Source organism: Pongo pygmaeus, chromosome 1 (genome assembly GCF_028885625.2).
Source record: "Pongo pygmaeus isolate AG05252 chromosome 1, NHGRI_mPonPyg2-v2.0_pri, whole genome shotgun sequence".
NCBI lineage: Eukaryota > Metazoa > Chordata > Mammalia > Primates > Hominidae > Pongo > Pongo pygmaeus.
Window position 1 is genome coordinate 200,325,313 of NC_072373.2, and position 144,179 is coordinate 200,469,491.

Here is a 144,179-nt window from a genome sequence, read left to right on the forward strand (position 1 = left end):
CTCTCCTATGTGCCTTTTCATCTCCAGAGCTTAGAATCAAGAGGAGGCAGGACCAGGGGTCTGGGAGGGGCCATCTGGATGCCCCTGCTGGATGCTGTGGCTGTGCCTTCAGATCCTTCTTGCTCTGTTACATACACACACAGACACATGCACACCGACACACACACACAGACACACCGACACACACACAGACACACGCACACCGACACACACACACACACAGACTCACTCACACCAACACACACACACACAGACACACCGACACACACACACACACACACACACATACACACAGACACACAGACACAGATACACACGCAGACACAGTCACACAGACACACGCGCTGACACACATAGACACAGACACACACAGACACATACAGACAGGCACGCACAGATACACATACACACACACACAGAGACATACAGACACAGACAAACATGCAGACACACACAAACACACAGACCACATGTGCGCACGCACACACACACACACACGTCCCCCCCACAGTCCTGGGAGCACGGCTGTCACAATCCTGAAGAGGCCACACTGGAAGAGGCCATGGGGACCTGTCATAATCAGGCCTCACTCCAGGTTGGTCAGGCCCACACTGCAGGGTGGTTTGGAAGGAACAGAAATGAGAACAGCAGAGGCTCTGGCTTGCCCAGGAGGAGCCCATGGCCTGGCGGGAACACAAGGTGCCAGCTCCCAGGGGAGCTCGGAATGTGTCCAGAGGCCACAACACATACTGGGGAAGGTGGAGAAGGAGGCCATAGGGGTCATCTACTTCAACTCCCCTGATTTGATGGAGGCCCCACACACGTCCACAACTGGCCTCTGGGTGACAGGTGGAGAGAACTTTGGCTATTGCTGGCTCCACTGCCGGACAGGGACCCCCAGAACCACTTGCGGGTGTAGGTTTGACTTCTGCCAGCATCTCCCCTCTCCTAGTCCTCAGACCCCAGGCACCTCACACTCGGGCACTCCCTGTGGCTTCATCCCATTGTACCTGATTATGCCCAAGAATCCTGAGAAGGGCTGGAGCAGGATGGTCAGCTTCTGGAATCCCTGAGGGAAGGCTCCTTCCAGAACCTTGGATGGCCAGTTGGCCAGAGTCCTAGGGAACTGACAGCTGCTGGGAGCAGCTCCTAACCAATGCCTCTCAAGAGTTGGTGCGTGCATGCCGCAGCCCCTTCGCCCTTCAGGCAGGATCGTTCTCAGCGTCCCCAGTGGGATGGACTCCAGCTGCCCACTGTGGTAGCTGGCTTAACTGTGCATCCTCCTCTTCTCTCGCTCACTTCCTTCCTCCCCTCTAGACCTGCCTGCATCTCCCAAACAAATACTCCTGTATCTTTCTCTCAAGTTCTGCTGTTGGGGGAACCCAACATAAGAGAAGGAAAACATATTCAATGAGCGCATAAATGGTTACTTATTGATGATTAATTATTGATAGGAGCTGTGAAGAATAATAAAGCAAAAAGGGAGTGTGAGTGGGTTTTAGATCTTGTAGAGGGAATGTCTTTTAGGGGATGTGCTGTCTGAGTAGAGACCTGAATGAAGTGAGAAATGAGACACGTGGAGGTGTGGGGTGGGAGGCAAGGGGAGCGTTCTGAAGGAAGGACAGGAGGATCAGCAAAGAGACAAGTGACCAGAGTGCTGTGGGCAAGAGCAAGGGTGATGGCCATGAGCAGGGGCGCAGTCCTGGAGGGCTTGCAGGTGGTGGCCCGGTCCTGTGAGTCTATTCTAGGTTTGTGGAATGCAAGTGACCTCGTGGCATCCTTGGCCAGAGGATGACACACACGGAGGAGAAAAGCCCAATCCTTGGAGCTCTGTTGCTGCCTCTGCCCCTTGATTGCTGTCTAACCTCAGGCACTGTCTGGGCCTCTATTTTCTCTTCTGTAAAATGGAGATGATGTTGGGCGGGTGAATGGGAGAGTGCACCAGAAAGCCCCTGGCTCATAATGAGGACTCAGCAAGTGCCGATTCCTCCATGGTCAGCTGCATATGAACTGAGAAGTACCAGAAGGCTCGCGTTCACTGGGCACCCATGAAAAGGTTCTTTCGGCAGCCCTGAGAAACATGAGGCTTGATTTCCTTTGTCTTAGTGGTTAAGAACACATGATCTGGAGTGAGACAGAAATGAGTGCAAATCCCACCTGCACCTTGGGCAGGCCACTCAGCCTCCCCGAGCCTCAGTTTCTCACCTGTGTACAACATGGCATCAGAGTAGTTCATCCTGATAGATGGCGCATGCAAAGATTAAATGAGTTGAAGTGTGAAAATCTGAGTGCAGCCATGATTTGATATTTACCATGTGGTCCTCCTGGAAGGTGGGGACTGGGTCCATGTATTCACTGCTGTATTGTCCCTCCTATAGCATTTACTGACCAAATCAATGGGTCCAGCATTCTCAGCCGATCCCAGCAGGCCCCTCAGGGCAGGGAATGAACTGTATTTGAGTGCATCTTTACTTCCCAAATTTTTAATCCTGTTCTTTCCATTTACCTGATCATCTGTTCAATCTGTTAGATGCTGCCTGTGAATCAATGTAGATCTTCACCTCTGGCCATCCATCTGCCCAGCGGGCAGAGCAGGCAAGCATGCGCTGTTCCAAGTTCTGGCCCCTGGGAGGATTTCCCTTCCTCGCAATTTTTCAGCGACACTCCTGAGTAGGGCTGAAACACTGCAGAAGTCCACTTCCAGATGGTGCCAGAATATCTAGGGCTACCTAGAAATTAGGACTTAGTTTTTCTTGCTCATTTGACTGGTCACAGGGACCCTCACACATAGGGAGGCCATTAGTGTGAGTGAAGAGGACAGCAGCGATGAAGGGGCAGGTGCTCGGGTGATGCGAGCCACTTGCACGTGCACTGCGTGCGTGCTTTCAGGGCCTGCTGGAGTACAGACTTGTATACATCATTTCCACTTGATGACAAATTACTGCCACACGCAGCTTTATGGCTCAGTGGATCAGATAACACCCAGCTTAGGATGGGCAGCTAATGTGTCATGGAGACTTGATGCCCACGGAGAACAGTTATCTTCAGAAGAGTGCAAAGATCGACTCCGGTACCCTGAGGGTCCATGCTATGGGGACTTTCTACACATTCCACAGCAGCTCCATCTGTCACGGTCACTTTGAGGATCATTAGATGCCCCAGTGGCACAGCAGCTAGCACAGCAGCCTAGACTTTCTGTGGAGCATTTCTTGCCTGGGGCCCACTTAAAATCAGCGGCTTTACAGATGAGTCAGTAAAAATGCTCAGAGCATCATACACTAAGGTGAGGGGGAGGCAGGTGTGTTGCTTCCAAAATCCAGAGAAACCCACTAAATGTTGCACTTCTTTCTTTGCAGGCGGTGGCCTGGACCTGCGAGTCTATTCTAGGTTTGTGGAATGCAAGTGACCTTGTGGCATCCTTGTCCAGAGGATGACACATACGGAGGAGAAAACCCCAATCCTTACAGGTCTGTTGCTGCCTCTGCCCCTTGGAAGGCAGCGCCAGTTGTCCGTCACTATAGAAACAATATCCAAGTGTGCCCCAGAATGTTGGACCCCAGAACCTTCATGTAGGTGTCAGGCTCCTGGACTTTAATGGGGTTTACTCCCATCATCTGGCATGCGTATGTCTTGTTACAGCTTCTTAGGTACTGTCTACTTCCTGCACGGCAAGTGCATTCTGCACGATGTCAACAGTCTGGCGAATCAGCATGATGTCCATGATGTCCTAAGTCACCAAGTCCCTTCAGTCTAGATTATGTCCTAGCAGGAGAGTTGACACAGCTCTGAAGCACAACAGGATATCCTGTTGTCCCTGCTGTGAGTTACAGTGAACTCCTGGTAGTTGCCAGAACAATAGCTGCATGTAGTTCCGGAGCTTTGCTGATTTTCTCCTCCAGGAGAGATGTGACATCTGGAATAGCAGGTGCCACCACCTGAGCAAGTTTATAATAACTTACGATCTCTCTCCAAGATCAGTCCGCCTTTCTGCACAGGACACAGGCAAATTAAACGGAAATGTACAAAGTGTGATAGAACTCACAGACTCACCACCTCAATATCTTTTAATATTATAGAACCTTCAAGCAAAGGGAGGTTGGTTGCTTCAAATGGGGACACAGAGGCAAAGGAGGCTTGAGGTGAGCTGAGAGCTTGAGGTTCTCAGATTAATCTGAGCTCTTATGACTATCTGGGGGTCCCCCTCTTTTTCAATCAATGCCTTATTGATTTCACATAAGGGATGTGGCAAGGGTGTGAGTTCAATTTATGTAATTCTTCCATCCATGAAACTGGATTGCAATGTGGATTACATTTGGGGCTTGATTTTTAGCTGTATCTTCTCTGGCTACAAAAGGCAAGACATTTCTTTAGGGCCTTTCTATGTCTCTGGTTCTCTGAGGACACTTTGATCTGAAAGTTTAAAGCCCAGAGCTTGTCGCTTTTTTTCCTAGAAACTCTCCAGCACAGTCAGAAATCGCCATCCCACTCCACGTTCCATGTCATAGGCATTGATTCTAGTGGCCAAGTGCAGTGGCCGCTTGGTCTGCTAAAGTCTTGCCTTCAACTGACATCTCATTCCAGGCAAACACAGGTGGTAATTTAGGTAATTTTGATGCCCCTGCATACCATGGACCACCAGTGTCTCATTTCCCCCTGTCAGTTAGGTCATTGCTGTGAATCAGCTATTTAGCCCATCTCGAATCCCACCTTTGAGGGTTTATCTCCCAGGAACAATCCTAGTGCTCTGTGCTGCACCATTCAGGGTCCATTTAGGAAGCTAAACCACAACATGATCACATCCAGAGGAGGAGGGCTAATGCAGACACTGGCCATAGAAGGGTGGAAAGGGCTGAAGGAGCAGAAAGGGAAGGGATGGCAGCCCAGGGATGAGCAACTTGGGGACAGCTGCCACCCAGGGCTGGCAGGACACTGCTGTTGACTCTGGTTGAAAGGTGGCTGCCATGGCTGTTGCCGAGATCACAGAAGTTCTTGCTGCTGCCAGAACCACGAGCCACGGCAGCCTCCATCACCAGGAGCAAAGAGAAAGGAGAATAGTAGCTTCTCCCCACTTCTCCGGGCTTGCAACCCTCTGCCAGCACCTCCTATTGTCTGAAGCTAGGTGGAACTGGTGCTCCAGGGAGTGTGGGATTGCAGCAGGCAGGGCTTCAGCCTGGCACAGAGGCACGCTCTCCAGTGGGGAGGGAGCAAAGAGACGACTGGACGCATGAGCAGCACAGGGGCCAGGCCTTGGCTTCTGTACCAATCCGTTCCAAACCTGCTCTGTCGCTTCCTAGCTGTGTGACACTCAGAAGCAGTATCACTTTTCCCATGAATGAAAAGGGACTCATCATTGCCCAAGGATTCAATTAAGTAAAGTTTGTAACAGCGCCCATCGCAGTGCCTGGCAGCGAATCTGCCTTCCCTCCGCGCGTCTTGCTTCACCTCTGACTTACTCTCTGACCTTGAACAAGCACCTGGACCTCTCAGGGCTCTGTTTTCTCATCAGCAAAGTGAAGGGGTTTGGCCTGAGGCTTAGTAGTGATGTGCTGTGCAACATCCCTTAAAGACCGACTGGGACTGGAAGTGGAGACCAGGGAGGCTCTGGCTGCTTCTGAGTGCTCTGAGCTGTGTGCCTCACCAGGAAACATGCCCACATGCCAGACAGCTCACACTTCAGCCATCTCCAGGCTGCTGTCGCCCCTGGCAACACCCACCTGGACTCTGTTCCCTTTGATGCACTCATGCTCAGCACGGCTCAGTTGATGAGAAATTGCCACGGACAGCATGCTCAGTTCACTGTGGTCTGGGAAAAAAGGAACTTCAAATTAAATCTATCATGATGATTAGGTTTGTAAGCTCTGGGGCCTTCCAGGGGCCTCAGTGCCTGAGCTTTGAGAATTGTCCTGTTTGGGATGGAATTATGAGTTTAAACCTGTTGGATTTGAGGCCTGGGGTTGCTGGAGGTGTTTGCAGAGGCCTACGTCCCTGGGAAGCATTGTAGCTTAGTGGTCATGGTGAAGGGCTGTTCAGTGCCCAGTCTGCCACATGCTAATCTGCTAGGGTTGTTTAGATTCTCTCTGACACTTAGTTTCTTCCTTTGTAAGGTAGGATTAATAATATCTACTGTGATCAACACATGCTGTTTTTATTCCCTAGTCATCCCTTCCTCCCCGGTATATAGTACCACTTTTACCCTTCATTTAGGAAACCAAGCCCTTTGCACCCCCCAGGCCATGAGGTTCAGAAAGGATTACTAATCACAGCCCACATCCTGCCTCCCCTCCTTAGAGACAGTTAAAGGCCCAGCCAGGCCAATCATAGATCAGAGATCCATTGATCACAGATCCATAGGTCTCTGGAAACTGACTGGTCCAAGAAATGGGCATGTGACCCAATCAGGCCAATCGGAATCCCTGTCTGGGGTTTGGTCTTCAGCTATTGGGAGACAGCAACTCTTTCTTCTCTATGGAGTCCCAGTTGGGATGATGCAAGCTTGCAACTCCTGCCTCCCCTCTTTTGCCTGTCCCATAAGGTGGTAAAAGGGAGCACGGACAGGGCCTGTGATGGGAGTGACCGGGGAGTTTCTGAGGAAGAGGAGGGCAGCGAGAGTGGGCGGGGGCCATGGAGAGGATGAGCCAGAAAGGTAGACAGGGCTGGATCGCTCGTGGCACAATAAGAGACGTTAAGAAAGAAGGAGATCTGATTATCTAATTTGAATCCCTGGATCCAGTCATGCCTGAATCACGTTTTTTTTTGTTTGTTTGTTTTTGTTTTTTGTTTTTTTGAGATGGAGTCTCACTCTGTCGCCCAGGTTGGAGAGCAGTGGCACAATCTTGGCTCACTGCAAGCTCCGCCTCCCGGGTTCACGCCATTCTCCTGCCTCAGCCTCCCGAGTAGCTGGGACCACAGGCGCCCGCCACCGCCCCTGGCTAATTTTTTTGTATTTGTAGTAGAGTTGGGGTTTCACCGTGTTAGCCAGGATGGTCTCAATCTCCTGACCTCGTGATCTGCCCGCCTCGGCCTCCCAAAAGTGCTGGGATTACAGGAGTGAGCCACCGCGCCCAGCCCCGCCTGAAGCAGGTTTATCTCTGTCCTTCCCAGTTTTTGGAAACACTGAACTAACTCCTTCTTTAGTTTGACCACTTTAATTTAGTCTCCAACAAAAGAGTCCTAATTAACTCATCTACTTCTCTGGGGGGCTGGGGAGAATAAAAGAGGTAATTGAAGTGAAGGGCTTGGAGGAGTGAGCTCAGTGGACACTGGCTTTTCTTATTGCTCCTGTCACAGTCTCTGTGTGTATGTCTCGAACACAGGTTGGGTTCCACTCACCTTTGTGGTCCCAGTTCCTCACACCCATTGCCTAGGAAGGCAGAAGACACTCCAGGAGAGGGGACCAGCCTGAGAAAGGGTGGCTGTGGGTAAGCAGAGACAGAATTCCAGGCACTTGGAGCCACTGTCCCTCTGCCTCCCTGCCTGAGGGGCCCGTCAGATCCCCTACATCCTAAGCAAGCTTCTTCTGAAGGAGACAGGAGTATCTGTTTCCTCCTGGTATGGAGGGGGTGAGTGTGAGAACTGTACTGACAATTTGTCAGCCTGGCCTCCATGGGTGATCTGCTGCTCAATTCGTGCACCCGTACGCCTGTCCCATCCTGGTGCAGGTGCATGTACCCCTCAAATCCTGGATGCAGCCCAGGCCGATAGCTGCACCTGTGCAGGGCCCAACAGGGGTGTCTCAGCCCCTCTTGCTGTCCAACATGGAAGAGCTTAGAATGGGGGAGTTGCCATGACCCTTCAGGATCACTTGTTTTACAGAGGGGGAAACTGAGGCCCAGAGAAGGCAAGGGACTTGTCCAACGTCACACAGTAATAATATAAGGACACTAATATTTAAGGTGTTAGCTTTTCTGTGCTTCCTTCTCTTGTCTTGTCAGAATTTATCAATGCCACCATCCGTTCATTCATTCTTCATGAATGAATTCGCTAACTTCGCTAACTTACAAACAGGATGATGAAACCCCAGCTTCTCCTGAGGTGGATACAAGACAGAAAGGGCCCTGCTCTCCTGGGGCTCCTGGCTGGTCCTTGGGCCCCACTGCTTTCTGTGCTTCTGTGGGATCTCATATGGCTGTCTCCTCACCTGGCTGGGAGCTCCTTCCGACCACGCCCACATCATCTGTCATCCGTTTGTGTCCCCAAGGCTCTGCCCAGGACTCAGCTGCCAACAAGCAATAATGATCCGGAACTCAAATGGGGCTGGGTGCGGTCGCTCACGCCTGTAATCCTAGCACTTTGGGAGGCCGAGGCAGGCGGATCACTTGAGATCAGGAGTTTGAGACCAGCCTGGGCAACATGGCGAAACCCCAGCTCCATAAATAAATAAATAAATAAATAAATAAAATAAGTAAAATAAATAAAAGAACCCAAATGGGAGCCAGTTTTGGAGCGGAGTCGTGGAGTCTGGCTTCAGAAGGCGTGAGCCTTGGTTTCTCCACCTGTCAGAAAGAAACAGTAACACTTCCCCCATGAAATCATTCAATGAAATAAATGTGCAAACCGCATGGGACCCAGGGGGAGTCACTGCATGTCCTACTGTGGAGCTTATCACCCCACTTCCAGGAGTTGGGAGGAGCTTCTGGGGCAGGGGCAGGGTCTCAGTCTCAGGGCCTGAGACACGGGGGTTGCTCAGGAGATGTCTGATGCACAGAGGAGGGTGAGTGAGAGTGTGTATCCAAGTCCTCTTCTACCATGTCCTCCTCTGTTCCCATCCTCCCTGCTGCCTCCTGCATCCTGACCATGGCCACCCTGTGACCAAAGCTCAGTATGTGCTGCCCTTCCTCCCCCTCATGTCCCTCTGGTGACTGGGAGATCCTTGTATTCATTCATGGGTTACATCACAGACATTTAATGTGTGCCTACGATGTCCCAGGCTCTGGTCGAAGTACTGTGGGTAATGAAGCAAACAAAATTGCCCCAGCCCCTGCCCTGCCTTCTGCACTTATGGCCTAGAGGGGCAAGTGGATGAGAAACAAGGAAAGAGACTAGGCTGAGAGGCTGGTGCTGAGGAATGCAAAGAATATAGTCCCAACAGGGGAAGGGGAGAGAGGGTGGTTGGTCGTGAAGAGCTGGCCAGTGACAGAGACCCCATCTCTGTCATTGCTTCCCTCACCGTGGACACCTGCCCCTTGCACAGACTGCATTGGGAGGCCTGGCAGTGGGAAGCAGAGCTCCAAGGGAAATGGAGGTGAGGGCAGAAGAGCTGGGGAGACATCAGCACCCCACTCTTAGAGCTGGGGCCCAGGTAGGCAGGGCCAGGGTGTAAGAATGAGGAAGCAGGAGCCCAGTCCATGCAGTCTATGTTGTAGGCAGGGCCCAGGCAAGATCCAGGGTCCAGGTGACATCCAGGCTGGCAGCCAAGTAGCCCAGGCTTCTTGGGAACTGGTCTGATCCCTACACCTGTCCCTGAACCTCAGTGTCCAGGAGGTTTCACTGTGGGATCCCACAGCCTGCAGAGAGCCCAAAGGGAAGGCCTTGGAGAGTATATTCTTTTTTTTTTTTTCCAGATATTCACTGCCGGCTGAGTCAGACACTGCCAGGCAACTTGGGAGGAGGCAGCCATGATGTCCTGTAATGGGGTCCAAGTGGTCCAGGCAGAGGATGCTGAGCAGTGGCAGAAGCAGAGTGTGGGAAGGCTGACTTAGGGGGATAGGGGGACTTTACCTGGCCCTGCCAGCAGGAAAAGCCCAGTCCTCATTCCCACCAGATCCTACCCTGCTTGAGTTCCCAAGTTGCTCCACATTCCCTGACTCCCCCATCCTCTGCAATAGATTTCGAGACCTTGGGGTCTGTCAATAAGTGATGGTGTACCCAAATGGGAGCAGTCCCAGGAAAGCAGGGGCCCTTCCTGTCTTCTTAACCATGTCAATAGAAGCTGGGTATATTAGTCTGTTTTCATGCTGCTAATAAAGACATACCTGAGACTGAGTAATTTATTAAAAAAAAAGGAGGGGGGGGGGTTTAATTGGCTCACAGTTCAGCATGGCTGGGAAGACCTCACAATCATGGCAGAAGGTGAAGGAGGAGCAAAATCACGTCTTATGTGGTGGCAGGCAAGAGAGCTTGTGCAGGGGAACTGCCCTTTATAAAACCATCAGATCTCGTGAGACTTATTCACTATCAAGAGAACAGCATGGAAAAACCAGTCTTTATGATTCAATTACCTTCCACCGGGTCCCTTCCATGACACGTGGGGATTATGGGAGCTACAATTCAAGATGAGATTTGGGTGGAGACACAGCCAGACCATATCACTGGGGTTTAATCATTCTGGTTATAATTGAACTATAATTCAGTGAACAAATAAACGAATGAATGGTGGGATTGGTAAATTCTGACTTGGAGTAGGGGAAGGGAGCACAGAAAAACACAGTCCCCACACCCAGGGAGCAGCCTGCAGGCCCAGGTTGCAGTCGGTTGGCCCGCTAGTCCGCTGCAGGACAATTAATTAACTAGTCGCCATGTGGGGCATGTTGGCATTGCACCCCGCCAATCCAGATCACCCTGAGGACAAACATGGTCAGGTTGCAGACAGGCCTGAGTCCGTCACATGGAATCAACCAGGCCAGGGAGTCATCAGCCCCATTGGTGACAACAACAGAGGCAAAATGGGGCAGGACACAGAGCAAGCACGGGTTTGGGGGTCACTCAGATTGGGCTTCAAATCCTGGCCTGGCCACTTACTGTGTGACCCTGAGATTAGATGCTCTACCTGAGCCTCCGTTTATCCATCTGTAACGTGTGGGTAATAATTTGACTTCCCTCATGGGCCTGTCCTGAGGATGATACTGAACCATTTACTCTGAGTTCATTCGTGCTGAGGCTCTTTTGCTCATTTTCTTCTTTTGATCACCCTCTTGTCTAATGAACTCCTGTACACCCTTCAGAACAGAGCTACCCCCGCCTCTAATGGCAACGGTCGTTTCAGCTTGTAGCATCCATTCCTCTTGTAGCAACAGGACCTTGGTTTCTCCTGGGAAATCACTCTTGCCCCACAGTCAGTCACATGGCCCCAGAGAAGCTGATGCTGCCCTCTGGCTCCATGCAAGGCCCATGTGGCTAACACTGATTAAGTCCTTCCCATGCTCCAGGCTCTGTTCTAAGTACTCTACATGGTCACCATGTTTAAATGCTTAAATGCCACTAATAGAGAGTGAATGGTCCTATTTATTAGCCTGGGAAGAGGTTCAGTGCAATCCCATTTGGGTAAACTGCAGTGAAGAATTTTTATGCAAAGAGGGCTGAGGTGTCCGTCAGAACCTTGGTAGGAAATAAAATTCACCCTGGGTGGTTGAGACAGAGACTCTAAAGCAGGGACTGCTTGTGGAGGTGACAGCAGGGCCAGAAGACCACGAGGGGATGTGAGGCAGCCAGAGAGCAGCCATAGCAGGAAGCCGTTGCCGGCCCTTTTGGCTGGAGGGATGTGGAGAGGGAACAGCATTTCTGGAGCCAGGTGAGAGCTGCAGCCGTGTGGGAGGGGCCACCCTAGGAGCCGTGGTCCCAGCTAGGGAACAGCAGCTGCCTGAGACCTGGAGTTGAGGCAGGAAGGAGCAAGGAAGGAAGACCCCGGCCCTCCCCTTCCCCGACCCTCGCTCTTAGATCTCCTACTGGAGCATCCCGTGGGTCACATCAGTGAAAGCCAGAATGCAAGAAGCCCCCTGATACGGTCCACACAGGCTGGCCTGGGGCCCAGTCAGTGTAGAGGCGAGGAAGATGGAGCAGGCAGGGAGTGGTGGAGGGAACCCCAGCCATAGAATATTCCTAATAGTGTTAAGGGTGTTAACTCTGTTGTGTTTGGGATTTTAGAGTCTTTGTATTTTGGTGTCATTTTAATTTTCACAACAAGCATAAGCCACTTTAAAACAATAAAGTTATTTATTTATTTTAAATAATGAGAATAAAGGGCACTGAGGAGCCATACCGAAATGCTGAGATGTCTCCACCCTCAAGGGCAGAATGTGGGTGAGAAACGGGTGAACTTGACCTCATAGCTCCACTGGGAAACGGTGTCACAGGCTTCTTGAGGCTGGGCAGATGCAGTGGTGCTGTAGTGACACCATGGGCCAGGAGCCCAGAGACCATTCAGGCTCTGCCTCAGCTGCTGACCTGCTGTGTGACTTTGAACAGGTCCCTCTGCTTTGGGCCTTGGTTTCCCCATCCTGTACAGGGGGATGCACCCAGGGGAGATCTTTGTTTCTGGAAACAATGGGTCAGGAGCCCCTGAGAAGCAAGCAGGTGTTGGTGCTGTCAGGAGGCGGCTATTCCTGGTTATCAGAGACAGATGACTCCAAACTCATTCATCTGGAGGAAAATAATAGAGAAAAATATCTCCTGGAAAGTGCTTGCAGAACTTCCAGGATAATTAAAACCCAGTGATGAACACTCATAGTTAAAGTCTGCTGGGACAGGCGAGAAGCCAAGAGCCAGGTGCTGCTGCAGCGGACTGGGAGGAAAGAGAAGAATCTGTGGCAGCAAGAGGGGGCCTGGCAGCCCAAGTGGGGCAGAGACCAGGATGGGGCTAGGGAAGGATCCTGACTCTGCCCCAACTCGGATGTGTGACCTTGGACATACCTCTGTACCTCCAAGGCTGTATCCCCAGGTCTAAAATGAAGGGGTTAAACAGATAATCTCTGTGGTCCTTCCCAGCTCTGTGTCCATATCAGCTGTGGAATCTGGCAGGAGGTAAGACTTTGGGGGCAGAGATTTCCATCATCATCATCATCATCGTCATCATCTTCAATCTCATTATCATCACTGTCATCACTATCATCACCATCTTTTTCTTTCTTTCTGTCTTTCTCTCTTTCTTTTCTTTCTTTCTTTCTTTCTTTCTTTCTTTCTTTCTTTCTTTCTTCTTTCTTTCTTTCTTTCTTTCTTCTTTCTTTCTCTCTCTCTCTTTTCTTTTTCTTTCTTTCTTTCTTTCTTTGTCTTTCTCTCTTTCTTTTCTTTCTTTCTTCTTTCTTTCTCTCTTTCTCTCTTTCTTTTCTTTTTCTTTCTTTCTTTCTTTCTTTCTTTTTCTTTCTCTCTCTCCCTCTTTCTTTCTTTTTCGTTATTCTTTCTTTTTTTTTTTTGACAGAGTTTCACTCTTGTTGCCCACACTAGAGTGCAATGGCACAATCTCGACTCACCACAACCTTTGCTTCCCATGTTCAAGCGATTCTCCTGCCTCAGCTTCCCAAGTACCTGAGATTACAGGCATGTGCCACCAAGCCCGGCTAATTTTTTTGTATTTTTAGTAGTGATGGGGTTTCTCCATGTTGGTCAGGCTGGTCTCAAACTCCCAACCTCAGGTGATCTGCCCACCTCAGCCTCCCAAAGTGCTGGGATTACAGGCGTGAGCCACCGCACCCAGCCCATCTTCACTTTCATCACCACTGCAATCTTCACCATTATCACTGTTGTCATCACTATAAACATTACCATCTTCACTATTAACATCACCATCATTACCACCATGTTCACCATCATCACCATCACCATGATCATCATCTTCACCATCACCATGATCTCCATTACCATCTTCACCATCACCATCACCATATCATCACCATCTTCACTATCATCATCACCATCATCACCATCTTCACTATCATTATCACCATCATCACCATCTTCACTAACACCATCACCACCATGTTCACCATCATCACCATCACCATCATCACCATCTTCACTATCATCATCACCATCATCACCATCTTCACTAACACCATCACCACCATGTTCACCATCATCACCATCACCATCTTCACTAACACCATCACCATGTTCACCATCATCACCATCACCATCATCACCATCTTCACTATCATCATCACCATCATCACCATCTTCACTATCATTATCACCATCATCACCATCTTCACTAACATCATCACCACCATGTTCACCATCATCACCATCACCATCATCACCATCTTCACTAACACCATCACCACCATGTTCACCATCATCACCATCACCATCTTCACTATCATTATCACCATCATCACCATCTTCACTAACACCATCACCACCATGTTCACCATCATCACCATCACCATCTTCACTATCATTATCACCATCATCACCATCTTCACTAACACCATCACCACCATGTTCACCATCATCACCATCACCATCATCACCATCTTCACTATCATCATCACCATCATCACCATCTTCACTATCATTATCACCATCATCACCATCTTCACTAACACCATCACCACCATGTTCACCATCATCACCATCACCATCATCACCATCTTCACTATCATTATCACCATATCATCACCATCTTCACTATCATTATCACCATCATCACCATCTTCACTAACACCATCACCACCATGTTCACCATCATCACCATCACCATCATCACCATCTTCACTATCATCACCATCATCACCATCTTCACTATCATCATCACCATCATCACCATCTTCACTAACACCATCACCATCATGTTCACCATCATCACCATCACCATCTTCACTATCATTATCACCATCATCACCATCTTCACTAACACCATCACCACCATGTTCACCATCATCACCATCACCATCATCACCATCTTCACTATCATCATCACCATCATCACCATCTTCACTAACACCATCACCACCATGTTCACCATCATCACCATCACCATCTTCACTATCATTATCACCATCATCACCATCTTCACTAACACCATCACCATGTTCACCATCATCATCACCATCATCACCATCTTCACTATCATCATCACCATCATCACCATCTTCACTATCATTATCACCATCATCACCATCTTCACTAACACCATCACCACCATGTTCACCATCATCACCATCACCATCATCACCATCTTCACTAACACCATCACCACCATGTTCACCATCATCACCATCACCATCTTCACTATCATTATCACCATCATCACCATCTTCACTAACACCATCACCACCATGTTCACCATCATCACCATCACCATCTTCACTATCATTATCACCATCATCACCATCTTCACTAACACCATCACCACCATGTTCACCATCATCACCATCACCATCATCACCATCTTCACTATCATCATCACCATCATCACCATCTTCACTATCATTATCACCATCATCACCATCTTCACTAACACCATCACCACCATGTTCACCATCATCACCATCACCATCATCACCATCTTCACTATCATTATCACCATATCATCACCATCTTCACTATCATTATCACCATCATCACCATCTTCACTAACACCATCACCACCATGTTCACCATCATCACCATCACCATCTTCACTATCATTATCACCATCATCACCATCTTCACTAACACCATCACCACCATGTTCACCATCATCACCATCACCATCATCACCATCTTCACTATCATTATCACCATATCATCACCATCTTCACTATCATTATCACCATCATCACCATCTTCACTAACACCATCACCACCATGTTCACCATCATCACCATCACCATCATCACCATCTTCACTATCATCACCATCATCACCATCTTCACTATCATCATCACCATCATCACCATCTTCACTAACACCATCACCATCATGTTCACCATCATCACCATCACCATCTTCACTATCATTATCACCATCATCACCATCTTCACTAACACCATCACCACCATGTTCACCATCATCACCATCACCATCTTCACTATCATTATCACCATATCATCACCATCTTCACTAACACCATCACCATCATGTTCACCATCATTATCACCACCATGCTCACCATCATCATCATTATCATCTTCACCACCATCACCATCATTATCACCATCATCTTCACTGTCACCATCATCATCACCATCTTCACTATCAATATCATCATTGTCACCACTATGTTCACTGTCATCACCACCATCATCCTCACCGTCATCATCATCACCATCATCATCACTAGGTAGAGTGACCTACTGGGTGCTTCCTATCTATTAGGCACAACTTGAGGAGCTTTACCTGATTTGCTCACTGAATCTCCACTGTCATCATACTCAACTTATATCTAAGAAAATCGAGGCTCAGAGAAACCAATGACTTGAAGGGGGCAAATAGACAGAGATGGGAACAAGGGCTAAATGAGCAAAGAGTTCATAGTTTAACGATCGCATGATACCTGCCCCTGTCTGTATGAATTGAGTCAGCTCTCAGGAGACTCTTGGACCCACCAACGTCACTGACCATCCTCTCCAATCCTATCATGGCCCATATGGGGAAACTGAGGCCAGGGAAGGGAAGGAACTTGCCAAAAGCTATGTTTTGAACCAGAGGCACAGCTGAGCACAGAAACCAGATCTGTCTTCTCTCCCCTTCTTTCCCACATTGCTAACAAAATTACTTCTGACCCCTGTAAATATTCTACTAATTTCACAAAGTCTTATGGACATGGGATGCCTGTGCTGGGCTGGGCACCATGAGGAGGGTGTGATGAGGGACCCAACCTAGATTACCCACAAAGTCTTTACTGTCCAGAGGTGACCACTGACAAGCTCATTGATCCGGGCTCCAGGCTTGCTGTGGAATGAGCTGTCACAGAGAAACATCCAGCAAGTGGTGGTGTGGTCAAGAAGCCATGGGATGGTCAGATTTGAGGGTCCAGGCCTGAGGGTCAGGCCTATCCAGAAGCAGATGGCAGAGCAGAGATGCAGCCACCCCTGAAGCCCAAAACAGACCCAGGACAGATAAACTCAGGGATTCCCAGACCTGGAAAGTGCAGCTTTGGAGGTGAACCCACCATGCAGAATCCAGGAGGTCAGTTCATCTAGGTGCATGGAGGTGCCAGGATTGGGCAGCCTTCCCACAAGGTGTTTGGGGAGGTGGGAGCAGCTCCAGGACCAGGAGCCAGGCCCCTGACAGCCCTTGAGGTGCCATTGATGACCTGGGAGGGAGCCACTCTCTGCCACGGTTTCAGCTTTCTCTGAGTGAGCAGTTGAGCTCATGTCACTGCCGCCGGGAGCTCCCAGCAGCTGACCCAAGAAGCCAGGTGACCCCCATGGATGCACCAGGCCATTCAGCTGGGCTTTGGGCTGCACACTCCCTGCTAAAGTCCCAGCACCTTGTCTCACTACAAATTGTGCTCTGGGTTCCACAGTTTATCTCGCTGACAATCAGGTTTCCCATGTGCCAAACTGGAGCTAAGAACACCTGCCTCCCAGGCTGCCATGAGGACCAGACGAGAAGGTGTCATTTTTCCACTTCCAGAGCCATCATTTCTTGACCATGGTGCTGATGATCCTCGTGCCCTTTCTCAGAATCCCCCAAATGAGCTGGACACTGTCATTGTCCCCCTTTGCCAATGGGGAAACGGAGACTCTGCCAGGTCAGTTCCACACCCAGGTCCCCAGCTATGAGTGGCAAGGCCAAGACACACCGCCAAGCTCCAGCAGTCCTGTGCATCTGTCCACTGCTTGTGTGCCTATCCCCTTCCTCCTCCCACAGTCTAGTCCTACAAAGACAAAACAACGTGTCTGCTGTGAAGGGAGCTGGTGCTGGCATAGTAGAAAGCAGAGCTTTTGGACAAGCATTGAACCAGACCAGGGCCAGTTACATGCAGCTTTTATAATCACCCTTGCTGGGAGCAGAGACCAGAGGGCCGGGCAATCTGGTTATATGTGTTGAAATATTGCTTGATGGTCCCTCTGTGATGGGACAGATTGGCCTGACATATTGGATCGGGGGAATGGAGAAAGACACAGAGAGAGGGAGAGAATGTGCACAGACTCACATGTGAGGACATGGTGAGTGTGGAAATGAGCTGCTTTTGTGGGGCTGGAGTGTCCAAGGGCATTTTGAAAAACAAGATCCCTCCCCAAGAAGACACAGAGGGCACTAGCAGGTGTGAGACTGGCATAGCCCAGGGGCTCCTGTGGAGCGCATGGGCAGGGAGACCCCATGGGGGCCAGATCTACACTGAACAGCAACCCGGGTAAATCAGCACTGACCTGTGATCCAGGTTAATCGGCACTGCCCTGTGGCCCAAGTGAAAGAGCACTGCCCTGTGGCTCAGGTAAATCAGCACTGCCCTATGTCTCAGGTGAAAAAACAAACAAACAAAAAAAACAAAACCACAGACCTGTGTCCCAGGGAAATCAGCAGTGCCCTGTGTCCCAGGTAAGTCAGCATGTCCCTGTGGCCCAGGTAAATCAATACAGACCTGTGTCCCAGGTAAATGAGCACTGGCCTGTGTCCCAGGTAAATGAGCACTGCCCTGTGGTCCAGGTGAATCATCAGTGCCCTGTATCCCAGGTAAATCAGCACTGCCCTGTGGCCCAGGTAAATGAGCACTGCTGTGTTCCAGGTAAATGAGCACTGGCCTGTCTCAGGTAAGTCAGCACTGCCCTATGTCCCAGGTAAATGAGCACTGCCCTGTGTCCCAGGTAAATGAGCACTGCCCTGTGGCCCAGGTAAATGAGCTGTGTTCAGAGGCAGGGGTTGGGCTGAGGATCAGATGGTGGTGACTCCCTCCTCTCCCATGTGAGGAGCTTCAAGATTTTCTTCCATCTATGAGGGAGCAAATCATATTAGCTGGCTGATGGGTGACCCCTATCTGCCTCTGGGTGTGAGGGATGGGACTGGGGCCATCCCCTGGCATCAGAGGCCATCTCTGGTCCTCCGACACACACCTTAACCCCTTCTTCATGCATCCACTCAGTAAACATTTGCTAATCCCAGCTCCCTGCCCAGCTTGTTCTGGTCTCTGAGGACAAGGAGGTGAGTGGATATGGTCCCTGCCCTGGAGGTGCTCGGACAAAGCAGGGGCAGTTGGAGGATAAGGCACACACAGAAGAGTGTCATGAAAGCCTCCCACCCACCAGTATTTTCTGAGCATGCACCACATGCAGGCCCGGCAGAGGGCCTTCCACACCTCCCTCCCCAGTTCTCCAGGCACCCCAGGACCACTGCTGCTTCCTGCCTCATAGCAGTGGGAAAACAGAAGGTCAGCAAGGCTGTTACTTGTCTGAGGCCCCACAGCCAGTCAAGGGCTTCCTTTTTCACCTGTGTCTGTGTAAGAAGTCATCCCAGAATGTATAGCTTACAAAACAACACCCTGCAATTCATCAGGGCCTGGCAGGCATGGCTCAACTGTGTTCCCTGCAGCATCAACGGGGGGGACTTCCCTGGGGATGGCAGATCATTTTCTAGGTAGCTCACTCACATGGCTAACAAGTTGGTGCTGCTGTCAGCTGTGAGTTCTGTAGGCTTTGGATGGGGTTTGCTTCCTCTTCACCTGGGCCTTTATGTGGGCTGCTTGGGCTTCCTCACAGCATGGAGGTGGATGCTAAGCAGAAACACCCCAGGAGAGCAAGGTGGAAGGTATATTGTTTTAAGATGTAGCCTCAGAAGTCATATAGCATCATTGCCACTGTGGTCATGAGCCTGCCTAGATTCAAGGGGAGGTTGCATAGACTCAACTGCTGCATGGTAGGGGTGTCAAAGTCACATTGCAAGAAGAGCATGCACATGGGAGTTACTGTCGGGTCAGTGTTGGGAGGATATAATCTGCCACAGAGGCCAAGGACTTCAACCCAGGTCTGCCTGACCCCAGGCTGAACTTGAATGGGAAAGTCCTCACCTGTGTGGAGTGAGGCGGCTCTGGACAAGCCTAGCTGGCCTTTCCAAGAACCAAACAGAAGAGCCAGATTCTCCTTCCCTGAGGCCTCCTCCTCCCAGCTGGGTGTGCAGATGTGTCACTTTTACTCCAGAGCAAACCATTCCATCAGCCCTAGGGCCTGGGCTTCTCCAGGAGGCTGGAGCCAGACCCTGGCACCATGGACATCTCTCAGGGGCGAGCTTGGCCCATGTTGCTGGGGTGCCTGGAGGAACTGCTCCGGTCCTTTTTTCAGCTAGAATTCCCCAATTCTGCGCCACTCTAGTATAAGGGGCCTTCTTGGGGGGTCTGCTTTCTGCTATTGGTCTTCCCCATTTCAGCAAAGGGCACCATGACCACCCAGACCTGAGGCCTCCTGAAACCCCCTCTCCCCTCTCATTTCATTCTTCAAGAGGTCTTGTGGATTTTCCCTGCACCACAGCTCCTGAGTCACATGCATCTCCCATTCCCACTGCCACCTCCTATTCCGTCATCCCCAGCTCTCCCTACAGTGGCCACCTAACTGGCCCCTCTCTGTCTACTCTCTGGCTCTGAACCCGGAAATTGGATCCCATTTCTCTCCTTAAAACCTCCTGTGCCAAAGATGGCCAAATAGGAACAGCTCCAGTCTACAGCTCCTAGTGTGAGCAACGCAGAAGATGGGTGATTTCTGCATTTCCAACTGAGGTACCAGGTTCATCTCACTGGGGCTTGTCAGACAGTGGATGCAGGATAGTGGGTGCAGCCCACTGAGCATGAACCGAAGCAGGGTGAGGCATTGCCTCACCCGGGAAGCGCACAAGGGGTAAGGGAATTCCCTTTCCTAGCCAAGGGAAGCTGTAACAGAAGGCGCCTGGAAAATCGGGTCACTCCCACCCTAATACTGCGCTTTTCCAATGGTCTTAGCAAACGGCACACGAGGAGATTATATCCCATGCCTGGCTCAGAGGGTCCCATGCCCATGGAGCCTCGCTCATTGCTAGTACAGCAGTCTGAGATCGAACTGCAAGGTGGCAGCCAGGCTGGGGGAGGGGAGCCCAACATTGCTGAGGCTTGAGTAGGTAAACAAAGTGGCCAGGAAGCTCAAACTGGGTGGAGCCCACCGCAGTTCAAGGAGGCCTGCCTGCCTCTGTAGACTCCACTTCTGGGGGCAGGGCATAACCAAACAAAAGGCAGCAGAAACCTCTGCAGACTTAAATGTCCCTGTCTGACAGCTTTGAAGAGGGTAGTGGTTCTCCCAGCACGGAGTTTGAGATCTGAGAATGGGCAGACTGCCTCCTCAAGTGGGTCCCTGACTCCTGAGTAGCCTAACTGGGAGGCACCCCCCAGTAGGGGCAGACTGACACCTCACACAGCCAGGTACCCCTCTGAGACAAAGCTTCCAGAGGAATGATCAGGCAGCAACATTTGCTGCTCAGCAATATTCACTGTTCTGCAGCCTCCACTGCTAATACCCAGGCAAACAGGGTCTGGAGTGGACCTCCAGCAAACTCCAACAGACCTGCAGCTGAGATCCTGACTATTAGAAGGAAAACTAACAAACAGAAAGGACATCCACACCAAAACCCCATTTGTACATCACCATCATCAAAGACCAAAGGTAGATAAAACCACAAAGATGGGGAGAAAAACAGAGCAGAAAAGCTGAAAATTCTAAAAATCAGAGCGCCTCTCCCCCTACAAAGGAACACAGCTCCTTGCCAGCAACAGAACAAAGCTGGATGGAGAATGACTTTGACGAGTTGAGAAGAAGGCTTCAGACAATCAAACTTCTCCGAGCTAAAGGAGGAAGTTTGAACCCATCGCAAAGAAGTTAAAAACCTTGAAAAAAGATTAGACGAATGGCTAACTAGAATAACCAGTGTAGAGAAGTCCTTAAATGACCTGATGGAGCCGAAAACCATGGCACAAGAACTACGTGACGAATGCACAAGCTTCAGTAGCCAAGTTGATCAACTGGAAGAAAGGGTATCAGCGATTGAAGATCAAATGAATGAAATGAAGTGAGAAGAGAAGTTTAGAGAAAAAAGAGTAAAAAGAAACGAACAAAGCCTCCAAGAAATATGGGACTATGTGAAAAGACCAAATCTACATCTGATTGGTGTACCTGAAAGTGACGGGGAGAATGGAAAACACTCTGCAGGATATTATCCAGGAGAACTTCCCCAACCTAGCAAGGCAGGCCAATGTTCAAATTCAGGAAATACAGAGAACGCCACAAAGATACTCCTCAAGAAGAGCAACTTCAAGACACATAATTGTCAGATTTACCAAAGTTGAAATGAAGGAAAAAATGTCAAGGGCAGCCAGAGAGAAAGGTCGGGTTACCCACAAACGGAAGACCATCAGACTAACAGTGGATCTCTCAGCAGAAACTCTATAAGCCAGAAGAGAGTGGGGCCAATATTCAACATTCTTAAAGAAAAGAATTTTCAACCCAGAATTTCATATCCAGCCAAACTAAGCTTCATAAGTGAAGGAGAAATAAAATCCTTTACAGACAAGCAAATGCTGAGAGATTTTGTCACCACCAGGCCTGCCCTAAAAGAGCTCCTGAAGGAAGCACTAAACGTGGAAAGGAACAACCGGTACAAGCCACTGCAAAAACATACCAAATTGTAAAGACCATCAATGCTAGGAAGAAACTGCATCAACTAATGAGCAAAATAACCAGCAAACATCATAATAACAGGATCAAATTCACACGTAACAATAAACCCTTAGATGTAAATGGGCTAAACGCTCCAATTAAAAGACACAGACTGGCAAATTGGATAAAGAGTCAAGATTCATCAGTGTGCTGTATTCAGGAGACCCATCTCACTTGCAGAGACACAAATAGGCTCAAAATAAAGGGATGGAGGAAGATCTACCAAGCAAATGGAAAACAAAAAAAGGCAGAGGTTGCAATCCTAGTCTCTGATAAAACAGACTTTAAACCAACAAGATCAAAAGAGACAAAGAAGGCCATTACATAATGGTAAAGGGATCAATTCAACAAGAAGAGTTAACTATCCTAAATATATATGCACCCAATACAGGAGCATCCAGATTCATAAAGCAAGTCCTTAGAGACCTACAAAGAGACTTAGACTCCCCCACAATAATAATGGCAGACTTTAACACCCCACTGTCAACATTAGACAGATCAATGAGACAGAAGGTTAAAAAGGATATCCAGGAATTGAACTCAGCTCTGCACCAAGCAGACCTAATAGACATCTACAGAACTCTCCACCCCAAACCAACAGAATATACATTCTTCTCAGCACCACATTACACTTATTCCAAAATTGACCACCTAATTGGTAGTAAAGCACTCCTCAGCAAATGTAAAAGAACAGAAATTATAACAAACTGTCTCTCAGACCACAGTGCAATCAAACTAGAACTCAGGACCAAGAAACTCACTCAAAACTGCTCAACTACATGGAAACTGAACAACCTGCTCCTGAATGACTACTGGGTAAATAACGAAATGAAGGCAGAAATAAAGATGTTCTTTGAAACCAATGAGAACAAAGACACAACATACCAGAATCTCTGGGATGCATTCAAAGTAGTGTGTACAGAGAAATTTATAGCACTAAATGCCCACAAGAGAAAGCAGGAAAGATCTAAAATTGGCACCCTAACATCACAGGTGAAAGAACTAGAGAAGCAAGAGCAAACACATTCAAAAGCTATCAGAAGGCAAAAAATAACTAAGATCAGAGCAGAACTGAAGGAAATAGAGACAGAAAACACCCTTCAAAAAAAATCAATGAATCCAGGAGCTGGTTTTTTGAAAAGATCAATAAAATTGATAGACCACTAGCAAGACTAATAAAGAAGAAAGAAGAATCAAATAGATGCAATAAAAAATGATAAAGGGGATATCACCACCAATCCCACAGAAATACAAACTACCATCAGAGAATACTATAAACACCTCTATGCAAATAAACTAGAAAAATCTAGAAGAAATGGATAAATTCCTGGACACATACACCCTCCCAAGACTAAACCAGGAAGAAGTTGAATCCCTGACTAGACAAATAACAAGCTCTGAAATTGAGGCAATAATTAATAGCCTAGCAACCAAAAAAAGTCCAGGACCAGATGGATTCACAGCCGAATTCTACCAGAGGTACAAGGAGGAGCTGGTACCATTCCTTCTGAAACTATTCCAATCAATAGAAAAAGAGGGAATCCTCCCTAACTCATTTTATGAAGCCAGCATCATCCTGATTCCAAAGCCTGGCAGAGACACACAAAAAAAGATGATTTTAGACCAATATCCCTGATGAACATCGATGCAAAAATCCTCAATAAAATACTGGAAAACCGAATCCAGCAGCACATCAAAAAGCTTGTACAGCATGATCAAGTGGGCTTCATCCCTGGGATGCAAGGCTGGTTCAACATACGCAAATCAATAAAAGTAATCCAGCATATAGACAGAACCAAAGACAAAAACCACATGATTATCTCAATAGATGCAGAAAAGGCCTTTGACAAAATTCAACAGCCCTTCATGCTAAAAACTCTCAATAAATTAGGTATTGACAGGATGTATCTCAAAATAATAAGAGCTATTTATGACAAACCCACAGCCAATATCATACTGAATGGGCAAAAACTGGAAGCATTCTCTTTGAAAACTGGCACAAGACAGGGATGCTCTCTCTCACCACTCCTATTCAACATAGTGTTGGAAGTTCTGGCCAGGGCAATCAGGCAGGAGAAAGAAATAAAGGATGTTCAATTAGGAAAAGAGGAAGTCAAATTGTCTCTGTTTGCAAATGACATGATTGTATATCTAGAAAACCCCATCATCTCAGCCCAAAATCTCCTTAAGCTGATAAGCAACTTCAGCAAAGTCTCAGGATACAAAATCAATGTGCAAAAATCACAAGCATTCTTATACACCAGTAACAGACAAACAGAGAGCCAAATCATGAGTGAACTCCCATTCACAATTGCTTCAAAGAGAATACCTAGGAATCCAACTTACAAGGGATGTGAAGGACCTCTTCAAGCAGAACTACAAACCACTGCTCAGCGAAATGAAAGAGGACACAAACGAATGGAAGAACATTCCATGCTCATGGATAGGAAGAATCAATATCGTGAAAATGACCATACTGCCCAAGGTAATTTATAGATTCAATGCCATCCCCATCAAGCTACCAATGACTTTCTTCACAGAATTGGAAAAAACTACTTTAAAGTTCGTATGGAGCCAAAAAAGAGCCTGCATTGCCAAGTCAACCCTAAGCCAAAAGAACAAAGCTGGAGGCATCATGCTAACTGAGTCAACTACAAGGCTAGAGTAACCAAAACAGCATGATACTGTTACCAAAACAGAGATATAGACCAATGGAACAGAACAGAGCCCTCAGAAATAATACCACACATCTACAACCATCTGATCTTTGACAAACCTATCAAAAACAAGAAATCGGGAAAGATTCCCTATTTAATAAATGGTGCTGGGAAAACTGGCTAGCCATAATGTAGAAAGCTGAAACTGGATCCCTTCCTTATACCTTATACAAAAATTAATTCAAGATGGATTAAAGACTTAAATGTTAGACCTAAAACCATAAAAACCCTAGAAGAAAACCTAGGCATTACCATTCAGGACATAGGCATGGGCAAGGACTTCATGTCTAAAACACCAAAAGCAATGGCAACAAAAGCCAAAATTGACAAATGGGATCTAATTAAACTAAAGAGTTTCTGCACAGCTAAAGAAATTACCATCAGAGTGAACAGGCAACCTACAGAATGGGAGAAAATTTTTGCAATCTACTCATCTGACAAAGGGCTAATATCCAGAATCTACAAAGAACTCAAACAAATTTACAAGAAAAAAACAAACAACCCCATCAAAAAGTAGGTGAAGGATAGGAACAGACACTTCTCAAAAGAAGACATTTATGCAGCCAACAGACACATGAAAAAATGCTCATCATCACTGGCCATCAGAGAAATGCAAATCAAAACCACAATGAGATACCATCTCACACCAGTTAGAATGGTGATCATTAAAACGTCACGAAACAACAGGTGCTGGAGAGGATGTGGAGAAATAGGAACACTTTTACATTGTTGGTGGGACTGTAAACTGGTTCAACCATTGTGGAAGACAGTGTGTCAATTCCTCAAGGATCTAGAACTAGAAATACCATTTGACCCAGCCATCCCATTACTGGGTATATACCCCGAGGATTATAAATCATGCTGCTATAAAGACACATACACATGTATGTTTATTGTGGCACTGTTCACAATAGCAAAGACTTGGAACCAACCCAAATGTCCATCAATGATAGACTGGATTAAGAAAATGTGGCACATATACACCATGGAATACTATGCAGCCATAAAAAACGATGAGTTCATGTCCATTGTAGGGACATGGATGAAGCTGGAAACCATCATTCTCAGCAAATTATTGCAGGGACAAAAAACCAAACACTGCATGTTCTCACTCATAGGTGGAAATTGAACAATGAGAACACTTGGACACAGGAAGGGGAACATCACACACTGGGGCCTGTCATGGGGTGGGAGGAGGGGGGAGGGATAGCATTAGGAGATATACCTAATGTAAATGACGAGTTAACGGGTGCAGCACACCAACATGGCACATGTATACATATGTAACAAACCTGCACATTGTGCACATGTACCCTAGAACTTAAAGTATAAAAAAAGAAAAAGAAAAAAAACCTCCTGTGCCTTGCCACTATTCTTTTAGCATGATCCCAAATCCATACCATGGCCCTGAGGCCTTGATTGAATTTGCCATCTCACCTCCTCCCTGTCCTGTGCACCCACTCAACCCCCAGCCACAGTGGCCCTTGCCCCATTCTTCACACTTGCCCAGCTTCCTCCCACCTCAGGGGCATTGTGCTTTGTTGATCCCTCTGCCCAGAAGGCTGTTTCCATGCCCTTTGGATGCCTCTTTACTTCTTATTTTTCTGATTTGAGCTTAAATGCCTCATTTTGACCCTCTTATTTCCCTCCCCAAGAGAACCCTGTGTCAGAGGCACCAGTTGCCCCCATTTGTCCTCTTCTTCCATAGAAACAGCAGGCATGGATGTCACTGAGGCCATAACCATGCAGAACAGGGAGAACACGTCTCCTTCCCCACTGGATGGCTGGGGTAGTCACGTGCCCCTGCCTGGCCAATGGGATGTAAGGATGAGATGTGTGCCCTAATGGGCACTGCAGTCACCCGGGGAGAGAAGACAGTGCCTGGACTGAGCTGTATGCAATGGCGGTGCTGAGAGGCAGTCAGATTCTGGGTGTATTTTGAAGACAGAGTTAGCATAGTCTGCTCCAGGATTTGACATGGGGGGTGAAAGAAGGAGAGAAGTAAAGGTGGCCTCAAAGTGTGGTCTGGGCAGCCAAAAGAAAAAGTTGGCTTTAGCTGAGCTGGGGACACTCCTGGGGAGGAAGATGTGGAGTTCACTTTGGGCCATGGTGGATCTCTGATGTTTGATAGACATCCTGCTAGAGAGAGGAATGGGAATCCAGGCACCCAGAGTCAGAGGAGATGTAAATTTGAGAGTTGTCAGTGTATAGATGGTTTTCAAAACCACAAGACTGGATGGCATCCCCAAGGGCACAAGTGTAGATAGTAGATGAATGAAGTCCAATCCTTATCATTAAGAGGTTAGAGACTGAGACAGCCAGGGAGGTTTCCCAGAAGCCAATGAAGGATATAGTTCAGGGACGGGACATGGCCAGCTGTGTCAAGGGAATGAGCATGCCAAGTCTGCTGAGGACTTAGGGTTGATACTGCATTCAGCAACGTGGAGGTCATAGGTGACATGAAGATCATAGGTGACGTGGAGGCCATAGATGACGTGGAGGCCATAGATGATGTGTAGGTCATAGGTGATGTAGAGGTCATAGGTGATGTGGAGGTCACAGGTGATGTGAAGGTCATAGGTGACATGGAGGCCATAGATGATGTGGAGGTCATAGGTGATCCAGAGGTCATAGGTGATACGGGGGTCATAGATGATGCAGAGGTCATAGGTGATATGGGGGTCATAGATGATGCAGAGGTCATAGGTGATACGGGGGTCATAGATGATGCGGAGGTCATAGGTGATACGGGGGTCATAGATGATGCGGAGGTCATAGGTGATACGGGGTCATAGATGATGCGGAGGTCATAGGTGATACGGGGGTCATAGATGATGCGGAGGTCATAGGTGATACGGGGGTCATAGGTGATGCGGAGGTCATAGGTGATACGGGGGTCATAGATGATGCAGAGGTCATAGGTGATACGGGGGTCATACGTGACATACAGCCAGTGCTGGAGTGGTAGGAGTGAGAGCTCGAGGGGAGAGGAATTGGAGCCAGGGATAGCAGACAGCTCGTTGGAAGCATTTTCTTGGGAAAGTGTTACAGAATATGGCAGAAAGGGTGGCAATGTCAAGACAAGAGCCAGCCACATGCTCTGCACAGTGGCCAGCAGCTTTGCTCTTCACCTTGTTGGATATTGAGCTCCTCGAGGGCAGGAAGCTCATTTGTTTTATCCTTATGTGTCCATCGCCCAGTGAAGGGCTGGGTGATGTGGTCGGGCAATATTGGCAAGAGGGAGAGAGGAACGGAGGGAGGCTGGACCTACGTGCCCGAACGACCATGGGCCTTGCGTGGCCTATTGGAGGAGCTGGGGAGGTGGGCTGTATATTAGGAGGAGCACCAGCTCCAGAACCCACAGGCCAAGGTCCTGCCCCCAGCTCCACACCCCACCAGCCAAGCGACCTTGCACAGTCCCCTAACCACCCCACAATAAACATAACCGGACCTATCTGCAGGATTGGTTGTGAGGTCTAGGGACAAATTATTTAAAAAGAGCCAGCATAGTCCCTGGTGACATAACTGGCCCTCAATAAAGGGCATCTTATGCTATAATACTGAAGCCCCTGGATAATGAAAATGGTGATGGTCACTTTTCATCTAGTGCCTATTCCTGCGTTATGTGTCCTACATTCTTTAGCTCTTCCTTACTCCATACAGCAACTCTTTAAAGTGGGGATTCCTACCCCTCCATTTTAGAGACAAGATATGGAGGCTCAGGGAAGTGAGTTGACTCACCCAAGGTCACCTGGCCAATATATGGCAGAGCAGGGACTTGAACCCATGTTTAGGCTGACTCCAACACCTGACCTTTAACTGCTCTGCTCTGTGGCCTCCCTGGGGTCAATAGCCCAAGGATCCCCTCAGTGCAATGGCAGATGTGTAATTTGCGGCCTAAGCACTGCTTTTCAAGTGCTGTGAAATGTGTCAGAGTTGGCAGCCTCTCAGACAAGGTGGTCTGGAGCACAGGAAGATGAATGGTCCAGCTGAGTTATGCCCAGGGCCTCTGGCCAATCAGGTATGGGTAGAAACCTCCACCCACCCAGGCCCCAGCAAATAGGATTCTACAAGCGTGGATGGGCTGGCTGCCTGTTACTGCCAGGAGCTAAGTTGTTTCTTTATGGCATAATAAATCTGGCAGTAGGAGCCAGTGAAGGCAATGATTACTTTTACGACCTCTCTGCTGGCCCCTGGTTGGGACGCATTATATATCCTAGGCACCCAGGAGATGGAGCTGAGACATTGATGGATGCCAAGGCCACTTGCAAGGCCCTCACTGGGAGCGGGGCGTGGCCACTCTCTCTCCCTGGGCTCCATGGACCTCCTCCTGCTGACCTCTGATGGACAGGAGCTTAATGAGCTTTGGCCTCAACACCCCCATGGCTAAGGGCAGTGCAGAAATAATGGAGTCATTGCACAGGCAGGATCAACAGGTTCAAGTCAGGTGATGGAGGATGAGGGCTTTGGACGAGGGGATGTGAGAAAGCAAAGTTTATTCGGCACTGAAATGCATGGTCACATTGCTAAGTGCTCTCCAGATTTTCACACGTCAGCCTCCAATGATGCCTGTGAGGTGGGTACTGTGATCATCCCCATTTTTCAGACGAGGACACTGAGGCTTAGAGAGCTTAAACAACTTGCCCCAGGTCAGAGAGCCAACAAGGTCATACAAACAGCAGCAACCAGTGTGATCCTTTGAAAAAACAGGCCAGACCCCATCATTCCCCTGCTCAAACCCTCCAGGGCCTCCTGCTGCTGTGTGCATGAGCACTGCGCTCCTGACCATGACCTCTGAGGCCCACCTGTCCTGGCTCCACCCTCTCTGTCCACGTCCCTCCTGCATGCTCCTGCATGCTCCAGCTTCTTCTCTTCCCCCATCACTCCGAGCTCTTTCCCTGGACATCCTTCTCCAGTCCTGCATACCGGGCTCCTGCCTGGTGTCCAGTCCCCAGATCAGATGTCCCCTTCCTGAGATGCCCTCCCTGAATGCCCTGAGTGGCCCTCCAGCACCCACTGTCCCTGTCTCTTTCAGGGCCCGTCCTGTGTCTGTGCCTCACTGCTTTCTCACAGTGGGTGATGAGCTTGCTCATTCACTGGATATTTGTTCCCACCAGACTGAGCAGCGAGAGGCCAGGGCCATGTAGGTCTTGTCCTCTTGTGTCCCTTGCACTGGTCATGTGCCTGGCATTTGACAGGAATTCAATGAGTATTTGTTGAATAATGAAAGTTGCAGAGCTGGGACTGGAGCTCAAGTCTGTCTGGCTCCAAAGCCTGTACTTTTAAGCACGTCATTTTTAGTCCTTGGATGACCACATGGCTTGATGTCATGAGGATGGTTTCCAATGCTGGCTCAGCCACCACAATGCTATGTGGCATTGAGCAAACACCTGGGGCTCAGTCTCCTGAACTGTCCATAAGGACGTGGAACTAGGTGCTTTCTATGAGTGTATTCTAAATTGGACAGCATTGGGTTCAACATCCCTCAGACAATGGGGCTGACATTCCTCAGTGGGGCCCAGGCCATTGGCCTAAGCATCTAGTTTCTGAGCCCGGTGGCTTTGTGCTGACTTTAGTCTGAGGGCCTGCACCCCTACCCTGGCTGGTCCTGGTGATCACAATGGTGACTGTTGTGCATTGTCCCTAATACATTTTTTCTAATATTCTCAGCACCCCCAGAGGTGGGTATCACCAAGCTCATTTGACAGACAAGAAAGCCAAGGCTCAGGGAAGAGCTCTCAATGTCAGAGCTAGAAAAGAATCAGTCTCTGAACTAGAACTTGGGACTCACTCCAAAGCCAGTGCTCATGCAAACTCAGCAACAACAGCCAGTCTATGCCTGCACCACACCAGCTGCTTGAGGCTGCTCTCAACCCTCAGCCAGGCTGCTCTCCCAACCCTGTTATAGCTGGGCTTACCTCCACTGAGCCTCACCATCAACAGCCTCTCCAGGCCCACGGCTGGCAGGCAGCAGGCCGGCATGAAACACTGCCCGATCATCCTAGTCTGCTGAATTCTCACTGTGAGGATGGCCTGAGTTAGCGGGAGCTCGGGAGCTGAGAACTCCTTTCAAGAAAAAGGAAACTCGTCTAAGTTCACCTCCTACTCTCTCCCTGGGGTGAGAAGAGGGACCGTGACCAGAAATGTCATTTTCTGCTCATTTCAAAGTGAATAATGTGGCTCTCTTGGCCTGTGTTTATTCTCTTGATTTAATGCATTCTCTATTTGAAAAGAGCTGGAGACAGAGTCCCCTCCCTGGGTCTCTTTCCTTGCTGAGCTCTGGGATCCCTTCCCCTTCTCCTTCCTCCCAAACCCATACTGTGTCCTCCGGTCAACTCTGAGTACCTCTCCCCATCAAGGTCTTTTAAAAATCCAGGTCCCCTCATGCTCCTGTCATCTTGGCCTCTCTCCTCGCCTCTGCCTCTTTTGGACCCATCCAGAGAATTTGCATCCTTGTGCAGAGATGAGGATGAGGTTGAGTATTGAGGAATCATGGAACTTCTCATTTAAATACATTCTCTGAGAGAATCTCGCAAAACGGCAAAATGTCACAAGGCTGGTGGCATGGAAAGAGCCAGGGTCTTTCCTGGGCCTCAGGATCAGGGTGACTGTGGTCCACACTCAGCTCAGCTTCCAACCTGCACATTTTACAGATGGGAAAACTGAAGAGGAGGAGAATTTGTGATAAATAGCTGCTCACCTCTGCCCTGCTCGAACCAGCCTCCAAAGGACTTCTCCATCCACAAACACCTTAGTTATTTTATGTAACTTTCATGGGAACCCCTTGTGTAACTGGCTGGGCAGGTCTTATCATTATTCCAATGAATGGGTATGGAAACAGGCCCAGAAAGGGAAAGTGACTTACCCAAGGTTATTCAGCAAGAGAGCTGCAGGGCTATTTTAAGACCCAGTCCCCTAACACCCAGTGGGATCTTTTCCATGCTTCTTACTCTCTATTTTTCCCAGGACCAAAAGTAGGAGGGGAGGAGATGGGGAGCCGGTGAGGTTCTGCCCCAGGACCATGGCATGCACACTGGCTGCTGTCCTCTTTGTGCCACCCATGTCCTGCCAAGCTCAGCAAAGGACCAAAGTGACCGTTTACTTCCACTACTCTTGTCCTGAGACGTGGAGGGGCTGCCCGTAATGACCACAATGCTGCCAAGCTGTATGCTGAGTCTGGCACCAGCACTGTCCATCCCCCGCAACCTTCCTGCGGTCCATACCCACTGCCCTACGCTTCAAATGCTGCTTCAGGCCCAGGCCCTCTTCACGGCCCCTGTCCAGTCACCAGTCAGCATTTGCTCCCAGCAAATGGTCTGACTTTCTTCCTGTTGGGAAGTAGAGGCCATGAGGCACACACATCCTTCTCTTCCTTCTATGGAACAGCACATCTACCTGTTCTCAGCCATTTCGTAGCAAAGTCCACCCTCCCCCAGTGGAAGGCACCCTCCCACCTGGATCCATTCCCTCTGCCTCTGCAGGGTTCCATCCACATTCACATCTCTGGAGTTCTGGCTCCATGTATTGGTAAAAAAAAAAAAATATGTGCTCAGCTCTCTCCTATTGCGTTAGCTCTCCCAACTCTACCAGCCAAGGCTTCTCTGCATCCAACCTGCTCAACTTTCCCCCATGTAATCTCCCTGGTCCCTGGGACCATTTCTGTTTTCTCCCTTCCCTTCCACACACTGTTCCTGGAAGTGCAAGGGCAGGTGCAGGGACAGGAGGAGTTAATGCCTCAAGAGGTGATGGTTAGTGCCCACACAGGAAGGTGGCTCTGGGGCATCTTCCACTCAGGCCTCAGAGGCTCCCCAGTGGGACTGAGCCCCGCAGTTGCTGTCGCTGTAGCCCATTCCTAATACACGCTTTCTTGACTTTTCTCCCTGCCTTACCTCAGTCACCCCATTTCCTCATGTGTGCTCCTAGGGTCCCCTCTCACATAAACTGACAGCACCGGGGCCCTTGACTCAGGCCCTGCTTTTAAGGTAGCTGCCCTAAGACACACGCCTGCCCCTCTAACTCTGGAGGGAGTTAACTGCTCCCTCCTCCTGTTCCCTGATGTCTGTTATTGTTTCTTGATGGAGAGTTTCTGCCTTTTGTTCCAGACTGTGAGTCCCTGAGGTAAAGGCAAGCTCTTCCCCATCTCTGTGTCTCCTTAACCTGGCAGGTCACCCCGGTACATCAGTGGCCCAGAAATGTTTGCTGAGTGAGAAAGGGAATGGGTGAAGGGGAGAGGAGTCTCCAGGACCACCCACACTGGGTGACCAGCCCTGTGAAGCAAATTGTCCCATGGGTGTGGTCCTCTCAACCCCGCCTTCTCCTATAGGAGAACCCCATCGGGGGCCTATCCCTGCCTGCCCATGCCTGGCCCAGAGCCCTTCACCCTGACGTGGACCCCTGTCCTACCCCCTATGATGCAGTCTGCCTGGTGCAGTCCAGGAAAAGTCCCCAGACAGGGGAGTGGGCCCCTCAGCAGGAGATTCTGGCTCTGGCTAAATAAAGGTCACAGGAAACGAGTGAAATGCTGTTATAATTCGACATAATTCAGTGCTGCCTTCCAGCAGATGTTGCTTTGGAGGGATGGATTTGTCCCAGCTGGACTCTGGGGCGCTTCCTGAAGCACACAGAAGAACCACCTGCTGCTTCCGATGTGAGCAGCCTCAGGAAATAGTAATTTCGACAAATCAACTTATTCAGGCCAAACGCATGGACCCAGTTTCCAGCAGGAGGAATTACAATCCTTGCTGAGGAAGTGAAACAGCTGCTGCGGAGCCAAGCAGCTGTGCAGGCCATGTCCAGCCCTGAAGCCTCTGGGGAACAGGATGCTCCGAGCACAGGTAGCCAAGGAGTCAAACTCAGTGCCCTGGTCCCATGAAAGACCATTTTACAGATGAGAAAACTGAGGCCAGTGGAGGCAAAGGAACTCTTGCCCAAGGTCACACACCATGAGTCAGTGGCAGTCCCTGCCTGGGGACTTTTCCTGGGCTGTACGAGGCAGACTGCATCATAGGGAGTAGGACAGGGGTCAACGGCAGGGTGAGGGGCTCTGGGCCAGTCAGGGGGAGGCAGGGCCCTGAGCTGAATCCAGACAGCTCTGGCCCCGCCCTCCCCTATGGCTCTGAAGACCAGGCAGGTGAGACTCGTGCTGAAATAAAAACTAAAACAACCGACATCCTGACCGACTCACAGGTTGGGCCTGCCGTTTTGTTACAGACACTGACCTGGGAATGAGAGACTCTGGGATCTGATTCTGGTTCTGCCCCTACCTTCCTATGTGACCTGTTTCCCCATTCAAGCGGCATAATGCTCTGCTTCCCAGGATGCTGTGAGATCACTTGAGGTCCAGGAGAAACTCCTTGGCACACTGTGTGAAAGTGAACCTGGGAACAGTGTTATCATCACCCACACACCTGCAGCGACGGGATGCTGAGGATGGGGATGGTCCCTCGGGTGAGCTGCTAGAAGTGAAGGAGAAATCAACGCGTCTTCTTTCAGGCACGCAGCTCCGAGCCAGGGGAGGGGCCTCTAGTGGGTTGTAAGTCTGGAAGCCTTGGCCGTCCTGCCATAATGCAAGGGTGTCTCTGAAGCCATATCTGCCTTGCTGTTGCAGAAGGTGTTATGGAATCTCAGATCTCAGGCTGCCTGTCCACAGAAACTTGGACAGAAACTTGGTGGTGCTGGGCTGCGGGAAAAAGACTAGGGAGGAAGATGAAGAAAAGGAGGAAAAAAGGGGATAGAGAGGAGGAGTTCTGGCTCCATGTGTTATTAGAAAAATGTGTGCTCAGCTGGCTTATCACTCAGTATTTGCAGGACTTTGGTCAAGTCACTTAACACTGCTAACCCTGATTTTCACATCTGTAAAATGGGGATGAGAAGGGCACCTTTTTCTGAGAGTCAGGTTGGCAAGGCACTTAGCATCACACTGGGTTCAGTTTAAGTTCTCCAAACTTGGCAGCCAGCAGTGCAGGATGAGTCCCTGGATGGCCTTGGTGACCCAGCTCTTCCCCCTTTTCTCACTTGAAGTTCTCAGAATAACTGTACAGTGTGGTGAGAATGCAATACATTCCAAAGATTAGGAGGAACTGGCAGGAATAGCCCAGGCTCTGTTCCTGTCTCTCCTAGAGCAGGATATCCTACAATGCTGTGGCCCAGTGAGTCATATTCTCCCCGGGGTACAGAACTCAGAGCAAACTGCTTTCAGGATCTCTTGGTTGCAGTGCAAGTGGAGCACATGCAGGCAAGACTCTGCCTACCTTGGGCAGTTTTCCTGAGCCTTGGAGGGCTCTCCATTAATCAAAGACTTCTTTTGTCCTTTCCTGACTTTTTATGAGTAATAAAGTTGCTTCACTTAACTTGTGTGAGTGTCCTGTCTCACCAGACTCATAAAATGGATTGATACTGGTGCATAGTATTGGGCAAATGTTTAGAGTCTTCTTCTGAGATTGATAAGGGCACACAGTGAGCCTGCTTCACAAGCAGTGCAGTGACAAAGCCAGAGCAGTCACTGCAGATCTACAGTGATGTGTTCCTCAGGGAGGGGCTACCCACTCCACCCTGCTGACCATGGGGACAGGAGAATGAATGAGCTTGTTCATGGAGAGGAGCAGAAGGGCTCGCCCAAGCTGACAAAGACCTGAAGGACAGATTCCCAGACCACACAGGTGACAGATTGCATTTACCTACTTTTTGTCATGTTAATGGGGCTAGGAATTATTTATATCTGTCTAACTGCAATTACATTAGTGGAGATTACAGTCATGAGTTCATTGACTAGTGGTGATTATAATAATTATTGTAGTAAGAAGCTGAAGGTACGCCAGTAGATCAATCAGGAAGAAATGTGAATGGAGAGCTGTATTAGTCTGTTTTCACACTGCTGATAAAGACATACCCAAGACTGGGAAGAAAAAGAGGTTTAATTGAACTTACAGTTCAACGTGGCTGGGGAGGCCTCAGAATCATGGCAGGAGGTGAAAAGCACTTCTTACATGGTGGCGGCAAGAGAAAATGAGAAAGAAGCAAAAGTGGAAACCCCTGATAAACTCATCTGATCTTGTGAGACTTATTCACTATTACGAGAACAGCACGGGAAAGACTGGCCCCCATGATTCAGTTACTTCCCCCTGGGTCCCTCCTACAACATGTGGGAATTCTGGGAGATACAACTCAAGTTGAGATTTGGATGGAGACACAACTAAACCATATCATTCCTGCTCTGGCCCCTCCAAATCTCATGTCCTCACATTTCAAAACCAATTATATCTTCCCAACAGTCCCCCAAAGTCTTAACTCATTTTAGCATTAACCCAAAAGTCCACAGCCCAAAGTCTCATCTGAGACAAGGCAAGTTCCTTCCACCTATGAGCCTGTAAAATCAAAAGCAAGCTAGTTACTTCCTAGATACAATGGGGGTACAGGTATTGGGTGAATACAGCTCTTCCAAATGGAAGAAATTGGCCAAAATAAAGGGGTTACAGGGCCCATGCAAATCCAAAACCCAGTGGGGCAGTCAAACTTTAAAGCTCCAAAATGATCTCCTTTGACTCCATGTCTCACACCCAAGTTATGCTGATGCAAGAGGTGGGTTCCCATGGTCTTGGGCAGCTCCACCCCTGTGACTTACTCCCTCCTGGCTGCTTTCACCGGCTGGTGTTGAGTGTCTGTGGCTTTTCCAGGCACATGGTGCAAGCTGTCAGTGGATCTACTATTCTGGGATCTGGAGGATGGTGGCCCTCTTCTCACAGTTCCACTAGGTGGTGCCCCAGTAGGGACTCTGTGTGGGGGCTCTGACCCCACATTTCCCTTCTGTACTGCCCTAGCAGAGGTTCTTCATGAGAGTCCCACCCCTGTAACAAAGCTTTGCCTGGGCATCGAGGTGTTTCCATATATCTTCTGAAATCTAGGCGGAGTTTCCCAAACCTCAATTCTTGGCTTCTGTGCATCCACAGGCTCAGCACCATATAGAAGCTTCCAAGGCTTGGGGCTCTCACTCTCTGAAGCCATAGCCTGAGCTGTACATTGGCCCCTTTCAGCCATGGCTGGAGCCCCTGGGACACAGGGCACCAAGTCCCTAGGCCACCAAGTCCCTAGGCCACACACAGCCCACGGACTCTGGGCCTGGCCCTTGAAACCACTTTTTCCTCCTGGGCCTCCAGGCCTGTGATGGGAGGGGCTGGGGCTCCTGAATGGAAGGGAAGTTTCCATTTCTCCCGGGCATACACTGAGGCGTGAGCTGTTGGGTCATGTGGTAACTCTATGCTTAACTTTTTGAGGAACTGCTAAACTGTTTTCCACAGTGGCTGCACCGTTTTGTATTCTGGCCAACAGTGTATGAGAGTTTCAATTTCTCCACATCCTCACCAACTATTGTTGCTGTCTAGCTTTTCGCTATAGCCATCCTAGTAGGGATGAAGTAGTATCTCACTGTGGTTTTGATTTGCATTGCTTTAATGACTAATGATGTTGAGCATCTTCTCATGTGCTTATTGGCCATTTGTGTATATTTTTTGGAGAAATGCCTATTCATATCCTTTGCCCTTTTATATATTGGGTGGCTTGTCTACTTATTGTTGAGTTGTGAGATTTCTTTATATATTCTATATTTATTTAAGTTACCTATCAGATACATGATTTGCACAAATTTTATCCTATTCTGTGGGTTGTATTTTCACTTTCTTAATGATGTCCTTTGAGGCACAAATGTTCTTAATTTTGATGAGGCCCAATTTATCTACTTTTTCTTTTTTCGCTATGCTTTAGGGTCGTATCTAAAAATTACTGCCTAATCCAGGGTCATGATGATTTATGCCTATGTTTACTTATAAGAGTTTTATAGCTTTAACTTTTACATGGAAGCCTATGATATATTTTGAGTATTTTTTTGTGTATGGTGTAAAATAGGGGTACAACTTCATTCTTTTGTGTATGGATACCTAATTTTTCCAGCACTATTTGTTGAAAAGAGTATTCTGTCTCTCATTGTATTGTCTTGGCATCCTTGTTGAAATCTCATTGAACATAAGGGTAATGGTTTATCTTTTGACTGTCAATTCTATTCCATTGATCTATCTTTATCCTTGTGCAAATAACCACACTATTTTGATTTCTGTAGCTTTGTAGTATGAGTCTTTCAACTTTGGTCTTCTTTTTTGACATTGTTTTGGGTATTCTGGATCTTTTGAGTTTCCTTATGAATTTTAGAATAAGCTTGTCAATTTCTGCAGAAAATGGCAACTGGGTTGTGATAAGGATTCCACTGAATCTGTAAATCAACTTGTGGTATATTGCCATCTTAACAATATTAAGTCTTCTGATCCATAAACTTTCCCTTTATTTAGATTTTCTTCAATTTATTTCAAAATGTTTTGTAGGTTTCAGAGTATAGATTTTGCACTGCTTTTGTCAAATTTATTCTTAAGTATTTTATTCTGTTTGATGCTACTGCAAATAGAATTGTTTTCTAATTTCATTTCAGATTGTTCATTGCTAGCATATAGAAATACACTTGATTGTTGTGTATTGATCTTGTATTCCTTCAACTTTGCTGAACTTGCTTGTTAGAATCAATGATTTTTGATAGATTCCTTAGGGTTTTCTATATAAAAATTATCTAATCTTCAAATAGAGATAGTTTTAATTTTTTCCATTTCCATTCGTATGTTTTTTATTTCTTTTTCTTGCCTTATTGCCCTGCCTAGAACCTCCAGTACAATGTTGAATGGAAGTAGCGACGGTAGATATCTAGGCTTGCTTCTGATCTCAAGGGAAAACATTCAGTCTTTCATCACTACATATTATGTTAACTGAGGTTTTTGTAAATGACCTTTGTCAGATTGAGAAAATTTCCATCATTTCCTTGCTTATTGTTTTTTTTGGTTATGAAAGTGTGGTAGATTTTGACAAATGCTTTTTGTGCATTTATTGAGATGTTAATGCAGCTTTTGCCCTTTATTGTACTAACTGCTATATCCCATTGATTGATTTTCTTTTACAATGTTATCTGTCCATTTTAATTTATTTTATTTTTTCATTTAAAAAATTTTAATGAATTTTATTGTTGGAACAGTTTTAGACTTATAGGAAAAAATTTCAAAGGTAGTATAGAGAGTTCCCATTAAACCCTATACCCACTGTCTCCTGTTATTAATATTTTAGAATAGTGTGATGCATTTCTTACACTTAATGGATCACTATTGATACATTATTGTTAACCAATTCATACTTTATTCAGATTTCCTTAGTTTTTACCTAATGTTCTTGGATCTCATTCAAGATGCCACATTAAAATTAGTGGTGATCTATACTTAGGTTTCTCTTGGACACACACACGCACACATACACTTTGGTGATACATAATAGTTGTACATACTTTGGGGATATATGCGGTATTTTGATACACATCTACAATGTGTAATGATTGAGCCAGGGCAATGGGGACATTCATCACCCCAAACATTCACCCCTTCTTTATGTTAGGAACATTCTAATTTCTCTTCTTCAGCAATTTTTAACTATACAACAAATTATTGTTAACTATAGTTGCCCCACTGTGCTATAGAACACTGGATCTTATTCCTTCTATTGAACTCTATTTTCGTACCCATTAACCGATCCTCTGTTTTTTCTCTCCACCCCACTTACTCTTCCCAGCCACTGGTAGCCACCAATCAACTCTTTACCTCCATGAGAACCACTTATTTGCTCTCACTGCATGTGAGTTAGAACAAGCTGTATTTGTCTTTGCACCTGGCTAACTTCACTTAACATTAATGGCCTTCAATTCCATCCATGTTGCTGAAAATGACAGGATTTCATTCTTTTTATGGCTGAATAATATTCCATTGTGTATATGTAAGACATTTTCCTTATCTGTTCATCCATTGATAGATATTTAGGTTGATTTCATATCTTGACTATTGTGAATAGTACTTCAATAAACACAAGAGTGCAGGTATCTGTTTGATATATCTACTTCCTTTCTTTTGGATAAATACCCAGCAGTGGGATTATGTGTATTACATGGTAGTTCTGGTTTTAGTTTTTAGAGGAACCTCTATACTGTTTTCCATAGTGGCTATACTAATTTACATTGCCAGCAATAGTGTACAAACATTCCCCTTTCTCTGAATCCTCACTGGCATCTGTTATTTGTTGTCATTTTGATAAAAATCATTTTAACTGGGGTGAGATGATATTTCACTGTGGTTTTGATTTGCATTTCCCTGATGATTAGCAATGTTGACCATTTCTTTTTCATATTATCTGTTGGTCATTTGTATGTCTTCTTTTGAGAAATCTCTATTTACATCTTTTGCCCATTTTAAAATCAGGTTTATTTTTTCTGTTGAGTTGTTTGAGTTCCTTATGTATTCTGGTTATTAACCCCTTGTTGGATGGACAGTTTGCAAATATCTTCTCCTACTCTGTAGGTTGTCTCTTCACTTTGTCGATTGTTCCCTTTGCTGTATATAAGCTTTTTAGCCTGATGGAATCCCATTTGTTTATTTTTGCTTTTGTTGCCTGTGTTTTTAAGGTCTTACCCAAAAAAACTTGCCCAAATTGTCCTAAAGTATTTCCCCAGTGTTTTCCTCTCATAATTTCATAGTTTCAGGTCTTAGATTTAAATCTTTAATCCATTTTGATCTGATTTTTGTACGTGGTGAGAGGTAGGGGTCTAGATTCATTCTTCTGCATATCTAGTTTTCCTAGCACCATTTATTGAAAAGACTGTCCTTTCCTCTAGTATGTTCTTGATCCCTTTGTCAAAAATGAGTTGGCTATAAATGCATGGACTTATATCTGGGTTCTCTATTCTGTTCCATCAGTCTTATGTGTCTGATTTCATGCCAGTACTATGCTGTTTAGGTTACTATGGCTTTGTAGTATATTTGGAAGTCAGGTAAGTGATGCCTTCAGCTTTGTTCTTTTTCTTACGATTGTTTTGGTTATTTGGAGTCTTTTGTGGTTCTATACAAATTTTAGTAATTTTTTTCTATTTCTGTGAAGAATGTTATTGGTATTTTGGTAGTGATTGCATTGAGTTTGTAGATCACTTTGGGTAATATTGACATTTTAACAATTAATTCTTTCAATCTATGAGCATGGGATATCTTTTCATGTTTTTCATCCTCAATAATGAATTTCTTTCATCAGTGTTTTTTAGTTTTCCTTGTAAAGATCTTTCACTTCTTTGTTAAATTTATTTCTAGGTATTTTACATTTTTTGTAGCTATTGTAAATGGAATTGCTTTCATGATTTTTTTTTCAGATTTTTCACCATTGGCATACATAAATGCTACTAATTTTTGTATGTCAATTTTTTATCTTGTAACTTTGTTTGATTTATCACTTCTAACAGTTTTTTGGTGGAATCTTTAGGATTTTACTAAATATAATATCATGTCATCTGTGAACAAGAATAAGTTGACTTCTTCCTTTCCAATTTGGATGCCCTTTATTTCTTTTTCTTGCCTAGCTGATCTGCCTAGGACTTCCAATACTATGTCGAGTAAAATTAGTGAAAGCGTGCATCATTGTCTTGTTCCAGATCTTAGAGGGAAGGCTTTCAATTTTTCCCTGTTCCATATGATGTTAGCTGTGGGTTTGTCATATACAGTAGTTATTATTTTGAGGCACGTTCCTTCTGTATTCAGTTTTTTGAGAGTTTTTGTCATAAAGCGATGTTGAATTTTGTCAATTGCTTTTTCAGCATCTATCGAAATAATTGTATTGTTTGTGTCCTTTATTCTATTAAGGTGATGTATCACATTTGTTGATTTGTGTATGTTGAACCATACTTGCATCCCTGGGATGAATCCCCTTGAGCATGGTAAATAATCTTTTTAATGAGTTGTTGAACGCAGTTTGCTAATATTTTTTGAGGACTTTTGCATCTTTATTCATCAGATGTTTTGGTCTGTTGTTTTCTTTATTGTATCCTTGTCCAGTTTTGGGATCAGGATAATGTTAGCCTTGTAGAATGGGTTTGGAAGTATTCCATCTTCAATTTTTTGGAATAGTTTGAGTAGAATTGGTGTTAGCTCTTCTTCAAACATTTGGTAGAGTTCAGCAGTGGAGCCATCAGGTCCTGGGCTTTCTTTGATGAGAGACATTTTATTACTGCTTTGATCTTGTTACTTATTATTGGTCTGTTCAGGTTTAATCTTGGTAGGTTGCATGCATCCAGGAATTTATTCATTTCTTCCAGATTTTCCAATTTTTTAACTTATAGTTGTTCATGTTAGTCTCCAATGATCCTTTGTATTTCTATAGTATCAGTTAATCTCCCTTTTCATTTCTGATTTTATTTGTGTCTTCTCTTTTTTTAGTGTAGCTAAATGTTTTTCTTTTCAAAAACATTTTGTTTATCTTTTCAAAAAACCAACTTTTGTATTTGTTTAGTCTCAATTTAATTTATTTCTGCTTGGATCTTTATTATTTCTTTCCTTCTATTAATTTTGGGTTTGGTTTGTTCTCACTTTTCTAGTTTGCTGAAGTGCATCATTAGGTTGTTTATTTGAAATCATCCTACTTTTTATTTCTTTTTTTAATGCTATAAACTTCCCTCTTAGTACTGCCCTTGCTGTATCTCATTGATTTTGAGATGTTGTGTTTCCATTTTCATTTGTTTCAAAAATTTTTAAATTTTCTTCCTTATTTCTTCATTGACCCATTTATCATTCAGGACCATGCTGTTTAATTTTCATGTATTTGTGTAGTTTCCAAATTTCTTAGTTCTTGATTTCTAGTTTATTTCATTATAGTCAGAAAAGATACTTGATATGATTTCTACTTTTGTGAATTTGTTCAGACTTTTTTTTTGGTCTGACTTATGGTCTGTCCTGGAAAATGTGCCATGTGTTGATGAGAAGAATGTCTATTCTACAGCAGTCAGATGAAATGTTGTGTAAATGTCAGTTAGGTCCATTTGGTCTAGAGTGTAGTTTAACTCTGATGTTTCTTTGTTGATTTTCTGTTTGGATGATCTATCCATTATTGAGAATGGGGTGTTGAAGTCCTCTACTATTATTATATTGAAGTCCATCTCTCTCTTTAGATTTATTAATGTTTACTTTATATATTGAAGTGTTTTTGGATTGGGTACATTTATATTTACAATTGTTATATCCTGTTTGTAAATTGATGTATTTATCATTTCATAGTGACTTTGTCTCTTTTTATAGCCATTGACTTGAAGTCTATTTCATCTGATGTAAGTGTAGCTATATCCGGTCTTTCTTGGTTTCTGTTGCAAAGAATAGCTTTTCCATCCCTTTACTTTCAGTCTACATGTGTCTTCATAGGTGAAGTGAGTTTTTTATAGGCAACATATAGTTGGGTCTTTTTTTTTATTCATTCAGCTGCTCTATGTCTTTTAATTGAAGATTTTAGTCTATTTACATTCATTGTTATTATTGATAGGTAGGGACTTGCTATTGCCATTTTGTTACTTGTTTTTTGGTTGTTTTGTATAATAACTCCTGTCTTCCTTTGTGGTTAGGTGATTTTTTTTTCCTGGTTGTATGTTTTAATTCATTGCTTTTTATTTTTAGTGTATCTATTATAGGTTTATGCTTTGTGGTTACCATGGGGCTTACAAAAAACATCTTATAAATAAAACAAGTTACTTTAAACAGAAGATAACTTAGCTTTGATCACAAAGAGAAGAAAAGAAACAAAGGAAAAACTGAAAAACTCTACATGTTAACTGTATCTCCCCACATTTTGACTTTTTCTTGTTTCAATTTACATCTTTTTATATTGCCTCTTAACAAGTTGCCATAGTTGTAATTACTTTTGATAAATTTGTCTTCTAGTCTTTATACTAGAGATATGAGTAAATTATACACCACAACTACAGCATTAGATTATTCTGAATTTGTCTGTGTATTTACCTTTCCCAGTGAATTTTATACCTTCAAATATTTTCTTCTTGCTCATTAGTGTCTTTTTCTTTCAGTTTGAAGAACTCCCTTTAGAATTCTTGTAAGACGAGTCTAGTGGTAATGAATTCTTTCAGCTTTCGTTTATCTGAAAAATACTTTATTTCTCTTTCATGTATAAAGGAAAGCTTTGCTGGGCACAACATTTTCAGTTGACAGGTTTTTTTTTCCTTCAGTGCCTTAAATATATCATACCACTCCTTTCTGACCTGTATGGTTTCTGCTGAAAAGTCTGTTGCCAGACCAAACAGAGCTCCTCTCCTTTATGTTATTTGATTATTTTCTCTTGCTGCTTTTAGAATCCTCTCTTTGTCCCTGACCTTTGAGAGTTTGATTGTTATATGCCTTGGGGGTGGTCTCATTTGGATTAAATCAATTTGGTAATCTCTGACCTCCATATACCTGAATATTTGTAACTTTCTCTAGGTTTGGAAAGTTTTTAAAATTATTTCTTTGAATAAGTTTTCTACCCCTTGCTCTTCCTCAACTCCCTCTTCCATGCTAATTACTCCTAAATTTGCTCTTTTGAAGTTATTTTCTATATTTTGTAGGCTTTCTTAGTTCTTTTTAAATTTATTTTTCTTTTTCCTCTTCTTACACTGTATTTTCAAATAACCTGTCTTTGAGCTCACTGACTCTTTCTTCTGCTTGATCAATTCTGCTGTTGAGAGCCTTTAATGAATTTTTCAGGTCAGCAAATGTATTTCTCAGTTCTAGGATTTCTCTTTTTTTATATATATATTATTTCAATCTCTTTGTTAAATTTCTCTGATAAAATTCCTGAACTACTTTTCTGTGTTATCTTGAAGTTCACTGAGTTTCCTTAGAACTGTATTTTGAATTCTCAATCTGAGACCTCACATATTACTATCTTGTTAAGGTTGGTTACTGGCTCCTTGCTTTGTCCATTTGGGGAGGTCGTAGTTTCCTGTTTGCTGTTGTTTCTTGTGGACTACGCCCATGACTGCATTGAAGGATTAGTTATTTATTCCAGTCTGTGCAGTTTGGCTTGTTTTTGTCTTTCTAGGGTATAGGGTATATTTGCTTAGATGTTCTCTGCAATTGCCTCCTGAGGTCCCTTAATCTTTGATCTCTTCCTCCTTTTTGGCACTAGATGGTGCCTTACACCCAGAATTGCCTCAGCTCTTGCAAATATTCAGAGCGCTACCTACCCTAAATGGGGGAAAGGGTGTCCCAGAGGGGATATCCAGTTGTTTGGGAAGGATGATCCAAAAGGGGATGCCCCAGCTAGGTGGGAAAGCTGGTTCATGCCCAGAAGACCCATGAAGCCTGTCTCCTACAATGTGGTGCTGCTGAACAGCCACTGTGATTTGACTTTTCCTTTGGCTGAGAAAAAGAGCAGTTTTTCGGGTGGGGTTGCTGGTTTTGCCTCCTGCCTTTGTTTCTGGCTGCCCCCAGTGGTTTTTCTCCCTGCAGTCACTTGTGGTGCTTCCATGGGTTGTGGCAAGAATGACTTTCCTGAAAGGGAACCAAAGATGGCAGGAAAGCTGGCTGTTCATCTTGATCTGACTTTTTCCAGTGTAAAAACTGTGAGTACAGGAGGAATTTTCCATACATGGTGCCTGGCAGATTGAGGGAGAGGTGTTGTGGATACAGAAGTCCATTTCTTTTACCATCTGTTCAGAATTTTTATTCTTTCTGTGGCCCCAGGGATTGTCTCAGTCTCATATTTGAGTTTTGGGATATTGCTGGTTGCAATCTTGACACTGGAGATATATATATATATATATATATATATATATATATATATATACATATATACATATTTTGGTTTTCTGTGGAGGAGAATGAAGCCAGTTTGCTTCTACTCTGCCATTTTGGTGACATCACCCTGCTTTTCATATATTAAGCCAAATTTGCATTCTGGATAAATCCTACTTTCTTATGGTGTATAATCTTATTCATACTCAGCTTATTAGTGTTTTGTTGAGGATTTTTGCATTTATATTTGTAAAGAATATTATTCTACAGTTTTATTTACATATTAGCTCTTTTTCTAGTTTTTGTATTAGAAAAATACTGGCCCCACAGAATGAATTGGATAGTGTTCCCCCTTCTATTTGAACAATGTAATTGTCCTAGTTGAATAAAGGATTGGTGGCTTACAACAACTGGGGCCTTCCACCCTTTTGTTACCCCCACCTGCAGAATGGACACTTGCCTCTCTTCCTGTGACTCTGAGACCACTCAAGTGAGCACCCAGGGTTAAATCCCCAGTCAGAGTGGATTCTTCCCTCCCCATGTCCCACATTTTTCCACTCCCAAGTCCAGAGTCGAAGAGCAGTTTTCCCACATATTTTTCCAGTTTCCTCTTCTCTTTTCCCTTTGCCCTGTCCTGCTCCAAGGCTCTACTCACCCCTCACCTCTATTATTGCAAAAGTTCCTCGCAGGCCTCTAGGCTCCACCACCTCTAGCTGCTCTGCAGAGATGGTTTTCTAAAACCCCAATAAGAGCAAGTAGTGGCCCTGCTCTGTGTCCTTCTCTGACACTCATTTCCTGAAATTCAAGAATTCCAAAAGGCATCCACTATGCGCCCCTTGTATCAAGGTAGGGCTTCTATATCCCCAGGGTGCCTAGAGGCAGGAGCTGAAGCAACCAGCCACTGGCAGACTTCTTGGAGCTTTCCAATTTAGTACTTCAAGTCTATGCATATTTTGCTCTCTATGATTTATCCATGGTGTTTTAAATATTAAGTAATGGGCATTTCTCTGATCTTGGAGAAAGATGACACTCTGGGAAGATTCTCCGTGCCTGCTCCATGACTCACTGCTGTGTAGTCCCCAAGGGGACAAGGAATTAAAGTGTCAGATGGGGACACCTTCTTGGATGTTAACTTTACTATAAGTTCAGGAAAAAATGCCCTTTATTACTTATTAAAACAGTCATGAATAAGATTTCCCAGGGGTTGCACAGCACCCAGTCTTCTCTGAGCAGACCTCTGACTAACTTCCCCATATCACCATCCACCACTTCATCTCTTTGCTCCAAGCCTCATCCTCAGATCTCAAACACAACATGTGCATACACAACATAAACAGTCATGCCCACACCCACCCCACACACAGCACACTCTGGGGCTCAGAACATGACACTCCAAAGTATGGAGCTTTGGGATGCTGAGTACTTTGAATTAAAGGAGATCAGAAGGTCTCGAAAGCAGATTCTTTCTGACCTTCTCCTATCTGCCTGTCTCCTGCCCCTCTTTCTCCTGCAGAGTGAGTCTGAGTCATAGAAAAGAGAATTCCTCTTCCCCAAGGTGGGTCATAAAAACTAGAACTCCTCTTCCACAGAGCAAGCCATAAAACATAGAAGGTCTTCTGTCTTGAAGACCTTCCTTCCAGAGGGGCCCTGCTCATACCCAGGGTATAGGGGAAGCCAACCTACACAGAGAGGCTGAGAGGAATCCCTCTCTCTCTCTCTCTCTCTTTTTTTTGAGATGCAGTTTTGCTCTGTCTCCCAGGCTGGAGTGCAGTGGCACGATCTCGGCTCACTTCAACCTCCGCCTCCGGGGTTCAAGCAATTCTCCTATCTCAGCCTCCTGAGTAGCTGAGATTACAGGCCTGGCTAAAATTTTTTTTTTTTTTTTAGTAGAGACAGGGGTTTCACCATGTTGGCCAAGCTGGTCTCGAGCTCCTGACCTCAGGTGATCCTTGGCCTCCCAAAGTGTTGGGATTATAGGCCTGAGCCACCATGCCCGGCCCCGAGAGGAATCTGAACAGATGGGACTTGCTGGGTTTCCCCCACTTAGTCTATTCCCATTGCATCATGTCCTTTTGTTCAATCATGTTTCTACACAACTGCCCGTCTTCAACTATCCTAGGCATAAAAATAGACCATTTCCCCTGGGTGGTGGGGTCTTCATTTCCAAAGGCTCCTGTGTTATGTAAGACTTTGATTAAATAAATATGCTATGCTTTTCTCTTGTTAACCTGTCTTTTGTTATAGGGGTATAGCTGTATTATACCTTTCCACCCCCTACATACACTATCTCTCTCTCACACACACATTTATATACACTCACACACATACACGCTCATGCACACTCACATGCACTCACATACACATTATACACCCCTGGTCAATCAACCCTACATCAGTCACCATTCCATGGACAGGGCATAAATATCCACACAGTCCCCTCAGGCTGGTGTAAAGGGACTGACATTTATTGAGCACCTACTATGTGCCAGACACCATCCTGCACCCTTTATGTGCTGCCTCCCTTCATCTTCTCACCAATCCTTGTTTACTTTATTTATTTATCTTTTTTGAGACAGAGTCTCTCCCTGTCACCCAGGCTGGAGTGCAATGGTGCAATCCCGGCTCACTGCAACCTCTGCCTTCTGGTTTCAAGCGATTCTCCTGCCTCAGCCTCCCGAGTAGCTGGGATTCCAGGCGCCCACCACAATGCCCTGCTAATTTTTTGTATCTTTAGTAGAGATGGGGTTTCACCATGTTGGCCAGGCTGGTCTCAAACTCCTGACCTCGTGATCTGCCCGCCTCGGCCTCCCAAAGTGCTGGGATTACAGGTATGAGCCACCGCGCCCGGTCCTTGTTTACTTTACAAAGAAGTGAACCTGAGGCCCAGTGAGGTACCTTGCTTCAAGTCACTTGTCACACAATTCATGGGGTGCTGGGATGGATGATTCCAAATTCTGTGGCTTGTTCCTTGCCCCACCCCATTTCCTCGATGAAGAGAAATTATCAGAGGATCAGCACCTTCTCTTTATTAGTTTGGACTAATGGAGTGAACTGCCCATGGGATATTGATGATTTCACCACTCGAGGTGTGTAAGTGGAGGGAGTCTAGGTCCCTGCTGGATGGAGAGGGGAGGCCTGGGCACCTTCCAAGGTCCTGTGCCCAGAGGATATCTGGCCAGCATCTCCTGTGAGTGTGCCTTTCTTTCAGCCCGAGCTGTTTGTGTTTATTTCAGACCCGGCAGAATTTCTCATAAATCTCTCCTGCTCCTTCAGCTGTGCTTACACTAACCTTGAGGAAAAGCTGCTTCTTCATGTACAAATCTTCTTCTAGGCTATTAGGTCTTTCTGAAACTTAAAATACCACTTGGGAATGAACAGAAAAGCTGAGGCAAAGGCTGTTTCCTGAGTTTTGGCAGAGGCAGTTATCTGGGTGGAAGCCCCTGCAGGAGTCCCCCCACCCAGCCCCACTGCCTTCCTCATCCTCTGCCTTCTGGGCCTCCTGCAGAGAGGGATGGAGGGAGAAACCTCGGCGAGGCTTAGTATGAATCCCCGTGGCCGCACTCCCCAGCTGGGTGACTCTGAGTCTCAGTTTCTTCATCTATAAAATGGGATTGTAAGAGTCCCTTCATTTAAGGGTCACTGTGAGGACTGAGAAGAGAATGGAAACAGGAGGACAGGCCAAATTCTGGGCATGGGAACTATGTTGCTATGGTCATGGTTTCCATTACCTTTGGTGTCTGACACCTCAGACTGTCCAAGGTGGACTTTGGATACTGCTTCCCAGATGACAGCTGGTGTATTAGTCCATTTTCACGCTGCTGATAAAGACATACCTGAGACTGGGTAATTTACAAGGAAAAAGAGGTTTACTGGACTCACAGTTCCACATGAGGCCTCACAAACATGGCAGAAGATGAAAGGCACGTCTCACATGGCGGCAGACAAGAGAAGAGTGAGAGCCAAGAGAAAGGGGAAATCCCTTATAAAACCATTAGCTCTCGTGAGACTTACTCACTACCACCAGAACAGTATGGGGGAAACTGACCTCCTGATTCAATGATCTCCCACCCAGTCCCTTCCACAACATGAGGGAATTATGGGATGTACAATTCAAGATGAGATTTGGGTGGGGACACAGCCAAACCATATGAGCTGGGGTCTGATTCTTTCTTCAGAATTACCTGCAGGGCTTTCCAAAATGCAAATTCCTGATCCCCACTTCAGGAGAATCTGATTCTTCGCTCTGGTATGAGTCTGGGGAATCTGTATTTTGTTGTTGTTGTTGTTGAGACGGAGTCTCGCTTGCTCTGTTGCCCAGGCTGGAGTGCAGTGGCATGAGGCAGGAGAATAGCTTGAACCTCTGCCACCCAGGTTCAAGCTATTCTCCTGCCTCAGCCTCCCAAGTAGCTGGAATTACAGGTGCCTGCCACTATGCCAGGCTAGTTTCTGTAGTTTTAGTAGAGATGGGGTTTCACCATCTTGCCTAGGCTGGTCTTGAACTTCTGACCTCGTGATCCACCCACCTCGGCCTCCCAAAGTGCTGGAATTACAGGTGTGAGCCACTGCACCTGGCCTGAATCTGTATTTTAACAAGGCACTAGGAGGATTCTGGTCTTGCTGACTGCAGCCCACGTGTCTGTGTAAGCTCACATTCTCAGCAGATGCAGGCATGGTCCCTGACCTTGGGGCACTGCAGGACCAGTTCTGGGTGAAGGCCTCCCCTTTGGGCCTCCTCTGCTGCAGATCCTCCTCTGAGGTCTGAGTGGAGCTTGAAGAATATGCCAACCACATCCCATGCAGCCCTAGCTGGTGCCCTGGCCTGAGCCTCTCTCCTCAGTCCCTGGCCTTGGGTACTGGAGAGGGCATGAGCTCTGGAACCAGGCTGCCTGGGGCTTGGATCCTGCTCTGTCATTTATCAGCTTGTGAGGCAGCTGCAACCTGGGGGTTAGAGAATGGGCCCTGGCATCAGATGGCCTAGGGTCAATTCTTGGCTCTGCCAAGACAAGCTCTGTGACCTTGACAAGTCGATTAACCTCTCCATGCTTGTGTTTCCTCCTCTATAAAGTGGGAATCACTGTTGTTCCTCCTTCATTAGGAGGTTTGTGAGGTCTGAGTTAACACACACAAATCACACTTGGAAGAGAGCCTGGCCACAGGTAAACACCCAAGCAGTCTTGGGTATGGTTATTATTGTGGTGTAACCTTAGGTACTCATGCCTAAACGCCTTGAGCCTCAGTTTCCTCATCTGCAAAACGGAGAGAACAATGTCCCCCTTTGGAGACTGGTGTGAATATTGATGAGATGAGATCTGTAAAGTACCTGAGCTCCTGGCACCCTGACCATTAAGACACATGGTGGGACTGTAAGCTTTGTCTCCAGCCCCTACTTCTATGCCAATGACTCATTATCTACCTGTCACTCACAAACATCCAATTGTCTCCAGTTTCACCTGATGATAGTAATATAATCTTCCCGTGGGGTTATTAGAGGATCACATGAACAAATGCTCGCAAAATGCTCAGTGCAAGGCTGGGCACCTAGACAACACTCAGAAATAGGAGCTTATTATCATCAGCTAGGATGTGGGTCCACCCCTAGGAGGGTGCAGTGGTCAGGGAGGAAACCCAGCCTCTGGTGTCAGTTCTGCCCTGACAGGGAGTCGACTGGGTAAGGTCCCTTTCCCCTAGTGAGCCTCAGTGTGCCCATCTTTAAGGTTGACATTGAGCTGGAATGGAAGGCCTGTCTCCTCTGACTCTCTGAACACAAGCCTCAACCATCACCCCAGGTTGATCCCTTTCTTGTCTGGCCCTTGTCCTGTCTCCTCACCTCTGCTGTAGACTCAAAGAATAAAATAAACCTCCTGTGGTGAGTCCCACACCAAGGAGGTCATTTGAATCCTCTGGTCCACACTGAGAGTGAGCCTATCATCTCTCTAAGAGTATCATGAGGGTTCCCAGGACAACCAGTTAAATACTCATCACCATGGAAACCCTCACCACTCTCCAATTAGCTTCATTTCAGTCTGGATTCAGCTCATTGCTTTGACTAGGCATGGGTGGGGACTTCTAGGACATCACAATGGAGGGGCAGAGATAGGAAAACCATACTCTGTGGGATCTAGTTGACAGTAGAAGAGAAAGGAAATCCACATGTGTTGACTATAGGCTTCATATGTTATTACGAATAAATCTATTTCACATATGAAAAATAGAGGCTCACAGAGTCATTTGCCTGAGATCACACAGCCAGTAAGAGATGAAGGCAGGACACAAACACACCTGGGTTCTCTTCCTTGAAAGCCATTCTGGGATTTGGCCGTGTGAGGCTCAGCCTGTTCTTTGGGGAAGCAGATCCCTGACTTTTCTGCCTCTGTGAGCAGGTCTCTGAGTGGCATCAAGACTCCTCGAAGAAGAAGAAAGCAGAGCTTGCCCTGACATGCCCATCTTCTGAAACTGTGGGGCTGCTGAGCTAGAAAGATTCTTCTAGAAACTAAATCCAGCTCCAGACTGGTTCTTAGGCAGAATAACACTCAAGGACCAAGCTGGTCAGTTTCACCAGGTCTGGTCCTGTTGGGAAGTGGTGCTGAGTGCTCCACGGTAGCCTTGCCTTGCCTTCTCCTTGGGAGGAACTCCTGCATGGTTCCAGGAGCACTGACTCTGGAGACAGACCTAGCTTGTCCAGGATCTCAACACCACCACTTGTTAGCTGCTTGGCTTTGGGCCAGTTGCCGACCTTCTCTGAGCCTCAGCTTCCTCTGATAGCACCTGCCTTGCTGACTTGTTGCAAGGGTTAAGATGTATGTAAAGTAAGGGTCAGTTACTCTCTTTCTGTCTAACGTCTTTTAATCATCTGAATTTGGCTTCCCTTCATGGCCCTTGTTACAAATAGGCCATAAAATATTTTGTGTAATTCCCTGTTTATTGTCAACCTTCCCCAAGAACATCTGTAAGCCCCCTGGCTTGTGATCCTAGGGAGGGAATAAATGAAGGGATGAGTGATAGAATCTCTCTTCCTAATCTTAAACTCTCCCAAGGCTACTGTACCCTACTCCAGGCTCTTGACTTCTGCATGCTACCTGCCTCCAAGAAAGGCATCTGAGTTCTAGAAGAATCAAGCATGGGCCTGGGATCACCAGCCCAGACCTCCGGCCCCTCACTCACCTCCACTGTTCTCCCTAGGGGAGAAGGTGGGTGCTCCCACCTCTGCCTTCCAAGCTCCTGCCTGTGAATACAGACACATGTCCCTACCCTCTGAGCACTCAGGGGTGCAGCCCACACCACACTGCAGGGCAGGGCACTGGCTTGCTGGTTTTAAGGAATCGAGCTGGGCTGAACCCCATGGGTTTATTTTATTCTTTGAGTCTTTTCCCTGTGCATGGTCCCCTCATCATTGCCTGCAATGAGAAAACTGAGGAGAGCCCCTGACCTTGGCTGCCCAGGTCAGCTGCAGCTGGAGAGTAAAGGGTTAAGCTTTTGGGGGGAATTTTTCTCACCCTACAGTCTGCTTGTGGCTCAGTGAGCCTTCAACAGAGATAGACACTGTGTGTGAACTGAGGCCTCTGCAGTGCAGCCTGCATAGGAAATTTCATCTTGCAAGATTTCCTGCTGCTCTCACCTGGGGTTGAGGCCTCCAGGAGGCTCTCAGGGTGGACAGAGGGAACTGCAGTTGTCCCTGTCAGTATCACACACGGCCCTGATCCCAGAAGATTACAGCAGGAAGGTGCAGCTCCCCCACAGATTGGTCAACAGCCCCATTCACACCTGCTCTGTGGCGGGACTGTCCCAGGTTTGGAAGCCACATGAATGGGTTGGAGATTGCCTCTTCCTTCAGAGAGCTCACAGTCTATGCGCTGATGGATGAATCCCAAATCCAGGCTCAGAGAATGGGTGTAACTCAGCCCAGGCCCCACAACCAGGCAGTGGGTGGGGTTGGGACAGAACCCAGGGCTCCTGACACCCAGGCTGCCCAATCAGGACTTACTATCCAAGGTGCCAGGCCAACATCAGGGATCGGGGACATTTTCTAGGGCAAGATCTTTTCTCCTGATAAAAAGTGTAGATGCAGACAGAATCAAAAGGAAAAGGACTTGACCAACCCCTGCACATGGAGGTGCCAGGCACCTACTCACTGCTCCTTTTCCAGCTCGATCAAACTCTGCCCTCTAGAAACATCCTGTACCCGTTAGGAACTTTCAGGTGAAAGTTGACAACAGATTGGCTTAAAGAAAGGTAGGAATTAACTGGCTCAGCTGGCCCAGGCTTGCAGAGGTAGGTCTGCCCAGGCTTCATTTGGCCCAGGGCTTCAGGCTCTGGCCCAGGCCATGCACCTCTATGCTGCTTCATGGCTCTGTTCATTCATTCTTATTGTGCCCTCCATCTTGGATTCTCATCCCCATCCTGCTCCCCACCCCTCATCCTCCAGATCCCAGCTGAAGCCTCGCCTTCTGCAAATGTGAAATGAGTTGCTTCTGCTGGGGGTCCCCCTGGCACCTTATCCCCATCACCATTTTGCAACACCATATGGCCAGGTTTTCTTATTGCACCCCCTCCACCCCCAAAACACACAGAGTTTGCCAGTTCCTTGAAGGCTTCGTCTGGACAAGTCTTAATTAATTTCTCTGTTCTCAGCCTCCAGGTACTGCCTGGTTTAGAGCAAGAGCTCAATAAATATTTGTTGAATTAATGAAAATGTTTGTGTTGAACACATGACTTCAGTGAAGTTGTTTGCATTTTAACAAATGACAAGGCCCCAAGCCATAGGACCGGAGCTCCAGTGGTGGAACTCCAGGCACCAGTAAGCTAGAGACAGAAGCTTTCTCTATTCTTTAGTGCCTGGGGGAGGAACTGGCTGTCTTGGCAGGTGGAATTTTCCATTCATGACTTTCTAGCGCAAAAACAATCACATTATCTCCTGAAAAACACTAATGTGTGGTGGAAACAAATGCGTTTCCCCTTCAGCTTGCTGGTGGGAGGAAACTTCTTGGCCCTGTTGGATTTCCCTGCGCTGGTTCCAGTTGACAGAATGTTCCTTTCCCACATGCCCATGGTAATGTCTTGGCTGGCTCTCCCTCCATCCCCGCTCCCTGACCCCACAGCCTCTGGGCCCCACCTGCCAATCCAGCTCTGCCTGGCTGGGGAGGCTCCCATGTTAATTGGGAGTTGAAAGGAGGCTTGTTCTGCAGTTCAGACACTTCCACATCAAACCCACTGGCCTGGCTGCTTCTCCCCACCTGATCTGGGGCCCATCCTGATCATTTGTGACCTCTCTGGCCCTTCAGCTGAGCCCACCTCATGCCCCAGCTCTGCACGCTAATCACCCTCTCTGCCCTCAAGCTCATCCCCTCCAGCCCACCCTCCGATCCACCCCAGAATGCCCCTCAGCAGCACAAAGCTGGCTGGTTCCCTCCCAGCTGAAAACCCTTCCCAGGCTCCCAGTGCCCTCAGCTCACAGCCCATGCAGAGGCACAGACATCAGCCAGGTGCAAACCAGCCACACAGAGGGAAGAGCATGTGCAAAGACCCTGAGGCTGCAGCGGGCTTCACTTGTTTGAGGAACAGCAGGAGGTCAGTATGGCTGTAGCTCGGTGAGTAGCGAAGAGGGAGGGGGACAAGGTCAGAGGGGACAGACATGGGTGGGGCTTGTGGGCTGTGCCAGCAGATTTGGATTTTCCTTTGAGTAAGACCGGAAGCTGTGGAGGGCTGGGAGCTGAGTGGCATGGGATGTGCTTTACCTGTTTACAGGTTTCCTCTGGCCTCTGGGAGGCCCATGACTGGGGAGGGCGGGTCCACGTGGAAGCTGGAGGCTGGTCGGGAGCCTGGACTTAGCTGTTTCTGCCTGTGGGCCCCTGATCTCGCCTCCTCCAGGTCTGGGGACCTTCCTCATTCTGTTGACCCACCTCACAGGATTCAGCTCCTAGGCCCATCCTGGCCAGGCCCCTGCATCCTCCCCAGCCGTGAGCCAACTCTCCAGAGCCTCATGTCTGCCCTGTCTTCTTGCTGCCCAGTCCGGGGTTCTCCTTTCCTGACCACAGTCACAGGGCTCCTGAGGCCACCCCTAATACCCAGCTTTCTGGAGCCTCTTATTTGCCTGTGGGCCTGAGAACCCATAGCCACTGGCCAGATCTATCCTCCAACCTCTGCCCCAACTACGTGGGGGTGCCCGGCCCTGAAGTAGCCTGTGAGGGGTGGAGAGATTCAGAGCCTGTGTTTGAATCCGGCCCTGCCACACACCTGTGGTGTGCTGTTAGTCAAGTCTCTAAACCTTTCTAGGTAGCAGTTTCCTTGTCGGTAAAATGGAGAGAACAATACCTACTCCCGGAGAGGTCCTGAGGATGCAACCTCACATATGGGGGCTCCTGGCAGCTCCTGGCCCCCAGCAGACTTTGCACTCACTTCGGTTCCTGTTCTGCTACCTCCTTCCTGGAAGATAAGAAGGGAAGCTCCTTCCCTAAGGTGACCCAGGAAGTCAAGGGGTCTGGATCTGTCCCTGTCTCCCAGAACAGCGCTCTGGCCATGACAAACTGCTCTGCGCCTCAGTTTCTTCAATTATAAAATGGGAATAATAATCGTGCCCCCCTCCTCCAGTTGATGATGTGGGGACCCACTAGGTTGATCCACATGGAGCACTCAGGACAGTGCCTGGCATATTGTGACTACTCAACCACTATGAACCGAGGCTCGAGTGTGGCCTCTGTCCCCTCCTGCTCCCCATCTTCCCCACAGTCTTTGAACGTCCGGTAGAATTTAACAGCTCAAAGTGACTCCAAGCGTCCATGCCTCCAAGTGTCAAATTCAACACCCATATTTTGCATGTGGGAAACTGAGGCCCAGGGCAGGGAAGGATCAGCCCAAGGCTGGAGTAGGAGGCAGAGGTGGGACTGGACTTTCTGCCCACAGGTCCTTGTGTTGCCTCCTTTGGGGAACTCTGTGGGGCAAAGCTCGGCTGAGAGGAAGGATTCAAAGATTGAGGCTATTGTAATTATTGTTATTGCTATATCTACAAAAATGACAGCAGATCCCACTGAGAGCCAAAGGCCAAATGGGAGACAAGAAACTCAAGTGTAGGGGGCTCAGAGGAGCTGCTCCCCAAGAGGAGAGAGTGATTCCTGCCCAGGCACTGTCTTTGCCAGCTCTCCCAATGCTTTCCCTTTTTGCCAGCTTATTAATGCAGTTTTCACCCCAATAAACATAAGCGTGGCCTCGCTCACTCTCAACCCGCTGCTAGGCTGAGGGAAATCCCAGATCCTATCACCACGGATACCATTAAGTGAGGATCAAATAGAAGGTGTCAGGCATGGCACAACCCCTCACGCACACCATCTCACCCCGTCCTCCCACCCCACAGGGCAGGAAGGCGCAAAGCCCATTTTAGAGATGAGGCAACTGAGTTCCAGTGAGGTTACGTCACCTGACAAAGCTCCGTGAAGCAGAAAGTCTCCCTGAGGAGGGAGCTGAGGCTGGGAGGTCCAGGAGCTCACCCAAGGCCAGCCAGCAAGGAAGGCGGGAGCTGGGACCCTAACACTCCATGCTTCTGACCTCAGAGCTGCAGTTTTCAATCCAGGCCCAACCCCCACCTCATCCAGTAGGGGCTGAGCCTCCTCCAGCCCTGATTCCACCCTGATCCCCTTGGTCAGGGCTGGCTGTTGGGAAAGGATGAGCTTACAGGGAGTCTTTCGTAATTACAAATCAGATGACATCACCCTTGGCAAAGGGTCTTGGGTGTTATTGAGGGGACTCCAGCCTCGTCTGCTGAGGCAGCCTCATGACTACACACCAGCATCTGGCTAACTGCAGCCCAGTAACCCAGGGAGGACGCTGGTTTGCACGGGGAGCTGGAGCTGCACGGTGTCTTCAGGCCTCACTACCGCCCCTGTGGGGTGCACAGTGGGCCCCACTTTACTCCGCAGAGGCTCTCAGAGGTGAAGAGAGGCCCAAGCTCACTCAGCTGGGGAAGAGGAGTCACGGCCGGGCTGCCTGGGCCCAGAGCCCCAAGCCAGCCCCTCTGAGCTCTCATTCGGGGCAAGGCAGCAAGGTGGACACACATGTCTGCAGCCATGCCTGCTGCTTCCAGCTCTCCGCACCCAGATGGCTCAGCAGCGATTGTTTCATTACTTGAGTCATATCCAGTAATTATTGCTCCTTTGGCTGGACATTGAGAAATGATCTTAGCCACTGGGGTGGAAGGTGAACGAGGAATTGCTGGAGAAGAAAGAAAAAGGATCATCTTGATGTAAGTTGAGCTGGCTCAGGATGCAGAGAAAGACCTGAGGTCAGGGAGGTCGGCCAGGGGTCCAGGGCAGTGGGCTTCCAGCCCAGAGACTCCATTACTGACTCCTGTGTGACTGGGGCAGGCCCATGACCCTCCCTGAGTCTTGACTCTCTCCAAGACACTCCATACCCCCCACCTCATCAGCCCTTCTCCCACAATATTGGCCATCACAAGACCTAGAGCAGACCCAGCCGTTCATGACTGGATGTGTGGCCTCCCAGGTCCCAGCCCGTAGAGTCTCTGTGGAGGCTGCAGGGGTGGCTCCAGGCTATGAGGTGGGAGATTTGGGCTGAGGTCCCTGGACAGGCAGATGCAGAGCTTAGAAGACAGGACAGGGCCTGAACAAGATAGGAGCCAGCTATTGAACTTGGGCTTGCAGGGCTGAGGTGGGGGGACACAAAACCTACCTGAGTCTTAATATGCAAATGAGTTCCATAACTGGACTCCCATTGGCTGGGGGAGCTGTGCAAAGCCACGCCCTTGGAGAGGCTTCCTGCTTTCTGACGGAGTCATTCTCTGCACTTCCAGCCACATCTTCCCTTGATGATCCCACCAAAGGCCACTCCTCTCTGCTTCCCAAAGGTGTCCTGGGTCCCACTTCCTGGCTGTTCTTCCTGCTGCCTCCTCCATCTGGAATGCCCTTCCCTCCTGATGACCTACGACCCATGTCCCCACACTGCTGTCTGTTGAAACACCACGTGCATGGAAAGTCCTGCTCACAAGAGACTTTTCCCCTGCCCAGGTCCCGCAGCCACACGTCGCCTCTGCCTCCTATGCTCCAACCACACAGAGGACAGAGATAAAATTCTCCTGGGGTAGCACACAGGGCTGGCTGCAGACATGCACGCCCACAAACCGGGCCCTGCCACAGCAGGCTCACGGTCAGAGCTGAGATAAAGGCCCCTGTGCCTTGGATGCTGTGACTCTATGAATTTTGAAGTGGAACGTTTGGTGCTTGTCAAACCCCAAGCAGGCCCATGTGGGGAGCTGAAGCCTCTATGCGGCTGGAGGCAGTGGGGGGGTCTCTGCAGGAGTGGAAAGAGTGTGGAGGTGAAGCCAGGTGGACAGGGTTTGCACCTGGCCTCACACTGCCTGGCTGCGTGGCCTGGGGCCAGTCTCCTCCCATCTCTGAGTCTGTCTCCTCATCTGTGGGATGGGGGTGGTGATGCCCACTGACACGACGGTTACCTGACCCTCACTAAGGTGCTCAATCAGTGCGAAACTGATCGTCCCCGAGGACCGTTGCTTATGTGTTACTTGGGTGCCTACGATATTTCTGGCATGTGGTCATGTGTGAACCCACCCCAGCCCTTTTTGAAGCCACACAGAACAGGACAACCCGGTTGCCACTGGGGCCTCAGGAGGCTCCATCTCAACATGGTAGACAATGGGAAGAAACAGTCCAGCAGCCAAAAATAACCTGGAGAGGAATTTCAGCTTTTATTTCCCTCTTTCAAGGAAAATTAAGGGCTTACAGCACTTAATATCTGGCTTATAGCCCCTGTAGCATTTCCTGAAGTCCCCACTTCTCAGAAGGGAAAGCTGCAGAGCCCTTCACGAAGCCACATCTGCAAACTGTTCCCTGATGAGGAGCTTGCTGGCTTTTTCCTCTGCCTCCTCCCCTCTTCGCCAGCTTCTCCTGCTCCCTCCCCAATCTTCTTCATTATACAGATTAATTTATCTTTCCAGATCCTCTCCACTCTCGCCTCTCCTGATTCCGCAGTCCCCATGACTTTGGAGCCATCTCACAAAGATAATGTTCCCCTTAGAGGGCAGGAGAAGGGAAGAAGCGAGGTGGGCTGAGATAAAATTCTCCTGCGGTAGCACACAGGGCTGGCTGCAGACATGCACGCCCACAAACTGGTCCCTGCCACAGCAGGCTCACAATCAGAGCCGAGATAAAGGCCCCTCTGCCTTGGATGCTGTGATTCTATGAATTTTGAAGTGGAACGTTTGGTGCTTGTCAAACCCCAAGCAGGCCCAGGTGGGGAGCTGAAGCCTCTGTGTGGTTGGAGGCAGTGAGGGGGTCTGGGACCTAGAGAGACTGGCCAAGGAGGAGGGGTCTCCCCTTCCCCACCTAGGCCCCTTCACCAGGGCACACTGCAAGGCACCTATGTCTGTGCCAAGGTCTGTGCTGGACACTAGAGGGCTGAGTGGAGTGACTAGGACCTTGCCCCACTCACCCAGCCCCTGCCAGCTTCTGCCTCCACCCCTGCACATGGCACAGGCTCCTGCAGTTCCGCTGGGCTCTGGAGGCGCCCTGGTCTGGGAGACAGAGATGGGGTGCACAAGCAGAAGCGGTGCTTGGAGACACAGCTACAGTTCAATTCAAAGCAAAACAATGCCACCGCACTGCGATGACTGGTATGAGTCACTGTGATGCCTCCAAGCTGAGCCTCAGTGTTGTCACCTGACACTGACTGTGAGGAGTAAATGAGACAGTGCAGAAAGAGGACAGAACTCCATGAACCCAGCTGTGAGGCTCTGTCACCTTCTCCAGCCATGCCTCCCTAAAGAGCCCGGCTCTTCTGTGCACATCAGCGAACACCAGCACCACGGCTGGTCCCTCAGGGCAGGGCACGGTGGCCTCGCCTGCCTCTCCTCACAGGTCTTAGCTCACTGGTAATAATGTAAGGAGCCACAAAGAACAGGGTGACCAACTCACCCTTGTGGCCTGGGACTTCCCTGGTTTCAGGGCTGGAAGTACCTCATACCAACCAACTAGAAATGATTGGTTACTTTACTAAGGACAGAGTTGACCAGAGTAGGGTCTGGGCTCAAGCAGATGGGGAATTCGGGGAGCATTCAGAATTGAGGCCTCCCTCAGCCTCCCCCGCTGTCCAGGTGAGAGGGCACAGGTGGGAGTTCACCTGATTACCACATGGGGCCAAGGCAGGGCTGACAGACCCAGCCAGGTCTGCACGCTTCTCTGAGTATCCCAGCTTGAAACAGAGATAGGAGCAGGTACTTAGAGACAGAGCCACAACTCAATTCAAAGCAAAGCAATTCCACCACATTGTAATGACTCCATGGTTGACACACTCACTCAGTAGATTTCATGCTGCAAATGAATTCTTTTTAAAGAGCTATATCTTTTCAAGAGTTCACGACTTTTCTCAATTTATCTCCCTTAACAGATCTTCCACAAGAATGAACAAGAGATACTCTCATTTAAAAGAAAAGAAACAGAAAAGGTTATCAGTTAGTAGAGAGGAAATTCTGCTCTTAACATAATGTAGCTTGAAAGGAAATGCTGCATTTTGTCAAAGAGTCAGCGATGAGTCTCTTATCACATATTTGCTCATAGAGGCAGAAAGGAAGAATGCTAGCATGCCAGTGTCCCATCATTAACAGGTGGAGGAGAAGAACAGGTGGAGGAGAAGACGATTTCTGTGGGATTCTCAAAGTAAACGGGCAATTTTCATGCACATGGAGAATCTATTTCTGCAGACTGAGTTCAGGCCAGACCTGCTCTGTCAAAGTCCGACAGAGAGACCCGAGATGGTGAGGGTGGGAGAGGGACAGTGGAGGACCGTGCTAGGGCTTGAGTGTGTTTCCCGAAGTTCTTTGTGTTGGAAACGTAATTGCTCATGCAACAGTGTGGAGATGTGGGATCTTTCGGTGATTAATGGATGAATGTGAAATGAATTCATGTCATTATGGTGGGAGTGGGTCTGCTATAAAAACAAGGTAAGCCCCTTCTTGCCCTCTGTCACGCACTCTCTCACCCCGTGATGCCCTATGCCACGTTATGACACAGCAAAAAGGCCATCACCTAGTGTGGCCCCTCAATCTTGGACTCCCCAGCCTCCAGAACCATGAACCGAATAAACCTGTATTGTGGATAAATTACTCAGCCTACAATGTTCTGTTTCAGCCACAGAAAATGACTGAAACATTTGGGATTCTGGAAGGGACAGGCAGAGCGAATGAGAGCTGTGGAAGTGATAACCCCTCCATGGGTCCAGACTTCACTCTCTAAAAGGTCACTCTAGACCCCCAGCTCAGGGTGATGCCTGCTGCCTTTGATTGGGTGAGTCTTCCGTGCCTGTGTCAGACACTTCACAAAGAATAACCAAGACTTGGAGGGCGTTGCATCATTTCATGAAAGAGGAAATTGAGGCTAAGGGAAGGGGAGGAACCTGCCCCGGATCACACATCCAGCAGGCAGTGAAGCGGGACACGAGTCCCAGATGTGGGACTGTGGAGCCCACAGTCCTGACCACTGGGGTGTCCTGACTGGGGATTGGGGAGGGAGCCCGTCTATCAGGCGCTGGGCTGAGCATGTTACCTGGTAAAGGTTCTCTCACTCCCTACTGCAGTCCTTGGAGGGGGCATTCTTATCCCCATCCCTGGCTCAGAGCAGTGAGGTCACTGGCCGCCCAGGGCTATGGAACCCTGTGCTTGGAGGCGGGTCCTATTCCTTCCACTCACTCCACACCCAGGGGCTCTTCCCTGCAGAGAGTGGCCCCCGGGACACAGCGTTTCCCGAGCACCCTGCCCCTCTCTCCTTCCTGTGCCCGCCAAGCACTCAGGCTCCCACCCCTCACCCTGGGGCTGCTGTCCAGCCCCCTCCTGGGCTTGCTCTGCTTCCAGGCCCCTTGCTGGGCTCACTACCATTACTGCAGCATCTCTGCCGGTCTGAGAGGAGTCCCTGCTGCCGGGCTGATGGGAGAGAGGCTGGTTCACTGAAGGGGTGGGTTGCCCCTCCACACCTGTGGGTGTTTCTCATTAGGTGGAACGAGAGACTTGGAAAAGAAAAAGACACAGCGGCAAAGTATAGAGAAAGAAATAAGGGGGCCCAGGGGACCAGCGTTCAGCATATGCAGGATCCCACCGGCCTCTGAGTTCTCTTAGTATTTATTGATCATTCTTGGGTGTTTCTCGGAGAGGGGGATGTGGCAGGGTCACAGGATAATAGTGGAGAGAAGGTCAGCAGATAAACACGTGAACAAAGGTCTCTGCATCACAGACAAGGTAAAGAATTAAATGCTGTGCTTTAGATATGCATATACATAAACATCTCAATGCTTTACAGAGCAGTATTGTTGCCCGCATGTCCCACCTCCAGCCCTAAGGTGGTTTTCTCCTATCACAGTAGATGGAACATACAATCGGGTTTTATACCAAGACATTCCATTGCCCAGGGACGGGTAGGAGACAGATGCCTTCCTCTTGTCTCAACTGCAAGAGGCATTCCTTCCTCTTATACTAATCCTCCTCAGCACAGACCCTTTACGGGTGTAGGGCTGGGAGACGGTCAGGTCTTTCCCTTCCCACGAGGCCATATTTCAGACTATCACATGGGGAGAAACCTTGGACAATACCTGGTTTTCCTAGGCAGGGGTCCCTGCGGCCTTCCGCAGTGTTTGTGTCCCTGGGTACTTGAGATTAGGGAGTGGTGATGACTCTTAACGAGCATGCTGCCTTCAAGCATCTGTTTAACAAAGCACATCTTGCACAGCCCTTAATCCATTTAACCCTGAGTTGACACAGCACATGTTTCAGAGAGCACGGGGTTGGGGGTAAGGTTATAGATTAACAGAACAAAATGGAGTCTCCTATGTCTACTTCTTTCTACACAGACACAGTAACAATCTGATCTCTCTTTCTTTTCCTCACAGTTCACCCCTTCCAGGCAGTGTGAGCTTTAACAGGTGCTCCCGGAGACAGCACACTCCATTGCAGTGGCCACACACAGCTTAAGAGTTGGACCTGGGGTACCATGTTGTCCAGAGGCGTGATGCCCTGGTCAGGGGACAGAGGTGATGGGAGAGAAAGAGTTATTTATTCTTTGTGGGCTGCCTGGTGTTGTGTCCAGCTTAGGCCCTGACTTACTGTGTGATCTTGGACAGTAACTCCCCCAGCCCCTCTTCCCTTGCTGCCCCAGACCTCTCTGACTATAAGGTTATATGGTGGGTTAACTCAAGGGCTGTTCCTAGCCTCAATTCTCTTGGAGCCCCTGAGCCCTGTATGAGGCGTTCCACTACATTTCTGCAATCCAGGATGGCCTGGGCCCCTGGGAGTTCAGGGGGCTCACAAGAGAGCTCGAGAGAGGCCTGAGGTCCAGGCTACCATGCTTTGGAGCTGCCAATTCCCCCCTCCTTCCCACTAGAGCCCTCCTGTCATTGACCGTGACTCAGATCTGCCCTCTCCACTCCATCCTGAGCCCCAAGAGTCTTCACACCAATCTGCACCCCAGCTCCAAGCACAAGGCATTACAAGAAGGTCCAATGGTTCCTGCTTCAGACTACACAACAAAGGAAATGAAAATCCAGCCCACCGAGACTTGGCCCCTGTGGGGATTTCCTTCCCCTGCTCCATCAGCCAGACAAGGCACCTGCATCGTGGGTCCTTCATTCCATGTGAATGGAAACCCCAGTCCCTGGCAGATGTATTCGTGCTTTGGTTACATTTAAATTGGTGTTTTCTGGGCCAGTTTCATCCCCTTCTTTTCCAGCCTCCAGCCTCTCACTGCTGAGGCTCCCAGCCCTCCCTTTCTAACGCACCCTTTTGTGTTGCTGCAAATTGCCTTCAGTTCCATCAAAGCAGACTGCCAGCTTTCCATAAAGTCCCAATTTCCTGGCCCTGGAGGAGCGGCTGGCTCTCCACCTTCTTTCCCTCCCTCCCAGCCAGGCACCAAGCTCTCATTGTCTCAGCCACAAAGGAAGAAGAAAGAGCACCTGGGACATGACAGGAAGGTCTCCCCTGTGGCCATAAGAGCAACTCTCCATGAAGCGCATGAACCGGCCCAGTGGGCCCACCTTCCACGCGCACCCAGGAAGGAGAATTCACATGATCGTCATGAAGTAACGTGGGTCATAACTCATGATCATGGAGCCCTTCCTGTGGGCCAGGTGCCAAGCTGGGTTCTTTCAGGCACTCTCTTAGTTCTCACCAGAACTCTGTAAAGTGGGTGCTATGACTATCCTTACTCTACAGACATTGAGGCTTAGAGAAGTAATAAGCTCCCCTGAGTGGCCGGGCGTGGTGGCTCACGCCTGTAATCTCAGCCCTCTGGGAGGCCGAGGCGGGCGGATCACGAGGTCAGGAGATTGAGACCATCCTGACTAACACGGTGAAACCCCGTCTCTACTAAAAATACAAAAACTTAGCCGGGCGTGGTGGCGGGCGCCTGTAGTCCCAGCTACTCGAGAGGCTGAGGCAGGAGAATGGCGTGAACCCGGGAGGCGGAGCTTGCAGTGAGCCGAGATCGTGCCACTCCAACCTGGGAGACAGAGCGAGACTCTGTCTCAAAAAAAAAAAAGAAGCTCCCCCCAGTTCACACAGCTGGTAAGCAGCAGAGCATGTTAGAGCCCTGAATATGCTGATGAGCGGGCCTGTGTATATCTAGGTGTCCCCACACCAACAAGCCCTGCCCATGGGCATCGAGAATGCGCTCCTGTTTCACAGATGACACAAATTCCCATGTGCAGTGATGCATGTGCCCTCGTGGACACAGCTAATCCCAGTGCCCAGGTATCCCTGATGCAGCCTGGCCAGATGGCCTTTGGATTTAATGATGGATCCCAAAACACCCTCCACTTATGCCCCACTCCAGGCCCAGGGGGCTGCTTGGTAAAATGATCATGAATGAGTGAATGAGTGCTGCCTGATCATGAATGAATGATCTGAGTGCTCCCTCCCCACACCCTGGTGGCCATGGGCGCTAGAAGGACCCACAGATCTCCGCTCCTTCCTCCCCTTAAACTCATTTGCCCATTTACAAGCCTCTCACACCCACTGCCCAGCCAGGGAAGCCAGCCTTCCTCAGAGACAGAGACAGTAAACCGAGGCTGTCCTGGCTGAATCAGCTCCAACGTGGGCTGTCAGGCGTGTGAATTATGGGCTCCCAGCACTTCATCACCCTGAGTCACCGTCTTATCTTTATTCATTCTGGCAAATTAAATTAGCACTGCCTTTCCAATCTTTTCTCCAGAGCCATAACAGTAGCAAAGAGAGAACTGGGGAGGGGGATCTTGGCAGTTATTCTAGAAAGAACACCTTGCCAACCCAAGGGGGGTGGGGGGCGTGTCACCTTGTCTGGTGCAATGTCTGATGTACTTTTGATCTCGGCTCCCTGCCTCCAAGAGGCCCACTGCCTTGTAAAATGCCAGGCAGACAGACCTCCTGAGGATGAGGCTTGGGGCCTTCCCCAGGATGAGACAAATTTCTTTTCTTCATTTCCTTTCACCACTGAAGAGGAGTCAGCAACTCTCCTCCAACTCAGCTGACCCGGCTGCAGGAATACAATCCCATTTCACAGAGGTGGCTGTGGAGGCTTAGAGGTGTCGGGAGACTCATCACAGGCAGGAGCAAGTAAGGGACATGTGGACCCAGGACTGTCGCCTCCCATGTGGGGGTCCCTAGTGCAGAGGCTGCATCTTGTCCCTGGTGGGCACCCCGGGGGTGCTTGAGAGGCTTTGGGTTGTGCCAACCTCCAGCCGCTCATGGCTCAGAGATTAGCTGCCTAAGTGGCTCTGGGTGTGGGCTTGATGATCAAATGCTGAGCAGGTCTCTCTCCTTCCATCAGTGCATCTTGTTCAAAGCTAAGACAAGAGGAGAAGTAACCTGTGCTAGGTGCAGATGCATCCCCCTCTGCCTCAGTGTCGCTAAGGGCATGCGGGTGGAATGCAGAGTGCGTCTTGACGGCTGAACTTGGGAGAATTAACTTCTCCACTCAGGGCTTACATTTCAGGCTGCTGTGAGCAGAGGCAGGAGGTGGTGGAGCGGAGCGGGAGGTGGGGAGGGGAAGGTGCGAGCTCCCAGCCCTGATGCTCCAGCATCCATGGCTTCTCTGCTTCCTCTCCCCATCACAATTTGTGTGTATATTAATCTCTCCCTATCTTTTTTCTGTCTTGCTATCTGTGTCTTTTTTCCCCTCTCTGCCCTACTCCATTTTTCCCCACCGTCTGTCTGAATTGTATCTGTCTCCCTCCATCTCTGTCAGGGTTTGCGTCGGGGCTCTGCGTGGTGTGAGTGTGTGTGTGTGTGTTCCTCACTCCCTGGGTGGGTGCCTCTATCACACTCATTTTTAGAGCCTTTCCCAAAGGTTCTCTTTCTCGTCCGTGTGTGTTCGTGTGCACACACACGTATGTGTTTTGTGTTTCTTTTTTTAGGTATTTTGTTGCCTCTGTTGTCCTCTTGGTGTCTCGTTCTCCTTGGTTTTTGTTCCCCCCTCTCTGTGTGACTCTCTCCTCTCTCCGCTCTTCTCTCTCTGCAGCTGGCCTTTCTTACCCCATCCCTCTTGCGTTTGCTCCCTCTCTCCATGGTGGGCTGGCTTTTCTCTCTCCCCAGCCTCATATTTACTGCTCATATAAACAGGGAAGCCTGGGAACCTCCGATTGAATGGCCAGTTCCAAAGGAGAGTTGGTCATGGTTTGGGGCAGGCAGGGAGGGGGATCTTGGCAGTTATTCTGGAAAGAACGCCTTGCCAACCCAAGGCGGGCAGGGGGTGAGTCACCTTGTCTGGTGCAATGGGAAAAAAAAAATCAAAGCACAAGTCCTGTCCTTTCCACTTCTTGTGTGACCTTGGGCAAGTCACCAAACTTCTCTGAACAATTAATAAGATGGGGCCATTGTAAAAATGAGATGAGATGATAGGTGTAAAACAGGAAGCCTAGTGTACAGTGTGGGGTGCAAGAAATAAAGGGGTGAGTTGAGACTCAGAGGCAGCCCTGGCGTGATCAAAGGTCTATAGGCTCCAGGTAGGGAGTTGGGGGAAGCTTCCCTGTCTGTCGAAGGAGAGGTGAACTCAGCGCTCCCCAGTCAGGAGTACCAGCTAATGCTGTGTGTCCTTGGGCAGGCTGCCTAACCTCTCTGAGCCTTTATTTCTCATACAGAAAATAGAGATACAGCAGCCACCCTCCAAACCACAGGGTCATTCTGGAAACCAAGGCATATCTGTGAATAAAATGTCATTCATTCATTCAACAAATTTTTTTTGTGCACCTACTATGTGCTTTGAAAAGCCTGAACTGTTATCCCCATCCATCGACTGTGTGTGTTTGTATATATTGAGATGACTCCACTTCACCTCCCTGTGCAGTACGTCCCTCCCGCTCTGTGACCTGTGGGATGGGGATGGGGACTCCTGCTCCGAGTGCAGACACGGCCTCCTGGGAGCCACGTGCTTGGAGCTGATCAGGGACCACAGGCCCAGTTCTCATTAAATTCTTCACTCCAGCCTGTACTGCAGGAGGCCTCAGAAAAGGCAGATTTCATGAATGAAACATCAAAATGTTTACTAAGCAGTAAACACCTGACAGCAGTCCTGGTTTCCTGGACGAGGCGACAGAGGTGCCCGGTGGACCTGGTTCCTCTGGGTGCTCCCTCAGGCCCCTCTGGGCACAGCCCCATGGCTGGCGAGCCCCCCACCCCACCTGTCCCTGAGCATGGGGACCCGTGGGAGCCCTGTCTACTGAGCACCTCTGTGCAGGGACTCACTGAACATGGGGCAAGGCTGTGGTCACCTCAGGTACAGAAGAGGAGCCAGGTCACAGGGGCAAACCAGGACCCAGGGCCCCAGAAGGCAGGTAGTAGGGCCAAGCGAGGGCCGGGGCAGGCTAGCTCCAAGCCCACTGCAGGCCTCAGCTCTGCTGGTGGGTGGGGGTAAGGAAAATGCCAGGTGGAAACTTCCATGCAGGAAGGCTAAACTGCCCTCTTGGGGTCGGGCAGCAAGCAGGCTCTTGACACCCTTCATCTCCAGCCTCCCACCTTCCCCGTGAGGTAGCATCATCCTGTTCTCCACATGAGGAAACTGGGGATCTGAAGGCGCCCAAGGCCCCATGGGAGGGGAGAGGACAGGAGACACGCAGAAGGGTGGACAAGCCAGGCCAACTTCTGAGGTCCCTTCTAGGGGCAGGGCCAGTTCAGCTCTGATCTGTCTGATCCCCAGAGGGGTGAGGATGGAAGAGAAAGGGAGTCAGAAGCAGAGAGGGCCTGGCAATGGTTACAGGCAAAATAGGGGAGGTGGAGATACACACACAACACTCACACCGCGTGCACGGACTAACATAGGCACACACCACTTACTTACGCACTGCTGGGTGCGCCCACAACACACACTCACAAAGCACACTCGTGCAGGTGCCAGGGAGGCTGGGCCCACCCGCAGCACACACTCACAAAGCACATTCATCCAGGTGCCTGCACAGGCTGGGCACACCCACAACACACATTCACAAAGTATGCTTGTGCAGCTGCCAATGCAGGCTGGGTGCACCCACAGCAAACACTCGCAAAACACACTCATCCAGGTGCCTGTGCAGGCTAGGAGCACCCACAACACACACTCACAAAACACACTCAGGGGGGTGCCTGTGCAGGCTGGGCACGCCCACAGCACACACAAAGCACACTCAGGTGCCAATGCAGCTGGGCGCACCCACAGCACACACTCACAAAGCACACTCGTCCAGATGCCTGTGCAGGCTGGGCACACCCACAGCACACACTCACAAAGCATACTCAGGTAGGTGCCTGGGCAGGCTAGGCACACCCACAGCACGCACTCACAAAGCACACTTATGCAGGTGCTCACACAAGCTGGGCACTCCCACAGCACACACTCACAAAGCACATTTGTGTAGGTGCCTGCGCAGGCTGGGTGCACCCACAGTTCATGGCCCCCCAGCTGTTGAGGAGCCGTCCTCTGCTGACCTTGCTGCTCCAGCCTGGGCTACACCTCTCTCTCTGGCCGGATCCCCACTGGCAGGCCTGGCTCCCACCCCACTGCCCACCTGCTCTTAAGGATGGGCTCTGTCTCTCCTCGTGACCCTCAAGGCCCTTCCTCTCCCTCCCTCCCAGGTGGTGCAGCCTCCGCTAGTGGGCCCATCTCTCTTTTTCTCATTGCTGTGTTTTCTCCCTCTCTCTGTTTCTCACTTTTCTCTCCTCTCACTACCTCTCTCGAGTTCTCTTTTGAGTCTTGTGTTCTAGCTCAGGCTCTCGCTTTGCCTAGGCTTCACATCATCTCTGCCTTTCTCTGTGTTTCTTTTATTCTAATCTATTCTCTGTCTCTATTTTTCCTCATTGTTGATTCACTCTCTGCTCCCTTTGAGTCCCTCTTGAACTGTTGGTTTCTCTGATCTCTGTGCGTGTGTCTTTCTCTGATACACACACAGTCCTCCCTGCTGGCTTCTGGCCTCTGTCCCTGTCCTCCCCACTGCCTCTGAGACCCGGCTCCACTCCGGGCAGCAGCTCCTCAGTGGGCCAGGCTCCAGGCATCTGCTCAGATCAGGCCCAAGGATAGAAGGAAACCAGCGGGAGCCCCTGAAAGTGGGGCGGGGGCAGACAGACAGGTCCAGTGGGAGGGGCCTCCCAGGACCTAGGAGGGAAGGTTTGATTTTCAAAGCACAGGCTTGTGGGCATTTAATGTTGACCATTTTGTGGCTCCTCCCACAACCTGGCAGCTGCCTCCTCTGTCCCTCCCTCCTCCAGGTTCGTCCCCAGCTTAACTCTAACAGGTGCCTGGGCCAGACTCTTACCCTGCAGGCAGGGACTGGGCCGGAGGAGGTGTGGGTCCTGCAGTGGAGGGCTGGTGGGCTGGGGATGGTCTGATGGGACGATCTGAGACCAGGAGCTCTGCTCCTTTGGAGCCGTGTCCTCTCTCTCCACACTCCCTCCTAACCCCACCAACCACGTCTTCTCTCCAGCCTTGCTCTAGCACCTTCTCCAGAGAGGACCCCAGCCCTCCGAGTCTAAATTCCTCACTATGAAAACAATCGCAGTGGTGGTCCCCACCACACTGGGTTGGGAAGGATGAAGGAGTCGGCACCACAGGGCACCAAGCACTGGCCAGGAGCTCAGTGAGTGCTCGGAGACCAGTGGATGTGAAGCAAGGAACAGGACGAGGTTCAAGGCCTGGCCCACGACGATGCCTCTGGACCGTTGAAAACGGTATCATGCCTCTAAAATAATCTGCAATTCAGCGCAATTTAATATTGACTATATCTGATCGTAGCACATGCACAGGCTGTGCACACACAAGGCCAAGGAGAGGGAGAGAGGAGAAAAGGAGGAAGCAAATTAGCTCTGTCCAGGGCCCCAGGATGCTGCTGGATGCGAGGAGGGGTCCTCAGCTCTTGCTAGTGGCCACACAGCCCCCTGAGAGAATCAAGCCTCTCTTGGGCCAGCCATGCGGTGCTGAGGGCTCAGTCTGGGGTCTCTCTGATGCTCCTGGTCCAGGGACGACCGCCTTCCCCAGCCCCTCCAGCCCCAGGGCAGAGGCTGCACCCTCAGTAGGGCTTTGCCAGCTTTGCCAGCCTTCTGTCCTTAGCACCCAGCTGCATCTTGTCTCCACCCTGCTCCTGCGCCTGGCTGGTCTCTGTGTGTGCCCAGGCGTGTTTGTGACACCACCTGACTGTGTGTCCCTTGCTCCTCCTCTTTCCCGTAGCCCGTGCTCCTCTCTGATCTTGCCTGTCTTACAAGGCACACTTTGGTCCCCCACCTGCTCCAGCAAGTCCCCTTCCCAGTTAGTCCCACCCCACACATGGTCCTCATAGGGAGTCAGAAGATCCCAGAGGCCAGCCCCCGGGGCAGTCAGACCTCTCAGACCACGGTCAGGTCCAGGCAGTCCCAGCACGGCTGTGTGCGCTGTGCTGTTTCCTCTCCTTGCTGAGTTTGTTTCCCTATCAGCAAAGCAGGGGTGACAGTGCTCCCTCCCTGGGCTGCTTGGCAGGGCTTACTGAGCTCTAACTATGAATTCCACCAGCACATAGTAGGCCTCAGTCTGGGCTTGTCCTCTTGATTGACCTCCCTTTCCCCATCCTAGTCTGGCAAAGAAAACAGAAGTCCAGACAGAGAGGAACTTCCATGAGGGCAAAGAATCTGTCCTCTGCAACTCTCGAGATAAGACCCTTTCCCAAATATTCCTTGGCCTCCAGAGCAAGCTGGGCATACTATGCACATGGGCCTGGGAAAGCCTTACTTCTGCCTTGGGGCACACAGTAGGAGCTCAGCAAAGGCCCTTGTTATTCCTTCATCAGAGTAATAGCATAGACCAACCATTTATGGAGCACTGGACTCAACATTTCACTGGGTGCAGTTATTTAACCTCTCTGAACCTCAGTTTCCCCATGTACGCCTTGGGTCATGATGCTTGCCTCACGGGGCTGCTGTGAGCAGTCGATGAGATCGTGCTCTGCCATGTCAGGAGCTGGGCCAGTAGCAGGTCCTGCCTACGTTTCCAGTGGCTCCCTGGCTGTGCCTGGCCCTGTCCTGCTGAGCTTTGGGCAGGTCTCTTCCTGCCTCCTGGCTCACGGAGAAGCCCTTGCTCCCCTCTCGGATGCTGAACACCCTGTCTGTCCACCCTTCAGGGCTCAGTCTTGTCCTCCCCCATAAAGCCTGCCTGGACCCCAACCAGATGAGCCCTCACCTGGCTCTGAAGCTCTGTCCAGCCCCTCTACCAGCCTGACTCTGCCTCTAGGAATGACTGTGCTGACAAAATTCAAAACCATAAGTAAAATCCTGGGTGACCTCTGCAGAGTGTTCACTCACTGGGCACTGGTAAGCTCCCACTTTGCTGTATGCCACTGGGTTCTCACCGTATACAACTGTTCCTATTTCAGAGCTGATGAGACCCTGGCTCACACAGCAAGGAGGTGACTGAACAGGACCTGGGGAGCTGGCTTTGCTGCCACCCCTCCCTCCCAGCCCTGACCCATGAGTTCCTGAAGAACAGGGCTCATAACTGCCTGCCTTTGTTCAGCATCACCGAGACCACCAAGGCCCAGGGCTCAGCCTGGGTGATGGAAAAGTGTGACCTCCGTGGAGGAAAGATTCCTGGACTGCACACGAGGAGATCTGATTCTGGCCTGGATTCAGCTACCACTTCTCTGGGTAGGTCACCAGAGTCATCTGACTTTGGGCAGTCACCTTCCCTCTCTGGGCCTCAGTTTTCCCGTCTGTAAAATGGAGGTGTGTCTTAGTCTGTTCTGTGTTGCTCTAACAAAATACTGTTAATACTGGGTAATTTATAAAGAAAAGAAATTTATTCCTTACAGTTCTGGAGGCTGGGAAGTCCAATATCAAGGTGCTAGCGTCTGGTGAGGGCCTTTGTGCTGTGTCATCTCATAGTGGAAGGAGGAAGGGCAAGAGGGTGTAAGAGCAAGAGGGCAAGTGGGGGCTGAACTCACTTTTCTAACAAGCCCACTCTGGCAATAACTAGCCCACTCCCAAGATAATGACAATAATACATTTGTGAGGGCAGAGACCTCATGACCTCATCTATTCTATTCTTTCTATTCAACCCCACCTCCCAACACCACTGCATTAGGGGTTAAGTTTTCAACACATGAACTTTGGGGGACACAGTCAAACTACAGCAAGACATCAGAGTCCAGGATAATTTCCCATTCTTTGCACCTGTTGTCAGCAGATGACATCCCAGACACTCCCTCTTCCCCTTAAGCCTGATTCTCCTGGGCCTCTAGCAGCAGGTCAGTTGGCCTTACTCTGCTCCGGGCACATTCTCCCCTGATCACAGACAGTGTGGTGTGTACCTCTGGGACCATCAACCTGGGACTGGCTCCCTGCTGGGGGTCTGCACCAGAGAGTACATGAAGCTACAGAATAAGCAGGTTTTTTTCTTTCTTTTGGTCTCAGGTGGCAAGGGATATAAAATATGTTTTTGGATTAGAATCGAGACAGAGATATGATGGAGTAGATTGCAAATGTCACATGAACTTTAAAGGTAAACACAAGTCTTCAAGGGTTCTTCCCCAGGAGAGGTTAAGAGGCATTGGTGGAAACAGATCTTTGGGAGAGTAAGGACAGTTGCTCGCCCCATCCCTACCCTTTAGCTGCTATGCAAACTTGGGCAACTTGGGCCATCTCCCTGAGCCTGTTTCTCCATCTGTAAAACAGGCAGAGGTATTTTGAACGAATAGGAACTAGGGCTTAGGTTCTTGTGGCATGTAGCATAAGGTGTCATTACTTCCATAAGTATCTATTTGCGTGAGTTAAATGCAATGGGTTAAAGGAGAAGAGAGGGCTTTATTTTAGAAAACAGGCACCTCGGAATAAAAACAAAAATGATTCTGAGGAAGGGGACGCATGCACCAGGCTCCTTCCATCCCCTACCTCAGGGCGGGGTTTCCAGTTTCCAGGGGAGAAGGGTGCAGGCCCGAAGCATTGCCATATTCAGGAGGCTCTGTGTGAGGCTCAGGACTCAGGCAGTGCTGCTTAGGAGGCCAGGTAGCACCCAGGGTCAAGAGATGGAACATTCTCCCCAGAGCAGGCCACAGATCCAGTGTAGCCTGGGCCTTCTAGGGTTTTAGGATGAGCACAGTGCAGAAATTCCATGCCCAGCCCTCAGCAGAGGTGCAGGATCCAGGACACCAGCACTGGTGGCAGAGGCAGGAGGCCCTACTGATGGCCTGTTGGGGTGGGCAGTCCACAAAAAGGGCAGAGAGGATGGCTGAGGATGAGTCACACCTGAGCATGTGGGTGCCCACTATGTGTGCTTGGAGAAACTAGGGAGGTGGAGGAGGAGACGAGGATCTGCGGCATCTCGGTGGGCAGAGGTCTGTCCCCTGTTGCCGATGTGGTCCCTTTATTTTTTGCAGGCTGGGAACGAGGATAATCTGTGCTGCCCAGAGCAGCAGGCTCTGAGGGATGCTGCGTTCTAAAAGATGCTGACAGGTGCTTCCCAAAAAAAGGATTCCATGCTGAAATCTGCTTGGGTGACTGTATTAGATTTTCATCTTTCTTTTTGACTTGTTCTCTGTAACAAGCTGAACGTCTCAGGGGCTTTTAGCAGCAAACGCTTCTCTTTCTGTCTCATGAGTTCATGACCCATGGCCTAGGGTGGGGGGCTCTGCTTCAGGCTTCCGTGGGTTCTGGGGCTGCTCCTTAGGCCTGTTCTGAGTCAGTGGCTCCATGTTCTTCTCGTGATCTCTCCCAGCCCAAACGTAAAGGGGACACATGGGGAAGCAGGGGAAGCCTCTTCAGGTCCCAGCGGACAACTGGGAGCTGTTGCTTGTGTCCCATGGGTCAGCAAGAGACACGTCACAGCACCCAACATCAGAGGGACAAGGAAATGCGTTTTGCTCCACCCGGTGCTCTGCAAGGTCACATGACAGGGGGAGCGGGGGAGGAGCTGGGAATAAAATCCCACCTGCCACCCTAACATCGCAGGCTCAGCCCCCTCTTGCAGACTCACCAGGCACTCAGGCCCCAGTGTCGCCAGCGAGGGCCCCCAAGTCCTCCAAACTCCTTACCTTTAACAGCATTTAAACCAGCCTGAGCCCCTGCCCTGTGTGCTGTGGGGTGGCCGGGGGCCTCCCTAGAGTCTGCAGTTCCCTGGGGCTTCAGATTGTTGGATTCTCCTCCCTGTGGTTTCTTGATGCTGCTCAATTTTATCCCCCTCTTTCCTTGGGCTGCTGTCTCTCCACACTAAGCTCAGGGCCTGAGCTTGCAGATCCAGGCCTTTCCTCTGTCTGGCTGAACAAAGGGCCATCTATTTTGAGTTTCTACCCTTTAGTGTTATAAAACACTGTTGAAAGTGGATGATTATGATTATGACTTGTTATTTTTTCCCATACATGATCAAATTCTTTCCCTATCTGGCTGGTAAGCTAAAGAGAACACTCTGAAGATTTCTCTCCTGTCTGCTCCTCCTGCTGGAGCTGGCCCCAGGCACTGTGGAGAGTTCTCTTTCATCCTGCTGCACACGTTAGCACCTGAAAGGTGGACTCGGACAAGGCCACAGATCTTTCTTTGAATGTCTACTCCCTGCCCTCTGACCTTGGATGTGCAGGAAGAGGCATCTAGGATTTGGGGTTGTTGTGAGGCTTAAATGAGGGAAATTGTGTCAAGACCCCTGGGCATCGGTAGGAACGCAGTCAGTGTTAGTTCCCCTCTTCTTTAGAGAACATCCTCACCCTATAATTACTGTCCAAACCAGGACATCTGACAGTGCAAGTCGACACTGCTGTTAACTACACTGAGGTTACAGGCAGAAACTGGGACTGTCTCAGGCCAAGTGGGACTTATGGTTGCCCCGTCTCGTCCAGACCTCGGCACAGACTCCAGCTCCTCCATTCACCCCCTCCCATCTCCGCGCGGATGGCCCATGGCGACTGCACGGGGATTCCACACAGGCTGCCTGCTGACCTTGGGACTTGATCATCAGTGGTGCCTCATACCTCTCCAGGGTAGAGTCTGTGATCAGGGCTTACATGTGGGCATGCTGTACTAACTCCAGCCTTGTGCCTCTCTGCTGGGAGCTTGTCCTTAGGTCATCTTCCTTGGCCCTCTATGACAGTTCAAGTGAGGCCCCTGGGAGAGGTCCCCGTCTGCAGAGCCTCCGGCCCCATACAGTAGCTGCCTACTCCAGGCCTCTCTGCAGAGCGGGCACCAGACTTCCCTGGAGCAGCTGGGGTGAGGGTGGGCAGTGTAGGGACTGGAAAGAGCTGGATAGACCTGGGTGAGATCCTGCTCTGCCACTGTGTGACTTTGGGCAGATGGCCCCACCTCTCTGGGCCTTGGTTCCCTCATCTGTACAGTGGATCTAGTTGTGCCTCCCTCTCAGGATTGTCATGAGAATCTAATGGGTCCCTGGAAATCACCCAGTCTCATTTCTGTCTCCACAAGGTCAACAGTACCAGTTCCTGAAACACACACACACACACACACACACACTGCATGCAATCATATGTGCACACACACCCACACTCACCCCTAGAATGTTTTTGCTTTTCTTGCTCCTCTCTGATTCACAAATTTCCCCTTCCTTCAGGGGTGCCCCTCAGAACCTCCTCCTCCAGGCAGCATCCCCAGGATTCGCTAGAGCATCAGCTCCTTGGAGCACCCCACCTCTCCCCCTGCTACACTCTGCAGGCCTCGAATGAGCCTTCATGACCGATGGGTCACCTTGTCCCACCATTGACTGACAGGTCTTTTGCCCTCTGGACTGTGGTCCCCTTCGTGGAGAGACCTTATCCTGCCCTTACACAGGGGCCAGCCAGAGCAGAGGCAGAAAGAGATTCACAGGATGAATTAAATGGGACTCCTGGGAGGGAACAAAGGAGTGAGGATGACTCCAGATGTCTCTCCTCCTTCCAAATCCATGGGCTGCATCACACATTCAGATTGCATCTCCGAGGGCCACTCTTCAATTGTCTCGCCCAACACAGAGGATGCCTGTTGCTCTGTCTGTCCAGGCAGTCCATCAGTTCTGGGAAAAGCCACTTGTTTGAGGCAATGCCTATCCCCCAAACTCTATCTATGTGATCCTAGCAGTAGCTGCCATTCATCCTCCGGGACAGGCTCATGAGAGACCTTCCCTGGGAGCTTCCACATCAGAACCCAGGGTGGAGAGCTCCCACCTCTCTGATGTGACTCCAGGAAGGAGGACCCTGAGGTATGACCCATGGCTCATGACCTCTGGCTCTCAGCTTGAGCTGTGGAAGATGCCATTTGTGGTAAAGGAGGAGGCAGTGGACACTAAGGAGGCAATTTGTTTCTGAAGGAGGAAGCAAGCAAACTTGAGGGAGGGAGGGAGGGAGGGATGGACAGAAGGAGGGGAGAGAAGGAGAGAGAGAGGGAGAGAGAGAGAGAGAGCAAGACCCAGTGTTCCAGCCTGATATGGCTTGGCTATGTCCCCACCCAAATCTCACCTTGAATTGTAATAATCCCCACATGTCAAGGGCAGGGCCAGGTGGAGATAATTCAATCATGTGGTGGTTTCCCCAATACTGTTCTTGTGGTAGTGATTAAGTCTCATGAGATCTGGTGGTTTTATAAATGGGAGTTCCCCTGCACAAGCACTTTTGCCTGCCGCCATGTAAGACATGCCTTTCTCCTCCTTTGCCTCCCGCCATGATTGTGAGGCCTCCCCAGCCATGTGGAACTGTGAGTCCATTAAACCTCTTTTTCTTTGTAAATTACTCAGTCTCAGGTATGTCTTTATCAGTAGTGTGAGGACAGACTAATACACAGCCCTTCCCAGGATTGTTTACAAGAGACAATGCATTTCTTACCTTGCTTACATCATATTTCTGTCACTTGCAGTCTAAAAGTCCTGGCTATCACACTGTGTGTGCACAATTCTTGGGTAAATTATAAGCTCTGTGAAGGCAGTGACCAGGCGCTGCTTGGCGTGGGACGGCGAACAGGCAGTCTGTGGTCAGAAGATTTAGATTTCTCTCCTGACTCTGCCCATCCTCAGCCATGTGTCTTGGGCATGTGATCATCAAAGCAATTCAGGGTTGAAAGAAGCCTCAGGGAACCTCAGATTGAACCAACTCACTGGTGGCTACTCCAAGATCAGACTGCAAAAGAGCAACACATTTTCAGTAAAACTCACTTTTCCTAACCATAAAATGAGGCCATGATTTCTAAGGGCCTCATTGATCAAATATATATATAAAATAATAGACCCCTACAATGTGCCAGTACTGCACTTGGCCATGGGACCCGACAATGAGCTGGACTTATCCCTGTCCTCTACTCTGTGTGGAAGGAGAGACATCTGTTTTCTCTTGACCTTTAAGCCTGAGTCCATGAGCAAAGATTTGTCTAGAAGGGTCTTTTGTTGGTGGATTCTGGCTGTAACAGCAGGAGGATCCCATAGCACCCGGAGGTCTCCCCACACTTGCACTTGTTGAAACAAATTTCAGACCAAACTCCGAGGGAGTTGGTGGAGACGAGGCCACTTCTCCAGCTGGGAAATCTATTCACGACTCACCTGCTGCTCTGGGGAATGATACTTGCTCAAGGCTTATTTGGAGCTGTTAGCCTCCCACAGACCCCCTGCTCCCCAGCAGACAGCCCTGGTGGCAGCTGACGGGCTGTTCCCGGGGAAGTGAGGGGAAATTACTTCTCCCCCGACCTCTTTGATTGATCTAGCAGTTGGGTGCAGCAACATCTCAGTCCTGCGAGGCCTGATAATGGAGCTGTCATGGTCAGACAGGCTCTAGGAGGTAAGCAGGGAGGATTCCAGGAAATTGTGGAGATTGCCTGTAACATGGGCCACCTCAAATTAGATTGCCACAGCGAGTGGTTTCAGACCCTGCAAATTGCATCTTGAGCTCCTCTTTCCCTGACCCTCAACAGGGTCTGTCACTTCACCTTTCTCGGCCTCCAACTCCTAAAGCACTCCCCAAGACCGTTATCATTAGAGACGGCCGGATCTGGGCTTGAATCCCTGGGCAGTAACTGATTGGTGTGTGACTACGGCAAGTTACTTCTCGGTAGTGTAGAGGAAATGATGGTACAATAATTGTTTTAATTGGGCCCATTTCTCTGATGAGGGACAGAAACTCAAATTGGCTTAAGCCAGAACAGGGAATTTACAGATTCATGTCACTGAGAAGTTCAAGGGAATTCAGGTATGGCTGGATTCAAGTGCTCAGGTGAGGTTGTCAGGCACCCATCACATCCTATCTCTTGGTTCTGTTTTCCTCTGAGTGGACATTACTTCCAGGCAGCTCCTCTCCTCCTGGAGGCCCCAGTAGCTTCAGCAGAAGCAGAGCCCCATAATTCCAACAAGAATCCCAGAATAAAGTCTCATTGGCCAGGCCAGGTTATATGCCCAGTCTTGAAACTGAGGTGGGACCAATAACACTGAAATAACAATTGTTCTGGGAAAGGATGGTAGTGGGTCCTCATAAAAATGGGAGGAGTTGTTACCAGTGGAAGAGGGAGCAAGTGGAGGTTGCATTTATATGATCATCATAGTGCACCAGGTATGGTGCTAGTACCCTTGGTCTATGTAATCCATCTAATCCTCCAACACTGTGATCAGGTAGGCAGTATTATTGCCTCCATTTTATAGATCAGGAAACTGAGGCCAGAGAGGTTTGATACCTTTCTCAAGCTTGTCAGTGGCTGGCCTGAGATTTGAAGCTAGGGCCTTGGACTTGGAGTGAGTGTTCCAACAATAGAGTGCTCAAGAGGATCAAGAGACAACAAGGGAGTAGAATGCAAATGCCTGGCAGGGTCCAGTGCTCAGTTAATTAGGATTAACTGTGGGTGCATTGAACCCTCACTGAGGGCCTGCTGTACTGCAAGGGGCTGGGGTTTGATGCAGAAATGAGCAAGTAGAATTCATTACCCTCGGGAGGACACAATCTGGTGGGAATGAGGAGATACGTGGACAAATAACCATGGTTTCACACCAGGATGGTAGGAAAGGTTCGAAGTGTTGAGTTCAGAGGTGGCTGGAGAGGCCCAATTGGTGAAAGGTCAAGGTGGGCCCCAGGAGGCTGCAGCAGCTGCGATGGGACCTGAAAGATGGGGTGGGAAGTCATGGTCAGTGGAGTTCCCTTTGTGCCAGGCCTTAGAGATCCACTCCAGCTAACCTATACCAGAGTGGGACTCAGGACCTGGGTGGCCTCACAAAATCCAAGGGCAGGATTGCAACTGGAGCCCAGAACAGAGAAGGCTATGGTGTGAGCAGCACTGGGGTCCTCTCACATCAGGATTCCTCTCTCTTCCCTTGCCTCTCCCGCTTCCCCCTCCTACCCCCATCTCTCTCTGCAGACCCGATTTCTCCTCATGTCCAGGCACAAAAGCGAGCTCTATCATAGGCACCTGTTAAAGTTTACCTGTTAAAGGTCGAATTCCAAACTCCAGCCTGTGGCTGCGATGCATAGAGATGCTCAGAATGGCTGTCGGGCCCGCTGCAAAAGGTGGCGCGTGGGAGAGGGAAGACAACCCAAGAAGGTCCCCATAGGAAGAAAATCACCAACCCTGACACATAGGGAGGGTGTTCTGAAGACAGGAGGATGGAAAATGTGGTCAGGAACAGCGAATACACCTCTTGGGTGCAACTGTGAGAACCTGTAATGGGGTCTTGAGAGGTGGTCCCACTGGCTGTCCTGTCCTTTACACCTCAAACTTCAGGACTCCTTACTCCCAAGACAAAGCTACAGGTCACCTCACTCTCCCACCATCCTCGGGTTAACTCACTCTCCACTCAATTCTCAGGCCACCTCACTCCCCCCAACCCCCAGGTCACTTCACTCCCCCTCCACCCCCAGGTCACCTCACTCCCCCTCCACCCCCAGGTCACCTCACTCTCCTTCAATCCCCAGGTCACCTCACCCCCCTCCACCCCCAGGTCACCTCACTCCCCCTCCACCCCCAGGTTACCTCACTCCCCCTCCACCCCCAGGTCACCTCACTCCTCTTCCACCCCCAGGTCACCTCACTCTCCTTCAATCCCCAGGTCACCTCACCCCCCTCCACCCTCAGGTCACCTCACTCCCCCTCCACCCCCAGGTCACCTCACTCCCCCTCCACCCCCAGGTCACCTCACTCCCCTTCCACCCCCAGGTCACCTCAGTCTCCTTCAATCCCCAGGTCACCCCACTCCCCCTCAACCCCAGGGTCACCTCACTCCCCCTCCACCCTCAGGTCACCTTGCTTTCTTCTCACCCTCACACCCACGTGGAATCTAAGGGCCCTCCTGGGGCCTCCAAGGCCTTTACCTGATCTGTCCACCATCTCTCGGACCTCCTACGCCCTCCTCATCCTGCTGCAGCCTGACCAAGCTTCTGGGTGTTTCGTGACCATGCCCAGGACTGTCCCACTGCAGATCTCCCAGCTTTGAGTTCCCCTCACCTTCTGCCTGGAATGTGTTGTCTTGTGTCATGGGTTCATTTGCTGTGTCTCATTTCACAGTAAATGAAGTGAAATCCACAGCAGTAACTTCTGTGCTGTCCACCCTGGCCTCAGCACCAGGCACGGGCCCTGGTACACAGTAGGTGCTTGGCAAGTGCTTGCTGAAGGAGGGGATGGTGGGTGGCCGGTGCAGAGGCTCTGACGCCTGTCCAGAAGGCAGGGGATAAGGGCCTAAATGGGGCAGTGGATATGGGGAAGATGAAGGGGCCCAACATGAGACACATTTGGCAGGAGAGCTGAGGTCCCTGAGCATGGTCCTGGTGAGGACCGTGGAGGCGCCTCCACCTCTCTCAGCCTTGAATTCGCCCAACTGCCTTCAGGAGCCGACGAGGTGTCAGCCTCAAAACTGGCCTAAAATTCCTCTTTACATCTGGAAGGGGAAAACAGGTCCCTTCCTCACGGTGAAGAAAGCTCTGGCAGGGATCAATTCTCCTCCAGGGTCTTGGAGGAGCCCACAGTTCTACTGATTCACTCTGAGAGGGACAGTGGCCACCTGGAAGCCAGAGGCCTGGTAACACAGCCTGCTCCTCCACTTATGGCTGCGTGGACTTGGGCAGACATTTCCCATCTGGGGCTCAGTTTATCCTTCTAACGACTTGGGACAAAAACCTCTGTAATAGTTTCCAAGGGCTGAGGTAGCAATGTACCACAAACTGAGTGGCTTAAAACCAAGCAATGCATTGTCTCACAGTTCTGGAGGTCAGAAGTCCAAAATCAAGGCATTGGTAGGGCCATGCTCCCTCCGAATCCTCCAGGGGAGGATCCTTTCTTGCCTCTTCCAGCTTCTGGCTCTCCTGGGCATTCCTCAGCTTTGCAGATGTATCATTCCTCTTTCTGCTTCCTTCTTCACACGGCATTCTCCCTGTGTGTCCCTTTGTCAAAATTTCCTTTTGTTATAAGGACACCTGTCCTATTGGATTAGGGCCCACACTAGTAACCTTGTCTAAACTTGATTATATCTGCAAAGACCCAATTTCCAAATAAGGTCACATTCACAAGTCCCAGGGATTAGAGCTTCAACGTATCTTTTTGGAGGGTACCCACCAATACCACAGTATCTTGACTAATGTAGCTGCGCAGTAGGCCTTCATGTCAGATAGAGTGATTCCTCCCATTTTCTTCTTTGTCAAGGTTGGTTTAACTATTCCAGAGCCTGTGTTTTTCAGTACAACCCATTTTACTCCCCACTTGGATTTTTCTTTTTCCTTTTGAGACAGGGTCTCCGTCTCACCACACCCAGGCTGAAGTGCAGTAATGCAATCAAAGGGAGCTTTGCAGGAACACGCGCCAGTATTAAATTATGGAAACTGCTCTGGGGTCTTTCCAGGCCCATGACTCTGTGACCTTTGATTTCCTGGCTCTTGAAGCCTCCTGGGAAGGTGATCCTGGTGACCCAGAGACGTAAACACCCCTCAGGTAAGGAGATGAGATGGACTGGCCGTGTCTTCTGGTTTGCTTGCTGTCACATTTAATGCAGGCTCCAAGCCTGGCCACTCAGTCACTGTCATCCAACACTTCACTCAGAGCTAACACCCGCTCTTTCTCATTAATGAGGCTCCATTTGGAGACTCTGGCCTTTACCCCAATCTTGTTTCTCCTTTCCCTTCCTGTCACATCCAGGAGAAAGGTGGTGTTCAAGTTATCTGTCACCCAGAGGAAAAGTCAAACCTTGTGAGGCAAAATTCTCCAAGGAGTTGTTTTTCTGATTTGACTCTTGCTGAGAAAATCTTGACTGTATCATGTGGTCCTTGGTCCATATAGCTGTATGTAGTGTTACCTGCAGTGGCTTCTTGACTCATAGATTTATGAAATTGTTTGAAGAATTTTTTGAGAAAGATGAAGTCAATCTGTGAGAAGAAAACTCTAGACAATTAGACAATTTCCCAAATGGCGATTCAGTTTAAATAATATTCAATGGAACTTGTGCCCCAAAACAGTAGACACCAAATATCCCTATAATTCCCAGCATTCTTTGCAGATAAGTTGTCATCATGTGACTAGTAATGGTCAATGGACTGTGAGCAGAAGTCACATGAATTATTTCTGGCCTGAGGCAGTTACGAGTAGATGTGACAACTCCATTCTTCTCTTCCACTGCAATGGGGAACAAAGGGACCACATATCCCATGTGGAACAAACAGGCTTTGTCTATCTTGTCCATTTCTGGTCCCAGCACATAGGAAAGTATGAGGCATATAGAGGTATCCAATAAATACATGATGCATGAACAGATGAGTGAATGAATTAATTAATGAATGAGATAATGAAGTTTCTACATACATCTCCAATGTTTCTCCATTAAGCAACTGAAAGAAAACCCTTGTCCAGGTGTGGCTTGGGAGAAGGTTTCATTCTTCCTCTTCCTTCTTGCTTGGATCAAGTTCCATTAATCCTTTCCTGGAGAGTCCTGCTGTCCCTGCTTGGGAGACAATTTGTGTCTCTCAAGTCTGCTTCCTTATGACAAAGTCTGTTTTTACATGGTCAGAGGAATCCTCCTCACATAGGCTTTCACAAAAGCAGTTTTAAATTCCAATGAGGTCTACTTTATCAATTTATTTTCTGTTATGGGTCACACTTTTGATGTTTAAGAATTTTAGCTGGGTGCTGTGGCTCATGCCTGTAATCCCAGCACTTTGGGAGGCTGAGGCGGGTGGATCACTTGAGGTCAGGAGTTTGAGACCAGCCTGGCCAACATGGTGAAACTCCGTCTCTACTAAAAATACAAAAATTAGCCAGGTGTGGTGGTAGGTGCCTGTAATTCCAGCTACTCGGGAGGCTGAGGCAGGAGAATCACTTGAACCTGGGAGGCAAAGGTTTCTGTGAGCCGAGATCGAACCACTGCACTCCAGCCTGGGAGAGAGAGTGAGATTCCATCTCAGAAACAAAAACAAACAAAAAGGACTCTTTGCCCTAGGTCATGAAGATTTTTCCTATATTTTCTTCTGAAAAGTTTTATGGTTTTGTGCTTTACATTTATCATTTATGTATATTATTCATTTTTAGTTATATAGAAAGTGTGTTGAGATTCCTCTTTTGCTTATGGATGTGTAATTGCTCTAGCACCATTTAGTGAATAAGATTAACTTCCCCCATCGAATAGCTTTTGTACCTTTGTCAAAAATCAATTGAACATGTTTGTGTGGGTCTATTTCTTCATTTTCTATGGATATATGTATCCCTCTTTTAGTACCATGGTGTCTTGATTAATGTAGTTGAATAGTAAGCCTTAATGCCAGCTAGAGTGACTCCTTCCATATTCTTTGTCAAAGTTGATTTAACTTTCTAGAACATGTATTTTTCCATGTAAGTTGATGAATAATTTGCCTATGTTTACTAAAAAGTCTGCTTGGATTTTGATACAAATTGCATTAAACCAGTATATCAATTTGGTAAGAACTGACATCTTTACTAAGTTGAATTCTCAAAACTATGAACACAGTCTTTTAAAATTTATCTTGTAAGTATTTTATATTTTTCAGTATATAGATTCCACATGTATTTTGTTAAGTCTGTAGCTAAGTATATTATTTTCTTTAGTGTGACTGTAAATGGTATTGTGTTTTAAAATTTGATTTCTGCATATTTTGTTAGCTTGGAGAAATATGCTTAATTTTTGTGTGTTAACTTTGCAACCTGAGAACTTACTGAACACATTTACTAGCTCTGGGAGATATTTTCTAGATTCTTTGGGATTTTCTATGTAGATAACTGTGTCATCTGCAAATAGAGATAGTTTTATTTCTTCTTTTACAAACTATATACCTTTTATCTCTTTTTCTTACTTTATTGCAGTGGCTATAAATTCTAGTACAATGTCAAATAAGAGAAATGGGAGCAGGCATATCCTTGCATTTTTCCTAATCTTTTGTATTTTTTCTTGCTAATCATACAGTATTTTACCACTAAATAATTTGTCACCTGTGGTTTTGTATAGATGTTATTTATTTTCCTGAAGAAATTGTATAATATTGGTGTTTATTCCTCTTCAAAAATTTGGTAGAATTCTCCAGTGAAACCACTTAGGCTGAAAGATTTCTTTTTCAGAAATTTTAAACATTATGAACCTAATTTGTTTGATGGCTATAGGGTTATTCAGATTATCCATTTTATCTTGGCTTACCTTTAGTAGTTTATGGTTTTTGAGAATTTGGTCCAGTTCTTCTATTTTATGAGCATAAGGTTGTTCATACAATCTCTTATTATCCTTTTAATAGCTGCATGGTCTATAGTGGTATTCCCTATTTCATCCCCAATATTAGTGATTTGTGTCTTCTCTTTTTTTTTCTTGTATCTTCTTATTTGCTGAAGGTTTATCAATCTTATCACTTTTTTAAAGAGCCAGCTTTTTTTGTTTCATTGATTTTACTTATTGTTTTCCTATTTTTAATTTCATTGATTTTTTGCTCTTTTCATTATTTCCTTAATTCTGCTTGCATTGGCTTTATTTTACTCTTCTTTTTCTAGTGTCTTAGGTAAGAACTTAAATTATTGATCTGAGACCTTTTCTTGTTTCTAACATAGACATTTAATACTATAATTTTTTTTCTTTCAGCACTATTTTGGCTGCATCTTATACATTTTTGATATGATGTATTTTTGTTTCCATTCAGTTCTATGTATTTTTTAAACATTCCCTTTAAGACCTTCTTTTTGACCCATGGATTTTTAAAGAGATGTGTTGTTTAATTTCTACATGTTTAGGGATCTTCCAGTTGTCTTTCCATTATTGATTTCTACTTTGGTTCTGTTATAATCAGAGAATATCCTGTATAATTTCAATTCATTTATACTTTTTGATGTTTGTCTCATAGTCCAGTATATAATTTATCTTAATGAATGGTCTATGGTTGCTTGAAAGAGTATGTATTTTATATCATATTGATCCTGGTTAGTAGGCTATATTCCACTACATCCCCATACTTCTCTTTCCATTGGCTAGGATGGAAATCAATATGCTTATTAATAATTACTTTTGCTTATCAATAATTACTTTTAGGTACATTTTCACTATTCTAATTGCTTTTTTGAGTTAAAAATTTTGTAAACTGATGTACTTGGACTTAAGTCTTATATTTTACAAAGGAAATGGAGAACATTGGTTAATTTGGCAAGCCAATTAGAAGGGTTTAGAGAAAGGGAAAAAAAGAAAAAAGACTGGAATCTACTTTTGAGAGTTTTTCATCAAAAAATAAAAGTTCATTTTTTGGTGCCTCTAAAAAAAAAAAAAAAAGAGTATGTATTCTGATGTTGTTGGCAATGATTGGAAGAGTGGATAAAAAACCACACTTTTCTCCCATATGTATCAATTAGATTTTGCTGGTTGATTTTGTTGTTCAGATCTCCTATATCTTTGCTAATTTTCTGTCCAGTAGTTCTTTCAGTTGCTGAGAGATGTATGGTTTGAAGTGTCTAGCTACAATTGTGGATTTGTCTGTTCTTTCAGCTTTATCAATTTTGTTTTATGGATTTTAAAACTCTGTTGTTTGGTGTGCACATATTGAGGGGATTTTATATCTTCCTGGTGGACTGATCCTTTTATCATTGTGTAGTGTTCTGTTTTGTCTCTAGTAATAGTCTTTGTGCTGAAGTCTACTTTATTAGATTTTTTTAAAAAGATAATTTTTACATAGTATAACTTTCAAACTGTCTATGTCATTGAATTTGAGGTGGGTTTATTATAAGCAGTCTATAATTTGGTTGTTTTTTTTATCCACTCTTCCAGTCTCTGTCTTTTGATTGCTATTTATACCTTTAACATTTAATGTAATTTTTGATGTTAATACTTAAATTTACCCCTTTATTATTTGCTTCTTGCTATATATTTAGTTTTCATTCCTCTGTTTTTATTTTATTGTCTTTCTGAAGATTACATGAACATTTGTTAGGTTTCTATATTGATTTATTTATAATATTTTTAAATATATCTATTGGTAGAGTTTTTGTAGTGGTTGTTCTGGTTGTGACAATATATACTTATGAGACTTACAGTTTTCCACTGGTATCAACATTTTAACTCTTCAAGTGAAGTATGGATACCTGCCTTCCTTGTATTTAGATTCTTAACCAAAGATTCTTTACCTTCTCCGCTTTCAAATATTGTCTTGGGTATCAGATGGTGTTATAATTTTTGTTTCAATAATCAAATATGACAAAACATTCGTGACAAAAATAATAGTCTATTTATGTACCCATATTTCTGCTTTTTCTGTTGTTTCTTCTTCCTTAATAATGCTCCAAGACTTCTTCTTTTATTATTTCCTTTCTGTTTGAAGAACTTCCTCATAGCCAATTTTTAAATATACAACTGCTAATGGCAAACTTTAAAATTTCCCTTTGTTTGAGAATGTTTTATTGCCTTCCCATTTCCTAAGGATGGTTTCATCAGATACAGAAGTTGTGATTGATTTTTTTCAGCACTTGAAAAATATTGTGCCACTTCTTTCTGGCTTTTATAGTTTTCAAATGAGAAACCTCCTGTTATTTGAATAGGTGTTCCCTTTTAGGTAATTTGGTAATTTGTGGTTTCTCTTTGGCTGCTTCTAAGACTTTTTTCTTTGTCCTGAGTTTTAAAATTTTACTATCATGTGTCTTGGCATGATTTTTTTCTGTTTATCTTCTGTGGTATTTGATTAGTTTCTTGGATCTATAGATTTGTTTCTTTCACCCGGTTTGAAAAGTTGTCAGTCATATGTCTTCCAATAGTTTCAGCCCTTTATTCTCTTTCTCCTTTTCTTGACTTCTGATTGTATGAATGTTGGATCTTTTCTTATTGTCCCATAGGTTCCTGAGGCTCTTCCTTCTGTATTCTCTTTGTTGTACAGGTTGGGAAAATTCTATTGTTTTATCCTCAAGTTCACTAATTCTATTCTATCATCTCCACTCTACTATCCAGCAAGTTTGTAAAATTTCTGTAACTGCATTTTTCAGTTCTATAATTTCCTTCTGGATTATTTTTGTAACTTTTATTTCTTTGCTGAGACTTCCTATTTTTCCATTCATTTCAGGACAATGTGTAATTGATTATGAAAGCATTTTATGGTGGCTGCTGTAAAGTTATTGTCAGATAATTTCAGGATCTGACTCACCTTGGAGTTTGCCATCAGTTGATTGTCTTTGCTCATTTAAATTGTGAAGGTATTGGTATGATGGGTGATTTGCAATTGTATCCTGGTCATTTTGCTGTACGAACAACCAAGAGAATCTTGAACCCATGGGACTAAGAGGCTTGACCTGAGGTTTTGACTCATTGAAATGTTGGGAATCTCATTGCTGTGGTGTAAGAGAGGCTGTCACAATGATGTTCTGCAGTTAGTGCTAATCTACTTGTCACCCTTCTTTGGATGATAATCACTCACTTCTGAATGTCTTGCTGAGCTCAACTCTTTTGACCTCAAATCAGGTTCCCACACTGGCCCCCAGAGCACCATTTCTGAAATGAAGCCTGACTCTTGTATTACTCCTGCTGAAGAGCAGCATGGTGGCCAACAGCTTGGGTTCCAGAATATGCACACCTGGGTTCACACATAAATACAGTTCTACCACTGGGTAGGCTGCGTGGACATTAGTAATTTACTTCATCTCCCTCTGCCTCAGTTTCCACATCTGCTAGTGGAGGGGATACTGACTTCTACCTCCCAGGCTTCTTGTTAGGTATGAATGAGTTAATGCAGGTAAGTGCCTTTGACAGTGCCTGGTGCATAGTAGACATTCCATGAATGTTAGGAGGAAAATGATGCTCTACTGGCCCCAAGGATGTGCCAAACTGTGGTTTGGCTTTCAAGGTTCTTTACCATATGGCCCCTGCTGACTCTTCAGCCTCATCTCTGGTTATTTCCTGTATTACACTTGACTCTGAGATGCCCTTTAGTTCCTGACACACTTGTTCTCACTGTCACCTCTGCCTTGACCAGTTTCTCTCTGCTTCCCCTTGAAGCTTCAGCTCAGGAGTCACTGTCCCAGGAAGTCTTCCCCAGTGCTCCCCCTCCCTGCCACATGAGTTATGTGCCCCTAGTCTGTGGTCCCAGAGCCTTTACTCATATCCCTGTGATGGTGGTAAAATTAACATGCTCAGCAGCATTTATTGAACATCTGTGAGTGTGCCTGGCCTTTGTGGTGGCTGGAGAAACAGTGAGGAAGATTCATCTTGTGGTTCTTGCTTTAGTGGAGAGGATGTTCTAGGAATAGAGACCTGATGTTGGCTGTGTCATCAGTGGGTGTCCCAAGCTCACAGCCCCTGTGACAATAATGCATGCTGGGGCTTTAGGCTTGGAAAAGCACTGGGGGCCCTTATTCTAGACAAACCCAGAGGATGTAGGATGTGGCCAATGGAGATAGAGCAGAAGTTGGAGAAAGGGGCTCACCCTTGAGGGCATGTGGACCTTCCCTGCAGACCCTAGGACCAGACGGGGAGGAACTCACCATCAGAAGTGTGTTGACCTCCCTCCAGGCTCCCCTGTTGTCAGGATATCGGGGCTGTTGCCACAAAACCTCTGGCGATGGAAGAGCAGAGCAGACATGAGCTCTCTGGGCAGCTGGGCTCCAGAGAATGAGCAGTGAGCTTGTCCTGCTCTTCCTCAAACTCACAACCTTTTGGCGGGAGGTGGAGGGCAGTGGTGTCTGGGGGAAATCTCTCCCCAGGGAAACTATGAGTGAGGAAAGCCTCCGCCTACCTCTGAGTAATGAAATAACAGCGTAACCCCTCATGGAGCATCGCTCTGTGTCAGCACAGCTGTTACCATCTTACCCAGGGAGCCTAGAGGCTTACAAAAGTGAACTCAGTTGCCCGATCCCCCTGGAAGTGGGGAGTCAGAAAATGGACCCAAGCCTGACTCAAAGCTCTTATATTTCACTGGTTCCCCCAACAGTGACCTCAGGCCTGAGCCCTGCTGGCTTCACCCTGACCTGGGATGGCTCACTCCATGCTGAGTGGCTCTGACCATCAGAAAGTTCTTCTTCCCTTTGAATTCCAAGCTGTCTCCTGGTGGATTCCACCAACCAGTCCTTGTTTTGCCTTCTGGAACTGCACAGTGAATTTCATCTCCACAGTAATTGCAAAATAAATTTAATAAACTTCATTAAAGTGTGTAATCTCACAGACAAGATGCAGAATTTCTGTGCTTCAGACTTTTTTCCATAATTACTAGCACCATGGAAGTTGCAGGGATTAGAAACTCTACTGGAAACGAGGACAGATTGTGTCGCCGAGAGAATTCAAATGAACTGAAAGTTCAAACTCCTGCACGGTAAGGCGGGCTGGGATTTGCATTAAATTAGAAGGTGGGTCCAGGCCCATTAACTCCATGAGAACAATGACCTTCTAGGGTTTGCTTAGGAAACCGGGAAGAGTGGGAAGGGGGTAGGAGGTGTCAGGTGTTGTGAGTTGATGCCTGTCTTTGAAAAATTAATTTGTTAAGTGTCTGTACTGAAAGGAATGTTTGAAATTGAGAAAAATCCCACTTTCCAGATTGAAGAACATTGCTCTATCATGACCACTTCCTCCCACCCTCAGGGAAGAGGTGATTTGCCCCAGAAGGCACAGCTGGCCCTTGGGCAACCTGGGACTCGGACACAGCGGCTTTACCAACATGCCAATAAATCCTGGTCATCAGGTGATCAGGAAACATCTGTGGTAGCAAAAGAAGAGCTTTTCTCCAGTACAAACCTGTCATTGAACATCTGCTATGTGTCGTGTGATGGGGCTTTCTCCTGGAATCCCCTTACCAGCCCCACTTGATACCAATCATCTCCATTTTACAGATGGGAAAGCTGAGCTGAGAGTGACACAAATGCTAGCCCAAGTCCACCTTGCTAGCCATTCACAGAGCTGAAGCTGAAACCCAGGACTGCCTGACTTCACCAGCAACACTGGGAGCAGCTGGAGAGACTCTAATGCTGGTCTGGCAAGCAGGTTCCATTTCACAAGCTAATGTTTGTTGGTTGGTTGTGTCTTCCTGATTGACAAATTGTCTTGACAAGGAATTTGGGACTGAATTCAGGGTCAGGAAGAAGGAGTGCTGTGATTGATTGGTGATGTCTGCCACAGGAGTGCAGAGTAGGACGGGAGTGTCACACAGATGCTATTTGAGCTGAAGTCTGGCAAGTCGAAACCCCAGTGTATGAGAGTGTGCTGGGTCCCACAGCAGGGGCAGGGCACATCTGATCACTGCTTGCTCTTCCCTACGGTGCTGCTTGCTCTTCCCTACGGTGGAAGGCCGTGCGGTCTGGTTCTACTTTCAGGTGCTGGTTCTCCAATTCTCTGTTCTGCTCCCAGGGGACCCAGCCTTGCCTACTTCCCTGGGTTGTTGTTAAGATTGAAAGAGGTGATGGATGAGAAGGCCCTTGATGTCCAGGTGAAAAGGATGGAGAGTCATTTAAATACAACTTGCCTCTCTCAAAACCAACCGAAGACAGCACAAGATGAAAAGAGGGAATAGATTTCATCATTTAAACCAGAAATTGGCTACGACTCCATCCATAAACTCCGAAGCCTTTCTGCCAGGACCTGTGAAACCTAGACCAGAGCAAATATAGAAACTGAGACCCACAAAAACTTCCTTGAGCTTTGAATAGTGGTCATTCAACATCTCTCTAGATGTGAATGGCTTATCCAAACACCTTTGGCTTAAAGATCCCTAAAGACTCACAGGGGAGTGGCGGTCCCAGAGCTGGCTGGCAGGCTGAGGGAAGGCCCCCTCAAGTGGAAAGCCACCAGCGCCTACATAAGGCCCCTCAGTGCGTCCTTCAGTGGAGAGAGTCCAGGGAGATGGGAGAGGCACAAAGCAACCTCCACCAAAAATGTCCAGACCTGCCTCTGCCTACCACTGCCCTGCCAACCTCCACCCCATGATGGAGCAGATGCTGCTTTCAGGTCATCAGGGCCTAAGTCACTGAGTGGGCCACAGGCACTAGGGGCTGGGCACACGCCCCTTCCCCAAAGCCTTTCTTGTCCCACTCCTGTCACTGCCATGTGGTGGGCAGGCCCTATGACACCCCTCATCATTTCTGCCTCCTCCAGCCAACCAGTTGGGGGTAAACGAGGCCAGAGGCTGCCACACAAACTTGGCCCTACTGGCCCCCGTCTTTGAATGTCCTTCCTTTATAATCAGCCACCCGGGGGTGACACTGGAGCAAGGTAAAATCTGAGGCTGCCTTATGTGCTTACATCGTGCATGGGGAAGGGCCATAGTCAGGGCAGGGGGAAGTGCCAGAGATTAAGAGACAGAGCAGAAGGTGACATGCTAATGAGGACTGGTGTCTTTCGAGGATGTGGCAAAGCATGCCACCATCAACAAGATATTGTTACCACATGGCTTTGTGGTTGTGGGGAAGATTTGGTGTCCTTCAAGTCTTTGGACACTTTCCAGCATGCTTTGAGTCTTCAATGCTGCTGAACCCTGGCAGGCTGAGAAGCACTACCCAGAATCCCTGACTTTGGCAGGGTTGGAAGCCACCCTCTGCTCCTGTGCTCTGGGCTGCAGCGCCCAGGGCTGGAGGCAGCAAGGGATCAGCAAGGACGAGGCAGCCCTGTGTGTGCCCCGCACTGGGCACCTTCCCTGGGCCCTGCCCAGCCTCCCCCATCTTCCTTGTTCTGCACATTGCAGGCCAGGGCTCTGGGCACCATGAGGTTAATGAAAACCTGGAGGAGGTGAGCCAAAAGGGAAATTGCTGTTAAGTGTTTCTCTTTCTTTTCCTTTCTGCTGCCTCAGTCATCTTGTCCTCATCCATGGATCAGGCCAGGGCTTGAGACTCATAATTTCAAAGTCCTTTTAACTTTTCTAGGGCAGAATTGTATTGCTTTTGGCCAAAGGCCACTCTGGAATTTACAGCACAAAGAGCAGGTACAACTATCTCTTTAGCATAAGTCACAGGATTCAAAACAGGATGCATGGGGCTGATTTGGTGGCTGCACCTGGGATGACCCCCCTGAGCCTCACAGAGCCAGGACCCACATGGCAGACACGGCCGCATGGGTTGCTGGACTGATTTCTCTTCCAGGTTTGCTCTTGGTGCAGTCCTGGCCGTGATCACTGCCAAGGAGCCCCGAGGTGGCTGCAGGGCCTTGGCAGAGCGTGAGGTGCCCCAGGGCAGTGCCGCAGGGTGGGGAGGCTCAGAGCCCACCACCTGCCTTGCAGGCCAAGAGCCAAACCTCTCCCTGCCTCAGTTTCCTCACTGACAACATGGGGAGAGAGTAACATACCCCGTGTGACTGCTTCAAGGGTGAAATGAGGTGACGCAGGTGAAGTGTATGCCTGGCACAGTCAGCTTTCAATAAGCATGATTGTTATTCAGGTTTCTTGAACTCAGGGATTCCAGAGCTTTCCATCAGAGCCCAGTCTCCTTGGAATGGAAAGTTATGAGGCAGAAATTGGCAGTTAATTTTCTGTCTCTCATGGAATCGCCTGGAGCCCTGCAGTGAGATCCGGGCAAATGTAAAGCAGGAAAATAGAGTCACCTGTCTGGCCCCCACTGGCCTCATCCAGTAAGGGAAGTGGGTCCTGTGGCTGGATCGAGGCCTAGTGTGAGTGGAATGAGGGGCTGTGGATAGGGCGGTGAATCCCTGCTGGAGCCAGCAGAGTTATAAACACTGGGGGAAGTGGGGGGGTGGGGTGTTCTGGATTTCTTCCTGCCACTGAAGAACATGGAAACCATAGATCCAAGGTTGGGGGCTCACAAGCCAGCACCTCAGTCCTTCCTGTGCAGTCTGTGTGAGAGATTCAGCAGGCCCCCCACCCAGGGTCCCTCAGAGGCTGTGCCCATTGTGAACTCAGGGGGCCCTGGAGTGGAGTCCAGGGGAGGTACAAGGAGGCACAGGGCAGAAGCCCAGCTCAGAGCTTGGATGTGTCCTTCCCGTTGGGAGCCTCGCTGGACTTCCCCATTGACTGGTGGCAGCAGCTCAGAGCTGTGGCATTGCTGTGAGGATCACAGGATCATTGGAGGCGGAAGTCAGCCCTGGCTCAGCACAGACAGAGAGGGTCTGCAGGAGGGCCTGGGCCGGGGCGGTCTGTAGGAGATGGGAAAGGAGGGAACCAACAGTGGTGCCCAGATGTTGGAGCAGGTCAGACTCACCCAGGGAGGTGGTAAAATACAGATTCCCTGGCCCTCTCCAGAGGTTCTGGTTCCCAGGAATGAGGGGGTCCTAGGAACCTGCCTGATAGATAACAAGCCCTCCTCCATCGGGGGCTGGCCGCAGCTGACCACACTTTGGGGGCCCTCTCAGGCCCTCAGCAGGTAAGGCAGAGCAGGGGAACCAGTCGGTGGGGGCTGGAATTGGAGGACACAGAGTGGGCCAAGTTTCTGGCAGATGACAGGTGAAGGGGGTGGGGTGTGACCAGGCACATCATTGCTCCTCTCTGCACTTCAGACTGCTGGTCTGTGAAATCAGGGGTGGTACCAGCCCCCCTTCAGGGGGCGGTGCCAGGCTTGAATCAGTGCAGGCTCGTGCTGCCCTGGGGCCCCTCCTGAGTCTGTGTTCTTCTTGATGTTGGCAAACACCCTCCCTATCCCTTGGCAGCCATGCCCCCTGCCCTGAAGTCAGCCCATGAACCACAGGGCTCTCCCCCAGCTCTGGCACCATCAAGACCCTCCAGGAGGCTGGCGCCTGCCAGTCCACCCCAGGCAGCATCCTCAAAGATAAACCATTTTCCTAGTGGCCAAAATGTAAACCATATTGCTTGGAAAATGCAGTTCAAACAGAATTACCAGAATCCTGTGTCACCAGAGCAGGCATCACACAGCCGGCATCTTCAAAGATGTCAATTATCATAATTAATGAGACCTTCCCCAGGCTCCTGACGCAATGATCTGTCAGCAGGAGCAGCTGAGTCCAACCAGAGCTGCCTGTGAGTCAGCAAGGATTGGGGGAGGAGAGGGATTGGCCCACACCACCCCGCCTGGCACCTTCCCCCTCCCCACCCCCAGTGGGGGTTCAGGGTGCTCCATCCCTCCTGACAGCCCAGGTGAGGCAGCTCAATTAGTGGAGGTGGCGCTCACCCTGCACACTCCATGGTGAAGTTTCTGAGACTTGGAAGCAGGAGGTGAGTGGGAACACGTGTGCATTCAGGGTCATCCTCATCATGTGGAATAATAAGGATAATAAAATAATAATGATAATAGCAGCTCTCACATACTGAGCACCTATTGTATGCCAGGCCCTGAGTTAAGATTTTATGCCCATGAGCTCATCTGACCCCATTATCCACGGTGACCACAGAATTCATCCTCCGACTGGGATGCTTGGGAGAGTGGAAGATGGCACTGGGAGTAATGACACACACCCCGGCCCCTGGACAGCCTGGCTCCCCTACTTCAGGTCTCAGTTCAGATGTCCTCATCTGTGTGCTCCTCCTGACTGCATCTCACATGTCACTGTCCCACTCCCTCCCATCATGCACTGCCCCTTCACCTGTCCTGTGTCTCTGACCTCATCGCCACACACATGCCCCACAGCTGGTCAGTCCTTTGTGTGTCTGTCATCTCTCCCCATTACCATGTGGGCTCCGCGAGGGGAGGGATGGGGTCTTTTCTGTCCACTGCGGTGTCCCAGGGCCTCAGCCAGTGCCTGGGGCATGGTAGCTACTCATCCAGGGATGATAGATGGGTGGGTGAATGAATTAATGAAAAGTCCTGAAATAGAGGAACCAGGATAAGTGTTCACTTCTCCTTTCTAAGACTTTGCTGGTGTGTCAGCTCTCCTGGAGAATATTCTGTAACCCTGAGTCACTGTGCAGCCCTGGGAGGACAGGAGCTGGGCCTGGGGCCGAACCGCACAGTCTGAGTCTGAGCAAGTCCCCTGATGTGTCAGTGATAGTCTGCAGCGAACTTGCTTGTCTGTACATTTTACAAAATGCACACTGGTCTCCTACATTAATCACATGTGAATTGGATCCCAGGAACAGGATGTAGCAAGCACATCAGATTCCCTGGTAAGACAGATGCCAAGTAGAGTGTGGGAAACCAGTCCCACAATAACGCAGGGGCCTGCTGCCCCAGGGAGGGGCTGTCAGCTTTGAGTGGAAACCAGATCAGAAGAAGGCTCTGCAACAAGTTCATTCAGACTGCAGCACAAGCTGCTCCACCACTTGGAGCTTATGACCCAGCAGATCTCACCATACTCAAAGCATCTGTGGCAAACAGGGTGCTGTATAGAACCCCTGGCCAGCACCAATAGGGAAATCCCAGTTCAGATTTATAGGAGATTTTGGAGCAGTCTATGCCCTCTTTTGCAGTTAACAGCGTTCCTTTTGAGAAATGGCTCCTGGCTTGCTACTGGGCTTTGGTAGAGACTGAACATCTAAATATGGTACATCAGGTGACCATGCAACCTGAGCTTCCCATCTTGAACTTGGTATTGTCTAACCATAAGGTCAGGTGAGCACAACCTAGCAAATAGAAGAGGTAAGAGATAGGTTCAAGGAGATCGGGAAGGTATGAGTAAGAGGCATGGGCAGGTGGTTCAGAGTCTTTCAAAACTAGCCCCTGCTGCGTCTCCCCGCCCCCGCAGATGCTCCTGGGTGTTCCTCATGACTGGGAGGAGGGTGTTCCTCCTCTTCCTCCTGAGGTGCTGACTGAGGAATAAGGAACTTGAGTCTGGTTGACAGATGAGTCTGCACAGTGGGCTGGTATCACCCTAAAGCGGACAGCTGTCTCACTATGGCCCAACACTGGGGTGACCTTGAAGGACCCTGGTGAAGGGAAATCCTCTCAAGATTTTGAATAGCACATTCGGTTTTCCACTGAGCCCAGCATGAGAGAAGGCCAGAGGATAGGGTCTACATGGGCTCATGTGCATGGACAAATGTTTGGCTGGCGATCGGGGACTTGGAAGGAACAGGGCTGGAGCCTGGTGGTGAGAAAGTGTGGGGAAGAGGTGTGTAGCTGGACCTCAGAACGGCCACCAGTGGTGACAATATTTGTGTCCCAAGTGAATGCTCACTAAAGGGCATCCACTGCAGGTGAGAACCCTAATAATCAGATGGACAAAATGATTTTCCACACAGCCACCCTTAGTGCTTTCTCAATGGCCCCTTGGACGAAGGGGCTGTGGTGGCAGTGATTGGAGGCTGGGCATAGGCTCAGCAGCATGGGCTGCCCCTTGTCAAAGCCGATCTGGCTAATGCTATTGATCAGTGCCTAGTCCACCAGCAGCAGAGCCCAACACTGAGGCCCTGGTGCGGCACCCTTCCCTGCAAAGACCTGCCTGCCATCTGGGGCAGGTTGAGGACATCAGACCTTTTCATCATGGAGGGCATGGAGAGTCATCCTCCATGTTCTGGGTTTGAACTTGCCTTCCCTGCCCATGCTTCCTCCTCTGGCATCATTTTCCGTGAACTCCCAGAATGTCTTCTGCCATCATGGCATCCTCATGGCACTGCCTCTGATCTAGGAGCTCATGCCACAGCACAGGAGGTATGGTCACAGGCTCTAGTCCATGGGGTTAGACACACACATCTGGAAGTGGCTGGCCTGACTGAAAGGTGGAAAGGCTTCCTGAAGTCTCAGTTGTGATGCCAGTTGGGAGACACATCTGGAAGTGGCTGGCCTGACTGAAAGGTGGAAAGGCTTCCTGAAGTCTCAGTTGTGATGCCAGTTGGGAGACCACACCCTGAAAAGATGATGTTCTTTCTTGCATGACACAGAGTATGTTTTGAACCAGAGGCCATGACACGGTGCTGTCTCTGCATAGTCAGAACACCCAGGCTCAGGGACAAGGGGTAGAGGGTGGCGTGGCTCCTGCCACAATTACACCTAATAACCCACCCACAGGGACTTTGTTCCTGGTCACATTGTGGCAACTGTGTTCTCTGCTGGCTTAGAGGGCTTAGTTCCCAGGGACACAACAATGGTTCCACTGAATCAGAAAACGAGACTGCCACCTGGCCATTTTGGGCCTGTGCCACTGAACCAACAGGCAAGAAAGAGGTTAATCTGCTGTCTGGAATGATTGCTCCCAATTACCAGCGAGAAACTGGGATGCTGCTGCAGTGTGGGGAAGAAGACCCTGTCTTGAAATCAGGGGATTCTCTGAGGTGCCTCTTAGTGCTCCCACGTCCCATAGTAAAGGTTAATGGAAAACCACAGAAACCTACTCCCTGCCCAAATGAAGGCTGGATAGCAGAGCCTTCAGTAATGGAGGTTTGGGTGACTCCACCAAGCGGAGAATACTGACATCTCCATCTGAGCTTTGGGTTGAGACTGGGGGCGGGGAAGCTGGCAGGGGGAATATGGAAGGAAGGGTGGAGAAAGGTAGCCATACATATCAGTGATGACCTCATGACCAAGCAGGAAAATTTGCATGTTTTCAATTTGCTTACTCTATGTCTGTGTTCACTTGCATATGCTAGCTACTTTCTTCTTCTTTTTCCTTTTTCCCATTTTTATTCTATATACAAGTGGCTGGAAGTTAACTTAACAATTTAGTCTTCAGTAACAGAATAGTCAGTGAACTGTGACTGAATTTGAGGAGTAATTTACAGCCAGCAGTGGATGCAATGAGTCTTGGGATCGTGTGCCCCCTCATTTTGGAGAAGGATCTTGTTCCCTTGTAAGACAGATAGCTGTCTCTTATTAGATGGAAATGATAGAGTTCTGTTGCTGTTATATGGGAATCCAAATGTGTGTAGAGTGTGTCTATGAAAGGTGAGCAGGTGTGGACCGTGCCAGTTACAAATTTATTGCCTCTCAGCTCCAATTCACGCCTCGTTGTTTGATCTGTGAAAGTGGAAATGGGTACCACTCTGAATATTTTTCATTTTCCGGTTGGCATGACATTAAATGTGGTCAGTAGAGGGCAGCAGAGAGACATTGCAAGAGGAGGGAGCTTTCCTTCCTAGTTCTGGTTTCTTCCCGGGTTAGGCAGGCTATGGCCTCAGGACTGGCTTCCTCAGGTCCCAGGTCCTGTAGCACAGGTGGCTTCCCCAGCAGCCAGCCTTCTGGCACATGTGGCCTGTCTAGCATTCCCTTGGTCCTGTGCAGACAGCATTCCCAGGCCCAGCTCCTGTAGTACAGGCAGTCCCACCAACTCCCAGCTCCTGCAGTGCGGGCGGCTCCTGCAGTGCGGGCGGCTCCTCCAGTGCCCAGCTCCTGCAGTGCGGGCGGCTCCTCCAGTGCACAGCTCCTGCAGTGCAGGGTCTTTCCCTGTGCCCAGCTCCTGCAGCCCGGGTGGCTCCTCTAGTCTCCAACTCCTGCAGTGCAGGGCCTTTCTCATGCCTAGCTCCTACAGTGTAGGCAGCCCCTCCAGTGCCCAGCTCCTGCTGTGCACAGTGGTCAGCAACTCCCAGTGGCCAGCAGCAACTCCCAGCAACCCCCTCAGGTGGTTCTGTAGCCACGTGCCTTCCGTGATTCACCTCCCTGTAAATGGTGTTTCTCTGGCATCCAGCAAGTTCCACTCATGTGGCGGCATGGCAACTTCCTGTCCATTCAGTAGCCACAACTCTGCCCTCTCCAACAGGGCCTGGGTTTCAGCCATGGGGCCTCCACCTTGGTGGCCCTCTTTAGCCCCTGAGCAGTGGCTGCTCTTCAGATTGGCTGTTTCTGTATTCCGTAGTGCCCCCGTCACCCTTACTAACTAACCCCTTGTTACTCCAACCCACTGTGGCAGTTAATAATTCTTTGTATTAAACTTTCCCTGTCTGGCTTCTGTGTCCTGCTGGAACCCTTGCTGAGACATCGGGTCTGGTGTCCAGACAACCATCCCGGCAGAGCTTGGTCCAGCTCCACCACCAAACAGCTGCGTGGCCTTGAGCCTGTCGCCTCCCCTCCCTGGGCCTCTTCCTCATGTGGGAGACAGCAGCCTGCCCCCGGGCTGCTTCAAAGATGAAGGCAGGTGAAGAATGTGGCGGCACTTTGAACCAGTGCATGGGAGGGGATGGAGTCCCTTTGACTCTCCTCGGAGTGCACAGGCCTCCTGAGAGGGTTCTTGAGATGGTCCCCACTCCTGCCTACCCATCCTCCAGCAGCCTGTTTATCCCCTGTGCAGGACTTAATTATGGGGCTCAGCCAGCCAGGCAGGCCTTGCAGAACCCAGCGACCTGGGCTGTTAACTCCTTCTGAGCCAGCCCGTGAGTCACTTAGCAGATGTGCACACATGAGGATGGGGAGGCAGCGCCTGCAGGGGCTGAGAGTCAGAGCTGCCTTGCTGCTGGGGATGGGAGGCAGGAGGTGGATGTGGGCATATTTCCTGTGGGAGACTTGGTTTCCCTTAGAGTTCTCTGAACCTCATTTGACTGTTTCTCATAAATCCTTATCGAGTGCCTATTACACAGTGAGCACTGTACTGGGGCTGGGTTTACATTGGGGCATCGGGAGGGAAAAAGACACCTCCACTGACCACCTGGAGGACAATGTCCAGCAGGAAGGACAAATATTAATTTAAAAAATCCAAAATATACAAATACCCACTGGGGAAAGTGCTCTAAGGGGAGTTAGAGGGACTGTCCTTGGGGGGAACCTTGAATGAGCCCCTTCTCCGTCTGCACCTCAGTTTCCTTATCTGTAAAATGGGGCCAAGCATGGCATCCACCCCATAGAAAGGCTGTGAGGGTGACATGAAATCTCACTTGTAAAGTGCTCAGTGCATGCCTGGCACACAGCACATGCCCACGTGCTGATTATTATTAGGATTATTATTTCAAGTTTCTTCATCAGAAGCATGAGATGAGCAGGGACCAATCATCATCAGTCTGCTGTGTGGCCACAGGCAAGCCGCTCTCCGCCCTGTCCTCAGTTTCCCCATCTGCTCACGGAGAGATGGGGGCTCTCTGCTCAGACATGGGGTCAGGTTTCTAGTCAATGTCAGGGTCCAGGCTCCTCCCCGAGACCAGATTCCCAGAGGAGGACAGGGTCACAGCAGCCATTGGCCAAGAGACCGCAGGGGTGAGCAAGAATGGATGGGGTGAGGCACGTGCCTGGTCTTTCCCGGAAGCTGTCATTGCAGCCCCCTATCCGAGGAGTGAAACCTGTACAGGAACTACCTGCTCTCTCCTTCCCCCAACCCAGCCACTCCATCTCTTCCCACCACCCACTGCCAGGCCCCCTCCCAGGCCCTGGCCTCTCTGGCCACACCATCAGCCTGGCACAGGGAGTAATTCTGGATTAAGGGGGTTGAGCTGGCTGGAGAGGCCTTCAGGTCATCTGGCTAACCCCATCCCATGGGGCGAAACTGAGGGTGGGGTCTGGCTCTGCTCATGGTGTCTTTGGCCCTTGCATGGAGCATGGCACACAATAAGTGCTTAATAAGCTTCTGTAGACTGGGTTGGTGAATTACAAATGACTCAGGGGAACCAGACCCAGCTGCCCCGTGACAGCTGGGTCTTTCAACTCCCCATCCATCAGACATCACCAGCAATACCCTGTCTTGGGTACAGCACCCGGCTGTTTGCAAATCCCTGCTGTCCATTGTGTTGTTTTTCTTTGTCCTTCAATCCTCTGAGCAACATCACTGAGTGTGCTTTACAGAAGAGGAAAGAGGGGCTCAGAGAGGGGAAGGGACTGACCCACTCAGGGGAGCTGGGAAGGAGCCTCTGAGAAGGACAGCCTTGCCTTGGGGTGACATCTAAGCCAGCCCCTCAACCCTACTGGGCAGGGATGAGGGCAGGGGCGGCTCCTGCAGAAGCCCTGCTGCTTTCCAGGCTGCTCACGAACATGAACTCCTTAATCCCCAGCCCTGGTGTCCCCTCTGCACTGCCGACACTGCCTACACCTGGCTGGGTGTGTGCACGTGTGTGGAGGTGCAGCAGCAGGCGTCCCACCATGGGAGCAGCAGTGTTGGGAGATGACTCTGGAGGGAAGGGGAATTTAGAGGGCCTCCAGGAACCCGCTGGAAGTGGGCAGATACATTCCTCGGGACGGTGTTGTGTCCCTCAGGGCTCCTGTCGGGGCAGAGAGACTGAGGTGAAGAAATGAGTAGAGCAGGAGCAGGAAACGAGAGAGAATGAGAGGAGGAGGAGAAAGGCACCCATGGTCATGGCAGTAAGAGGCAAAGAGCTCTGACTTGCCTCGTCCTCCAGGAAGCCTCTCCTGGCCTCACCCTTGGCTAGGCTCTCGAGCCCTTATTCTGTCCATCCCTTAGGACACCTTTGCTCTGCCTGGCATTCTCGGCTGCTGGCTGCCTGACCGGGTATTTTTCCCCCACTGAGAGGGGAGGGCATTGCAGCCTGTCTGCCTCCATCCTGGTGGGCAGGACTTTGAGTGAGCATGGATGAAGGGATCCTCAACCCGGAGCAGGAGGCAGAGAGGCTCAGAGTGTCTCAGTGATCTGCTCCAGTACCAAGAGCAGAATCAGGATTCAAACCCAGGTTCAACTGACCTGAAGCCTGGCCCCTCACCTATTCATAGGAACACTTACCGATCTGAACCGCCACATTCACCACTTTTGAAAGGGCAAGGGCTTCCTTTTGGGGTGACTGGAAAGGGGTCATCCAGAGGCAAAGAGTGCCTCTCAGAAGTTGGTCATGTCAACCCCACCTTCAGTGCTCGGTGAACTCCTACTCATCCGTTAGAGCCCAGCACACCGAGGCCAGGTCCACATCTTGACTCCAGCTCCAGGGCCCAGTCTTAGCTTGGCACTTGGTGGGCACCAAGAGGGTTTCACTCACTTACTCCTTCAAAAGTCTGCACTGAGCATCCACTACATTGCGGTCTGGGTTCTAGCAGCTGCAGCATCAAGTAAGTCAGATAAAGTCTCTGTCCCAAAGATCCTATTAAACAAATTACACAAGTTAGTATGTAATTATCGCTCCCTTAAGTGCTCAGAAGGAAAGGAAATGGATTTGAGAAAGAACCTTAGGAGGGAGAACCTAATTTAGATTGGGGGATGGTGGCCAGAGAAGGTTCTCTGAGGAGGGGAAGTTTAAACAGAAAAACTTGAAGGAGAAAGAGGAGTAAACCCAGCCAGGATGGGGGAGTGCACTGACCGGTAGGGGCCAGGCCAGCCCAGTCCTCATGGCCTTGAAGGGTGGGGGCCTGATTTGAGAGTAGAGGAGGGCCCAATGGGTTCTGAGCCAGGAAACCATAGGACAGTGTTTGCATTTTGAGGCGATGACTGCTGAGGGATGGGGATTGGGTGACAACAGGCATAGAAGTGGAAAGGCTGTGAGAGGCCATGAGGGTCTCATAGGAGGGAGCCTGAGCTGTGGTTGGAGTCAGACAGGTGGAGAAGTGGGGAGGCTGGAGGTCAACCTGAGCTGTGGTTGGAGTCAGAGAGATGGAGAAGTTGGGAGGCTGGAGGTCAACCTGAGCTGTGGTTGTTGGACTGATCAATGAACAGTCTCAGCAAAGAGGGGTGATGGTCTTGTTTGTGGGGTGGGGGTTGGAACCTGCCTCCAGGTCCCTCCAAGACCCCTTTCAGTTCAGGCCCTGTGATCACTGGGTGCCCCCACCCTCGGGTCTGCAGGAGCCCCATCCCGTATATGTCCTGGACAACGCCAAACCCCGGATACTCCCACGTCATGTACTGGATGTGGATGGAGCCTCCTTACCTGATGGGGCTGGAGATGAGGGGCCGGTGTCTCTGACTCTGTCCTGATGGAGTGGATGGCCTTGGGCAAGACACTTCCTAGGAACTCCCACAGGAGGGAGGCTGCAAAGGGTAAGGGGGACAGGATTAGGTGACCCCAGTGATGTTTTGAGTGATGTCTTCTGTGAGGCCTGGAGCCTCCGTCCTGCTGGTGGGGGCCTGGGTGAGGACGGAAAGGTTAATGCTGGGATGTTCTGCCCAGGCTGCTGGAGCCTGTGTGTGCCCCTCCTTGCCATGATTAATTCAGTTTGGTAAGGCGGTATTTATGCTGGAAATCTAATCATCATTTCTGATGGTAGAGGAATTGAAAAATAAATTGAAAGTGTCAGACGATGCATCAGGGTGGGCGATGGAGTGGAAGCGGGGGCCGCCCACCCAGTCTCCCTGTTGGGCAATTTGTGGGCCCAAAAAAATAAGCCAACTTTCTGTTTCTACAATTGCAGGATCAAGAACGGGGGCGAGAGGGTGAGGTGGGGGGAAGGAGGTATGAGGTGAAGAGAGCAGAGAGATCCCAGTGTGGAGGCAGCATCAGCACCACAGTCAACGAGATGGGCTCAGAGTAGGCAGGGACCCGTCCATGGCACCACAGGAGGCTGTAGGCACCAAAAGGGTGGGATCCGGAATGCCTCCTTCCACCACCAGGCCAAGAAGGACACTGACAGGGTCTGGGCCTCCGTGGAGATGGATGCTCTTGGCAGTTCAGCCCCAGGCTCCACCATCTGGGAGCCCCCACCTCCCCAAGCTGCCCCTCTGCCTCAGGGAGGGGGCTGGCCACCCAGGAGAGGGGCACCTTGAGTCTGTCTGGACAATGTGAGCGCAAGTCTCTGAGTCTGCAGGGACCCTGAGTCTGCAGGGACTGGGGTCTCCCCTGCAGTGTCTGGCCTCCCCTGACATCTCCTGGCCCTGGTGAGGTCTAGGGCTCCCCAGCAGACTGGACTCTACCGGCAGGGCTGCCTCCCTGCCCTAGTCAGAGGGGCCTCCTTGGGCAGGTCTCTGACCTCACCCCCTAGAGGCTCCTGAGAGCAGGCGTGTGTCTCTTCCAGACTGGGGGCTCCCAAAATCAGGACTGTCCCCCCGACCTGAGGCCTCCCTGAAGGTAGTGGATGAGCTTCCCACTGGACCTCAGCTCTTCAGACCTCCTTGAGGGCCTGGGTGGCTGGCATCTGTTGAGGTCCTGGTGGTCAGGCTGGCTCTGTCCAGACCTGGCACATGGAGGGGAGAGGGGAAGGTGTAAGCAGAGAGCTGGAAAGAAGGGGAGGTGCATGCCAACTTCGCACCCCTTGGATATGGAAGACAGTCCTTGTCAAGAGGACCAGGGGCCCAGGGATCCTGAGGACAGGCCGTGCTGTGTCCTGCAGCCACTTGCCATTGTGAAAACCCCTCCTTCCCAATGACTATGGAACTGGGAGAGCCCAGCACCGGAGGCAGGAGGTCTGGGGTCCTGCCCATCTCATTCATTCATTCATTCATTCATTCATTCATTCATTTATTCAACAAATATCTCTTGAGCCCCTACTTTGTGCCTGACATCATGCAGGGCACTGGGGATGCAGCAGGGCACAAAATGGGCAAGGTCCCGCCCCCACAGAGCTTGCCTCCTTGTAGGAGAGACTCATAATAAACAGATTAACAAATGAATGAGGCTGCAGAGGTCAGCTGGAGTCGGTCTACAGCTCATGCACAATGTCACGGCCATGGTGAGGGCTCTGACGTTTATTCTGGGAGCAGCTGAAGCCCCTGGAGGTATTTAAGCAGGAGAGCAACAGAGTTGTGTATGTTTTAAAAGGTCACACTTGCTGCTGTGGGTAATGGAGTGTGGAGGGGCCAGAAGGAGCAGGAGCCACTGTAGGGATCTGGTGAGAGGTGGGGCAGCCTGGACCGGGGCAGGGGTGGTGGAGGAGGAAGAGGAGAGAAGTGGAGAATCCCAGACACATCCACAGCTCTCTGTTGCCCTCACAATAAAGTGCAAACTGCTCTGGCATTTAGGGTCTTCATGTCATCGTTCCCACCGCCCTACCTAGCCCTCTCTTGTACAGCAGGAAACATCAGCTTGTTCTCCTTTAAATGAATTATTTTATTTTCCCACTCAGGGTGACCTAAACAAATCATTTATTTCTCCCAGCAGTGTGAGCCTGGAGGAGTCCATTGCTCTCTTTAGGCCTCAACTTTTCCAATGAATGAAATGGGTGTGTATTTGATTATTGAAATACTTTCTTCTGATGCAAACACCCTGTGCTTCTTGGAGCCAGGCTGCTGCCTCGCTTCCAGCCTGGCCGGGCTTGCCCTTGGCTCACCTCCTTCCATTGTTACCTGCTGCCTTTGCCTCTGAGGAATGAGCCCAGGTAGGGCAGCTGTGGCCAGGCAGCTGCTAGACTAGTGAGCTCAGAGGTGCTGCAGGTGGAGGCTATGGACTTTTGAGGTCATTAACTCCAGCGGGGTGGGATCTAATTAGCACTGAAGGAAATCAAACTGGTTGTCCCTTGTCTAGAATTTAGGGTATGGGGCTAAGCAAGGTGAGGACAGTGCTCTGAGCCCTGGTCAGAGGAAGAAGCGTGCTGTGGAAGGAAGTGGGGTCTGTGGGCAGCATCCAGGCCCAGGAGAACCAGCTCGGGGTGGGTGAGGAGTGACAGGGATGGCTTGTTCTGAATAAACTCACATGCACTACATCTTGTTTTCTAGAGATAGATAAGTACCTATTCTATGACCAGGTTTAGTTTTCCTCAGAACTCCACCGTAATAATACATGAGGACCATTTACTCTCACACCAGACCCTTAGGACACCTTGACTTGACGTCAGGTATGACTTTATCACTATTGTCTTCGTCCCTTTATGTGGCTGTAACAAAATGCCTGGGGCTGGGTGATTTATAAGCAATAGAAATTTATTTCTCACAGTTCTGAAGGCTTGGAAGTCCAAGATGAAGGCACCAACAGGTTTGGTGTCTGTTTAGGGGCCAGTCTCCAATTCCAAGATGGCGTCCTGTGGCTGTGACCTCCTGAGGGGACGAACGTTGTGCCCTCACAAGGTGAAAGGGACAGAAAAGACAGAAGGTCATGAGAGCGCTCCTTTCAACCTAATCCCATGCATGAGGGCAGGCTCCTCATGACTTGATTACCTCCCAAAGGCCACACCTTTGAATACTGTTGCATTGGGATTAAATGCTCATGACTTAATTATCTCCCAAAGGCCATACCTTTGAGTACTGTTGCATTGGGATTAAATGTCAACCTGAATTTAGGAGGGGACACCATCATTTAAACAACAGCACCTCTTCTCCCTGGTCGGCAGATGAGAAAACTGGGAGGTTAATCTGCTTGCTCAAGGTCACGCGGCTCATAGGTGCCGAGGGTGGGATTTGAACCCAGCTCCCTGCGCGTAACCACTGCACTGTCTCTGTGTAGACTCCACTGGCCTCCAGGGTGGGGAGCACTGTCTTCACTTTGCAATTGAGGAGACCTTGACTCAGAGGAGGGCAGTCACCCCGCAAGATCACACTGGAAAGCCCTGCCGCGAATCTGCTCTCTGAATGGGGAGGTGCTACCTACCCCACACGCTCTTTCTATGGCCTTACCCTTTAGAGCAGGGCTCCAGGGCAGTCCCAGGGCCCTCAGTGGTCAGTGGAGGGACCCTGGGAAGGGAGCGGGCTTTGTTCTCTAACAGACCCAGGCTTATGTCCTGGCCCTGCCACTCAGCGGCTTGTGGCCATGACCTAGTCACTCAGCTACCCTGAGCCTCAGTTTCCTCCTCTGCAAAGTGGGGCAGTGGCAGCTTGTTGGGAGGATGGGAGCAGCGACAGGCACAGGTGTCTGGCACACGGTAGGTGCTCAGTAATGGCTGTGCCTTTCTGTCCTCTTTGGGGCTGAGGCTCCTGCAGGTGTGGCTCTGGCACAAGGGCCTGACGGACCCCTCTGTGGGGTCCTAAGCTCCTCCTCGGGGGGCATTGAGAGTGGGAAAAGAGGCTGGGCTGGTCTTGGTCAGCTCCAGGTGGGGCCTGCTCCTCCTCCTTCTCCTCACTGCTCCCATGATGGTGCCACGGGGGCTGGATGGGGATATCTGTCCAGGCTGCAGCCCACAAACCAGCCTCAGAGGGGCACAGGCTGGTCTCTGCAGAGGGGCCCCAGGCAAGCCAAGCACCAGAGGTCTAGTGGCTGGGCCTAGCCTCTGGGCCTCAGGACCTGGGTCATCACTACTCATGGGAGTGCTCTGTCACCTGTGCCATCTCCACACTGTCCCCCACCCTTCCACCTTGAGGTGGACAAGAACGAATAACAAAACCTTTCAGAGGGCTCACCCTGTGCTGATGCTAAGCACAGCCCCTCGCAAGGAATTCTCATGACTCTCAGTCCTACGTGGGAGGAGCAGTCACGGGAGAGAGGCTTGGAGAGGGGGCGGGAACAACCAAGAAGTGGAGACCTGTGGCCTCCCGGGCTCCAGCTTCCCCCAGAGACAGACCTGGACCAACACCCCATCACTGCCCCTTGGGTACCCTTACCTCATCTATCACCCAAACCCACCTCCCTGCCCTGCCCCTGACAAGGTCACTCAGCTCATAGGTGCTGAGGGTGGGATCTGAAAGCAGAGGCTGCCTGCCCCCTGCACTCACATGCTCCTGCATACACACATGCCTATACACCCACACACACACACACATGCTCATGCATATACCGGCACACACACGCACACACACACGCTCATACACACACTGTCATGCACACACATGCTTATGCATACACTGGCACACATACACACACATGCTCATGCACACACGGGCACACATGCACACACATTCATGCATGTGCACACACTCATACACACAGACACATGCACACACGCTTATGCACATACACACACTCATACACACACGGACACACATGCACACACACAAGCTCATATGCACACACTAATGCACACACATAGGCACGCATTTACACATGTTCATGCACACACTCATACACACACACGCTCATGCACACACACAGGCTCATACACTCACGCTCATGCACACACAAGCTCATACACACACACACATGCACACACATAGGCACACATTTATACACACTCATGCACACACGCACGCTCATACACACACTGTCATGCACACACAAACAAGCTCATACACACATGGGCATCCAGCCACACACACACAGGCCCCTCACCCTCAGATGTGTGTCCACATCCATACTCCCTCCCAGACTCCCTTCAGAATGTCCCTGGTAGTAACTCTTGTTTCTCGGAGTGTTACAAAATTCACCATCAGATTTAAAGCTGAGGAGAGAGACGGGCAAGGAGGAGCCAAATCTTATTCGAATTATCTGTGGCAGGACCCAATTTTTCAGGTGATAATTATAATAATTAAAAATTCTGTTATCAGCGATGGCGGGGAAGGCACTGCCTACACAGCTGGCTATGGGACGGTGAGGAGGCAGCGTTCTGATTACGAGGTGTCTCCTCACCTCCCCAAGTGGACTGGATGGGGAGGACAGTGAACACAGAAGAGGACGCTGAGGGCTATCTGTTAAGGGAAGGTATGTGATCAGGTGATCCTCACTCATACAGCCCAAGAGCTCTTTGCTGGGCCCGAGAAGACAAGAGGAACCAGGCGGGCTCAGCCTCACCTGTGAGCTGGTGCTGGGTGTGGGTACCTGATGTCCCTGTGGGAGGGGGTGACCTTGCTGGGCTGTGGATCTAGGAATCCACATGGTGGGTCCCCTCCCAGGCTGTGGCCAGTGTTTGCTCCAGGGCCAGCCTAGCCTAGGCTCTGCCACTGACCCACCTTGTGTCCTTGGGTGTGTCACCCACGCACTCTGCACTGGTGTGGCTCTTGGCCACTGACAAACAACTTCCCAGCCAGCTCCCTGCTACAGGCACCTGCCACTCACCCTGAGGGAGCCCCACGAGGGCAGGGCCCCGTCTCCACTGCCCACCTCCATACCTGTCCTCAGCATGCAGACCAGGGCCTGGCACACAGGAGACACCCAGGAAATATTCAATATTTCTTGGAGGATTACAAGAATGTGTAAGTAAACAGGACAAACGCATGAGGTAGGCACTTTTATTCCCATTTAACACAGGAGGAGACTGAGGCTCAGAGGTGAAGGGACCCACCCAAAGTCACACAGCTGGTCAGAAAGAGGAAGCCGAGGGCTGCTCTTCCAAGGGGCACAAGGACCAAGACAGGGCTGGGGAGCAGCATGGATCCCGGGGGAGACAGCTGAGCTGCTGTGCACGCAGATGAGAAGTCAAATGTTTTACAAGGCTCAGCCCCCACCCGGGAAACTCCAGCCAGCCTGTGGGAAGCCCTGGTGATGGAGAAAGAGGAGGAGGGAGGGAAGCAGCCTCATTTGCACAAAGGCCTCACCTCTGCCAATCAACTGGGCTTTCATGGGTGGGGACACCAGGATCTGGCCAGTCATCAGGAGGATGGGGACAGAGGAGGAGGGTGGAGCAGAGGCAGGCTCTGCCCCCGTGCTCCTGGCTGCTCTTCCCAACCAGGAGCCTCTTTGATGTCCCTGCATCAAGAGTGGAATAATCGTCTGCACTTTGCAGATGAGGCAGCTGAGGCCCAGAGAGGCCATGTGACTTGCCCAACGTCACACAGCAAGTCCACAGCAGACCCAGAACTGACCAGGCCTGGACTCCCAGCCCAGGGTGCTGAGCCCAGGGCCCCTGCTGGGCACCCACACCCTGTCCTGTCCTCTGCTACTGTCAGCTCCCTCTGCCCCACCAAATGCTCTGCCCAGGGCTTAGCTCAGAGCTGCTGAAGACTCCAAGCCTCTTCTCCAGCCTCCACCCCTGAGCCCAGACCCTTTGCCCCAACTGTCCCTAGACACTGGGCCAGGGTTAAATTGATTGGGCTGGTCAGTTGGGACTGGCAGATGTTGGTGCTGGCAGCGACCCCCAGGAAGCCCCTGGCTCAATCTCCTGGGGCAGCAAGTGGGAGCAGTGGTCCCTCAGCAGCCACACTGTGCCCCTCACCTTCATCCATGAAGCCCCCCAAGGCCTGGCTTGGGCAGCTGCTCCTCTTCTGCGTGTCTGCCCTACTTCCTGCCTTACTTATCCCCTGACAGAGTTATGTGAATCCAGGTCTAAGGTTTGATTTACAAACCTCCAGGGGAAGGAGGGCAGCCGTCAGCACCTGCGATTACTAAGAGGTCTCAGTGATTTACTCTGCTGGAAAATGTTTGCCTCTCAGGAGGGATCTTCCAGGCCCTCCTCCTTGAAGACAGGGACTTCCTAAGGCTTCTCTTTCCCAGGGAGCTGCCTGGTGGCTTTGTGGGAGTTTTGGGGTGGGGGCAACCAAAGTGGAAGGAGCCATGAGGACTCCCATGAAGTGGAAAGTGTCTAGACAGGGTGGTTGGGAGGAAGAAGATGGACTTAGGGCTCATCAGGGGCCTGGATTTGAATCCCTGCTTTGTGACAGCCAAGCTGTGTGACCTTGGGCAGGTCACTTGACCTCTCCAGGCCTCCACTTCCTCATCTGTTAACTGGGCAAAGTCCCATAATAGGATGAGTGACAGCTGCCTACCGAGGTGATGAGGCTTGGACGAGGAATGTATATAAATTTCTGGCACATAGCAGGGCTCAGGAGAGTTGAGTTCTCCCCTCTATTCCATTTGAGGTCTCCCTTTCCCTGCCCAGACCACCTTTTCTGTGTCCCCCTAGCTTTCCTCCAAGTCCCCTCCCTGCACATGTCTCTCTGCCCTCAGGGATAGCTGACCCTGTCGGTCTCAGAGATTCCACTTTCAATGTGGTTCAGGAAAGAGAAACAAAGGCTCCACCGCCAGGGCTGGCCTGGCCATCATGTGCCAGGACATCAGGCACAGGTAGTTCGTACGTCCAGGGGGTGTTAGAAGGCAGCCGCTTCCCTGCTAATGGGTTAATAAATCCACTAACAATGGGTTAACAATTCCAGCAGTTGGAAAAGCCCTTTGGCAGAGTAAGGGGTCTCTGGGGCCCAAAGCTCTGCTGCGATCTGAGGGGTCAGCAGAAGGCTGCGATAGGCCTGATTTCTAATAAATTGAGGAGGAACTGGCAGAGGTGCTGGCCTCGTTAGCACAGATGACTGGGTGGGGGCTGGCAGTGACCACTACGGTGGGAGTGAGCGAGAGGTATTGTGACTGTGCCCAGGGATGACCCAGCCTGCTCCACTCTCTCCTGAAGGTATCTCTGGCATCCCCAGGTCTGATCTAGGTGAGATCTCAAATCTGATCAGAAATGAATTAAAGCCCTACTCCATTCTCAAACACATTGCAGGGAGGAGAGTGGGCTCTGGAGTCAGACCTGTCAGCCCCCAGAGGACCACCAGACCTGGGCTGGCCCTGAGAGAATCCTGGCAGCCCCTCTGTCTCCTGAGCCTCAGTCTTCCTATCTGTAAAGTGGGAGTGGTCAGCACTCCCTCATTTGTTTTTTGTGGGGGTTAAATGAGTGATTTGAGTAAAGCCTCTGCAAATGGTGCCTGAAATGGAGTAAGTGCTCCCCCAAAATTGTTGTTATTAAATTAAGGTGGGCAGAATAGTGGCACCTAAAGAGGTCCACTTCCTAATTCCTGGAATGTCACTTTACATTACATGGCAAATGAAAATAAAGCTGCACATGGAATTAAGGTTGTTATTTAGCAGATCTTAAAAATGGAGGAATTACCTTGGATTATCCAGGTGGGCCCCATGTAATCACGAGGGTCCTTAAAGTGGAAGAAGGCAGAGGAGGAGAGTAGAGTGATGTGGTGTGAGAAGGACTTGAGCTGCCGATGCTGGCTGGCTTTGAGGTGGAGGAAAGGACCACAAGCCTAAGAATCCAGGTGGCCTCTAGGAGCTGGAGCAGGTGAGGAAGTGTGTTCTCCCCATGGAGCCTCCAGAAGGGACACAACCTTGCAGACACTTCGATTATCATTATCATTATTATTATTATTGAGACGGAGTCTCACTCTGTTGCCCAGGCTGGAGTGCAGTGGTGTGATCTTGGCTCACTGCAACCTCCTCTCCCAAGTTCAAGTGATTCTCATGCCTCAGCCTCCAAGGTAGCACCACCATGCCCAGCTAATTTTTGTATTTTTTGTAGAGACGGAATTTCGCCATGTTGGCCAAGCTGGTCTTGAACTCCTGACCTCAAGTAATCCGCCCGCCTTGGCCTCTCAAAGTTCTGAGATTACAGATATGAGCCACTGTCCCCAGCCTATTATTATTTTTAAGACAGGATCTCACTCTGTCACCAAGCTGGAGTACAGTGGCACAATCACAGGTCACTGAAGCCTTGAACTCCTGGGCTCAAGGGATCCTCCCATCTTAGCTTCCTGAGTAGCTGGGACTACAAGCACATGCCACCACACTGGCTAATTGTTTTAAACATTTTTGTAGAGTCAGAGGTTTCACTATGTTGCCTAGGCTGGTCTTGAACTCTGGGCCTCCAGAAATCCTCCCACCTGAACCCCACAAAGTGCTAGGATTATGGGTGTGAGCCACTGTGCACTGCCAGTTTGTAATGTTGAAGTCACTAAGTTTTTGGTAATTTGTTGCAGTAGGAAACTGATTTGTGGAACCATGGCCCAGCTCCATGAGGGTAGAGTTGGGTAAGTTGTGGACTTGGGCACCCAGCTGCCAGACCCAATTCCAGCCCAATCAATTCAACACCAGCTCTGTGACTTGAGGAATTAACCAAAGCTTTCTGTGACTTGGTTTCCTCATCTGTAAAATGGGGTAATAAATAGTATTTCCCTCACTGAGTCTTTGTGTGGATTAAATGGGGTAATATTTGTAAAGTTCTGGAACAGAGCTGGGCACACAGAAAGCTCTTAATTAAAGTCAGAACATTTGGAGTGCGAGGCCAGATTTTTAAATTTAACATTAATAAAAGTGTTGGAACCGCATGCTATGAGCTGTCCTTGTAAACTGGAGGTAGCAGAGAGCAGTGGAGAGGACTGTGGTGTTGGGCAGACCTAAGATCAAATCCCCAGTTCACCACAATCCAGCTGCATGTCTCTGAACATGTCACTAAATTCTCTGAGCCACAATTTCCTCATCCATAAAGCAGGGATGATAACATAATACCTACCCCTTGAGGGGTGGTTTGAGGACTAAATGAAATAATCCAGGTAAATCGCTAAGCCCAGGGCCCCAGCACACAGTAGATACTCAAGGAATGATGGCTGCTATTACTATATCATTGCTCCAATCGCTGCTATTAGATCCCAATGACAGAGGAAATACCCAAAGGACAAAGGCCACCAGGGATGCAGAAATGCTTCTCAGTATTGTTTCTGTTTCTGTAGTACATGCAGATCATAAAGTGGTGTTTTGCTATGTATCAGGTCAATTCTTCCAGCTGCAAACAGCATATGATATACAATTAAATCTGGGGACCCCTGAGGTTAGCACCCCCAGGAGTTCTGGGCCTCTAGGTTGGGACCCTCAGCTGTGGCTCTAGTCAAAGCCAGTGTGGAGTTCTGAGACTTACATTTAGGGAGACAGTAACAAGGGCCACCTGGGCCCAGGCTCACCTCCTCCTCCCTCCTGCCCCAGCCAGAGTCGAGGGCCCAGGGCAGCCTAAGGCTTTCCCCAAGTTGGGTCCTCCTCCCACTCCTCAGCCCTGAAACCCAGGCTCTCAAGTTTGTGGTTCTCTTTCTCCCCAATGACTACAAGATCGTCTCCCAGGATGGGCTGAGATGATGACTATAATAAAACCGGCTCATTACATCCCTCTACGCAGAGCTGTCTAATGAGCACACACTGGCACTCCCTGGCCCTTTGAGCCAAACGTAAATGAAATATGTTCCATGGTGTCATTTAATTAGCTTAGGAAGGTAGAGTGGGATGTGAAGAGGGAGAGAGGAAGAGGAGAAACGGGTCTTTTTGTAAGCTCTCCAAATCCCCCTTATAGAGAGAGCTGGTTGAGCTGGACTCGTTATTCCCATTGGAAAAATGAGGGCACCAAGTCCTACTCTGCACTGTGACAGGTTCTGGGGACACAATGAATGAGAGAGACAGGGTCCTGTCTCCAAGGGGTTTATGCAGAGTGCAGAGGCAGGCATTGAAAAATTAACCACTCAAATTTGTGTGCGTGAGTGTTTGAGTGTGTGCACTTATGTGACTTTGCATATATGTGTGTCTGTGCATGGGTGTGGAGTGCAGTGGAGCAATCAGAGCTCATTGCAGCCTTGAACTCCTGGGCTCATGTGTGTGTGCATGTGAGAGTGTGTGAATTCAAGCAGGTGAGAATGTCAGAATGTTTATATGAGTGCATATGTATGTGTGTGTATGAGTGAAAATGTGCATGAATGTGTATGTTTTTGAGAATATTTGTGTGAGTGCATGCAAATGGATGTGTGTGTGTGTGAATGCATGTATGTTTTTGAATGTGCATATGAATGTCTATTTGAGTGCATATGTGAAGATGTGGGAGTGAATACATTTATGAGTGCACATGAATGTCTTGTGAGTGTAAGAAAATATGTATTTGAGTGTACATGTGTGAGTGCACGTGTATGTGCAAAAGTGCATGACAGTGTGACTGTGTGTATGCATGCAGGTATGAGTGTGTGACATGGGAGTGTTTATATGAGTGCATGTTTGTGATTGTGTGTATAAATGGGAGTGAGTATGTGAAGGTATCTATGTGAGTGTGTGTGTAGTGTGTATCTGTGAGCAAATGCTTGTATGAGTATGTGTGTGTGAAAATGTTTTTGGTGAGTGTATGCACATTTGTGTTTGTGTGTGCATGCAAAATATATTTGTGTGTAAATGCATGTGTATGTGTTTTGAGAGTGTTTATGTGAGAATAGATGTGTGTGAATGTGTGTTTATGTGAGCGTGTTTGTGCTTTTGCATATGTATATGCAAATTCATGATTACCTATGTGATATTTAGAAAGAGAAATCTAGTGGTTTTGGGAAAGTGTGGGCTGAAAGGTGACCAGCTGGGCTGGAATACCAACTCTGCCACTTCCTGGCTGTGCACCCTTGGGCAAGTTACTCAATACTCAACCTCTCTGCACCCCAGTTTCCTCATCCCTTAGAGGGATATTAAAATAATTACAGTTATTAATGTATGTAAAGCTCTTAGGACGATGTCTGTACATATTTAGCATTCAGTACATTTTAGCTGTGAGAAAAATGAGAACTAAAAAGCAGAGGAAAGGGACTGGTGGGACTTGACTGAGATCACGCTGAAGAAGTGGCACTTACACTGAGATCTGCAGGATGAGTCCAGGTGAATGTGTAGTGGGCTTCTGTTTAATCGTTTACTTGTTCCTGAACCACTTCTCCTCTTCTGCTGGGAGCACTTTCGATTTTCCTGTGAAAACAACTCCATGTCCACTTAGTTCAGCAGATAGGGCTGGCCTATCCTCTGGCTTCTGCCATCCAGGCCTGGCCCTTCATTAAACTTCACCCATTGGCTATGTGATTCTTTCAGGAGTGGGCAGATGACCCCATCTCGGCCAATGAGAAACGTCCCAGAGACTTTGCTGTAACTATCACGGAGGAGGGGCGTGTAGCCAGAGTGATGTAAGCCTGACACTACCAGTGTAGCCATTTCTCACCTGCAGGGAGAGCGTGGCTGTGAATAATGCCAACCCCGAGGAGACGGGAAGACCGCAGTCTGAAGTATTCTTTGAATCCCTGGATCCAGCCATGCCTGAAGCTATGCATGCCTGGATTTTTCAGGTGAATGAACAAAATAATCTTCCCTTTTTATTTCTTTTGTTTAAACAAGATTCATTTGGTTTTTGTCCCTTCAATTGTAAGACTCTGAAGGATATTGCACGTTCCTGAGAGAGGGCACAGCCTATAGGGAGAGAAGCACTGCAGTGTTGTCAAGAAGCTAAAACCATGCCAGTGTGGCCAAAGCAAGGGAGAGGACGGGGAGTGCCTGTGTATCTGGACTCAGAGGTGCCCAGAGTCTAAGCACAATAAGTTGGTCAAGTAAGAGTAGGAGTGGGGGAAATAATGTAAGAACTAAAAGCCTTGACATGCTCGATGTGTTCTTTTTGAGTCCTCTTCCAGGCTGCCCCAAAGTCTTCACTTCTTACCAAACCCCCATCTCGACTCTATCCACCCCCGAGTCCTGCATCCAAGACCTGGAACAGATAGGGCTTATTGGGGCCATAAAGGGCATTTAGTGTAAAATCTTTTTAAATTTCATTTTTATTTTATTTTATCATTTCTGTTTTATTTTATTATTTTCTTTTATTGTTTTATTTATTTTATCAAATAATACATGGACACTTTCTCTTGGTAAAAATATAAAATCTAATAACGTGGAAAAAGCGAATCGCATCATTTTACAGAATGGGAATGGGGTCCGGGTAGTTCATATAGTTCACATGAGGTTATATAACAAATTTTTCCGGCATCTGGGGTGAAGGAGGTCTTCTTAATCCTTTCCATCTTATGCAAAATAGCTCTTGGGAGATAATAATACTGACCACCATAATAATAGCTAATTTTTAGCACTTACCGTGTGCCAGCCACTATGTTAAGCTCTTTACTTTCTTTAATTTGAATTTGTCGTCACCACAATCCTATGAAGTAGCTACCATTATTTTTCTCATGACAGATAAAGCACATTGCACAGAGGTTAAGTAACTTCTCCCAAAGTCACAGCTTGTGTGGTGCAACCAAGACGGGAACACAGGCAGTTTGGCTCCAGAGCCCATGCCATCACTTCTGCTAACAATGTAAAGTTTGCAAGAGTAAATTTCTCTTAACCAGATAATTTTACCTAGAAGACAGAGGGAAATGAGCGATCCTGGGACTACGAAGAGCAATGTCCTTTAACGTCCATCAGAGCTCTCCATGGTGCTGAAACAATTGACCTAGGACATCGCATTTCCCTGGCTAATTTCTCAGTCTGTCCCTTCCCTTCCCTTCCCTTCCCTTCCCTTCCCTTCCCTTCCCTTCCCTCCCCTCCCCTCCCCTTCCCTTCCCTCCCCTCCCCTCCCCTTCCCTCCCCTCCCTCCCCTCCCTCCCCTTCCCTCCCTCCCCTCCCTCCCCTCCCCTCCCTTCCCTTCCCTTCCCCTGCCCTTTCTTTTCGACAGAGTCTCCCTCTGTGGCCAGGCTGGAGTGCATGTGGCTCAATCTTGGCTCACTGCAACCCCCGCCTCCCGGGTTCAAGTGATTCTCCTGCCTCAGCCTACTGAGTAGCTGGGATTACAGGTGCACACCACCATATCCAGCTAATTTTTGTATTTTTAGTAGAGACAGAATTTCGCCATGTTGGCCAGGATGGTCTCGATCTCCTGACCTCATGATCTGCCTGCCTCAGCCTCCCAAAGTACTGGGATTACAGGTGTGAGCCACCGTGCCTGGCCTCTCAGCCTGACTTCTACAACTGAGAAATCAGGTTTACCTCTTCCTCAAGTTTACCTGTGTAAACATCAGATGTACCTGTGTTCAGCTCTTCACAATATAGTCCATTGATAGTCCCATCTCTCACTCCATCCCACCTGAGAGAAATCTGACTGAGGCTGAAAGTTGTGAAGCTACAACTCCCCATCCACACACATATACTCACATGCATCTTTTAACAACACTGTCTCTGCAGAATCAGGGGCCATGTAGAAAACAGGGACCCTAATAAGGAAACCTACAAGCATACTGACACCAAGAGTACCTTTTGTCATCATGTGACTCAAACCCCATCTTTTTCTATTTATTGTATTAATATATAACTTGCATATGGTAAAATATACAAATCTTAAGCGTACATGTGGTAGGTTGTAAAATAACCATAAATTCTTTCCCTTCTGCATTCATACTTTTGTGATTTGGCATTTCAAATCCTTCCATCAAGAATGGAAGTTTATTTCTCCACCTCTTCAACCTGGGTTGGCCAATGGCTGTGGCCAATGGAAACACTAACAAAGAGTAGACACACAGAGGCTTTTGAAGTGCTTGCCCATAGGGTCTTTCTCTTTTTTGCTGAACTTGGAGACATGGAATGAGTCTGAGCTAGCTTGATGGAAGGTCAGAGACCATATGGAAAAGAAAGAAGGTGCTCCAGCTGATAGCTTGCCAAATATCAAATGTGTGAGTGAAACCATCCTTAAATCACCCAGCTGTAATCCACAATACTAGTGGACCATAGACTCAGGAGAGATGACCTGAGCTAGACTAGACCTGATAAACTGCACAGACAGCCATTAGAATTGTGAGCTAAATAAATGGCTATTTACCACCCCATTTGTATTTTGAGCAAAAGCTGATGGAGATAGCTCTATGAACTTTTACACAGATGTACACCCATGTAACCACCAGCCAGATCAAGACAAAGAACATTTCTAGCATCCAATAAAGTCTTTGTTTCCCTTTCCAGTCAATCCCCCAACCCTGAGAGATGTTCATTGTTCTATAATATCACTATAGACTTGTTCATATTAATGGGAATGTAAAGGATGTGTCTTTTGTGGCAGATGTTTTTTGTTGACCCTGTCTGTGATATTCACATATGTTCTATATATATCTAACATATGATGTTTTATAGATATCTCTACATATATATGTAGTTTGTTTATTTTTGAAAAATTCTGTGTATTTCAATTTTGTCACTCTTCACAATATATTTATCCATTCTCTCATAGATGGACATTTGGGTTATTTTCTTTTTAAACTATTATAAATAAAGCTTCTATGAAAATTTACATATAAGTGATTTCTGGATATATATACTCAATTTTCTTGGACATATCCTGTTACAGGGTGAATTGTGTTTCCCCACAAATTCGTATGTTGAAGTCCTAACCTCCAATACCTGAGAAGGTTACCATCTCCATATTTGGAGAGATGGCCTTTAAAGAGGGGATTAAGCTAAAATGAGGTCACAGGATGGGGCCTTGTCCAACAAAAGGACACAGAGAGAACATGACCACCTACAAGCCAAGAGAAGAGACAAAAGAAACTCTCTCTGCCAACACCTTGATCCCAGATTTCTGGGCTCAAGAACTGAGAGACAATGAATTTCTTTTATTTAAGCCTCCCAGTCATATGTCTTGCTATGGCAGCTGAAATCGACTGAGAGAGCTCTTAATGTATGTTAAACACCAACTAGGTGCCAGGTTAAGGGCTTTACCCATCTCGTGTTCTCAACACCCCATGAAGAAGATGCCAATGAGATCCCCATTTTACAAATGAGGAAACAGAGGCTCCAAGAGGTTTAACAAATTGCCAGGTTTGTATAGTTAGTACTGTTAGATTTCTGCGTGATTAACTTATTGCAGCTCAGTACTAACTACAGAATCACTTGTGTGATGGTTTGTTTGATGTTTGTCTCTTCCTTTATACAGTGAGCCCCACGAGGGTGGGGGTGGGATCCATCTCTTGACTGTGGTACTCCAATGCCTATCACAGCCGACATGCAGCTTGACAGCTGACTTGAATTGCTGGGGTCTCCACTACTCCCACTTCCCGCCATTTCCTGTGATTCCAGAAGGGTCTGTGATGGAGGGTGGGGTGGGGGCTTCCAGGCAGGGTGCTTGCCTCTCTGCAGACAATTTGGGGAAGATTGTTTCCAGAAAGAGCAGCCGTAAGTAACTCAAATGAACTGTAAAATTGTTTTTGGTTTAAAGGCTTTGCTTACTGAGGTATCGAGTGGTGGAAGGGATGGGTGTGGGAGGGAGGGGCCCAGCTGCCAGCAGGGCTGCCCCCTACTCCTCTGTCAGCAGACCCTGGCCAAGCGTCCACCATGTATCGGGTCCCATGCTGGGCTCTGGGGCTCAGAGACAGGTGAGAGCCAGGTGGTCCTGGGGAGCTCACAGCCCAGGCCCCATGGGGAGACTGGGAAATGAGTAGTTTCAGAACAGTCAGGCAAATGCTTGTGCAGGGGAAGCAGGAGTGTGGAGGAGGGGCCCTGAACCCGGGAAGAGGTGCCTGGGATGGGCAGTAGCGACCTCGTGCAAATGACCTGACTCAAATCCCAGCTCCACCATTTACTTCCCAGATGAGGGCCCTTGGCCAGATGCTTCATGTCTGAACCTCAGTTTTTCTTCTGTAAAATGGGGATGGATAATAGCTATCCCTGCAGGGTTGCTGGGAGTGTTAAATGGATAACCACGTAAAGCCCTTAGCACAGTTCCTGGCACACAGTAAGCTCTCAGTACACACCATCTGCTGTTGACCATAGAGCAGGGCTGTGCAGAAAGCTGGCATCAGGCAGGCCTCGGAGAGGGTGTTCCGGGAAGATGGCCCAGCATACGCAGAGGCCTGCACACAGCTGGCTCTGTGGGGTGAGTGTGAGACGGTAGTGGGAAAGATGGGGCTGCAGAAGTCCATGTGGCCGTTTCACGAGGGCCCTGCAGTCCACGCTGTTGTTGGGATTTTTGTCCTCAGAGCAGTGGAGCCGTGGAAGGGCTTTGAGAGGGGGCGTGGTCTGTTCATGTCAGACGCAGCCTGTGAACTGGAGGGGGAGGGCCTGGGTCCAGGAGACTAGGGTGGCTATGCAGTGTCTGGGGAGAGAAGATGGTGCCCTGGACTGGGTGAGAACAGTATAGACAGGGGTATGGAGGGAGACCCCAAGGAGGCAGGGCTGGGAGACCCCCAGCAGGGGCTGCAGGGCAGCAGCGGCTGAGGACAGGCCCAGGCCCAGCGTTCTGAAAGGAAGGTGGTGCTGAGCTCCAGGAAGGAGCAGGTGCCTGGGGCCCGGGATTCTGTGCCTGTGAGAGGGAAGTGCCAGCTTGGCCATGGGGGAGAGACTGGGACTGCAGACCCTTCAGCCTCCCTCAGGCTGAGAGAGGGGCTGCCCAGACCCCCTTCTTCCAGCCAGGCCCTCCCTGAGCCCCACAGCTGGTCTGGCCCAGCCTGGCCCTGCAGCCCCCTCTGTGGGCACTCAGGCTGCATCCAGCCCATGCAAACTGTAAAACTCTATGTAGTTTAAAAGCTTTGGAAACCAGGATATTGGTGGCACACGGGATGGGGCTATGGGGGGCTGCCCATGTGACCCCCTCACCTCAGCCCCAGCTGCTTCAGAAGGTGAACTTGAGCACTTCACACTGTGCCTTTCCCCTCCCCTCATGGAGAACATCGGCCTCTTTAATGCAGGGGTGCAGGGCGGTGCCCTCCCCCGCAGTCAGGACCATAGAAGCCCAAACCAGGAGAGGGTCAGGGACAGTGGGAGACAGAGACAGATGGTGACAGGGACTCAGTGACAGAAGGAGCCAGAGATGGGAGAGAGGCAGAGGGAGGCCTTGGGACAAGGCAGCCTCCCAACCCAAAACCTGGGCCCTGGGGACTTGCTTGGGGGTAGGGAGTCATTGGGGCTCACATGACCCCCCTGCTCTGCAGTTAATTTTCTCAGAGAAAAGAAATCACTCTCCATTCAATGAATCTAGTTAGACATAATCAAGTTGTGGGGAATCCGTGCAGCAGGGTGAGTGATTAGGAAAAATTACCTCCCTGCAAAGAGTTTAAATTTCATTTTTATTCAATAAAGACCAAATAGAAACAATTGGGTTCCCTATGGTTCCTGGCCAGCAGCTGAAAATTTTCTGGAATGGGACATCAGCTCAGAGTCCACCAAGGACAAGCTGGGGGCACAGAAGATCTGCTAGGAGTCACCCACAGAATCTGGGGGTTGCCCGAGGGGAGAGCCACCGCCACTGCCCTCAAGTGTTTCTCACACTCACATTCTGAGACTAAGGCACATGTTCTCACGCACTTCACATTTGTGTCCTTAACTGTCACACGCACTATTTCACATGCATGCACTGACAATCAGGAGCCCTGCTGAGGCCCGATGCCTGTCCCAGCTCTGCCACCAACTGGTTGTACAAACACTGAGCTCCCTCTTAGAGCCGCAGTTTCCCCGCCTGTGACAAGTGAGACTTAGACTCTTTTTCTGGAGCATCTACCAAAGGTGACAGCTTGGAATTTTTCTCTCTCTCAGCCTCTCTCTCCTTATTTCAAATTGAGACTGAGTCAGAAAAAATAAAGTCTGGGAGGCGGCGGCCCAGGGGAGTTCATAAGGTGATTCTCATTTTCAAGGGAGGCCTGCCCTCCATTAGCAAACTGGGGACTCATGCAGCAGCCCCAGCTTAGCCCCAGGGCCTGGGTCCAGGGCCTGGGGGAGCAGAGAGGGCTTTGCTGACCTCACATGCACATGCACACACACCTGGACACCACCTTTCATGCTGAGCCATGTTGCCACCACCTCCAAGGAATGGGGTTTATCAACCTGTACCAGTCCCAGGGCCAGGCCCATGTCCCCCAAGGCTAGGACCAGCCTCTACCCTCTGGGTCCTCTCATATTTCTCTGAGGATGGAGCTGATGAGGGATCAGTCCAGGAAGGTGAGAGAAAAATCATTTGGAGCCAGAACTGAAGATGCATTAATTTATGTTCTGTTGCTTCTCCAGCCAGAGCTGGACAGTTTGGGGAAGTGAGTGGTCAGGGGGCTGGTCAGGGGCTTTGAGCCCCCGGGTGGAGGAACAGGCTGGAGGAGGGGCTGAGCAGGTGGGCATGTCACCGGGGGGTGACATAGGATCCTGCCGGCTGCACGTTGTCCCTCCCGTCCCTGCGTGGCTGTGGCTACAGAGCCCACCTGCATGACCAGAGGCTCCAGGGCAAAGGGCCAGTCCTGCCTCAGCAGTGGGAGCTTAAAAGGTTCTGGGGCAGGGAGTATGGGGAGGGGCAGGTGTGGATCTGGGGACTGGCCTAGTGTTGAATCCCAGCCATTGGCTCACTGAGTGACCCTGAGCAGCTTCCTCCTCTTCTCTGGGCCTCAGTTTCCTCATCTATCAAATGGGGCAAGGATCCTGCCTAGGGTGACATGTGGGCTCCCCTGAGCACAGGAGGGGCATCCGCAGGTGCTCAGTGCATGTTTGTTCCTGTACCCTCTGCAGCCCTGCGGCACCTGGCTCCAAGTCAGTGCCCAGCAAATACTCATGAGCTTGGTGAGAGAATGAAATGAGCTCATGTTTGCATCTGCACTCACTGCAGCAAAATCTAAAGCTGTGTTGGCAAATTGAACAACCAGCAGTCTCGCTGGGTAGCACCCTTGGGGTTTGGCTGTCAGACATCAAGGAGGAATTCCTGGAGGAGGCTTGCCTGGGGCTGGGCAGGAATTGAATAGAGGAGGGGAAAACAGGCGAGGAGGGGAGACAGCTTGTGCAAAGAGGAGAGGGGCCAAGGTGAGGCCACATCCTCTCTTGTGCTCTCTGCCAATGGCTGATGGGAAAGAGTTTGAGTTTGGAATTGGACAGATCTGGATTCGAACTGGACAGGTCCCTCTGTATTCGAAGCCTCCGTGCTGTCAGCTATGAAGCGGGGGGAACGTCACCCCTTCCCCACAGGGTGGTTGTGAGGCTGGCACAGGCATTTTGTATGTGTGGAGCCCCAGCACAGTGCTGGGCACCCAAATACGCTTGATACCAGGGGCTCCCCACCTCTGCCAGCTCATCCAGGTCAGCTGCTCTCCTCTGCCCTACAGGTGGCCTCCCCACCAGGTCACGTGTGGTCTGAGCAGGGAACAGGCTTTGGTGCAGGGACCTGGGGGGTTGAGGACACGCCACTTCTCTTGGAGAAGACCACCAGGCTTTACCTGGAGGGATGGAGCCCATCCAGCCCCCACCCCGTAGGAATCCGGCAAACGGAGAGGTCAAGGGAGGGCCCAAAGTCAGCAGCCCCAACCCAGCCTCTAAGTGCTCTGCTTTCTAACCAGCTCTGGGGTAGGTGGTGGGGGCACCTCCAAACACCTGGACCAAGAGCCTCAAGGATTCTTCTCTGCCGTCTATCCTCCCTCTTTCCTCACATTCACTTGCTCCCCAGGCTGAGAAGAGCCAGGGTCCCTGGGAGCCCAGGGCAGTGATCTGCAGAGCCGTCTGGCTGAGGCCTTGGCCTGTGCTGGGAAAGGGAGGGTTAAGGCTTGAGAAGCCCTTCTGGTTAGTGTTTAACTTGCAGTTTCTGAAGGCCATCAGGAGCCCCATGGAGCTAATGTTTTCTGTCTTAATGACACTGTAGCAGATTAAGGCAGGACCCACCTCCCAGAGAGCGTTAAAAAGAGGCATCCATTACCCAGAATGGCCTGGCCTGGAAGCTGGATTAACTTTCCCAGAGACCTGGGTGGAGGAGGGGTCCTCTCATCCTTGTCATCAGCAAGTTTTGCCTGTCCCCATGGTCCAAGATTTGGGAGGTGAGCATGGATGCCCAGATACCAAGCTGAGAGAACACTGATGCAGGCTGGGATTCAGCTCAACATGAGAAAGATCTCCCAGTCCCAGTGGGCCACAAGCTGACAGCCATTCACTTCTGTGGACTATATTATTTTTAAAGTTGGCTCGGATGCTGGCCCCTTGTCCCTTTGGATTGATAGAAGGGCTCTGGGGATACAGCAATGATAACCCCATGTAGAGACCGTTCCAAGTCCTTCCGTCTCAGTTTTTGCATTTGGTTCAAAGGCAGGTGGTGCCAAGAATATGCACTTAGCTTGTGGTTAGGGGACATGGGTTCGATCTTGCCTCTGTGACCTTGGCAATGACCACAAATATCATTGCTTGAGCACCTTCTGTGTCCAGCCTGTACCATGCACTTTCGATCTGCTCTCTCATTTCACCCCCTCCTGGGAGGCAGGTGTCTCTATCCTTACTTCCTGTGTAAGAGGACGAGGCTCAAGAGCAGCAGAGTTGGGATTCAAACCCAGGTATGTCTGCTCATGCTCCTTTTACTGTAATATTCATGCCCTCTGAGCCCCAGCTTCTTCATCTGTACAATGGGATGACAATACCTACCACAAACAGCTCACAGAGTAGTTGGATAGTACCAGTGAAATATGGGTGCATGAACACACACACACACGTGCATACACACATGCACACACACATGAACACACACGATTGTGCACCCAGGAGACACCAGTCAGTTACTATCCAGGGATGAGAGGTGTTACACAGGGGTTTTTCTACAATGAGCTTTATTTCTTTATCCACCAAGATCTAATTAATTTAGCATCTAAAATGTGCTGATACCCAGCTTGAGAGTGGATAAATTTCACTGCATGTATAAAACATCCTAGAATGCCCATACTTTTGACCTAGCAATTCTACAATCAAGAGACAGGTCTGAGCCTCCATGATTATGTACAAGAATCTCACTACTGTGTTATGGTTAACAGCAAATGTTTGCAAGCAAATTGTCCAGTAGGGGAATATTTGATGTCTGTGTGATACAATATTATGCAGCCAATAAGAGTCATGTTTGTGAAGCACATTTAATGACACTGGAATGGACGAGCAGAACCAATACCTGCCATATCACATGCTCATCATGGAGGCATCTCTAAGATGACAGGTGATTTTTATTTCTTTTGCTTCTTCCTCTGCATTGAATCAATCTCTCTAAAAACGGATGATAAAATGTACCTTGCATTCCTGTTTCTGGAAAGGGCACTGTGGAGCATAATTTAAGTTTTGTTCTGTGCCCTCTGAGTCTCACTCTCACCCCTATATCCTCTAGCCCCGGAGGATCCCCAGAGGACTGGAGCCCAGCCTGTAGCCTGCCTTCTCCTGGAGTTCTCTCACCTGCCTTCTGGTGTTTTCTGGTCTTCTGGGTCCCAAATGTCCCTTCTCACTGGTGTTCATGTACACTTGATACCAGGGGCTCCCCACCTCTGCCAGCTCATCCAGGTCAGCTGCTCCCCTCTGCCCTACAGGTGGCCTCCCCACCAGGTCACGTGTGGTCTGAGCAGGGAACAGGCTTTGGTGCAGGGACCTGGGGGGTTGAGGGCACGCCACTTCTCTTGGAGAAGACCACCAGGCTCTACCTGGAGGAATGGAGCCCATCCAGCCCCCACCCTGTAGGAATCCGGCAAACAGAGAGGTCAAGGCCCCACCCCTCCTAGCGCCCTGCCACTAACCTGTTGTGGTTGGACAACTAACTCACCGGGCATATAAGAACCGTGCCTGCAGTAGGAACCTCTCATCTCTGAGTGAGGAAGCACCCCTGTTTACAAAAACAAAAAACTTGTGCTTGTAGACATGGTCCACGTGACTTGCATTTTGGTAACTCTAGGGCTTTTTGGGTATTTGTGTTCCATTCTAGATAGCTGAAGCTGCCAGATGCCTGGATAAGTGAGGTATGGTTCAAGATGAATATACAGCTGTAGCACATTCTTACACATTCACTTATTCGATCAACTAATATTTATTTGAAGCCCTACTCTATTCTAGAAAGACATCCTGGGGATACAGCAATGAAAAAGGTAGAACAAGGTTCCTATGGGGGAGATAGTAAATGAATAAACAAATTAAGTAATAAGACAAGTAGTGATGATGACTACAGAGGAGCTAAAACAAAGTGATGGAGCAAAGAAAGACCAGCCTGGGAGGAGGGCAGCCAGGCTCCAGGAAGCCAGTTGTATTACACAGGCATTAGCCTGCTCCATGGCAGGCTCTATGCTGGGGCAGGCTCTATGCTGGGGCAGGCTCTGGGTGCAGGCACAGCTGAGTGCACACCCTGTCAGTTCAGCCACCCCAGTGGAAAGAGAGTCTCCCATTCCTAGGTGCTCCAGCAAAACTCCTAGGGCTGTTGCTCTTTAGCTCAGAGTGGGGCAGCTTGGGCCATTGGCCTGGGACTGCAGTGCTCATATTGATCAGGCCTGGTCAAATGCCCACTCCTGAAGCCAGGGACTCAGGCAGCCTCACTTGGGCCATTTGAACTGAAGGGGGTGGAGAAGGGTCACTCCCCAATCAAAAATTAATGTGCTGGGACCAGAAGAGGCAAAGACACATGGCCTACTTAAGAATATCGCTTCTCTCTCACCTGTATCCTCAAATTTTTCCCTTTTATTCAATCACTCCCATTAGCAGACAAACAGCATGCAAATATTTTTCCCATTTAAAAGAGAAGTGGCCAGGCACAGTGGCTCATGCCTGTAATCCCAACACTTTGGGAGGCTGAGTTGGGTGGATCATTTGAGGTCAGGAGTTCAAGACCAGCCTGGCCAATATGGTGAAACCCCGTCTCGACTAAAACTACAAAAATTAGCTGGGCGCAGTGGCACAGGCCAGTAGTCTCAGCTACTTGGGAGGCTGAGGCAGGAGAATCACTTGAACTGGGAGGTGGAGGTTGCAGTGAGCAGGGATCACACCACTGCACTCTAACCTGGGCAACAGAGCAAGACTCTGTCTAAAAAAAAAAAAAAAAAAAAGAATTAAACCTCTTGACTCCTTATTCCCTTCCAAGTCCTGCCCCATTTCTCTGCTCCTCTCCTAAGCAAAACCCCTCAAAGTGTTGCCTAAGCTTGCTCATTCAACTGCTCTCTTCCTTCTTCTCTCTTGAATTCACCCTATCAGGTTGGTGTCCCCATCTGCTCACTAAAATGGCCCTTGCTGTAGTCACTGATGACCTCCTTGTTGCTAAATCCAACAGAGAAGTCTCAATCCTCATCTGGCACACATGTGATTACTCTTTCCTCCTTGTCTTCCAGAGTAACCTGCCCTTTCTGTTTTCCTCCAACCTTACTGGCCTCTGCTTCTGTCTGCTGGTTCCTCTTCTTCTCACCAGTCTCTAAGTGTGAGGCAGGAGAAAGAGAGAGAGGGTTTTAAAATGAGTCACAAAGTTCCACCCCACTGTCCTTCTCACTGTTCCTCATGTAGGTCAGGCATACTCCTACCACAGGGCCTTGGCATGGACTGTTCCCTCTGACTAGAATATTCGTCCCCCAGATATCTGCATGATTCATTCATTCATTCACCTTGTTTCTGTCTTTGATCACAATGTCACCTTTCCTGACTTCATTATTTAATACTACGCTCTCCTCATTTTTGCCTTCTGTCTTCCCCTCCCCTGTGTTTATATCCTAAATTGCTCTTATTACCATCTTGGCATACTATGTATTTGACCTATTAGTATATTGCCCACCTCCTCCACCAAATATGTCAGGAGGAGCAGTGATATTGTCCCTCTTGTTCAGTGCTGAATCCCAGCACTTAGGACAGTGACCAGAATATAATAGGTGCTCAATAGTATTAGATAAATGAATGAATGGATGAATGCTTATTATATTTATTTTCTTTTTCAAGGAGCTGGACATATAGAACTGAGAAAGACAAGACCCCTGCCCTTGTAGAACTCACAGTTTTGTAAATGCACCTACAAGTGGGCCTTGGGATGGAATAGGCCAGAAGCTCTTAAGAGCCAGACACTGCTAGAAGAGACAGACAGGAGAGAGATGAGGGAAGTGCTGCATTTTTGCTGCAGGAGTTGATGTGCAGGCCATGACAGCTGGGTGGCTTTACTGAGTGGAAAGGGAAGGGAGTCCCAATGGTGCCTCAGAGCACCTACTGAATGCCAGCTTCCTTAGCTTTCATCACTAGCCAATACAGGGAGAATTATTAGCCCTTCTACAGTAAATGGAGGCTCAGAGAAGGACAGCAACTCTTCAGGCAACCTCCTGGCTGATACCATCACATTGATTTGACTTTTACCTTGTCTTAATTCAGATAGATTTAAGGTGGCTGTCAAAACTACATATTAAGCAGGTTAAGTGCAGTGGCTCATACCTGTAATCCCAGCAGTTTGAGAGGCTGAGGTGAGAGGGATCACTTAAGGCCAGGAGTTTGAGACCACCCTGGGCAACACAGGGAAGCCTAACATCTACCAAAAAAAAAAAAAAAAAAAAAAAAGAAGGAAGAAAAAGAAAAGTCAGACACTGTGGTGTGTGGTTGTTATCCTAGCTACTTAGGAGGATGAGGCAAAAGATCACTTGAGCCCAGATTGCACCACTGCACTCTAGCCTGGATGACAAAATAAGACTTTTATTTCTAAAGCAAATAAATATAAATAAATAAATAGCTTATGAGTGTTGATATTGGCAGAGTAGTTTGTATTGGACCAATTATAAACTCTAGACAAAATATTTTTAAAACACTTAAAAGACTCTTTTTTGAAGAAAGTGGACAGCAACCCAAACTCAGCAGAAATTTAGGGGCTATGGCCTTGGAAAGAAGAGAACCACATGGGGTGAGAACTACCTTAGTTATTTTTTCCTCTGAGAATGAGTCCCTCTACTGTTCATGAAGAAAGCTGCATTCTGAGTGATTTGAAGAGTCAGAGGACAGAGTAAGGGACTGCTAAATGGCTGGAGATTAAGGACAATTCCAGAAAGGAGGGGCCACAGACAGACATCTCCAAATTCTGTATATAAACTCCCTGCAGATCCTTGGATACCTCTTGAACTGATATGTACAGGCAAGACTTTAAAGAACCCAAAGGGAGAGCAATGGCTGGAAAGATGGAATTGCTGAGCAGAGATTTCAGAATCCACCCAATCCAGGGAGACAGAATTTGGATTCAGAATTCTACAAAGTGTGAGGGCATGGCAATAAATCCCCAGAATGGCAACACATAGAAGTAAAGACTACATCTTATAATAGAAGGATTCATTTTTAGATCAGGAATAAACCTGAAATAGAGCTTTCCACCAAACAAAGCATAAAGTCAGGAATCTAAAAGTTAAAGTTTATCTAATAATAATGTAACCACTGGCCAAAACTATTATTATTACTCTTCAGGGAGATAATAAAACCAAGTATCTAGAGAGTATCATCAAAATGTTGGGCTGGGCACGGTGGCTCACGCCTGTAATCCCAGCACTTCGGAAGGCCAAGGCAGGTGGATCACCTGAGGTCAGGAGTTAGAGACCCACCTGGCCAACATATTGAAACCCCCTCTCCACTAAAAACACAAAAAATTAGCCAGGTGTTGTGGCAGGTGCCTGTAATCCCAGCTACTTGGGAGGCCGAGGCAGGAGAATCACTTGAACCTGGGAGGTGGAGGTTGCGGTGAGCCGAGATCCTGCCATTGTACTCTAGCCTGGGCAACAAGAGTGAAACTCCATCTCAAAATTAAAAAAAAAAATGTCCAGCATACAATAAAAAATGACTAGACAAGTGAAGAAATAGGAAAATGTGACCTATAGTCAAGAAAAAAATCAGCCAATGAAAAAGAGCCACAGATGACTAAGATGTTGAAATTAGCAGACAATGACTTTGAAATAACTATAATAAATATGATAGCCTACAGCAAAAGATGGCCAAAACTTGAACAAATTGGGCAACAAAATAAATAATCATATTGGATTATAACCACAAAAATAAAATAAATATCCATAAGTCGATGCTGATATAAATAAGTGATTGAGTAAATTACTAAACTGTGGAGAAGAGGCAAATTTATTGTAAAGAAGAATTCCCAATAATTTATGTAGATACTCTTCCCCTCAAGGATGGAGCATAACTCCCCACTCCTTAAATGTGGACTACTCAAAATGACTTCCTTCCAGAGAGTACAGTATGGAAAAGAAGAGCAAAAGTGTAACTTTACAGTGGAGAAACCTGAGAAACATAACTTCAGCCAGGGGATGAAGGTCAACATCAATAATCATCAATCATGTTGATAGTCTGTAGCCTTGATATGATGTGAGTGGAAATTTACATCCGTGATCTTCTTCCCTCAAACCTATCCTCCAGTCTAACTGATGAGAAAAACATCAGAAAAACTCCAAGAGGGCCATCCAACTATGTACTTGGCAAGCAGTCCTCAAAACTGTCAAGGTGATCAAAGCCAAGGAGAACCTGATAAACCGTTGCCAAGAGGAGCCTAAGGAGACAGAACAGCTAAATGCAATGTGGTATTCTGACTGGGATCCTGGAAAGAAAAAAAATGTTATGTAAAAACTAAAGAAATCTGAGTAAACTATGGACTTTAGTTAATTGCTATGTATCAGTATTAGTTCATGAATTGTAACACATCTACTACATTAATGTAAGATATTAATGTGGGGAAAACTGTGTTTGTGATGGCAGATAATAGGCAAACTCTGTATTGTCTGTTCAATTTTTCTATATATCTAAATCTGTTATAAAAAATAAGCGTTCTTAATAAAAATGTAAACATAAATTTATAAATGGGACTAGCAATAGGTTGGAAAAAGCACAAGAAATCATCAGTGAACTTGAATACAGGTCACTAGATATCCTTCAGATTAAAGCTCACAGAGGAAAAAAACCCAACAAACAGAGCCTCAGTGACTTGTGAGAGGAGAGAAAGAATGAAAGAGAAGAGCAAACATTTGAGGAAATATTAGAGAAATAACATCAAAAGTTGATAAAAGACAGTAATACATAGATTCAGGAAGCTCAGTGACTTCCAAGTAGGATAATTCTAAAGAAAATCAGATCTAAAGAAAATCACATCTAGACACATCATAGTAAACTGCTGCAATCTAAAGATTAAGAAAAATCAGGGGCAGAGGGGAGGACATGAAACATGTAATACAGAGGAACAAGGATAGTAATGAACGGTGATTTTATATGAGAGAAATGGAGGCCTCAAGATAAACAACTTTTAATCTAGTATCTTTTTGATCCAGCAAAAAAAACTATGTTAAAGTAAGGTGAATTAAAAACATTTTCAGAGAAATGAAAGGTGAGAAAATTGGTCAGTAGATGCACACTACAAAATATCCTAAAGGAAATTATTCAGTTTAAAGACAAACAGTATAGGATGAAATTTCAGATCTACAGAATATAAGGATAAACATTGGAAATGGTAAATATAAAAAATACATTTTTTCAATTCTATAAAGTTAATGACTTAGAGAATAAATAATGGCAATGTATTATAGAGATTACAACATAGGCAGAAATAAAATATATGACAATAATACAAATGAGAGTGAATGCAAATAAAATTGCATTGTTATAAGACCTTTTTACAAATAAACTGGTATAATATTAATTTAAGTTAAACTGAGACAAGTTAAGGATTCATATTGACCACTGAACTGGCAAGTGGAAGCAAGACCTCAATGAGCTCAATGGGAAAACAACATGTTGTAAACATTAGAACAAATAACACAAAGAAAGATAAGTAAAAAATGAGTAAAAGAGCTAGATTGGAATCCTAAAACATACTCAGTTTATCCAAAAAAAGACAGGAAAGAAGGAACAAAGAAACAAAGAACAAATGGGGCAAGTAGAAAACAAAGAGATAATAAAGAGAACATAGATACAATACTTGAAATAAGTCAGAAATCTTAGTTTAAAAGACCCAAATATGTCATGTTTACAAATCATACACTCCAAATATAAAGACACAGACAGACTGAGAACAAAAAAGATGAAAAAATATGTAATAAGCATAAGAAAGCTGGCTGGTATGGCTATAATAATACCAGAGAAAGTAGACTTCAAGGCAAAGAGCATAAAAGAGACAAAGAGGAACATATCAAATAGTCAATTTATTAAGTGGACATGCTATAGATGAAATTGTGTCCCCCAACTCCAAATTTGTATTTTGAAGTCCCAACCTCTGGTGTGAATATATTTGAACATAGGACCTATAAAGAGGGTAATTAAGTTAAATGAGGTCAATACGGGTGAATCTCTGATTTGATAGGATTAGTATCTTTATTGGGAGTGACACTGGAGAACTGGCATGTGCTCTTTCCCTTCCCTTAACCCCTTTCCTCTATTTCTCTATCATGTGAGGATACAGCTAGAAGGCGGCCATTTTCAAATCAGAAACAGAGCCCTCACAAGAAAACAAATTAACTGGCACTTTAATCTTGTACATCATAGTCTCCAGAATTAGAAGAAATACATTTCTGCTGTTTAAGTTACCCAGTCTGTGGTATTTTATGGCAGCCTGAGCTGACTAAGACAACATAAAAAAAGAAAGAAAGCATAAATCACCAATACCAAGAATGGTAGAGGAGACATCATTACAAATTGTATTTACATTAAAATGATAATAAAGGAATATTATGAACAACTTTTTGCCAATAAATTCAATAACTCAGGCAAACTCAAGAAATTTCTTAAAATATGTGCCAAAACTAACAGAAGAGGAAATAGAAGTTCTGAGTAACCCTATATCTAATATTTAAATTGAATTCATAATTAAAAACCTTTTCTGCAAAGGAAGCTCTGGGGCCAGATGGCAAATTCTGCCCAACATTTGTGAAATAAATAATACAAATTTTCCACAAATTCTTTCTGATAACAAAGGTGGGGGCATTTCAAAATTTATTTTGAGGCCAGCATAACTCTGACATCAAACACTGACAAGCACATTAGAAGAAAGAAAATTAACTCAAGAACATGGATGCAAAAACCACTAAAAATTATTAAAACATACAATCTAGAAATACATCATGACCAAGCAAAAATGATCAGAAATTCAAGGTTATTAACATTTGAAAATCAATCAACAAACCCACAACTAACATTATATTGAATGGGCAAAGGCTGGAATCATTCCCCTTGAAAACCAGCACAAGACAAGGATGCTCTCTCTCACCACTCCTATTTAACATAGTATTGAAAGTCCTAGCTAGAGCAATCAGGCAAGAGAAAGAAATAAAGTCCACTTAAATAGGAAAAGGGAAGTCAAACTATCTCTGTTTGCAGACAACATGATTCTGTATCTAGAAAATCCCATAGTCTTGATCAAAAAGCTCCTTCAGCTGATAAAAAACTTCAACAAAGTTTCAGGATAAAAAATCAATGTACAAAAATCACTAACATTCCTATACACCAACAACAGCCAAGCCAAGAGCCAAATCAGAAAGGCAATCCCATTCATAATTGCCACAAAAATAATAAAATACCTAGGAATACAGCTAACCAAGGAGGTGAAGGATCTCTACAATCAGAATTACAAACACTGCTCAAAGAAATCAGAGAAAACACAAACAAATGGAAAAACATTTCATGCTCATGGATAGGAAGAATCAATATCATTAAAAAGGCCATACTGCCCAAAGCAATTTACAGATTCAATGCTATTCCTATCAAACTACCAATGTCATTCTTCACAGAAGTAGAAAAAAAACTATTTTAAAATTCATATGGAACCAAAAAAGAGCCTGACTAGCCTAGGCAATCCTAAGCAAAAAGAACAAAGCTGGAAGCATCACATTATCCAACTTCAAACCATACTACAAGGCTACAGTAATCAAAACAGCATGGTACTGGCACAAAAACAGGCACATAGACCAATAGAACAGAATAGGGAGCCCAGAAGTAAGGCCACACACCCATGACCATCTGATCTTCCACAAAGCTGATAAAAACAAGCAATGGGGAAAAGGCTCCCTATTCAATAAATGGTGCTGGGATAACTGGCTAGCCATATGCAGAAGATTAAGCTGGACCCTTTCCTTACACTATATACAAAAATCAACACAAAACCCCAAATTATAAAAACCCTTGAAGACAACCTAGGCAATACCATCCTGGACATAAAAATGGGCAAAGATTTCATGACAAAGACATCAAAATAATTGCAATAAAAGCAAAAATTGACAAGTGGGATCTAATTAAACTTAAGAGCTTCTGCACAGCAACAAAACAAAAAAAACTATCAACAGAGTAAACAGGCAACCTCAGAATGGTAGAAAAATACTTGCAAACTATGCATGTGACAAAGGTCTAATATCCAGTATCTGTAAGGAACTTAAATAAATCTACAAGAGAAAAACAAACAACCCAACTAAAAAGTGGGCAAAGGACATGAACAGATGAACAGGAACTTTTCAAAAGAAGACATACATGTGGCCAAAAAGCATATGCAAAAAAGCTCAATATCACTGATCATTAGAGAAATGCAAATCAAAACCACAATGAGACACCATCTCACATCAGTCAGAATGACTATTATTAAAAAGTCAAAAAATAACAGATGCTGGAGAGGTTGTGGAAAAAAAGGGAACAGTTATACTCTGTTGGTGGGAGTGTAAATTAGTTCAACCATTGTGGGAAGCAGTATGGTGATTCCTCAAAGAGCTAAAAGCAGAAATACCATTTGACCCAGCAATCCCATAACTGGGTATATACCCAGAGGAATATAAGTCACTCTACCATAAAGACACATGCACTCGAATGTTCACTGTGGCACTATTCACAACAGCAAAGACATAGAAAGAACCTAAATGCCCATTGATGACAGACTGGATAAAGAAAATGTGGTACATATACATCACAGAATATTATGCAGCCATAACAAAGAATGAGATCATGTATTTTGCGAGAACATGAATGGAGCTGGACGCTGTTCTCCTTAGCAAACTACTGCAGGAACAGAAAACCAAATACTGCACATTCTCCTTTATAAGTGGGAGCTAAATGATAAGAACTTATGACACAGAGAAGGAAACAACAGACACTGGGGTCTACTTGAGGGTAAAAAGTGAGAAGAGGGAGAGGAGCAGAAAAGATAACTAATGGGGCCTGGACTTATTAGCTGGGTGATCAAATAATCTGGGCAACAAACCCCTATGACATGAGTTTACCTATATAAAAAACCTTCACATGTACCCCAAACCTAAAATGAAAGTTAAAAAAAGAAAAGAAAAAAAGAAAATCAATCATACGTAATTTGCCACATTAGTATGACAAAGGATAAAAGCCATATGATCATCTCAATAGATGCCAAGAAAGCACCTACAAAATTCAACAGCCGTTCATGGCAAAAACTCTGAGCAAACTAGAAATAAAAAGGAATTTCCTTACTCTTAAAAAGGGCCCCTATGAAAAACCTACAGCTAACATTAGGTATAGCGGTGAAAGGCTGAATGCATTCCCTTTACTGGAAATGGGTCAAGATGAATATTATCATCACTTCTATTCAACGTTGTGCTGAAGGCTCTAATTAGTTCAATAAGGCAAGAAAAAGAAAAGCTTGAAGTTTGGAAAAGATGAATTAAAACTTTAGTTGTTCATAGATGACACAAGAGTTTTGTAGCAAATCTTAATGAAGCTACAAAAAAAGAAGTATCAGAATTAACCAATTTCAGGATGAAACTATAAGCAAATTTAACATGTTGTCTGTGTGAGCCATAGAATAAAAATCAATTGATTTCTCTATGTCAGAGGTTGGTGAGCTATGACCTGTGAGCCATATCTGGCCCACCATCTGTTTTTGTATGGCCTGTGAGCTAAGAATGCTTTTTAAAAACTGTTAAATAGTTGAAAACAATTCAAAAAACAATAATATTTTGTGACATGTAAAATTGTAGAGAAGTCAAATTTCAGTGTTTGTGCCAGGTGAGGTGTCAGAGCCCCAGCAGTGGAGAGTGGTTGGCTCATAGGTTGTAAAATAATTTACTGACAATAGTATAGGTTTGAAAAGGGAAGTTTTATGAGATAGAAAAAACAGTGCAGAAAAGTGTAGTGGGGCACCTCAGCAAGAGAGGACTGAGCACGCTGGGTGGATTTTTCCTTAGGGGTATTTATGAACCTTAAAGCAGGAGCTTAAGGGTAATTCAGACCATATTAGTCATGGAGGTCATGGCCAATGATTATATTTGCAGATATTTTGGTGCCTTGACATTAGCAAAGGTTGCACAATGGGTATCAAAAGGCATGCATTCCAGAAGTATATGGAAATTCTAATTACTTATATATTCTGGAGAAGGAAGCCTGGTACCAGATGCTGCATTAGATAATAAGGAAGTCTAATTACTTCTGAATTTCTCTGATAAGGAGTTTTGCCTCTGGGTGGTCTGCTTGATGGCCATCTTTGCTCTCCTCAGTTTGTAAATAAACCTTTATTGGAACACAGCCAAATCTCATTTGTTTACATACTGTCTGTGGCCACTTCCATGCTACAACAGCAGAATTAAGTAGTTGTGACAGAGGGCGTATGGTCTGCAAAGCTTAAAATATTTACTCTCTGCCTCTTTATAGAAAAAGTTTGCTGACGCCTGCTCTATACATTTTTTTTTTTTTTTTTTTTTTTTTTGAGATGGAGTCTCACTCTGTTGCTCAGGCTGGAGTGCAGTGGTGGCAGGATCTCAGCTCACTGCAACTTCCGCCTCCCAGGTTCAAGTGATTCTCCTGCCTCAGTAGCTAGGATTACAGGTGCATGCCACCACAACTGGCTTATTTTTGTATTTTTAGTAGAGATGGGGTTTCACCATGTTGGCCAGGCTGGTCTCAAACTCCTGACCTCAAGTGATCCGTCCAACCAGGCCTCCCAATGTGCTGGGATTACAGGCATGAGCCACCACACCTGGCCCAACAAACACTTATTTGAAAATATTTAAAAGATACCATTTTTCAATAGCATCAAAAACAAGACATTTAAGGATTTTTCAAATGTGTCTGACCTGTATTCTGAGTACCACAGATATTTCACAGGAAGATTAAGGAATATTTAAATAAATAGATGTATTGTGTTCATGGATTAAAAGATTCAATATTATTAACATGTCAATCCTACCCAAATTGACCTGTAAATTTGACACACATGCACACAAAAACCCAAGCAGGATTATTTTTGGTAGAAATCACCAAGCTAGTTCTAAAATTATACATAAATGCAATAAAACTACACTAGCCAAAACATTCGTTAATAACTTGGAGGACAGGCTGGGCACAGTGGCTCATGCCTGCATGCCTGTAATTCCAACACTTTGGGAGGCCAAAGTGGGTGGATCACCTGAGGTCGGGAGTTTGAGATCAGCCTGGCCAACATGATGAAACCCTGTCTCTACTAAAAATACAAAAAATTAGCCAGACATGGCGGCAGACACCTGTAATCCCAGCTACTTGGGAGGCTGAGGAAGGAGAATCTCTTGAACCGGGAGGCAGAGGTTGCAGTGAGCCAAGATCACACCACTGAACTCCAGTCTAGGCAATGAGAGTGAAACTCCATTTCAAAAATAAATAAATAAATAAACTTGGAGGACATATAATACCCGACTTCAAGACTATGCAGGTATGATAATCAAGACAAAGTAAGAAGAGACAAGTGGATTAATGAACAGAGTAGAGAGGCCCCAAGTAGACCCACACATATATATTGTCTAAGACTAAGATATTTCAGTGGGGGAAAGGACTGTCTTTTCAATAAATGGTGCTGTAACAGCTGAATATCCACGTGTAAAAATTTTACATTTAGACCCTTACCTCACACCTTATATAGAAATGAATTTGAGATAAAACGTAGACCTAAACATAAAAACTAATGACAATATAAGAGAAAAATATTGAATATATATGTTCATAATTTGGAGGTAGACCAAGATTTCTTAAGACACTCACATAAAAGCACTAACCATGATCACCATGAAAGAAAAAACCACAAACAATACTAATTTGGACTTATCAACATACAAGTTTTCTGCTTTTCAAATGATATCATTAAAGAACTTAGCACCTACAATTAATAATAATGTATTATACACTTGAAAATTTTTTTAAAAAGAAAATGTAAACCACAAATTTGGAAAAATAGTCATAACACATATATCTGACAAAGGACTTGTACCCAGAATATATAAAGAACCCCTACAAGTGAATCCTGAAAAGAAAAACTCAATAAAAATGGGCAAAATATTTCAACATACACTGCACATTAGAAGAGATACAAAACACGTGAAAAACTGCTCAACATTATTAGTCAGGTATCTGCATCATGGGTAAAATTAAAAAGGTGGATAATACCAAGTATTGGTGAGGTATATGGAGCAAATGAAAATCCTATTTCTGCAGCTAATGTAAAATAATAAAGTCACTTTTGAAAACAACTTGGCAGCTTGTTATAGTATAAAATGCACATCCACACTCTGATGTAAAAATTCTACTTTTACGTACCCAAAAGTGATAAAAACTTTGGTCTATAAATAGACTATTTGAGTATTTTAATAGCTATTTTATTCACGATAGCTTCAAACTGGTATTAACTCAATCATCCATCAACAAGTTAATGGATAAACAAATTGTGGTGTAGCTACATAACGGACTAACACTGAGCAACAAATGAGAATAAACTTATAAAGACAAACAGGTACATCTCAAACATTATGGTGAGATATCTACCATGGAATTCTATTTATATGACATTCTGGAACGGGAAAATTAATCTACGGTGACAGAAAGGGGCTGTGGCTGGGAGAATTGCTAGAAATTGAGCATAAGAGACATTGGGGGTAATGGACATGTGGTGTATCTTAGCAGGGTGTTGGTTAGATGGATGCACACAAAATTTTTGTACATATACATAGATGAGGGTAAGAGAGCTCCCTCACTTGCTCATCCACCTGGGTGGCTCTGCCCTCTTTCCCCTACCTCCGTCCATCGAGGTCCGCTGGACCCCTCCCAGCATCTCTCAAGCCCTCCCCTGTACTCCAGCCGCTGCTGGGCCCTGGAAGGACCCCTGCTGTCTGGGTGGGGTCCCTGTAAGGCGCAGGCGGCTGACTGGGGAGGCAATCCCAGGAGGCACAGTGGGGAGGGAAAGCCAGGCGGGAAGAGGCTGAATCACAAGGAGGCGGGGGCGGAGGCTCGGTCCCAGGGCCACCTCAGGGACCGTGTTGGGGGTGCTGACTCTGCCCCTCTAGGGGAGTCGGACATTTATCCGCCGCAGCCCGTCCCTCGCGGTGAGGCGCGCTCCTGGGTGTGGGACCCCTGGCTCCCTGCGCTGCCCTGCCCGGGGCTGGTCTCGTCCCAGGACCCTGGAGAGCGGCCCCAGGAGGCGTGGAGGAGGGGAGAGAGCTGAGGGAAGTGGTCATGGCGCAGGTGAAGGCAGAGGGGCCTCGGCTGGAGCGCCCACCTGGGAGGAGCCCCTCCTCTGCAAGGACCTGCCGCAGCTTAACCAGCCTGCGCTGCTGTCGCCAGCGCCCGTTTTAAATAACCAAACCCTACTCGCTTCATCCAGCAACGCACCCCCAACTTCACGCTAAATGCATAATTTGCGGCAAATTAAGCTTAATGGGACTAGAGTAATTATATTGACTTTTTAAAGTACTTAGAGATAAATACATGATTAGATATTTCAGAGTATAAACTTTTTTTTCCCCAAGGGAGCCGGGGAAGGAGGCAGAGGCCTGAGTTACAGAAGACGGTGAAGAAGTTAGGAGAAGGCCTCAGAAACATTTTTGAAGAGGCTCTTAGACCCCACAGGCGGAGTGGAAGCCAGGCCGGGCACCCGGGAGAGCCACTGGGCAACATACAGGCAAAGCCTTAAAAATGCCCATATCTGTTGACCTGAGAAGACCACAGATCTATCCCAAGGAAGAATTCGAGATGGAGATAAAGATCTATGTGTAGGGTCGTTTATCTCAACATAATTTATGATGGTTAAATTTAGATGGGAAACATCTAAATGCCTAACAATAGGAGATTTGTATGTCAATTTTGGAACATCATGTGATGAACTGTTGGCTGCTAAACCCAAAACCTTCAGAAAATTATTCGCCTGGGGAAATGCTTATAAAAATAAAGAAAGGGAATAAAAGCAGCATGTAAAACTGGTTGTAAAGTCCATTTCTAATTTTCCATAGAAAAAAGCCAGAAGGATGCATGCAAAAATACCAACAGAGGTTATCTCTGGGTGGGGGACTATAAAGGATTCTGGTTTTCTTTATTTTTTTATGTTTGGAAGTTTTCATAATAAACATCTATGGTTAAACTATTACTTTAAATTTGTTTTTTAAGTGGAAGTAGGTAGGAAAGAATCTCTACACCTTTTCTCTACAATCCAGTCTTCCTGGATTCAGCTCTGGGGCCAGAATTCTCATTTCATGAGCTCTAGGTCTTCATTTCAGTCTCCTAGATGCTGGCTGGGATCCAGGCTGCAGGCTGTCGTTCAGAACCCTGTCTTCTCTTCTGCAGTAGCAGAATACCAATGCTGTTGGGGTGGACAGGTGTCCTACTTCAAAGCTACATTTACCAGCCCCTGCCCATTTCAGATAGGGTTGACCAATGGAATGTGACTGGAGGTGTTAAACTGGCAGAACTCCCCGCGCTTTTATCCTTTCCCTTCCTTTTTCTTCCTGTCTGGAATGTGACAGTAATCTCTGGAGCTCCAGCAGCCATCATATGACTAGTAGGCAGTCTTTAGGATGAGCTCAGGCACTGTGGATGGTAAGGCAAAACAAAGGAGGAACTGGGACATTAACATAATCTGTGGTTCTAACATAGGATATGTGGACTTTCTATGTCCATGATTCTTTAAACGAGAGGAAAAATCACAGTCTTTGATTTATTTAAGCCATTAATTTTCAGATCCCTGTTACTAGCAGCTGAATGCAGTTCCTAAAAGGTACACTGGAGGACAGTCAAGGATGGCAGAGATAAGACAAAACCCTAGTTAATACACAGAAATATCAATGAAATTAATAAGAAAATAGTAACTTCTGTTGGAGCAGAGGATGGTTGGGCTGAGGCAAGATGAACTGAGCAGAGAAGTTTCTAAATAGAAATAACACTTATAAAATAATACCTAATGGGCCAAGATGGCCCAGGTTATCTGGCTATATGACTGTAAATGGATATCAGCCTGGTGTGGCAGGAAGGGGTTTTATCATCAGGACTTTGAGGCCACAAAGGTTGATGCTGATTACTTCCCAGAACATAGACTCTACAGATACATTGTGGCAAAGTAGAGAGTTAAACTGGAAACCAGGAAACATGAACTTTGCTTGTGACTTTAAGAAAATTAATCTCTGTTTCTGGGCTGTGTCTCATCTGTTAATAGGACAGGAGCTGACAAAAATTATTTACTTGACCAAAATTTAGTTAGGCTTCTGAACCTTCTTTGAGACCCACCTGTCCACTTCCTCGTAGAATCCAGTTTCAGCAAAGAACTCTTCTAACTCAGCAAGTTTAGAAAGAACTCCCCACCCTTAATATCTGATTACCCTTGATATCTGATCAGGTTTCCCATCCTCCACCATCCTCTAGGTGGTGTCTGGTCACTCTGGCGTCTTCAGCAAGAATCCAGTTATGTCAGTTGTTCCAGAATCTTCATTACCCTTGATGTTTTCTCTTAGTAGTTTTCCATCCAGTGATCCTTGGTTATAAATTCCCACTTGCCCATGCGGTATTTGGAGTTCAGCCCAAAGTGTCTCCCACACTGCAAAATCCCACTGCAATGGTCCTGAATAAAGTCTGCCTTACCATGCTTTAATTCAAATATAATTGAATAACTTTTTCTTTAACAGTTATGGTGTTTTGACTCAGATAGGATCAGATTCATCATTGGACTCCTGGACCTCTCACCCAGGACCCTAAGTGCACACCTTTGAAGCCTTTGTCTTCATGCCTGAGTGATTAGTCGGGGACTGATTGGTGAGTTCACTATCACCACCATCACCACCACCATCGTCATCATCACCATCACTATCATCATCATTTCCATCATTACCATCACCATCACCATCATCATTATCATCACTGACATTAATTGAGCACCTATTTTGTGCCAGATACAGTGCTGGGTGCTTTATGTACTTGAATGCTTAATGTTTTCACAACAATCTAATTAGGTAGGAATTTAGGGATGAGGAAACCAAAGCTCAGAAAAGTGAGTGGCTGAAGGAAGTACAGATAATAAGCAGAGAAAGGAGGTTCTGAATCCAGTTCTGTCTGATCACAAGTGTTAATCTGTGTTCACTACACCTCACAGCTCTGAGAGCTGACCTATGCTTGTGCACCTCCAGTGGTAGGAAGGCCATTGCCTACACCAGGAAGCATGCTCCGTCTTGAGTCAGCCTTGCCAGAACATTAAAAAAAATCTTTTCAAAGAGAAATTAGCATTCCTATGGTCTCACTCATTAGTCTTGGTTCTGACCTCTGGTCCATGTGACAGCCTTCCAATGTTTGAAGATGGCTTTCACGATCACTTTCAATTTTTCTTGTTTAGGACAAGCACCCTGTTCCTTTAGTAACTCCTTGGGTGAGTGACCACCTCTCACACTCTCCTCTGGCCCCTCTCTGGTCCACAAGAACTTCTGTGATCCTCCCTACCTGGTCTTCCTGCTTCAACTCTTGCCTCCAGAAACCAAAGTGATCCTCACCTGAAGCCGAAGTGATCTATTCAGTATATAAATCAGGCCATGCCACTCTCATGCTTAAAACTCTGCAATGAGTCTCCTGGACATCAAAAAATAAAATCCGAAGTTCACTATGGCCTAACTCCCTAATGACCTTTCTTCTGCCAACCCCTCACATCTCTCCTTTCCCCTTCCTTCCTCCCACCTCACTTTGCTTCAGAAACACTGGCCTCTGCCCTCTTCCTCAATTGTACCACCACCACCATCATCGCCATCACCATCATCTTCACCATCATCACTATCACCATCATCATCATCATGACCATTATCATC